General features: G+C 50.4%; 3 protein-coding genes across 6 annotated transcripts; all 3 read right to left on the reverse strand.

The window, feature by feature from the left end:
- Positions 1-29,710: 29,710 nt before the first annotated feature.
- Positions 29,711-59,875, reverse strand: LOC137346033 (major histocompatibility complex class I-related gene protein-like). Of its 2 annotated transcripts, none has more exons than XM_068009332.1 (6): positions 59,490-59,875; positions 50,504-50,722; positions 47,691-47,963; positions 32,576-32,851; positions 30,356-30,480; positions 29,711-30,105 (listed from the first exon to the last, which is right to left on the reverse strand). In XM_068009332.1, the coding sequence occupies exons 1-5, from the start codon at positions 59,566-59,568 to the stop codon at positions 30,395-30,397; spliced, it is 933 nt and encodes a 310-aa protein (XP_067865433.1). In that variant the 5' UTR covers positions 59,569-59,875; the 3' UTR covers positions 29,711-30,105; positions 30,356-30,394. The 2 variants fall into 2 exon arrangements, with proteins under 2 accessions (XP_067865433.1, XP_067865432.1); XM_068009331.1 differs by having other exon boundaries at positions 50,474-50,722; positions 59,490-59,874.
- A 2,809-nt stretch (positions 59,876-62,684) lies between these two features.
- LOC137346280 (class I histocompatibility antigen, F10 alpha chain-like) lies at positions 62,685-95,855 on the reverse strand. Its single transcript, XM_068009747.1, has 7 exons — positions 95,630-95,855; positions 82,817-83,080; positions 80,524-80,799; positions 74,942-75,217; positions 71,482-71,625; positions 65,659-65,688; positions 62,685-64,119 (listed from the first exon to the last, which is right to left on the reverse strand). The coding sequence occupies exons 1-7, from the start codon at positions 95,679-95,681 to the stop codon at positions 63,998-64,000; spliced, it is 1,164 nt and encodes a 387-aa protein (XP_067865848.1). The 5' UTR covers positions 95,682-95,855; the 3' UTR covers positions 62,685-63,997.
- Positions 95,856-99,662: 3,807 nt separating this feature from the next.
- LOC137346282 (class I histocompatibility antigen, F10 alpha chain-like) lies at positions 99,663-112,262 on the reverse strand. 3 transcript variants are annotated; one of them, XM_068009750.1, is made up of 8 exons: positions 112,193-112,262; positions 110,704-110,964; positions 106,290-106,565; positions 105,894-106,172; positions 104,780-104,899; positions 103,815-103,847; positions 102,464-102,499; positions 99,663-100,906 (listed from the first exon to the last, which is right to left on the reverse strand). In XM_068009750.1, the coding sequence occupies exons 2-7, from the start codon at positions 110,888-110,890 to the stop codon at positions 102,468-102,470; spliced, it is 927 nt and encodes a 308-aa protein (XP_067865851.1). In that variant the 5' UTR covers positions 110,891-110,964; positions 112,193-112,262; the 3' UTR covers positions 99,663-100,906; positions 102,464-102,467. The 3 variants fall into 3 exon arrangements, 2 of the variants coding, with proteins under 2 accessions (XP_067865851.1, XP_067865850.1); XM_068009749.1 differs by lacking the exon at positions 112,193-112,262 and adding an exon at positions 111,869-112,075; XR_010968693.1 differs by lacking the exons at positions 99,663-100,906; positions 112,193-112,262 and adding exons at positions 103,977-104,136; positions 111,869-112,075 and having other exon boundaries at positions 102,462-102,499.
- Between the last annotated feature and the right edge of the window lie 10,212 nt (positions 112,263-122,474).

Raw genomic sequence — 122,474 nt, forward strand, 5'->3', positions numbered from 1 at the left:
GAGGTAAACACTACTTTGAGGGTCACTGAGGCAGACTCTGCTCTGAGGGTCACTGAGGCAGACACTGCTCTGAGGGTCACTGAGACAGACTCGGCCCTGTGGGTCACTGAGGCTGTCGCTGCTCTGAGGGTCACCGAGGCAGACTCTGCCCTGAGGGTCACTGAGGCAGACTCTGCTCTGAGGGTCACTGAGGCAGACTCTGCCCTGAGGGTCATTGAGGCAGACTCTGCCCTGAGGGTCACTGAGGTAAACACTGCTCTGAGGACCACCGAGGCAGACACTGCTCTGAGGGTCACTGAGGCAGTTGCTGCTCTGATGGTCACCGAGGCAGACACTGCCCTGAGGGTCACTGAGGCAGACTCTGCCCTGAGGGTCACTGAGGCAAACACTTCTCTGAGGGTCACCGAGGCAGACACTGCTCTGTGGGTCACCGAGGCAGACACTGCTCTGAGGGTCACTGAGGCAGACACTGCACTGAGGGTCACCGAGGCAGACTCTGCACTGAGGCTCACTGAGGCAGACACTGCCCTGAGGGTCACCGAGGCAGACTCTGCTCTGAGGATCACTGAGGCAGACACTGCGCTGAGGGTCATTGAGGTGAACACTGCCCAGAGGGTCACCGAGGTAAACACTGCCCTGAGGATCACTGAGGCAGACACTGCCCTGAGGGTCACCGAGGTAAACACTGCTGTGAGGGTCACTGAGGCAGACACTGCCCTGAGTGTCACCGAGGCACACACTGCTCTGAGGGTCACTGAGGCAGACACTGCTCTGAGGGTCACTGAGGCAGACACTGCCCTGAGGGTCACCGAGGTAAACACTGCTGTGAGGGTCACTGAGGCAGACACTGCCCTGAGTGTCACCGAGGCACACACTGCTCTGAGGGTCACTGAGGCAGACACTGCTCTGAGGGTCACTGAGGCAGACACTGCCCTGAGGGTCACCGAGGCACACACTGCTCTGAGGGTCACTGAGGTAAACACGTCTCTGAGGGTCACTGAGGCAGACACTGCGCTGAGGGTCCCTGAGGTAAACACTGCTCTGAGGACCACCGAGGCAGACACTGCTCTGAGGGTCACTGAGGCAGTTGCTGCTCTGATGGTCACCGAGGCAGACACTGCCCTGAGGGTCACTGAGGCAGACTCTGCCCTGAGGGTCACTGAGGCAAACACTTCTCTGAGGGTCACCGAGGCAGACACTGCTCTGTGGGTCACCGAGGCAGACACTGCTCTGAGGGTCACTGAGGCAGACACTGCACTGAGGGTCACCGAGGCAGACTCTGCACTGAGGCTCACTGAGGCAGACACTGCCCTGAGGGTCACCGAGGCAGACTCTGCTCTGAGGATCACTGAGGCAGACACTGCGCTGAGGGTCATTGAGGTAAACACTGCCCAGAGGGTCACCGAGGTAAACACTGCCCTGAGGATCACTGAGGCAGACACTGCCCTGAGGGTCACCGAGGTAAACACTGCTGTGAGGGTCACTGAGGCAGACACTGCCCTGAGTGTCACCGAGGCACACACTGCTCTGAGGGTCACTGAGGCAGACACTGCTCTGAGGGTCACTGAGGCAGACACTGCCCTGAGGGTCACCGAGGTAAACACTGCTGTGAGGGTCACTGAGGCAGACACTGCCCTGAGTGTCACCGAGGCACACACTGCTCTGAGGGTCACTGAGGCAGACACTGCTCTGAGGGTCACTGAGGCAGACACTGCCCTGAGGGTCACCGAGGCACACACTGCTCTGAGGATCACTGAGGTAAACACGTCTCTGAGGATCACTGAGGAAAACACGTCTCTGAGGGTCACTGAGGCAGACACTGCCCAGAGGGTCACCGAGGTACACACTGCCCTGAGGGTCACCGAGGTAAACACTGGTCTGAGGATCACTGAGGCAAACACTGCTTTGAGGGTCAATGAGGCGGACACTGCACAGAGGGTCACCGAGGTAAACCCTGCCCTGAGGGTCACCGAGGTAAACACTGCTCTGAGGATCACTGAGGTAAACACTGCTTTGAGGGTCACTGAGGCAGACACTGCCCTGAGGGTCACCGAGGCAGACACTACCCAGAGGGTCACTGAGGTAAACACTGGCCTGAGGGTCACCGAGGCAGACACTGTTGTGAGGATCACTGAGGTAAACACTGCTCTGACGATCACCGATGCAGACACTGCTCTGAGGGTCACTGAGGTAAACCCTGCTCTGAGGATCACTGAGGTAAACACTACTTTGAGGGTCACTGAGGCAGACTCTGCTCTGAGGGTCACTGAGGCAGACACTGCTCTGAGGGTCACTGAGACAGACTCGGCCCTGTGGGTCACTGAGGCTGTCGCTGCTCTGAGGGTCACCGAGGCAGACTCTGCCCTGAGGGTCACTGAGGCAGACTCTGCTCTGAGGGTCACTGAGGCAGACTCTGCCCTGAGGGTCATTGAGGCAGACTCTGCCCTGAGGGTCACTGAGGTAAACACTGCTCTGAGGACCACCGAGGCAGACACTGCTCTGAGGGTCACTGAGGCAGTTGCTGCTCTGATGGTCACCGAGGCAGACACTGCCCTGAGGGTCACTGAGGCAGACTCTGCCCTGAGGGTCACTGAGGCAAACACTTCTCTGAGGGTCACCGAGGCAGACACTGCTCTGTGGGTCACCGAGGCAGACACTGCTCTGAGGGTCACTGAGGCAGACACTGCACTGAGGGTCACCGAGGCAGACTCTGCACTGAGGCTCACTGAGGCAGACACTGCCCTGAGGGTCACCGAGGCAGACTCTGCTCTGAGGATCACTGAGGCAGACACTGCGCTGAGGGTCATTGAGGTGAACACTGCCCAGAGGGTCACCGAGGTAAACACTGCCCTGAGGATCACTGAGGCAGACACTGCCCTGAGGGTCACCGAGGTAAACACTGCTGTGAGGGTCACTGAGGCAGACACTGCCCTGAGTGTCACCGAGGCACACACTGCTCTGAGGGTCACTGAGGCAGACACTGCTCTGAGGGTCACTGAGGCAGACACTGCCCTGAGGGTCACCGAGGTAAACACTGCTGTGAGGGTCACTGAGGCAGACACTGCCCTGAGTGTCACCGAGGCACACACTGCTCTGAGGGTCACTGAGGCAGACACTGCTCTGAGGGTCACTGAGGCAGACACTGCCCTGAGGGTCACCGAGGCACACACTGCTCTGAGGGTCACTGAGGTAAACACGTCTCTGAGGGTCACTGAGGCAGACACTGCGCTGAGGGTCCCTGAGGTAAACACTGCTCTGAGGACCACCGAGGCAGACACTGCTCTGAGGGTCACTGAGGCAGTTGCTGCTCTGATGGTCACCGAGGCAGACACTGCCCTGAGGGTCACTGAGGCAGACTCTGCCCTGAGGGTCACTGAGGCAAACACTTCTCTGAGGGTCACCGAGGCAGACACTGCTCTGTGGGTCACCGAGGCAGACACTGCTCTGAGGGTCACTGAGGCAGACACTGCACTGAGGGTCACCGAGGCAGACTCTGCACTGAGGCTCACTGAGGCAGACACTGCCCTGAGGGTCACCGAGGCAGACTCTGCTCTGAGGATCACTGAGGCAGACACTGCGCTGAGGGTCATTGAGGTAAACACTGCCCAGAGGGTCACCGAGGTAAACACTGCCCTGAGGATCACTGAGGCAGACACTGCCCTGAGGGTCACCGAGGTAAACACTGCTGTGAGGGTCACTGAGGCAGACACTGCCCTGAGTGTCACCGAGGCACACACTGCTCTGAGGGTCACTGAGGCAGACACTGCTCTGAGGGTCACTGAGGCAGACACTGCCCTGAGGGTCACCGAGGTAAACACTGCTGTGAGGGTCACTGAGGCAGACACTGCCCTGAGTGTCACCGAGGCACACACTGCTCTGAGGGTCACTGAGGCAGACACTGCTCTGAGGGTCACTGAGGCAGACACTGCCCTGAGGGTCACCGAGGCACACACTGCTCTGAGGATCACTGAGGTAAACACGTCTCTGAGGGTCACTGAGGGAGACACTGCGCTGAGGGTCCCTGAGGTAAACACGTCTCTGAGGGTCACTGAGGCAGACACTGCGCTGAGGGTCACTGAGGTAAACACTGCTCTGAGGGTCACTGAGGCAGAAACTGCCCTGAGGGTCACTGAGGCAGACACTGCCCAGAGGGTCACCGAGGTAAACACTGCCCTGAGGATCACTGAGGCAGACACTGCCCTGAGGGTCACTGAGGCAGACACTGCTCTGAGGATCACTGAGGTAAACACTGCTTTGAGGGTCACTGAGGCAGACACTGCTCTGAGGGTCACTGAGGCAGACACTGCTCTGAGGGTCACTGAGGTAAACGCTGCTCTGAGGGTTACTGAGACAGACTCGGCCCTGAGGGTCTCTGAGGCAGTCGCTGCTCTGAGGGTCACCGAGGCATACTCTGCCCTGAGGGTCACTGAGGCAGACTCTGCTCTGAGGGTCACTGAGACAGACACTGCACTGAGGGTCACCGAGGCAGACTCTGCACTGAGGCTCACTGAGGCAGACACTGCCCTGAGGGTCACCGAGGCAGACTCTGCTCTGAGGATCACTGAGGCAGACACTGCGCTGAGGGTCATTGAGGTGAACACTGCCCAGAGGGTCACCGAGGTAAACACTGCCCTGAGGATCACTGAGGCAGACACTGCCCTGAGGGTCACCGAGGTAAACACTGCTGTGAGGGTCACTGAGGCAGACACTGCCCTGAGTGTCACCGAGGCACACACTGCTCTGAGGGTCACTGAGGCAGACACTGCTCTGAGGGTCACTGAGGCAGACACTGCCCTGAGGGTCACCGAGGTAAACACTGCTGTGAGGGTCACTGAGGCAGACACTGCCCTGAGTGTCACCGAGGCACACACTGCTCTGAGGGTCACTGAGGCAGACACTGCTCTGAGGGTCACTGAGGCAGACACTGCCCTGAGGGTCACCGAGGCACACACTGCTCTGAGGGTCACTGAGGTAAACACGTCTCTGAGGGTCACTGAGGCAGACACTGCCCAGAGGGTCACTGAGGCAGACTCTGCCCTGAGGGTCACTGAGGCAGTTGCTGCTCTGATGGTCACCGAGGCAGACACTGCCCTGAGGGTCACTGAGGCAGACTCTGCCCTGAGGGTCACTGAGGCAGACACTTCTCTGAGGGTCACCGAGGCAGACACTGCTCTGTGGGTCACTGAGACAGACACAGCTCTGAGGGTCAGTTAGACAGACTCTGCTCTGAGGGTCACTGAGGTAAACACTGCTCTGAGGATCTCTGAGGCAGACACTGCCCTGAGGGTCTCTGAGGCAGACTCTGCTCTGAGGGTCACCGAGGCAGACACTGCCCTGAGAGTCACTGAGGCAGACACTGCTCTGAGGATCACTGAGGTAAACACTGCTCTGAGGGTCACCGAGGCAGACACTGCTCTGAGGGTCAGTTAGACAGACTCTGCCCTGAGGGTCATTGAGGTAAACACTGCTCTGAGGATCACTGAGGCAGACACTGCCCTGAGGGTCACCGAGGCAGACACTGCTCTGAGGGTCACTGAGGCAGACACTGCCCTGAGGGTCACTGAGACAGACACTGCTCTGAGGACCACTGAGGTAAACACTGCTCTGAGGATCACCGAGGCAGACTCTGCCCTGAGGGTCATTGAGGCAGACACTGCCCTGAGGATCACTGAGGCAGTTGCTGCTCTGATGGTCACTGAGGCAGACTCTGCCCTGAGGGTCACTGAGGTAAACACTGCTCTGAGGACCACCGAGGCAGACACTGCTCTGAGGGTCACTGAGGCAGTTGCTGCTCTGATGGTCACCGAGGCAGACACTGCCCTGAGGGTCACTGAGGCAGACTCTGCCCTGAGGGTCACTGAGGCAAACACTTCTCTGAGGGTCACCGAGGCAGACACTGCTCTGAGGGTCACTGAGGCAGACACTGCACTGAGGGTCACCGAGGCAGACTCTGCACTGAGGGTCACTGAGGCAGACACTGCCCTGAGGGTCACCGAGGCAGACACTGCCCTGAGGGTCACTGAGGTAAACACTGGCCTGAGGGCCACCGAGGTAAACACAGACCGGAGGGTCACCGAGGCAGACACTGTTGTGAGGGTCACTGAGGCAGACACTGTCCTGATGGTCACTGAGGTAAACACTGCTCTGAGGATCACTGAGGCAGACACTGCGCTGAGGGTCATTGAGGTAAACACTGCCCAGAGGGTCACCGAGGTAAACACTGCCCTGAGGATCACTGAGGCAGACACTGCCCTGAGGGTCACCAAGGTAAACACTGCTGTGAGGGTCACTGAGGCAAACACTGCCCTGAGTGTCACCGAGGCACACACTGCTCTGAGGGTCACTGAGGCAGACACTGCTCTGAGGGTCACTGAGGCAGACACTGCCCTGAGGGTCACCGAGGTAAACACTGCTGTGAGGGTCAGTGAGGCAGACACTGCCCTGAGTGTCACCGAGGCACACACTGCTCTGAGGGTCACTGAGGCAGACACTGCGCTGAGGATCACTGAGGAAAACACGTCTCTGAGGGTCACTGAGGCAGACACTGCCCAGAGGGTCACCGAGGTACACACTGCCCTGAGGGTCACCGAGGTAAACACTGGTCTGAGGATCACTGAGGCAAACACTGCTTTGAGGGTCAATGAGGCGGACACTGCACAGAGGGTCACCGAGGTAAACCCTGCCCTGAGGGTCACCGAGGTAAACACTGCTCTGAGGATCACTGAGGTAAACACTGCTTTGAGGGTCACTGAGGCAGACACTGCCCTGAGGGTCACCGAGGCAGACACTACCCAGAGGGTCACTGAGGTAAACACTGGCCTGAGGGTCACCGAGGCAGACACTGTTGTGAGGATCACTGAGGTAAACACTGCTCTGACGATCACCGATGCAGACACTGCTCTGAGGGTCACTGAGGTAAACCCTGCTCTGAGGATCACTGAGGTAAACACTACTTTGAGGGTCACTGAGGCAGACTCTGCTCTGAGGGTCACTGAGGCAGACACTGCTCTGAGGGTCACTGAGACAGACTCGGCCCTGTGGGTCACTGAGGCTGTCGCTGCTCTGAGGGTCACCGAGGCAGACTCTGCCCTGAGGGTCACTGAGGCAGACTCTGCTCTGAGGGTCACTGAGGCAGACTCTGCCCTGAGGGTCATTGAGGCAGACTCTGCCCTGAGGGTCACTGAGGTAAACACTGCTCTGAGGACCACCGAGGCAGACACTGCTCTGAGGGTCACTGAGGCAGTTGCTGCTCTGATGGTCACCGAGGCAGACACTGCCCTGAGGGTCACTGAGGCAGACTCTGCCCTGAGGGTCACTGAGGCAAACACTTCTCTGAGGGTCACCGAGGCAGACACTGCTCTGTGGGTCACCGAGGCAGACACTGCTCTGAGGGTCACTGAGGCAGACACTGCACTGAGGGTCACCGAGGCAGACTCTGCACTGAGGCTCACTGAGGCAGACACTGCCCTGAGGGTCACCGAGGCAGACTCTGCTCTGAGGATCACTGAGGCAGACACTGCGCTGAGGGTCATTGAGGTGAACACTGCCCAGAGGGTCACCGAGGTAAACACTGCCCTGAGGATCACTGAGGCAGACACTGCCCTGAGGGTCACCGAGGTAAACACTGCTGTGAGGGTCACTGAGGCAGACACTGCCCTGAGTGTCACCGAGGCACACACTGCTCTGAGGGTCACTGAGGCAGACACTGCTCTGAGGGTCACTGAGGCAGACACTGCCCTGAGGGTCACCGAGGTAAACACTGCTGTGAGGGTCACTGAGGCAGACACTGCCCTGAGTGTCACCGAGGCATACACTGCTCTGAGGGTCACTGAGGCAGACACTGCTCTGAGGGTCACTGAGGCAGACACTGCCCTGAGGGTCACCGAGGCACACACTGCTCTGAGGGTCACTGAGGTAAACACGTCTCTGAGGGTCACTGAGGCAGACACTGCGCTGAGGGTCCCTGAGGTAAACACTGCTCTGAGGACCACCGAGGCAGACACTGCTCTGAGGGTCACTGAGGCAGTTGCTGCTCTGATGGTCACCGAGGCAGACACTGCCCTGAGGGTCACTGAGGCAGACTCTGCCCTGAGGGTCACTGAGGCAAACACTTCTCTGAGGGTCACCGAGGCAGACACTGCTCTGTGGGTCACCGAGGCAGACACTGCTCTGAGGGTCACTGAGGCAGACACTGCACTGAGGGTCACCGAGGCAGACTCTGCACTGAGGCTCACTGAGGCAGACACTGCCCTGAGGGTCACCGAGGCAGACTCTGCTCTGAGGATCACTGAGGCAGACACTGCGCTGAGGGTCATTGAGGTAAACACTGCCCAGAGGGTCACCGAGGTAAACACTGCCCTGAGGATCACTGAGGCAGACACTGCCCTGAGGGTCACCGAGGTAAACACTGCTGTGAGGGTCACTGAGGCAGACACTGCCCTGAGTGTCACCGAGGCACACACTGCTCTGAGGGTCACTGAGGCAGACACTGCTCTGAGGGTCACTGAGGCAGACACTGCCCTGAGGGTCACCGAGGTAAACACTGCTGTGAGGGTCACTGAGGCAGACACTGCCCTGAGTGTCACCGAGGCACACACTGCTCTGAGGGTCACTGAGGCAGACACTGCTCTGAGGGTCACTGAGGCAGACACTGCCCTGAGGGTCACCGAGGCACACACTGCTCTGAGGATCACTGAGGTAAACACGTCTCTGAGGGTCACTGAGGGAGACACTGCGCTGAGGGTCCCTGAGGTAAACACGTCTCTGAGGGTCACTGAGGCAGACACTGCGCTGAGGGTCACTGAGGTAAACACTGCTCTGAGGGTCACTGAGGCAGACACTGCGCTGAGGGTCACTGAGGCAGAAACTGCCCTGAGGGTCACTGAGGCAGACACTGCCCAGAGGGTCACCGAGGTAAACACTGCCCTGAGGATCACTGAGGCAGACACTGCCCTGAGGGTCACTGAGGCAGACACTGCTCTGAGGATCACTGAGGTAAACACTGCTTTGAGGGTCACTGAGGCAGACACTGCTCTGAGGGTCACTGAGGCAGACACTGCTCTGAGGGTCACTGAGGTAAACGCTGCTCTGAGGGTTACTGAGACAGACTCGGCCCTGAGGGTCTCTGAGGCAGTCGCTGCTCTGAGGGTCACCGAGGCATACTCTGCCCTGAGGGTCACTGAGGCAGACTCTGCTCTGAGGGTCACTGAGACAGACACTGCTCTGAGGACCACTGAGGTAAACACTGCTCTGAGGGTTACTGAGGCAGTCGCTGCTCTGAGGGTTCCGAGGGAGACTCTGCCCTGTGGGTCTCTGAGGCAGACTCTGCTCTGAGGGTCACTGAGGCAGACACTGCCCTGAGGGTCACTGAGACAGACACTGCTCTGAGGATCAGTTAGACAGACTCTGCCCTGAGGGTCACTGAGGCAGACACTGCCCTGAGGTTCACCGAGGCAGACTCTGCTCTGAGGATCACTGAGGCAGACACAGCCATGAGGGTCTCTGAGGCAGATTCTGCTCTGAGGGTCACTGAGGCAGACACTGCCCTGAGGGTCACTGAGACAGACACAGCTCTGAGGGTCAGTTAGACAGACTCTGCTCTGAGGGTCACTGAGGCAGACACTGCCCTGAGGGTCACTGAGACAGACACAGCTCTGAGGGTCAGTTAGACAGACTCTGCTCTGAGGGTCACTGAGGCAGACACTGCTCTGAGGATCACTGAGGTAAACACTGCTCTGAGGATCACTGAGGCAGACACTGCCCTGAGGGTCTCTGAGGCAGACTCTGCCCTGAGGGTCACTGAGGCAAACACTTCTCTGAGGGTCACCGAGGCAGACACTGCTCTGAGGGTCACTGAGGCAGACACTGCCCTGAGAGTCACTGAGACAGACACTGCTCTGAGGATCACTGAGGTAAACACTGCTCTGAGGGTCACCGAGGCAGACACTGCTCTGAGGGTCAGTTAGACAGACTCTGCCCTGAGGGTCATTGAGGTAAACACTGCTCTGAGGATCACTGAGGCAGACACTGCCCTGAGGGTCACCGAGGCAGACATTGCTCTGAGGGTCACTGAGGCAGACACTGCCCTGAGGGTCACTGAGACAGACACTGCTCTGAGGACCACTGAGGTAAACACTGCTCTGAGGATCACTGAGGCAGACACTGCTCTGAGGACCACTGAGGTAAACACTGCTCTGAGGATCACCGAGGCAGACTCTGCCCTGAGGGTCATTGAGGCAGACACTGCCCTGAGGATCACTGAGGCAGTTGCTGCTCTGATGGTCACCGAGGCAGACTCTGCCCTGAGGGTCACTGAGGTAAACACTGCTCTGAGGACCACCGAGGCAGACACTGCTCTGAGGGTCACTGAGGCAGTTGCTGCTCTGATGGTCACCGAGGCAGACACTGCCCTGAGGGTCACTGAGGCAGACTCTGCCCTGAGGGTCACTGAGGCAAACACTTCTCTGAGGGTCACCGAGGCAGACACTGCTCTGAGGGTCACTGAGGCAGACACTGCACTGAGGGTCACCGAGGCAGACTCTGCACTGAGGGTCACTGAGGCAGACACTGCCCTGAGGGTCACCGAGGCAGACACTGCCCTGAGGGTCACTGAGGTAAACACTGGCCTGAGGGCCACCGAGGTAAACACAGACCGGAGGGTCACCGAGGCAGACACTGTTGTGAGGGTCACTGAGGCAGACACTGTCCTGATGGTCACTGAGGTAAACACTGCTCTGAGGATCACTGAGGCAGACACTGCGCTGAGGGTCATTGAGGTAAACACTGCCCAGAGGGTCACCGAGGTAAACACTGCCCTGAGGATCACTGAGGCAGACACTGCCCTGAGGGTCACCAAGGTAAACACTGCTGTGAGGGTCACTGAGGCAGACACTGCCCTGAGTGTCACCGAGGCACACACTGCTCTGAGGGTCACTGAGGCAGACACTGCTCTGAGGGTCACTGAGGCAGACACTGCCCTGAGGGTCACCGAGGTAAACACTGCTGTGAGGGTCAGTGAGGTCAACACTGCTCTGAGGATCACCGAGACAGACTGCTGTGAGGGTCACTGAGGCAGACACTGCCCAGAGGGTCACCGAGGTAAACACTGCTGTGAGGGTCACTGAGGCAGACACTGCCCTGAGTGTCACCGAGGCACACACTGCTCTGAGGGTCACTGAGGCAGACACTGCCCTGAGGGTCACCGAGGCACACACTGCTCTGAGGGTCACTGAGGCAGACACTGCTCTGAGGGTCACTGAGGTAAACACTGCTCTGAGGCTCACTGAGGCAGACACTGCCATGAGGGTCACTGAGGTAAACACTGCTCTGAGCGTCACTGAGGCAGACACTGCCCAGAGGGTCACCGAGGTAAACACTGCCCTGAGGGTCACTGAGGCAGACACTGCCCTGAGGGTCACCGAGGCAGACACTGCCCTGAGGGTCACTGAGGTAAACACTGGCCTGAGGGCCACCGAGGTAAACACAGACCGGAGGGTCACCGAGGCAGACACTGTTGTGAGGGTCACTGAGGCAGACACTGTCCTGATGGTCACTGAGGTAAACACTGCTCTGAGGGTCACTGAGGCAGACACTGCGCTGAGGATCACTGAGGTAAACACGTCTCTGAGGGTCACTGAGGCAGACACTGCCCAGAGGGTCACCGAGGTACACACTGCCCTGAGGGTCACCGAGGTAAACGCTGGTCTGAGGATCACTGAGGCAAACACTGCTTTGAGGGTCAATGAGGCGGACACTGCACAGAGGGTCACTGAGGCAGACACTGCCCTGAGTGTCACCGAGGCAGACACTACCCAGAGGGTCACTGAGGTAAACACTGGCCTGAGGGTCACCGAGGCAGACACTGTTGTGAGGATCACTGAGGTAAACACTGCTCTGACGATCACCGATGCAGACACTGCTCTGAGGGTCACTGAGGTAAACACTGCTCTGAGGATCACTGAGGTAAACACTACTTTGAGGGTCACTGAGGCAGACTCTGCTCTGAGGGTCACTGAGGCAGACACTGCTCTGAGGGTCACTGAGACAGACTCGGCCCTGTGGGTCACTGAGGCTGTCGCTGCTCTGAGGGTCACCGAGGCAGACTCTGCCCTGAGGGTCACTGAGGCAGACTCTGCTCTGAGGGTCACTGAGGCAGACACTGCCCTGAGGGTCACTGAGGCAGACACTGCTCTGAGGGTCACTGAGGCAGACACTGCCCTGAGCGTCACTGAGGCAGACACTGCCCAGAGGGTCACCGAGGTAAACACTGCTCTGAGGGTCACTGAGGCAGTTGCTGCTCTGAGGGTTCCGAGGGAGACTCTGCCCTGAGGGTCTCTGAGTCAGACTCTGCTCTGAGGGTCCCTGAGGCAGACACTGCCCTGAGGGTCACTGAGACAGACACTGCTCTGAGGATCACTGAGGTAAACACTGCCCTGAGGGTCAGTTAAACAGACTCTGCCCTGAGGGTCATTGAGGTAAACACTGCTCTGAGGTTCACCGATGCAGACACTACCCTGAGGGTCACCGAGGCAGACTCTGCTCTGAGGATCACTGAGGTAAACACTGCTCTGAGGGTCACTGAGGCAGACACTACCCTGAGGGTCACCGAGGCAGACTCTGCTCTGAGGATCACTGAGGCAAACACTGCTCTGAGGATCACTGAGGCACACTGCCCTGAGGGTCACCGAGGCAGACACTGCTCTGAGGGTCACTGAGGCAGTCTCTGCCCTGAGGGTCCCCGAGGCAGACTCTGCTCTGAGGGTCACTGAGACAGACACTGCTCTGAGGACAACTGAGGTAAATACTGCTCTGAGGGTCACTGAGACAGTCTCTGCCCTGAGGGTCATTGAGGTAAACATTGCTCTGAGGGTCAGTTAAACAGACTCTGCCCTGAGGGTCATTGAGGTAAACACTGCTCTGAGGATCACTGAGACAGACTCTGCCCTGAGGGTCACTGAGGCAGACTCTGCTCTGAGGATCACTGAGGTAAACAATGCGCTGAGGGTCACTGAGGCAGACACTGCTCTGAGGGTCACCGATGCAGACACTACCCTGAGGGTCACCGAGGCAGACTCTGCTCTGAGGATCACTGAGGTAAACACTGCTCTGAGGGTCACTGAGGCAGACACTACCCTGAGGGTCACCGAGGCAGACTCTGCTCTGAGGATCACTGAGGTAAACACTGCTCTGAGGATCACTGAGGCACTCTGCCCTGAGGGTCCCCGAGGCAGACTCTGCTCTGAGGGTCACTGAGATAGGCACTGCTCTGAGGACAACTGAGGTAAACACTGCTCTGAGGGTCACTGAGACAGTCTCTGCCCTGAGGGTCATTGAGGTAAACACTGCTCTGAGGATCACTGAGGCAGACATTGCCCTGAGGGTCACCGAGGCAGACACTGCTCTGAGGGTCACTGAGGCAGTTGCTGCTCTGAGGGTTCCGAGGGAGACTCTGCCCTGAGGGTCTCTGAGTCAGACTCTGCTCTGAGGGTCCCTGAGGCAGACACTGCCCTGAGGGTCACTGAGACAGACACTGCTCTGAGGATCACTGAGGTAAACACTGCCCTGAGGGTCAGTTAAACAGACTCTGCCCTGAGGGTCATTGAGGTAAACACTGCTCTGAGGTTCACCGATGCAGACACTACCCTGAGGGTCACCGAGGCAGACTCTGCTCTGAGGATCACTGAGGTAAACACTGCTCTGAGGGTCACTGAGGCAGACACTACCCTGAGGGTCACCGAGGCAGACTCTGCTCTGAGGATCACTGAGGCAAACACTGCTCTGAGGATCACTGAGGCACACTGCCCTGAGGGTCACCGAGGCAGACACTGCTCTGAGGGTCACTGAGGCAGTCTCTGCCCTGAGGGTCCCCGAGGCAGACTCTGCTCTGAGGGTCACTGAGACAGACACTGCTCTGAGGACAACTGAGGTAAATACTGCTCTGAGGGTCACTGAGACAGTCTCTGCCCTGAGGGTCATTGAGGTAAACATTGCTCTGAGGGTCAGTTAAACAGACTCTGCCCTGAGGGTCATTGAGGTAAACACTGCTCTGAGGATCACTGAGACAGACTCTGCCCTGAGGGTCACTGAGGCAGACTCTGCTCTGAGGATCACTGAGGTAAACAATGCGCTGAGGGTCACTGAGGCAGACACTGCTCTGAGGGTCACCGATGCAGACACTACCCTGAGGGTCACCGAGGCAGACTCTGCTCTGAGGATCACTGAGGTAAACACTGCTCTGAGGGTCACTGAGGCAGACACTACCCTGAGGGTCACCGAGGCAGACTCTGCTCTGAGGATCACTGAGGTAAACACTGCTCTGAGGATCACTGAGGCACTCTGCCCTGAGGGTCCCCGAGGCAGACTCTGCTCTGAGGGTCACTGAGATAGGCACTGCTCTGAGGACAACTGAGGTAAACACTGCTCTGAGGGTCACTGAGACAGTCTCTGCCCTGAGGGTCATTGAGGTAAACACTGCTCTGAGGATCACTGAGGCAGACATTGCCCTGAGGGTCACCGAGGCAGACACTGCTCTGAGGGTCACTGAGGCAGTTGCTGCTCTGAGGGTCACCGAGGCAGACTCTGCCCTGAGGGTCACTGAGGCAGACACTGCCCTGAGGGTCACTGAGGTAAACACTGCCCTGTGGGTCACCGAGGCAGACACTGCTCTGAGGGTCACCGAGGCAGACTCTGCCCTGAGGGTCACTGAGGCAGACACTGCCCTGAGGGTCACTGTGGCAGACACTGCCCTGTGGGTCACCGAGGCAGACACTGCCCTGTGGGTCACCGAGGCACACACTGCCCTGAGGGTCACTGAGGCAGACTCTGCCCTGAGGATCACTGAGGCAGACACTGCCCTGAGGGTCACTGAGGCAAACACTTCTCTGAGGGTCACTGAGGTAAACACTGCTCTGAGGGTCACTGAGGTAAACACTGATCTGAGGGTCACCGATGCAGACACTGCCATGAGGATCACCGAGGCAGACACTGCCCTGAGGGTCACCGAGGTAAACACTGCCCTGAGGGTCACTGATGCAGACACTGCCCTGAGGATCACTGAGGCAGACACTGCCCTGAGGGTCACTGAGGCAGACACATCCCAGAGGGTCACCGAGGTAAACATTGCCCTGAGGATCACTGAGGCAGACACTGCCCTGAGGGTCACTGAGGCAGACACTGCCCTGAGGGTCACCGAGGCAGACACTGCCCAGAGTGTCACTGAGGCAGACACTGCCCTGAGGCTCACTGAGGTAAACACTGGCCTGAGGGCCATCAAGGTAAACACAGACCGGAGGGTCACCGAGGCAGACTCTGTTGTGAGGGTCACTGAGGCAGACACTGTCCTGAGGATCACTGAGGTAAACACTGCTCTGACGATCACCGATGCAGACACTGCTCTGAGGTTCACTGAGGTAAACACTGCTCTGAGGGTCACTGAGGCAGATACTGCGCTGAGGGTCACTGAGGTCAACACTGCTCTGAGGGTCACTGAGGCAGACACTGCGCTGAGGGTCACTGAGGTAAACACTGCTCTGAGGATCACCGATGCAGACACTGCCCAGAGGGTCTCCGAGGTAAACACTGCCCTGAGGGTCACTGAGGTAAACACTGTCTGAGGATAACTGAGGCAGACACTGCTTTGAGGGTCAATGAGGCAGACACTGCTCAGAAGGTCACCGAGGTAAACACTGCCCTGAGGATCACTGCGGTAAACACTGCTTTGAGGGTCACTGAGGCAGACTCTGCTCTGAGGGTCACTGAGGCAGACACTGCTGTGAGGGTCACTGAGGCAGACACTTCCCTGAGGGTCACCGAGGTAAACACTGCTCTGAGGATCACTGAGGTAAACACTGCTTTGAGGGTCACTGAGGCAGACACTGCTCTGAGGGTCACTCCTACCTCCCCAGTCCCAATCTCCTGACATCCCCACTCAAATTCTCTGAAATCTCAGTCTCAATCTCCTGACATCCCCACTCAAAATCTTTGAAATCCCAGTCTCAATCTCCTGTCATCCCCACTCAAAATCTCCGACCTCCCAGTCTCAATCTCCTGACATCCTCACCTAAAATCTCCTACCTCCCAGTTCTAATCTCCTGACATCTTCACTCAAAATCTCCTACCTCCCAGTCCCAATCTCCTACCACCCCCCCACCCCCAGTCCCAACCTCCTACCTCCCAGTCTCAATCTCCTGACATCCCCACTCAAAATCTCCGACCTCCCAGTCTCAATCTCCTGACATCCTCACCTAAAATCTCCTACCTCCCAGTTCTAATCTCGTGACATCCTCACTCAAAATCTCCAACCACCCAGTCTCAATCTCCTGACATCCCCACTCAAAATCTCCGACCTCCCAGTCTCAATCTCCTGACATCCTCACCTAAAATCTCCTACCTCCCAGTGCCAAACTCCTACCCCACCCCCCAGTCCCAATCTCCTTCCTCCCAGTCTCAATCTCCTGACATCCCCACTCAAAATCTCCTACCTCCCAGTCTCAATCTCCTGACATCCCCACTCAAGATCTCCTACCTCCCAGTCCCAATCTCCTGACATCCCCACTCAAAATCTCCTACCTCCCAGTCCCAATCTCCTGACATCCCCACTCAAGATCTCCTACCTCCCAGTCCCAATCTCCTACCGCCCAGTCTCAATCACCTAACATCCCCACTCAAAATCTCCAACCTCCCAGTCTCAATCTCCTGACATCCTCACCTAAAATCTCCTACCTCCCAGTTCTAATCTCCTGACATCCTCACTCAAAATCTCCAACCACCCAGTCGCAATCTCCTGACATACCCACTCAAAATCTCCGACCTTCCAGTCTCAATCTCCTGACATCCTCACCTAAAATCTCCTACCTCCCAGTTCTCATCTCCTGACATCCTCACTCAAAATCTCCAACCACCCAGTCGCAATCTCCTGACATCCGCACTCAAAATGTCCTACCCCCCAGTCCCAATCTCCTGACATTCACACTCAAAATCTCTTGCCTCCCAGTGCCAAACTCCTACCCCACCCCCCAGTCCCAATCTCCTACCTCCCAGTCTCAATCTCCTGACATCCCCACTCAAAATCTCCTACCTCCCAGTCTCAATGTCCTGACATCTTCACTCAAAATCTCCTACCTCCCAATCCCAATCTCTTGACATTCCCACTCAAAATCTCCTACCTCCCAGTCCCAATCTCCTGACATCCACACTCAAGATCTCCTACCTCCCAGTCCCAATCTCCTACCCCCCAGTCCCAATCTCCTACCGCCCAGTCTCAATCACCTAACATCCCCACTCAAAATCTCCAAGCTCCCGGTCTCAATCTCCTGACATCCCCACTCAAAATCTCCTACCACCCAGTCTCAATCTCCTGACATCCCCACTCAAAATCTCCTACCTCCCAGTCTCAATCTCCTGACATCCCCACTCAAAATCTCCTACCTCCCAGTCTCAATCTCCTGACATCCCCACTCAAAATCTCCTACCTCCTAATCCCAATCTCCTGACATCCTCACACAAAACCTCCTACCTCCCAGTCCCAATCTCCTGACATCCTCACTCAAAATCTCCTACCTCCCAGTCCCAATCTCCTGACATTCGCACTCAAAATCTCCTGCCTCCCCAGTCCCAATCTCCTGACATCCCCACTCAAAATCTCCGACCTCCCAGTCTCAATCTCCTGACATCCTCACTCAAAATCTCCTACCTCCCCAGTCCCAATCTCCTGACATACCCACTCAAAATCTCCGACCTCCCAGTCTCAATCTCCTGACATCCTAACCTAAAATCTCCTACCTCCCCAGTCCCAATCTCCTGACATCCCCACTCAAGATCTCCTCCCTCCCAGTCCCAATCTCCTACCGCCCAGTCTCAATCACCGAACATCCCCACTCAAAATCTCCAACATCCCAGTCTCAATCTCCTGACATCCTCACCTAAAATCTCCTACCTCCCAGTTCTAATCTCCTGACATCCTCACTCAAAATCTCCAACCACCCAGTCACAATCTCCTGACATACCCACTCAAAATCTCCGACCTTCCAGTCTCAATCTCCTGACATCCTCACCTAAAATCTCCTACCTCCCAGTTCTCATCTCCTGACATCCTCACTCAAAATCTCCAACCACCCAGTCGCAATCTCCTGACATCCGCACTCAAAATGTCCTACCCCCCAGTCCCAATCTCCTGACATTCACACTCAAAATCTCTTGCCTCCCAGTGCCAAACTCCTACCCCACCCCCCAGTCCCAATCTCCTTCCTCCCAGTCTCAATCTCCTGACATCCCCACTCAAAATCTCCTACCTCCCAGTCTCAATGTCCTGACATCCTCACTCAAAATCTCCTACCTCCCAATCCCAATCTCTTGACATTCCCAGTCAAAATCTCCAACCTCCCAGTCCCAATCTCCTGACATCCACACTCAAGACCTCCTACCTCCCAGTCCCAATCTCCTACCCCCCAGTCCCAATCTCCTACCGCCCAGTCTCAATCACCTAACATCCCCACTCAAAATCTCCAATCTCCCAGTCTCAATCTCCTGACATCACCACTCAAAATCTCCTACCTCCCAGTCTCAATCTCCTGACATCCCCACTCAAAATCTCCTACCTCCTTATCCCAATCTCCTGACATCCTCACTCAGAATTTCCTACCTCCCCAGTCCCAATCTCCTGACATCCTCACACAAAACCTCCTACCTCCCAGTCCCAATCTCCTGACATCCTCACTCAAAATCTCCTACCTCCCAGTCCCAATCTCCTGACATTCGCACTCAAAATCTCCTGCCTCCCCAGTCCCAATCTCCTGACATCCCCACTCAAAATCTCCGACCTCCCAGTCTCAATCTCCTGACATCCTCACTCAAAATCTCCTACCTCCCCAGTCCCAATCTCCTGACATTCTAACCTAAAATCTCCTACCTCCCCAGTCCCAATCTCCTGACATCCCCACTCAAAATCTCCGACCTCCCAGTCTCAATCTCCTGACATCCTCACTCAAAATCTCCTACCTCCCCAGTCCCAATCTCCTGACATCCCCAATCAAAATATCCGACCTTCCAGTCTCAATCTCCTGACATCCTCACCTAAAATCTCCTACCTCCCAGTTCTAATCTCCTGACATCCTCACTCAAAATCTCCTACCTCCCAGTCCCAATCTCCTACCGCCCAGTCTCAATCACCTAACATCCCCACTCAAAATCTCCAACCTCCCAGTCTCAATCTCCTGACATCCTCACCTAAAATCTCCTACCTCCCAGTTCTAATCTCCTGACATCCTCACTCAAAATCTCCAACCACCCAGTCGCAATCTCCTGACATACCCACTCAAAATCTCCGACCTTCCAGTCTCAATCTCCTGACATCCTCACCTAAAATCTCCTACCTCCCAGTTCTCATCTCCTGACATCCTCACTCAAAATCTCCAACCACCCAGTCGCAATCTCCTGACATCCGCACTCAAAATGTCCTACCCCCCAGTCCCAATCTCCTGACATTCACACTCAAAATCTCTTGCCTCCCAGTGCCAAACTCCTACCCCACCCCCCAGTCCCAATCTCCTACCTCCCAGTCTCAATCTCCTGACATCCCCACTCAAAATCTCCTACCTCCCAGTCTCAATGTCCTGACATCTTCACTCAAAATCTCCTACCTCCCAATCCCAATCTCTTGACATTCCCACTCAAAATCTCCTACCTCCCAGTCCCAATCTCCTGACATCCACACTCAAGATCTCCTACCTCCCAGTCCCAATCTCCTACCCCCCAGTCCCAATCTCCTACCGCCCAGTCTCAATCACCTAACATCCCCACTCAAAATCTCCAAGCTCCCGGTCTCAATCTCCTGACATCCCCACTCAAAATCTCCTACCACCCAGTCTCAATCTCCTGACATCCCCACTCAAAATCTCCTACCTCCCAGTCTCAATCTCCTGACATCCCCACTCAAAATCTCCTACCTCCTAATCCCAATCTCCTGACATCCTCACACAAAACCTCCTACCTCCCAGTCCCAATCTCCTGACATCCTCACTCAAAATCTCCTACCTCCCAGTCCCAATCTCCTGACATTCGCACTCAAAATCTCCTGCCTCCCCAGTCCCAATCTCCTGACATCCCCACTCAAAATCTCCGACCTCCCAGTCTCAATCTCCTGACATCCTCACTCAAAATCTCCTACCTCCCCAGTCCCAATCTCCTGACATACCCACTCAAAATCTCCGACCTCCCAGTCTCAATCTCCTGACATCCTAACCTAAAATCTCCTACCTCCCCAGTCCCAATCTCCTGACATCCCCACTCAAGATCTCCTCCCTCCCAGTCCCAATCTCCTACCGCCCAGTCTCAATCACCGAACATCCCCACTCAAAATCTCCAACATCCCAGTCTCAATCTCCTGACATCCTCACCTAAAATCTCCTACCTCCCAGTTCTAATCTCCTGACATCCTCACTCAAAATCTCCAACCACCCAGTCACAATCTCCTGACATACCCACTCAAAATCTCCGACCTTCCAGTCTCAATCTCCTGACATCCTCACCTAAAATCTCCTACCTCCCAGTTCTCATCTCCTGACATCCTCACTCAAAATCTCCAACCACCCAGTCGCAATCTCCTGACATCCGCACTCAAAATGTCCTACCCCCCAGTCCCAATCTCCTGACATTCACACTCAAAATCTCTTGCCTCCCAGTGCCAAACTCCTACCCCACCCCCCAGTCCCAATCTCCTTCCTCCCAGTCTCAATCTCCTGACATCCCCACTCAAAATCTCCTACCTCCCAGTCTCAATGTCCTGACATCCTCACTCAAAATCTCCTACCTCCCAATCCCAATCTCTTGACATTCCCAGTCAAAATCTCCAACCTCCCAGTCCCAATCTCCTGACATCCACACTCAAGACCTCCTACCTCCCAGTCCCAATCTCCTACCCCCCAGTCCCAATCTCCTACCGCCCAGTCTCAATCACCTAACATCCCCACTCAAAATCTCCAATCTCCCAGTCTCAATCTCCTGACATCACCACTCAAAATCTCCTACCTCCCAGTCTCAATCTCCTGACATCCCCACTCAAAATCTCCTACCTCCTTATCCCAATCTCCTGACATCCTCACTCAGAATTTCCTACCTCCCCAGTCCCAATCTCCTGACATCCTCACACAAAACCTCCTACCTCCCAGTCCCAATCTCCTGACATCCTCACTCAAAATCTCCTACCTCCCAGTCCCAATCTCCTGACATTCGCACTCAAAATCTCCTGCCTCCCCAGTCCCAATCTCCTGACATCCCCACTCAAAATCTCCGACCTCCCAGTCTCAATCTCCTGACATCCTCACTCAAAATCTCCTACCTCCCCAGTCCCAATCTCCTGACATTCTAACCTAAAATCTCCTACCTCCCCAGTCCCAATCTCCTGACATCCCCACTCAAAATCTCCGACCTCCCAGTCTCAATCTCCTGACATCCTCACTCAAAATCTCCTACCTCCCCAGTCCCAATCTCCTGACATCCCCAATCAAAATATCCGACCTCCCAGTCTCAATCTCCTGACATCCTCACCTAAAATCTCCTACCTCCCAGTTCTAATCTCCTGACATCCTCACTCAAAATCTCTGACCTCCCAGTCTCAATCTCCTGACATCCTCACTCAAAATCTCCTGCCTCCCCAGTCTCAATCTCCTGACATCCCCACTCAAAATCTCCTACCACCCAGTCCCAATCTCCTGACATTTGCACTCAAAATCTCCTACTCCCTGTCCCAATCTCCTGACATTCGCACTCAAAATCTCCTACCTCCCCAGTCCCAATCTCCTGACATCCCCACTCAAAATCTCCGACCTCCCAGTCTAAATCTCCTGACATCCTCACTCAAAATCTCCTACCTCCCCAGTCCCAATCTCCTGACATACCCACTCAAAATCTCCGACCTCCCAGTCTCAATCTCCTGACATGCTAACCTAAAATCTCCTACCTCCCCAGTCCCAATCTCCTGACATTCACACTCAAAATCTCCTGCCTCCCCAGTCGCAATCTCCTGACATCCCCACTCAAAATCTCCTACCTCCCAATCTCAATCTCCTGACATCCTCACTCAAAATCTCTTGCCTCCCAGTCCCAAACTCCTACCCCACCCCCCAGTCCCAATCTCCTACCTCCCAGTCTCAATCTCCTGACATCCCCACTCAAAATCTCCTACCTCCCAGTCTCAATGTCCTGACATCCTCACTCAAAATCTCCTACCTCCCAATCCCAATCTCTTGACATCCCCACTCAAGATCTCCTACCTCCCAGTCCCAATCTCCTACCCCCCAGTCCCAATCTCCTACCGCCCAGTCTCAATCACCTAACATCCCCACTCAAAATCTCCAAGCTCCCGGTCTCAATCTCCTGACATCCCCACTCAAAATCTCCTACCTCCCAGTCTCAATCTCCTGACATCCCCACTCAAAATCTCCTACCTCCCAATCCCAATCTCCTGACATCCTCACTCAGAATCTCCTACCTCCCCAGTCCCAATCTCCTGACATCCTCACACAAAACCTCCTACCTCCCAGTCCCAATCTCCTGACATCCTCACTCAAAATCTCCTACCTCCCAGTCCCAATCTCCTGACATTTGCACTCAAAATCTCCTGCCTCCCCAGTCCCAATCTCCTGACATCCCCACTCAAAATCTCCGACCTCCCAGTCTCAATCTCCTGACATCCTCACTCAAAATCTCCTACCTCCCCATTCTCAATCTCCTGACATCCCCACTCAAAATCGACCTACCTCCCCGTCTAAAACTCCTGACATCCCCACTCAAAATCTCCTACCTCCCAGTCCCAATCTCCTGACATCCCCACTCAAAATCTCCTACACCAACCAGTCCCAATCTCCTGACATCCCCACTCAAAATCTCCTACACCCCCAGTCTCAATCTCCTGACATCCCCACTCAAAATCTCCTACCCCCCATTCCCAATTTCCTGACATTCCCACTCAAAATCTTCTACTTCGCAGTCACAATCTCCTACACCCCCCATCCCAATCTCCTGACATTCCCACTGAAAGTCTCCTACCACCCCCCCCAGCCCTCAGTTACCTGATTCCCTTCCTCCCATCCTCCCCAAACTCCAGAACCAAGCTCCTGCCCCAGTTCCTATCTCCCAATTCCCCATCTCTGTCCCAATCAGTCTCCTCAACAACACCCCCCCCCCCCACCCGCCTCAAACGTTGTCCCAGTGGGTAAAAGGGGATGATTCTCTTCTTTCTGATACTGTATGGTGTATGCATATCTCAGTGCCAGCTCCGGTAAGTTACAGTACACAGTGGGTGAAAGGAGATAATACACTCCTGTCTTGTACTGTACGGATTGTGTGTGTCTCAGTGTCAGCTCCTGTACAGGCACCACTGGCACCAGCTGGTCCTCATCGTCACAAGGCGAGCCTCTTTAAACAGCTTTCAAATCACATGCAGCTTCCACAGTGCGGACTGCGACATCGACCACTTCCTGGTGTGCAGCAAGGTTAGACTCAAACCAAAGAAGCTGCATCATTCCAAGCAGAAGGGCCGCCCACGCATCAACACTGGCAGAATTTCTCATCCACAGCTGTTACATAAGTTTCTAAATTCACTTGTAACAGCCCTTCAAAACACTCCCACAGGGGATGCAGGGACCAAGTGGGCCCACATCAGAGACACCATCTATGACTCAGCAATGACCACCGATGGCAATCGTGTGAAGCAGAATGCAGACTGGTTTCAATCTCACATTGAAGAGCTGGAACCTGTCATAGCCGCTAAATGCATCGCACTGCTGAACTACAAGAAAGCCCCCAGCGGGTTAACATCCGTAGCACTTAAAGCAGCCAAAAGCGCTGCACCAAGAACAGCCAGGCGCTGCGCAAATGACTACTGGCAACACCTATGCAGTCATATTCAGCTGGCCTCTGACACCGGAAACATCAGAGGAATGTATGATGGCATTAAGAGAGCTTTTGGGCCAACCATCAAGAAGATAGCCCCCCTCAAATCTAAATCAGGGGAAACAATCACTGACCAACGCAAGAAAATGGACCGCCGGGCTGAGCACTACCTAGAACTGTACTCCAGGGAAAATGTTGTCACTGAGACCGCCCTCAATGCAGTCCAGTCTCTGCCAGTCATGGATGAGCTGGACGTACAACCAACAAAATCGAGACTCAGTGATGCCATTGATTCTTTAGCCAGTGTAAAAGCCCCTGGGAAGGACGGCATTACCCCTGAAATAATCAAGAGTGCCAAGCCTGCTATACTTTCAGCACTGTACGAATTGCTTCGCCTGTGCTGGGATGAGGGAGCAGTACCTCAGGACATGCGCGATGCCAATATCATCACCCTCTATAAGAACAAGGGTGACTGCGGTGACTGCAACAACTACCGTGAATCTCCCTGCTCAGCATAGTGGGGAAAGTCTTCACTCGAGTCGCTTTAAACAGGCTCCAGAATCTGGCTGAGCGTGTCAATCCTGAGGCAAGGTGTGGCCTTCGAGCAGAGAGGTCCACCATTGACATGCTGTTCTCCCTTCGTCAGCTACAGGAGAAATTCCGTGAACAACAGATGCCCCTCTACGTTGCTTTCATTGATCTCACCAAAGCCTTTGACCTCGTCAGCAGACGTGTTCTCTTCAGACTACTAGAAAAGATCGGATGTTCACCAAAGCTACTAAGTATCATCACCTCATTCCATGACAATATGAAAGGCACAATTCAGCATAGCGGTGCCTCATCAGACCCCTTTCCTATCCTGAGTGGCGTGAAACAGGGCTGTGTTCTCGCACCTACACTGTTTGGGATCTTCTTCTCCCTGCTGCTCTCACATGCTTTCAAGTCTTCAGAAGAAGGAATTTTCCTCCACACAAGATCAGGGGGCAGGTTGTTCAACCTTGCCCGTCTGAGATCGAAGACCAAAGTACGGAAAGTCCTCATCAGGGAACTCCCCTTTGCTGACGATGCTGCATTAACATCTCACACTGAAGAGTGTCTGCAGACTGTCATCGACAGGACTGCGGCTGCCTGCAATAAATTTGGCCTAACCATCAGCCTCAAGAAAACGAACGTCATGGGACTGGAGGTCGGAAATGCTCCATCCATCAATATTGGCGACCACGCTCTGGAAATGGTTTTGGAGTTCACCTACCTAGGCTCAGCTATCACCAGTAATCTGTCTATCGATGCAGGAATCAACAAGTGCATGGGAAAGGCTTCCACTGCTATGTCCAGACTGGCCAAGAGTGTGTGGGAAAATGGCGCGCTGACACGGAACACAAAAGTCCGAGTGTATCAAGCCTGTGTCCTCAGTACCTTGCTCTACGGCAGTGAGGCCTGGACAACGTATGTCAGCCAAGAGCAACGTCTCAATTCATTCCATCTTCGCTGCCTCCAGAGAATCCTTGGCATCAGGTGGCAGGACCGTATCTCCAACACAGAAGTCCTCGAGGCGGCCAACATCCCCAGCATATACACCCTACTGAGCCAGCGACGCTTGAGATGGCTTGGCCAAGGACACATTGTACAGCGAGCTTGTCACTGGTATCAGACCCACCAGCCATCCATGTCTCTTCTTTAAGGACATCTGCAAACGCGACATGAAGTCCTGTGACATTGATCACAGGTCGTGGGAGTTAGTTGCCAGTGATCACCAGAGTTGGCGGACAGCCATAAAGGCGAGGCTAAAGTGTGGCGAGTCAAAGAGACTTAGTAGTTGTCAGGGAAAAAGACAGAAGTGCAAGGGGAGAGCCAACTATGTAACAGCCCCGACAACCAATTTTATCTGTAGCACCTGTGGATGAGTCTGTCACTCTAGAATTGGCCTTTTTAGCCACTCCAGGTGCTGCTTCACAAACCACTGACCACCTCCAGGTGCTTACCCACTGTCTCCCGAGACAAGGAGGCCAAAGAAGAAGTGTCAGCTCCTGTACAGGTACAGTACACAGTGGATAAAAGGAGATGATACACTGCTGTCTGGTACTGTAGTGGGGTATGTATGTCTCAGTGTCAGCTCTTGTACAGGTACAGTGGGTAAAAGGGAATGTATCATAAACACTCCTTTCCTGTTTGATTTGAATTGGTAAGAATCACAAATTGCTTTACACATTCACAGGACACGTGTAACGGGCTGTCCAATGTTTGAGTTTGTTTCAGTGTCACTGGTCCCAATATGTAACCCAAACTGCCCTAGTATCCTGTCTCCCCCTCCCCCTGTGCCCTTTGCATCTCAGTATTACTGAATACATAATGTAACCTAGACTGCCCTAGCATCCTGTCTCCCCTCCCCCCATGCCCTGTGTGTGTCAGTGTCGCTTGTTCCATTAAGTAAACCAGTGGTCCCCTCACAGCCTGTCTCCCGACTCCCCCTCCAGAGGTCCTTTTGAATCCTGTCACCCCTACTTCCTAGCACCATGTGTGTCTCACTGTGGCTGATTCCATAACGTAACCAGAGTCCTCTTGCAGTCTATCTTCCCCTCCCCCACTCCCTTGTATGTCTCAGTGTTACCGATAACATAATCCAGGAGTCTTCTTGCATCTGTCTTCCCCTCCCCCGTGCCTTTTATATCTCAGTGTTAACTGATCCTGTGACATAATCCAGGGGTTCTCACAGTCTGTCTTCCCCTCCCCCCTGCCCTATTTGTCTCAGTGTTACCGGCTCCACTATGTAACCCAGGGATCCCCTCATAGCCTGTCTCCCACTCCCCGGTGACTTGTGTGTTTCCCACACTGCACATCCCACACTGCCCAGCGACTGCAGTTAAAGAACTAAAGTTAAACTGAATCTGTTCCAACAGGTGCAGAACTGGAGCTGGTGCCGACACCTTCTTTCTACTCTACTCTGGCGGCTACCGCTTTCCATCGGAGGGTTTAAACTAATTTGGGAGGGGGGGTGGGGGCAGTGGGACGAAGCAAGGTGCATAGAGGACTGAGAGAGACAAACAGCATGTGAGTAAAGAGTAGAACAGAAATAGAAGGCATCAGAGATGGTGCTGGCAGAGTAGGGTTGAGGAAATATCTGGGCTTGGAGTTGCAGGCGTGTAAATGCCGCATGGTAAATAAGGTTGGTGAACTCTAGGTACAAATCACCACCTGGGATTATGATAGAGTGGCGTTAACAGGGACCTGACTCAAACAAGGAGAGAAATGGGAATGTAATATTCCTGGCTACAAGACATTCAGGAAAGATAGGGAAAGAGAAAAGGAGTTGGGTTGGCAGTATTGATCAAAGGAACTATCATTGCACTGGAAAGGGATGATGTAAAGACCTATTTTTCTATGTGGTTAGAACTATAGAACAGTAAAGACTTTATTATATTACCGGGTGTAATCTATAAACCACCAAATAGTGGCAAGGTGATAGAGAAGCAAATCTGCAGGCAAATTACAGAAGGATACACAAACGACAGAGTAGAGATAATGGGGGAGTTCAGGGATTCTAATATATACTGGGATAGTAACAGTGCGAAGGGCAGAGAGAGGGTGGAAAAAACAAAAGGCAAGGTCTGTAATCAGGTGGAGGGCAGTAGAAATTCAATGATAAAAGGGATGATGGTGGAAGGCAAAAGAGGATGGTAATGCAGCAAATACAGAAACAGTGGCTCTGGAGAAGATGTAAATGGGTAAAACAGAATCGTCACCGACAGCTGCTGTCTAAAAAAGGGAACAGAGTGACTCCTGACACCAGAGCAGATGTGTATTCTGCACATGCTCACATCCATGCATGTATCGGGCTGCTGAATTGCACTCGTTCACTCACGCTCAGTTTCCAATACTTCGATGACGTGTTTAGCGAACGCCCTCAGGCGCCTGACAGTGTCTGGATTTCTTGCACGTGCGCTGTTCCAATCCATACATGGTGACATCATCACGCGCCTTCGCTGACGTGGTGGCGCCCTCGGAACTTCCTCAGTCGTACAAGTTGGGGCCCCAAGAAGAGATTATCTTTAAACCAGAGAGGTGGCTGTGCATTGTTTCAGACCTGAGCACCTGGCCATTTATGTATTAATTATTGTACTTATTTAGTAATCATTGCATTTCACACCATCGGAAGGAGGTTAAATCTCCCTTTCGTCTCTGTGCTCCTTTGCCATGGATCTCAATCCTTGTTAATCTGTTACCATCTTTGCACTTTCTCCTCCAATCTCCTCTCTTCCACTCTTCCTCTGCCTCTAACAATGGGTGTATTTTAGTTGAATGACAAGTTCAACTTTAATGTTACCTATGCTTTCGCCCGACCAAGCTTAAATCTGGTCTGCACCATTGCCCATCCTCTGACCACTGTAAACCATGGCGCGGAGTCAACTCCCCCTTTGCCCCTTTATTCCCTTTACCCACTTTATCCTGGCCGTCACGTGGGACTAAGTCCTCTTAATTCAGGCTCAGGCTGGGTGTTTGGGATATCGGGGTTACAGGAGAGCCACCCTCCACCTAATCCACCGGCTAGAGTTAATGGCTTAGTACAAAGAGGAGGAAACTCAGTCCTTTCTTTAACTATCGGTTAACCTGGTCAGTAGCCAGCTGTAGTGAAACACACTCCTCTCTGTGTGGTAATTCATCATGATTTAAAGCTTGCACACAGCTGTAGAAAAGTTTACACAAACATCAAGCAAATCAATAAATGCTTACAAGCTGTTAAACTCGAGGAACTCCACGTCAAGGCACAGGAGTAATCAGCTCCCTGGTAACCCTTGAGGTTTCTTCTCCTTTAATTCTTATTCCTCCCGTCTTTAACTTTTCCATTGTACTGGTGCCTGCGTCCAGTATCTGGACCATTTAGAAATCCGGCACTCATTGAGTTCGCTATTCTTTGTGTCAGCACAGAGTGTCCCACTTGTTCCACTAAGGCTGCAGGAGATGACTGTTTCCCTGGAAATAGTTTTGAGGCAGCAGACATCTGATCCAACAGGGAGTCTTTTTCCAAGAACTGAACCCCAGTTAGAACCAGGAGCCTGTCCATATGCGACACCCTAGCACAATCTAGCATTATAAATGCTAGCGTTGAACCAGGGATCTCCACATTGAATTTCCTCCATCTTTTATATTGTCTGTTGAAGTCCACGATATATTTCTCCATTGAATAGCCATCTGTTTTCAAAAATCTATCAAGGTCTGACCATTTCACATAGGTATTTAATGGTCCATCTTTCTTGCACATCTCATTCAAAAATTCTAACAGAAGATCCAAACCTTCATCAGTATCCAACTAATGAGTATCCAGTTCACAAATTGCTTAAACTTTTGATTTTACTTTTGGTAGGAAGTGACAATGCCAAGGCCATACCTTGTTTCCTTTTTGGTAGAGACATATTATGTGTCCACATATCCACTTCATTCTTCCACTGGTCTTATAGTTCAAACTCAGAGAACATCGGAGCGTAATCGTACCTTGACAATTTTAGAGTCATAGAGAGATACAGCACTGAAACAGGCCCTTCAGCTCACTGAGTCTGTGCTGACCATCAACCACCCATTTATACCAATCGTACATTAATCCCATATCCCCTACCTTCCCTCAATTCTCCTACCACCTACCTACACTAGGGACAATTTACAATGACCAATTTAAACATGTATCTGTCATTACCACAATAGCCACTGGGATTTTAGATTTCCATGTGATTTCTTTTTCTTGGTTTCCAACGATCACCTTTAGGCAACCATTCTCTGCTACCATGGTATACTCCAGAAAGCTTCTTGTTGAAGGATGATACTGGAGCCAATCTTTACTCAGTTTTGCATTTATTTTACGAAGTGAAAAAGTTACAAAAAGGAAGCTCCTCACTTAAACCTTCACCCAGTTTCACTAAAATGTCTGCTTACATATATTCAAGAAGCCCGCCATCTGCATATGATTAAACACAATTAACATACAGAACCCAGGGGTCAAAGGGCAAGGTGCAGTACACCACTACACTGAACCCAGCCCCGGAGTGAAATGTAACAAAACATTAATGCAAAGCAGCAAAAGATCCATCCGGCCAGTTATCTTGTTAGATGCAACAGTGAGGCTGCTCAGGTTTGCAGTCACTCGCCAGTGTAACAGAGAGCATCTCCATGCTGTCTTCCCAGCTGCGCAGCTGGTGAGAGTCTTGGATTGAATGAGGAATCAATGCTCGTCTGGGAAGGAGAAATGGGAGGAGATTAGAGATGGAATATTGCCATTTATTAACTTGTTTCCTTGTTCGTGCATTTCCTACATTACAACAGTGACTACACTTCAAAAAGTACTTCATCAGCTGTAAAGTGCTTTGAGATGTCAGGTGCTCATGAAAGGCGCTATAGAAATGCAAGTCTTTCTTTTTTGTCAAGTTACTTGTTTTTAGGTTGATGATTAAGATGTGGGACTGGGATGCGTGATCTTACTCACCTGCGCTTAGACCTTTCCTCTCTCCTAATGTTCTGTTCTCTAAACCTCTCCTGCGATTATTGCCAGCACAGCTAAGAGCCCCAGCACTGGGCCAGGACTAATAATCTCATTCGACCCTCCGGATTCTGCACACCAGGTAAAAACACATACAGCACATTAAGGGACATTAACAGTGAAGTACGAGAAGTTGAAGATAATAACCCACTTCGCCAGGAGTGTTTATGTCACTGACAATGGGGGCAACCCTCAGCTCACACACCCCAACCAGCACCCCCCTCCCCCCGCAACAGCATTCGACCCAACAATGGAGCAGCTACACTTTCAATTTTGGAATTGATAGGTTTTGGGTGACAACCAATGGGCCCCCGTTTTACACCCGACCCCACATTTCTTTTCCATTGAGTGGGTAAAACAGAGCTACGGATTCACACTTGCCAGTTTCCGTGTTACTGCCCGAGGTCAGTTTCACCACCCGAGAGCTTGAGAACGGCCCATCTTGGATTGTCCATCAGCGGCTGGTGAGATCCATTTTTAAGGAAAACCATTCCGCAGGATTTCTATAGGAAGTGGCTTTCGGTTGAATATTGTCAAGCATTGGCTAAAGATTGCCTGTATCCTATTGCAATGATATATCCAATGCAATCGAAGACCATGGACAGAATTTTTAACCAGACCAACTCGTTGGCAGTGGATGATTGCCTGGGGGTGGTGGGTCAGGAATCCGCTTGTGAAAGAAGTGGGCTTTGCCGTGGCTGTTTATCTCAGCCGTGGCATTAATATCGCGCCTCCGGGTTTCCCAACCAGTCACAGAGTACAGGCGTGGTGATGACCCGCAACCATCAATGGAAGGATTTCTATTTAAAGGGAGCACCCCCTCCCCACCCTGCTCAATTAGGGGTCTGAATGGCTGCATCTGAGCATCTGGTTCCTGAGGCTTCAGCAAGCACAAGAATGAAAGTGCAAGGTGGAAATTCTGCTCCCCGGTTCTCTGACTCTTCCCTGGAGATCCTACCGTGGGCTGCAATGGCCTGCAGAGCAGTATTGTTTCCTGTGGCTGGAAGTGGCAGACACAGTAAGCAGTAGACTTTTACATCTTTCCTGAATTGGGGTGCCCAGAATTGGGCACGATACTCCAGCTGAGGCCTAGCCAGTAATTTATAAAGTTCCAGCATGATCTCTTTGCTTTCGTATTCTTGTGCCTTTAATTATTAACCCAAATGCTCGTAAAACCACCTGATCAACTTGGCCTGCCCGTGTTTTGAAGGAATTATGTATAGGACACCAAGGTCACCAATACTTTTCAAAATCTACCCATTTACAGTTAAATGTCTTTCCACATCTGTCCTTCCAAAGTACATCACCTGACATGTCTCCACATTGAACTCCATCCACCAGATGTTTTTGAACATCTGTGAACTTTATAATGCTGCTCCCTACATCGTAGACAAAATCGTTTATAAAAACTGAAAAGAGCAATGGACTCAAAACTGACCCTCAGGAAACGTCAGCGTGTCTGAAAAACATCCACCCCCACGAACCTTCACTTCCTGTCACTGAGATATTTATGTATCCATAACGCTGCTTCCCCCTTAATTCCATGGGCTTCCATCTTCTTAATAAGCCTCCTGCATGGCAGTTTGTCGAACGCTTTCTGAAAGTCCATATATATATATATATATATATAATATCTACTGCACGACTTTCTCTGTTACCTCAAAGAATTCAGTCAAGTTAGACAGACAAGATTTATCTTTAACATTTCCGTGCTGTCTCTCCCTGAGTAAAACAAACCTTTCCAACTGAAAGGCTGAGGTCATGAACTCCCCGGTCTGCTGAGTGACTATTTGCCCCCCGACCTCACCGGCTGTACCTGAATCTGTTCATGTCTTTGTGGTTTAATTTCAGTCAGTCTCCAGCCCGGTGCTGGTCGAGTTCTATAGTTAGGCCTCTCCTCACTCTTCCATGTATTTTTCAAAACTCTCTTTCCCTCCATTTTACCTCTATCTCGTTGACTCATGACTAATAAAGGGTAAATAAGTTAAATCTGTTTCCAGTGGCAGAAGCATCAGTAACTAGAGGACACAGATTTAATATAACTGCAGGGCTATGAGGAAAGAGAGAGGACAAGCAGGCCTATATTGAATAGTGCTTTAAAAGAACTGCACAGGCATGATGCGCCAAATGTTGTCTTTTGTGCAGCATCATTGTATGATAACTTACCTGACCTCACTATCAGAGTCTTGGACAGGCTGCTGTGTTGAACCTGACAGGAGTAGTCATTTGCGCCAATGCCTTCAATGTTAATGAGGATTTCCATCCTGTATGTCGCATCATGGTTTGGTAAAACTGTCACACTAAGGTGGTCTGACACAGGTTCGTCATTCCTCAGCCAGGTGGCATTGATGGCACGTGGGTAGAAGGCAGTGATGAGGCACAAGAGGGTTCTGGGCACCCCACCAGTGAAGTTCCTTTGGAAAAGCAGCACCTGAGGAGCAACTGGGGAAGAACTGAGAATCAAATCACTATTTCTATAAACTCGATAACACATTCAGCAAAGAGAACCAGATCACACTCAGTATCTGCATCCAAATCACACTCTGCATCTGGATCCAGATCACACTCAGTATCTGCATCCAAATCACACTCTGCATCTGGATCCAGATCACACTCAGTATCCAGATCCAGATCAGACTCAGCATCCCGATCCAGATCACACTCAGTATCCGGATCTAGATCACACTCTGCATCTGGATCCAGATCACACTCAGTATCCAGATCCAGATCAGACTCAGCATCCCGATCCAGATCACACTCAGTATCCAGATCCAGATCAGACTCAGCATCCCGATCCAGATCACACTCAGTATCCAGATCCAGATCAGAATCAGCATCCGGATCCAGATCACACTCAGTATCCAGATCCAGATCAGACTCAGCATCCCGATCCAGATCACACTCAGTATCCAGATCCAGATCAGACTCAGCATCCGGATCCAGATCACACTCAGTATCCAGATCCAGATCAGACTCAGCATCCCGATCCAGATCACACTCAGTATCCAGATCCAGATCAGACTCAGCATCCGGATCCAGATCAGACTCAGTATCTGGATCCAGATCACACTCAGCATCTGGATCCAGATCACACTCTGCATCCGGATCCAGATCACACTCAGTATCCGGATCTAGATCACACTCAGCATCCCGATCCAGATCACACTCTGCATCCGGATCCAGATCACACTCAGTATCTGCATCCAATTCACACTCTGCATCTGGATCCAGATCACACTCAGTATCCAGATCCAGATCACACTCAGCATCCCGATCCAGATCACACTCAGCATCCCGATCCAGATCACACTCAGGATCCGGATCTAGATCACACTCAGCATCTGCATCCAAATCACACTCTGCATCCGGATTCAGATCACACTCAGTATCCAGATCCAGATCACATTCTGCATCCAGATCCAGATCACACTCAGCATCCCGATCCAGATCAGACTCAGTATCCGGATCCAGATCACACTCAGTATCCAGATCCAGATCACACTCAGTATCCGGATCCAGATCAGACTCAGTATCCGGATCCAGATCACACTCTGCATCCCGATCCAGAGCAGACTCAGTATCCAGATCCAGATCACACTCAGCATCCCGATCCAGATCACACTCAGTATCCAGATCCAGATCACACTCAGTATCCGGATCCAGATCACACTCTGCATCCGGATCCAGATCACACTCAGCATCCTGATCCAGATCACACTCAGTATCCGGATCCAGATCACACTCTGCATCCGGATCCAGATCAGACTCAGCATCCCGATCCAGATCAGACTCAGTATCCGGATCCAGATCAGACTCAGTATCTGGATCCAGATCAGACTCAGTATCCGGATCCAGATCACACTCTGCATCCAGATCCAGATCAGACTCAGTATCCCGATCCAGATCACACTCAGAATCCGGGTCCAGATCACACTCAGTATCCGGATCCAGATCACACTCAGCATCCCGATCCAGATCACACACATTATCCAGATCCAGATCACACTCTGCATCCGGATCCAGATCACACTCAGCATCCTGATCCAGATCACACTCAGTATCCGGATCCAGATCACACTCAGTATCCAGATCCAGATCAGACTCAGTATCCAGATCCAGATCAGACTCAGTATCCGGATACAGATCACACTCAGTATCCGGATCCAGATCAGACTCAGTATCCAGATCCAGATCACACTCAGTATCCCGATCCAGATCACACTCAGTATCCGGATCCAGATCACATTCAGTATCCGGATCCAGATCACACTCAGTATCCGGATCCAGATCAGAATCAGTATCTGGATCCAGATCACACTCAGTATCCAGATCAGACTCAGTATCCGGATCCAGATCAGACTCAGTATCCGGATCCAGATCACACTCAGCATCCCGATCCAGATCACACTCAGTATCCGGATCCAGATCACACTCTGCATCCCGATCCAGATCACACTCTGCATCCGGATCCAGATCACACTCAGCATCCCGATCCACATCACACTCAGTATCCGGATCCAGATCACACTCAGCATCCCGATACAGATCACACTCAGTATCTGGATCCAGATCACACTCAGTATCCGGATCCAGATCACACTCTGCATCCGGATACATATCACACTCAGAATCTGGATCCAGATCACACTCTGCATCCGGATACAGATCACACTCAGCATCCCGATCTAGATCACACTCAGTATCCAGATCCAGATCAGACTCAGTATCCAGATCCAGATCACACTCTGCATCCGGATCCAGATCACACTCAGTAACCGGATCCAGATCAGACTCAGTATCCAGATCCAGATCACACTCAGCATCCCGATCCAGATCACACTCAGAATCCGGATCCAGATCACACTCTGCATCCGGATACAGATCACACTCAGCATCCCGATCCAGATCACACTCAGTATCCGGATCCAGATCAGACTCAGTATCCGGATCCAGATCACACTCAGCATCCCGATCTAGATCACACTCAGTATCCAGATCCAGATCAGACTCAGTATCCAGATCCAGATCACACTCTGCATCCGGATCCAGATCACACTCAGTATCCGGATCCAGATCAGACTCAGTATCCAGATCCAGATCACACTCAGCATCCCGATCCAGATCACACTCAGTATCCAGATCCAGATCACACTCTGCATCCGGATCCAGATCACACTCAGCATCCAGATCCAGATCACACTCAGTATCTGGATCCAGATCACACTCAGTATCCAGATCCAGATCACACTCAGCATCCCGATCCAGATCACACTCAGTATCCAGATCCAGATCACACTCTGCATCCGGATCCAGATCACACTCAGCATCCCGATCCAGATCACACTCAGTATCCGGATCCAGATCACACTCAGCATCCCGATCCAGATCACACTCAGTATCCGGATCCAGATCAGACTCAGTATCCGGATCCAGATCACACTCAGCATCCCGATCCAGATCACACTCAGTATCCAGATCCAGATCACACTCTGCATCCGGATCCAGATCACACTCAGCATCCCGATCCAGATCACACTCAGTATCCGGATCCAGATCACACTCAGCATCCCGATCCAGATCACACTCAGTATCCGGATCCAGATCACACTCAGTATCCGGATCCAGATCACACTCAGCATCCCGATCCAGATCACACTCAGTATCCGGATCCCGATCACACTCAGTATCTGGATCCAGATCACACTCTGCATCCGGATCCAGATCACACTCTGCATCCCGATCCAGATCACACTCAGTATCCGGATCCAGATCACACTCAGTATCCGGATTCAGATCACACTCAGCATCCAGATTCAGATCACACTCAGCATCCTGATCCAGATCACACTCAGTATCCCGAACCAGATCACACTCAGTATCCGGATCCAGATCACACTCAGTATCCGGATTCAGATCACACTCAGCATCCCGATCCAGATCACACTCAGTATCCGGATCCAGATCACACTCTGCATCCCGATCCTGATCACACTCAGTATCCGGATCCATATCACACTCAGTATCCGGATCCAGATCACACTCTGCATCCCGATCCTGATCACACTCAGTATCCAGATCCAGATCAGACTCAGTATCCAGATCCAGATCACACTCAGCATCCTGATCCATATCACACTCAGTATCCAGATCCAGATCACACTCAGTATCCGGATCCAGATCACACTCTGCATCCGGATCCAGATCAGACTCAGTATTCGGATCCAGATCACACTCAGTATCCGGATCCAGATCAGACTCAGTATCCGGATCCAGATCACACTCTGCATCCGGATCCAGATCACACTCTGCATCCGGATACATATCACACTCAGCATCCCAATCCAGATCAGACTCAGTATCCAGATCCAGATCACACTCAGCATCCCGATCCAGATCACACTCAGTATCCGGATCCAGATCATACTCTGCATCCGGATACAGATCACACTCAGTATCCGGATCCAGATCAGACTCAGTATCCAGATCCAGATCACACTCAGCATCCCGATCCAGATCAGACTCAGTATCCGGATCCAGATCACACTCAGCATCCCGATTCAGATCAGGCTCAGTATCCAGATCCAGATCACACTCAGTATCCGGATCCAGATCACACTCTGCATCCGGATCCAGATCAGACTCAGTATCCGGATCCAGATCACACTCTGCATCCCGATCCAGATCAGACTCAGTATCCAGATCCAGATCACACTCAGCATCCAGATCCAGATCACACTCAGTATCTGGATCCAGATCAGACTCAGTATCCGGATACAGATCACACTCAGCATCCCGATCCAAATCACACTCAGTATCCCGATTCAGATCAGGCTCAGTATCCAGATCCAGATCACACTCAGTATCCGGATCCAGATCACACTCTGCATCCGGATCCAGATCAGACTCAGTATCCGGATCCAGATCAAACTCTGCATCCGGATCCAGATCAGACTCAGCATCCCGATCCAGATCAGACTCAGCATCCAGATCCAGATCACACTCAGTATCTGGATCCAGATCACACTCAGTATCCGGATCCAGATCACACTCAGCATCCCGATCCAGATCACACTCAGCATCCAGATCCAAATCACACTCAGTATCCGGATCCAGATCACACTCAGTATCTGGATCCAGATCACACTCAGTATCCGGATCCAGATCACACTCTGCATCCGGATCCAGATCACACTCAGCATCCCGATCCAGATCACACTCAGCATCCGGATCCAGATCACACTCATTATCCGGATCCAGATCACACTCAGTATCTGGATCCAGATCACACTCTGCATCCTGATCCAGATCAGACTCAGTATCCAGATCCAGATCAGACTCAGTATCCGGATCCAGATCACACTCTGCATCCCGATCCAGATCACACTCAGCATCCAGATCCAGATCAGACTCAGTATCCGGATCCAGATCACACTCTGCATCCTGATCCAGATCAGACTCAGTATCCAGATCCAGATCAGACTCAGTATCCGGATCCAGATCACACTCTGCATCCTGATCCAGATCAGACTCAGTATCCAGATCCAGATCAGACTCAGTATCCGGATCCAGATCATACTCTGCATCCTGATACAGATCACACTCAGCATCTGGATCCAGATCACACTCAGCACCTGGATCCAGATCACACTCTACACCCTGGTCCAGATCACACTCAGCATCCGGATCCAGATCACACTCAATATCCGGATCCAGATCACACTCTGCATCCTGATCCAGATCAGACTCAGTATCCAGATCCAGATCAGACTCAGTATCCGGATCCGGATCACACTCTGCATCCGGATACAGATCACACTCAGCACCTGGATCCAGATCACACTCTGCACCCTGGTCCAGATCACACTCAGCATCTGGATCCAGATCACACTCAGCACCTGGATCCAGATCACACTCTGCACCCTGGTCCAGATCACACTCAGCATCCGGATCCAGATCACACTCAGCATCTGGATCCAGATCACACTCAGCACCTGGATCCAGATCACACTCTACACCCTGGTCCAGATCACACTCAGCATCCGGATCCAGATCACACTCAATATCCGGATACAGATCACACTCTGCATCCGCATCCGGATCACACTAAGTATCCGGATACAGATCACACTCAGTATCCGGATCCAGATCACACTCTGCACCTTGATCCATATCACACTCAGCATCCCGATCCAGATCACACTCTGCATCTGGATCCAGATCACACTCAGTATCCCGATCCAGATCACACTCTGCATCCGGATCCAGATCACACTCTGTATCCGGATCCAGATCACATTCTGCATCCAGATCCAGATCACACTCAGCATCCCGATCCAGATCACACTCAGTATCCAGATCCAGATCACACTCAGCATCCCGATCCAGATCACACTCAGCATCCGGATCCAGATCACACTCAGTATCCGGATCCAGGTCACACTCTGCATCCGGATCCATATCACACTCAGCATCCCGATCCAGATCAGACTCAGTATCCGGATCCAGGTCACACTCTGCATCCGGATCCAGATCACACTCTGCATCCGGATCCAGATCACACTCAGCATCCCGATCCAGATCAGACTCAGTATCCAGATCCAGATCACACTCAGCATCCCGATTCAGATCAGGCTCAGTATCCAGATCCAGATCACACTCAGTATCTGGATCCAGATCACACTCTGCATCCGGATCCAGATCAGACTCAGTATCCGGATCCAGATCACACTCAGCATCCCGATCCAGATCAGGCTCAGTATCCAGATCCAGATCACACTCAGTATCCGGATCCAGATCATACTCTGCATCCAGATCCAGATCAGACTCAGTATCCAGATCCAGATCAGACTCAGCATCCGGATCCAGATCACACTCTGCATCTGGATCCAGATCACACTCAGTATCCGGATCCAGATCACACTCAGTAACCGGGTCCAGATCACACTCAGCATCTGGATCCAGATCACACTCAGTGTCCGGATCCAGATCACACTCAGTATCCGGATCCAGATCAGACTCAGTATCCAGATCCAGATCAGACTCAGTATCCGGATCCAGATCACACTCTGCATCCTGATCCAGATCAGACTCAGTATCCAGATCCAGATCACTCTCTGCATCCCGATCCAGATCAGGCTCAGTATCCAGATCCAGATCACACTCAGTATCCGGATCCAGATAACACTCTGCATCCGGATCCAGATCAGACTCAGTATCTGGATCCAGATCACACTCAGCATCTGGATCCAGATCACACTCTGCATCCGGATCCAGATCACACTCAGTATCCGGATCCAGATCACACTCTGCATCCGGATCCAGATCACACTCTGCATCCGGATTCAGATCACACTCAGTATCCAGATCCAGATCACACAGTATCCGGATCCAGATCACACTCAGCATCTGGATCCAGATCACACTCAGCACCTGGATCCAGATCACACTCTGCACCCTGGTCCAGATCACACTCAGCATCCGGATCCAGATCACACTCAATATCCGGATCCAGATCACACTCTGCATCCGGATCCGGATCACACTCAGTATCCGGATCCAGAACACACTCTGCATCCGGATACAGATCACACTCAGCATCTGGATCCAGATCACACTCAGCACCTGGATCCAGATCACACTCTACACCCTGGTCCAGATCACACTCAGCATCCGGATCCAGATCACACTCAATATCCGGATACAGATCACACTCTGCATCCGCATCCGGATCACACTAAGTATCCGGATACAGATCACACTCAGTATCCGGATCCAGATCACACTCTGCACCTTGATCCATATCACACTCAGCATCCCGATCCAGATCACACTCAGTATCCCGATCCAGATCACACTCTGCATCCGGATCCAGATCACACTCTGTATCCGGATCCAGATCACATTCTGCATCCAGATCCAGATCACACTCAGCATCCCGATCCAGATCACACTCAGTATCCAGATCCAGATCACACTCAGCATCCCGATCCAGATCACACTCAGCATCCGGATCCAGATCACACTCAGTATCCGGATCCAGGTCACACTCTGCATCCGGATCCAGATCACACTCAGCATCCCGATCCAGATCAGGCTCAGTATCCAGATCCAGATCACACTCAGTATCCGGATCCAGATCACACTCTGCATCCGGATCCAGATCAGACTCAGTATCCAGATCACACTCAGCATCCCGATTCAGATCAGGCTCAGTATCCAGATCCAGATCACACTCAGTATCCGGATCCAGATCACACTCTGCATCCGGATCCAGATCAGACTCAGTATCCGGATCCAGATCACACTCTGCATCCCGATCCAGATCAGACTCAGTATCCAGATCCAGATCACACTCAGCATCCCGATCCAGATCAGGCTCAGTATCCAGATCCAGATCACACTCAGTATCCGGATCCAGATCACACTCAGCATCTGGATCCAGATCACACTCTGCATCCAGATCCAGATCAGACTCAGTATCCGGATCCAGATCAGACTCAGTATCCGGATCCAGATCACACTCTGCATCTGGATCCAGATCACACTCAGTATCCGGATCCAGATCACACTCAGTAACCGGATCCAGATCACACTCAGCATCTGGATCCAGATCACACTCAGTGTCCGGATTCAGATCACACTCAGTATCCGGATCCAGATCGCACTCTGCATCCAGATCCAGATCAGACTCAGTATCCGGATCAAGATCACACTCTGCATCCCGATCCAGATCAGACTCAGTATCCAGATCCAGATCACACTCAGCATCCCGATCCAGATCAGGCTCAGTATCCAGATCCAGATCAGACTCAGTATCCAGATCCAGATCACACTCTGCATCCGGATCCAGATCACACTCAGTATCCGGATCCAGATCAGACTCAGTATCCAGATCCAGATCAGACTCAGTATCCAGATCCAGATCACTCTCTGCATCCCGATCCAGATCAGGCTCAGTATCCAGATCCAGATCACACTCAGCATCCCGATCCAGATCAGGCTCAGTATCCAGATCCAGATCAGACTCAGTATCCAGATCCAGATCACACTCTGCATCCGGATCCAGATCACACTCAGTATCCGGATCCAGATCAGACTCAGTATCCCGATCCAGATCACACTCAGTATCCAGATCCAGATCACACTCAGCATCCCGATCCAGATCAGACTCAGTATCCAGATCCAGATCACTCTCTGCATCCCGATCCAGATCAGGCTCAGTATCCAGATCCAGATCACACTCAGTATCCGGATCCAGATAACACTCTGCATCCGGATCCAGATCAGACTCAGTATCTGGATCCAGATCACACTCAGCATCTGGATCCAGATCACACTCTGCATCCGGATCCAGATCACACTCAGTATCCGGATCCAGATCACACTCTGCATCCGGATCCAGATCAGACTCAGTATCTGGATCCAGATCACACTCAGCATCTGGATCCAGATCACACTCTGCATCCGGATCCAGATCACACTCAGTATCCGGATCCAGATCACACTCTGCATCCGGATCCAGATCACACTCTGCATCCGGATTCAGATCACACTCAGTATCCGGATCCAGATCACACTCAGCATCTGGATCCAGATCACACTCAGCACCTGGATCCAGATCACACTCTGCACCCTGGTCCAGATCACACTCAGCATCCGGATCCAGATCACACTCAATATCCGGATCCAGATCACACTCTGCATCCGGATCCGGATCACACTCAGTATCCGGATCCAGAACACACTCTGCATCCGGATACAGATCACACTCAGCATCTGGATCCAGATCACACTCTGCATCCGGATCCAGATCACACTCTGCATCCGGATCCAGATCACACTCTGCATCCGGATTCAGATCACACTCAGTATCCGGATCCAGATCACACTCAGCATCTGGATCCAGATCACACTCAGCACCTGGATCCAGATCACACTCTGCACCCTGGTCCAGATCACACTCAGCATCCGGATCCAGATCACACTCAATATCCGGATACAGATCACACTCTGCATCCGCATCCGGATCACACTAAGTATCCGGATACAGATCACACTCAGTATCCGGATCCAGATCACACTCTGCACCTTGATCCATATCACACTCAGCATCCCGATCCAGATCACACTCAGTATCCTGATCCAGATCACACTCTGCATCCGGATCCAGATCACACTCTGTATCCGGATCCAGATCACATTCTGCATCCAGATCCAGATCACACTCAGCATCCCGATCCAGATCACACTCAGTATCCAGATCCAGATCACACTCAGCATCCCGATCCAGATCACACTCAGCATCCGGATCCAGATCACACTCAGTATCCGGATCCAGGTCACACTCTGCATCCGGATCCAGATCACACTCAGCATCCCGATCCAGATCAGACTCAGTATCCAGATCACACTCAGCATCCCGATTCAGATCAGGCTCAGTATCCAGATCCAGATCACACTCAGTATCCGGATCCAGATCACACTCTGCATCCGGATCCAGATCAGACTCAGTATCCGGATCCAGATCACACTCTGCATCCCGATCCAGATCAGACTCAGTATCCAGATCCAGATCACACTCAGCATCCCGATCCAGATCAGGCTCAGTATCCAGATCCAGATCACACTCAGTATCCGGATCCAGATCACACTCAGCATCTGGATCCAGATCACACTCTGCATCCAGATCCAGATCAGACTCAGTATCCGGATCCAGATCAGACTCAGTATCCGGATCCAGATCACACTCTGCATCTGGATCCAGATCACACTCAGTATCCGGATCCAGATCACACTCAGTAACCGGATCCAGATCACACTCAGCATCTGGATCCAGATCACACTCAGTGTCCGGATTCAGATCACACTCAGTATCCGGATCCAGATCGCACTCTGCATCCAGATCCAGATCAGACTCAGTATCCGGATCAAGATCACACTCTGCATCCCGATCCAGATCAGACTCAGTATCCAGATCCAGATCACACTCAGCATCCCGATCCAGATCAGGCTCAGTATCCAGATCCAGATCAGACTCAGTATCCAGATCCAGATCACACTCTGCATCCGGATCCAGATCACACTCAGTATCCGGATCCAGATCAGACTCAGTATCCGGATCCAGATCACACTCTGCATCCGGATCCAGATCACACTCAGTATCCGGATCCAGATCACACTCAGTATCCGGATCCAGATCACACTCAGTATCCAGATCCAGATCACACTCAGCATCCCGATCCAGATCACACTCAGCATCCGGATCCAGATCACACTCAGTATCCGGATCCAGGTCACACTCTGCATCCGGATCCAGATCACACTCAGCATCCCGATCCAGATCAGACTCAGTATCCAGATCACACTCAGCATCCCGATTCAGATCAGGCTCAGTATCCAGATCCAGATCACACTCAGTATCCGGATCCAGATCACACTCTGCATCCGGATCCAGATCAGACTCAGTATCCGGATCCAGATCACACTCTGCATCCCGATCCAGATCAGACTCAGTATCCAGATCCAGATCACACTCAGCATCCCGATCCAGATCAGGCTCAGTATCCAGATCCAGATCACACTCAGTATCCGGATCCAGATCACACTCAGCATCTGGATCCAGATCACACTCTGCATCCAGATCCAGATCAGACTCAGTATCCGGATCCAGATCAGACTCAGTATCCGGATCCAGATCACACTCTGCATCTGGATCCAGATCACACTCAGTATCCGGATCCAGATCACACTCAGTAACCGGATCCAGATCACACTCAGCATCTGGATCCAGATCACACTCAGTGTCCGGATTCAGATCACACTCAGTATCCGGATCCAGATCGCACTCTGCATCCAGATCCAGATCAGACTCAGTATCCGGATCAAGATCACACTCTGCATCCCGATCCAGATCAGACTCAGTATCCAGATCCAGATCACACTCAGCATCCCGATCCAGATCAGGCTCAGTATCCAGATCCAGATCAGACTCAGTATCCAGATCCAGATCACACTCTGCATCCGGATCCAGATCACACTCAGTATCCGGATCCAGATCAGACTCAGTATCCGGATCCAGATCACACTCTGCATCCGGATCCAGATCACACTCAGTATCCGGATCCAGATCACACTCAGTATCCGGATCCAGATCACACTCAGCATCTGGATCCAGATCACACTCAGCACCTGGATCCAGATCACACTCTGCACCCTGGTCCAGATCACACTCAGCATCCGGATCCAGATCACACTCAATATCCGGATCCAGATCACACTCTGCATCCGGATCCAGATCACACTAAGTATCCGGATCCAGATCACACTCAGTATCCGGATCCAGATCACACTCAGCATCTGGATCCAGATCACACTCTGCACCCTGTCCAGATCACACTCAGCATCCGGATCCAGATCACACTCAATATCCGGATCCAGATCACACTCTGCATCCGGATCCGGATCACACTAAGTATCCGGATACAGATCACACTCAGCATCTGGATCCAGATCACACTCAGCACCTGGATCCAGATCACACTCTACACCCTGGTCCATATCACACTCTGCATCCGGTTCCAGATCACACTCTGCACCCGGATCACAGTTACACTCCGAACCTGGATCCAGATCACATTCTGCACCCGGATCTCAGTCACACTCTGAACCTGGATTCAGATCACACTCTGCACCCGGATCACAGTCACACACTGATCTAGGATCCAGATCACACTCTGCACCCGGATCTCAGTCACACTTTGCACCTGGATCTAGATCACACTCTGCACTTGGACCCTAGTCACACTCTGCACCAGGATCCTGATCACACTCTGCACCAGGATACCAGTCACACCCTGCACCAGGATACCAGTCACACTCTTCACCCGGATCCCAGTCACACCCTGCACTAGGATCCCAGTCACACTCTGCACCCGGATCCCAGTCACACCCTGCACCAGGATCCCAGTCACACTCTGCACCAGGATCCTGATCACACTCTGCACCAGGATCCCAGTCACACTCTGCACCAGGATCTTGATCACACTCTGCACCCGGATCCCAGTCACACCCTGCACCAGGATCCCAGTCACACTCTGCACCAGGTCCTGATCACACTCTGCACCCGGATCCCAGTCACACCCTGCACCCGGATCACAGTCACACTCTGCACCCGGATCCCAGTCACACTCTGCACCAGGATCCCAGTCACACTCTGCACCAGGATCCTGATCACACTCTGCACCTGGATTCTAATCACACTCTGCACCTGGATCCAGATCACAATCTGCACCTGGATGCTGATCACACTCGGCACCCAAATCCCAGTCACACTCTGCACCCGGATCCAGATCACACTCTGCACCTGGATCCAGATCACACTCTGCACCTGGATCCCAGTCATGCTCTGCACCCGGATCCCAGTCACACTCTGCACCTGGATCCCAGTCACACTCTGCAACAAGATCCCAGTCACACTCTGCATCCGGATCCAGATCACACTCTGCACCTGGATCCAGATCACACTCTGCACCTGGATCCCAGTCATGCTCTGCACCTGGATCTCAGTCACACTCTGCATCCGGATCCCAGTCACTGTCTGCACCCGGTTCCAGATCACACTCTGCACCCGTATCCCGATCACACTCTGCACACGGATCCCAGTCACTGTCTGCACCCGGTTCCAGATCACACTCTGCACCCGTATCCTGATCACACTCTGCACATGGATCCCAGTCACACTCTGCACCCGGATCCAGATCACACTCTGCACCTGGATCCCAGTCATGCTCTGCACCTGGATCTCAGTCACACTCTGCATCCGGATCCCAGTCACTGTCTGCACCCGGTTCCAGATCACACTCTGCACCCGTATCCTGATCACACTCTGCACATGGATCCCAGTCACACTCTGCACCCGGATCCAGATCACACACTGCACCTGGATCCAGATCACACACTGCACCTGGATCCAGATCACACTCTGCACCTGGATGAGGATCACACTCTGCACCTGGATCCCAGTCACTCTCTGCACCCGGATCCCGATCACACTCTGCACCCGGATCCAGATCACACACTGCACCTGGATTCAGATCACACTCTGCACCTGGATGAGGATCACACTCTGCACCTGGATCCCAGTCACTGTCTGCACCTGGATCCCGATCACACTCTGCACCTGGATGAGGATCACACTCTGCACCTGGATCCCAATCACACTCTGCACCCGGATCCCAGTCACTGTCTGCACCCGGTTCCAGATCACACTCTGCACCCGTATCCCGATCACACTCTGCACACGGATCCCAGTCACACTCTGCACCTGGATCCCGATCACACTCTGCACCCGGATCCAGATCACACACTGCACCTGGATCCAGATCACACTCTGCACCTGGATGAGGATCACACTCTGCACCTGGATCCCAGTCACTCTCTGCACCCGGATCCCGATCACACTCTGCACCCGGATCCAGATCACACACTGCACCTGGATTCAGATCACACTCTGCACCTGGATCCCGATCACACTCTGTACCCGGATCCCGATCACACTCTGCACCCGGATCCCGATCACACTCTGCACCCGGATCCCAATCACACTCTGCACCCGGATCCCAATCACACTCTGCACCCGGATCCCAGTCACACATTGCACCTGGATTCCAGTCACACTCAGCACCCGGATCCCAGTCACACTCTGCACCCGGATCCCGATCACACTCTGCACCTAGATCCCAGTCACACTCTGCACCTAGATCCCAGTCACACTCTGCACCTGGATCCTGATCACACTCTTCCCCATGGGTCCAGATCACACTTTGCACCTGGATACCAGTCACACTCTGCACCTGAATCCCCATCACCCTCTACACCTGGATCCTGATCACACTTTGCACCCGGATCCCAATCACAGTCTGCACCTGGATCCAGATCACACTCTGCACCTGGATCCCAGTCACCGTCTACACCCAGATTCTGATCATACTTTACACCTGGATCCCAATCACAGTCTGCACCTGAATCCAGATCACACTCTGCACCTGGATCCCAATCACACTCTACACCCAGATCTAGATCACACCCTGCGCCCGGATCCAGATCACACTCTGCACCTGGATCCCAGTCACCCACTACACCCGGATCCAGATCACATTCTGCACCCGGATCCCGATCACACTTTGCACCTGGATCCCAATCACACTCTACACCCGGATCCCGATCACACTCAGCACCTGGATGCAGATCACATTCCGTATGTAAATGATGGTTTTCCACTTGCCTTTTCTTTCCAGAGCTGCTTTACCAGCTGCAAGGGTTTTCTGCAGATTTTGAATACAGCCTTCGCGCAGTGACTTGATAAAAGTGATATCGGTGGTTAGCATTTGTTGAAATTCATTCTGCAGCATGCTAAAAATGCCTTCTGCCTTGCAATGCATGGTGGCCGTGTCACATTCAATCTCTCCAAGCATGCCAGTGTATATCTTTACAAAGCCGATGGTGCTGTTGTTGTTGTATTGTGTGCAGCTCCAGAGTCCCTGAAGGTATGTCACAGCTGGAAATGATCAACAGGTCGAGCAGGCATTATTGTCAGAACTCTCCAATCCCCTCGCCATTGAATAGCGTCTCTGATACCCGAGTGAGTAAATGTACCGTCCGCAGAGGTACAGAGAAGGAAGACCCGACAAGAGACTGTGGTGAGTGACTCTACTCTTGCTCTAGTTTCTCTCTTGTCTCCCCTCATGCCCTCTCCAAGTTCGTCTTTTCCATGGGATGCACATCCAGCTCCCTCGACCCCATTCCCACTGAACTGCTGGTCACCCAACTTCCCATTGTGTTGTGTGTCCAGTACTTTAGGAAGGATGTGAAGGTATTGGAGGGGTACGGAAAGGTGCGAGAATGTTTCTGGGTGATGAGGGAATTCTGTTACGTGGATAGATTGGAGAAGCTGGGCCTGTGCTTTATAGAGAAGAGAAGGTTGTCAGGAGATTTGACAGCAGTGTTCAAAATCACGAGGGGTCGAGACAGAGTAGATAGAGAGAAACTGTTCCCAGGGTCCGGAACCAGAGGACATCGATTTAAAGCGAATGACAAAAGAACCAGAGGGGACATGAGGAAAACGATTTTTACACAGTAAGTGGTTAGAATCTGGAATGCACTGCCTGAGAGTGTGGTGGAGGTAGGTTCAATCAAGGCCTTCAAAACTGAATTGGATAGTTATCTGAAGATAAAAGATTTGCACGGATACAGGGGAAAGGCAGCGCAGTAGAAGTAGCTGTGTTTCTCTTGCAGCGAGCTGGCACAGACACGACGGGTCGAATGACCTCCTTCTGTGCTGCTAGCCATTCTATGATTCACTGATTCTATTCTCTTCCTGGGTCCCATGTTACCTGACATTAATGATTCTCCCTCCTCAGAGGAGTTCTGTCCCTCTCTGCTTCAAATCTGCTCTCATCATTCGTCTCCTTAAAAAAACCAACCCTTGACCCCCACCATCCTTGCAAGCTCCCTTTCTTCTCCATACTTCTTGAATGCGTTGCCACCTCCCAAATCCGTGCCCATATTTCCTGGAACTCCATGGTTGAATCCCTCCAATCATGTTTCCGCCCCCTGCCACAGTACCGAAATGGCTCTTATCGAAGTCATAAATGACATCCTATGTGATTGTGACAAAGGTAAACTTTCCCTCCTCGTCCTTCTCGACCTGTCTGCAACCTTTGACACGGTTGACCACACCATCCTCCTCCAACGCCTCTGCACTGTTGTCCAGTTGAATGGGACTGCCCTCACCTGGTTCCATTCTTCTGTAGTTAATCATACCCAGAGTATCACTTGCAATGGCTTCTCTTTCTGCTCCTGCACTGTTATCTCTAGTTTCCCCCAAAGATCTATCCTTGGCCCCCTCTTATTTCTCATCTACCTGCTGCCCCTCAGTAACATCATCCAAAAGTGCAGTATTAGTTTTCACATGTGCACTGACGACACCCAGCTTTACCTCACCACCGCCTCTCTCGACTCCTCCGCTGTTGCTAAATTATCAGACTGCTTATCTGACATCCAGTACTGGATAAACAGAAATTTCCTCCAATTTAATATTGGGAAGACTGAAACCATTGTCTTAGTGCCCTCAAACACGGTTCCCTAGTTACCAACTCCATCTCTCTCTCTCTCTCTCTCTCTCTAGCTCAAACTAAAACAGACTGTTGACAACCTTCGTGTCACATTTGACCCCAAGATGAGTTTCCAATCACATATTTGCACCATTACTGAGACTGCCTATTTCCACCTCCATCACATCTCCTGCTTGCCCCCTGCCTCATCTCCTCTGCTGGTGAAACCCTCCTGCCTTTATTAACTCCTGGCCAGTCTCCCATATTCTAGTCTCCATTAACTTGAGCCCTTTCAGAACTCTGCTGCCTATTCCTTAACTCGCACCAAGTCCCATTCACCTATCACCATGTACTCACTGACTTACATGGACTTCCTGTCAAGCAACGTTTTGATTTTAAAATTCTCATCCGTGTTTTCAAATTCCTCCAAGGCCTCACCTCTCCCTATCTCTGGAATCTCCTCCAGGCCTACAACCCTCTGAGATATCTGCACTTCTCTAATTCTGGCCTCTTGTGCATCCCCGATTTTAATCACTCCACCATTGCTGGCTGTACCTTCAGCTACTGAGGCCTTAAGAGCTGGAAATCCCTCCCGAAACCTCTCCACCTCACTCACACACTTTACTCCTTTAAGAGCTCCTTAAGACCTACCTCTTTGACCAAGCTTTTGGGCATTTAACCTAATGTCTCCTTAGGTGGTCGGGGGCACATTTTGTTTGGTTACTCTCGTTTAAAGGACTTTGGGACATTTTATTATGTTAAAGGCACAATATATTGTTATTATCTTTTTGTCCTTGTAATTCTGTAACTGGAGAGGTGAAGAACCTATTCTCGATGTCTCTTGTGAGCAATAATTCCCACTAAGAAACCTTTGATATGATTGACACATTGGCATCTACCCAGCATGCAGTTCGGCTTTAACCTACAAGGGCAACAGAGGTCAAATGAAACGCACCAAGCAATCCGAGGAATGGAGCGACCTTACTGGAGAGAAGCTGTTGAAGAGCGTTTGCAGTCTTAGTCTGCTGCACCCAGTAGTCATCTGTAAAATTGTCGACCATCCATAGCTGCCTGGGCACGCTCTTCTTGAGGTTGCTGTCGTAGTACTGGGTCTGCAGGTCATCCAGCATCCTGACCACAGAGAGCTCTGGCAGGCCAAGGAGAGGGGTGCTGTAGATGTAGCGAGACATCAAAGTGTGGGAGCCTGAGGGAAAGTTGCAGAGAAGGATTGTGAATGTGGGAGGGGCCCAAACCTGCAGATTGTGAACCACCTTTGACCTCTAGCCTCCAGGAGAAGGAGCAGGACATAGAACATAGGAAATAGGAGCAGGAGTAGACCAAACGGCCCATCGAGTCAGCTCCGCCATTCAATAAGATCATGGCTGACCCTTGACTTCAATTCCACTTTCCCACCCGCTCCCCATATTCTTGATTTCCCGAGCGACCAAAAAATCTGTCTGTCTCAGCTCTAAATATATTCAACGATGGAGCATCCACCACCCTCTGGGGTAGAGAATGCCAAAGGTTCACAACCCTCTGAGTGAAGACATTTCTCCTCCTCCCAGTTCCAAGTGATCACCCCATTATCCTGAGACTCTGCCCTCGTCTTCCAGATTCCCCAGGCAGGAACAACAACCTCTCAGTGTCAACCCCTTCAGAATCTTGTATGATTCAATGAGATTACCTCTCATTCTTCTGAACTCCAGCGAGTACAGACCCAATTTGCTCAGCCACTCATCAGAGGACAACCCTCTCATTCCCAGGGACCAACCTAGTGAACCTTCACTGCACCGTCTCTAAGACGAGTATGCCCTTCCTTAGGCATGGAGACCAAAACCATAAATAGGGCTCCAGGTGTGGTCTCACCAAAGTCCCGTATAATTGCCGCAAGGCTTCCTTATTCTTGTTCCCCAATCCCCTTGCAATAAGGAGCTTTGTATGGCTCCCAACTCGACTGTTACCCAGGATCGTCCCAGCTGATAAGCAGGATTGTGGACACGGGAGGGGGAGAGCATGATGAAGCTGGTCTGTCAGGCTCCCTGACAACAGAACAATTGGCTCAGCAGCCTCTGCAGACCATTGGTGGTGGCTGGGCAGAGGAGGACTTTGAACACGAGGCCTGTGGTTATCTGTGGAAGTGCGCCTGGGGACCAGCCAGCATCCAGACATCAGGCGGGTCCGCTCTCTGAATAGAAGGAGCTAAAACTAGAGGGGGGTCAGAAATTGGTCTGGACCCCATCCTCAAGCAAACAGACTCAGGCTTCTCAACCCCCTGACTGAGAGACCAGGGAATGGCCTCGGGCCAAATGTATATCAGAGTAACTGATACCAGACGTGCCTTTATGGGCAGCTTGTGTATCAGAGCGGCCTGAATGTGAAGCCTGTGGCCTAGGCCCGAGGGTTTAACCTTAGACCTGAAGCACAGAGTCCACATGTGTGGCTCAAGGGAATGGAAAGCTGTGATGTTTCTGAAAGACATTTCAGCAACTGCGACTCTTTGAGTGCTTTTCACTGTCTCAGGCCATCTGAAAGCCTTTGCAGGAAATGAAATATTTTATTGAAGTGTCTTTGCTGTTGTCATGTAGGAACAGTAGTAGCCAAGCTCCCACAACCAGCAATGGAATAAATGAACATATTATCACAGAATCACAGAATTCATCGAAACACAGAATCATTACAGCACAGAGGAGGCCATTCTACCTGTTGTGTCTGTGCTGGTTCTCTGAAAGAGCAATTCAGCTAGTGCCACTCCCCAGCCTTCTCCCCTTAGCTCTGCACATTCTTCCATTTCAGATAACACTCCAATTCCCTTTTGCAGGCCTCAATTGAACCTGCCTCCATCACATTCCCTGGCAGTGCATTCCAGATCTTAACCACTCGCTGCATGAAAATGTTTTTCCTCATGTCGCTTTTGCTTCTTTTGCCAATTACCTTAAATCTGTGCCCTCTCATTCTCGATCCTTTCATGAGTGGGAACAGTTTCTCTCTATCTACTCTGTTCAGACCCCTCATGATCTATCAAGTCACCTCTCAGCCTTCTCTCCTCCAAGGAAAACAGAGCCAGCTTCTCCAATCTACCTTCATAACTGAAATTCCTCATCCCTGGAACCATTCTCGTGAATCCTTTCTGCACTCTCTTCAATGCTTTCATGTCTTCCCTAAAGTGCAGGGCCCCAACTGGGTGCAATACTCCATCTGTGGCTGGAATAGTTTCTTACACAAGTTCAACATAACTTCCTTGCTCTTGTACTCTATGCCCCTATTATTAAAGCCCAGGATACTGTATGCTTTATTAACCGCTCTCTCAATCTGTCCTGCCACCTTCAATGACTTATGCACATATACACCCAAGTCATTCTGCTCCTGCATCCCTTTTAGAATTGTACCCTTTATTCTATATTGTCTCTCCACGTTCTTCCTGTCAAAATGAATCACTTCACAGTTCTCTGCATCGAACCTCATCTGCCATCTGTCTGCATTCCACCAACTTATCTATGTCCTTTTGAAGTTCGACACTATCCTCCTCACAGTTCACAATGCTTCCAAGTTTTGTATCATCTACAAACTTTGAAATTGTGCCCTGTACAACAAGGTCTAGGTCATTAATATATATCAGGAAAAGCAAGGGTCCCAACACTCATCTCCGGGAACTCCACTATGAAACTTCCTCCAGCCTGAAAAACATCCATTTACCACTATTCTTTGTTTCCTGTCACAGAGCCAATTCCGTATCCATGTTAATAAAAGCAAAATACTGCGGATGCTGGAAATCTGAAATAAAAACAAGAAATGCTGGAACCACTCAGCAGGTCTGGCAGCATCTGTGGAAAGAGAAGCAGAGTTAACGTTTCGGGTCAGTGACCCTTCTTTGGAACTAGCAAATTTTAGAAATGTCAAAGGTTACAAGCAAGTGAGGCGGGGGTGGGGCAAGAGATAACAAAGGAGAAGGTGTAGATCGGACAAGGCCACATAGCTGACCAAAAGGTCATGGAGCAAAGGTAAACAATATGTTAATGATGTGTTAAAAGACACACAATTTGTACAGATAGGGTGTTAACGGACTGAAGATTGAAAAGCAGCCAGTACAAAAATTTCAGAGCATGACGGGCCCCCCATTTTACTTTGATTTTTAGTTATTTTTCCTTTTTCCTTTTATACATTTTTTACAATTTTTTTTGTATGTTTATTTCATTTCATCTTAGTTTGTTCAGTTTGCTTACCCACTGCTTTGTTACATGTTTGCAGCAGCCTGGTGAGCAACCTTGCTCAATGCCAATGTGTTTGAGCAAGCCAGGAAGCTGTACAATGATTTGATAAGTTCCCACCCAGGAAACATATTCATGTGTATCAGACTTCCACAGGATAGGAACAGCTTAAAGTTGACCCAAGGGCTGAGACACCACAAAATGCTCAGCTAGTCCAGAGGGTTCCAGTCCTCTCACTTCCCCACATGTGGTTACATTGGTCACCAGTGTGGGACAGACATGTGATCATTGCTGAAGGAGGGAACTGAGCCAAGGACATCAGCTTCCTGTTACATCTTGCAGTAATGGTGAAGGCAGATTGTGTAAGCCTGAGGAATGGGAAGGAAGGACAGGTGTTCACTGCAGCATTCGATGCGTCAGCTTCCCTTTGAGTTATATTCAGAGTCTCTCCCAGTCCCAGCTCGACAAGTTCAGCTACACTGAGTGGCGATTGTGGCCTGTCAGTCACAGCCGGAGTCTCTTCAAATCCCCACACTCAACTCACTGTACCTCCTCCCATGCTCCTCACTCCTTCACCCCTCACTCTTGTACACCTCAGTTCTCCATCCCTCACTCCTCTGCCCCTCCCCCTTCCCCTTAACTGCTCGACCTGGGCACTGGGCATAACAAAGGAAAACCCAGCCGTGTAGACCCTGCAGAATTCTCCTCGCTAACATCTGGGGACTTGGGCTGAAATTGGGAGAGCTGTCCCACAGACTAGTCAAGCAGCAGCCTGACATAGTCGCACTCATGGAATCATACCTTACAACGTCCCAGACACCACCAGCACCATCCCCATCCCACCGGCAGGAACAGGTCCACCAGAGGTGGTATACAGTCACGAGGGAGTGGTCCTGGGACTCTTCAACATTGACTCTGGACCCCATGAAGTCTCATGGCATCAGGTCAACCATGGGCAAGGAAACCTCCTGCTGATTACTACCTACCGCCCTGCCTCAGCTGATGAGTCAGTACTGCTCCATGTTGAACACCACTGGGAGGAAGCACTGAGGATGGCAAGGGCACAGAATGTACTCTGGGTGGGAGACTTCAATGTCCATCACCAAGAGTGGCTCGATAACACCACTACTGACTGAGCTGGCCATGTTCTGAAGGACATAGCTGCCAAGCTGGGCCTGTGGCAGGTGGTGAGGGTTCTGTTATGCTCATGTGAAGTGCAGGGATTGGAAACACAAGAACTCAAACTGAAGAGTTATAAAAATGTGACTTTTCTTTTAAATATGCTGGAAAAATGGCTGCCAAAGGTCAAACCTGTATATTCCAACTGTCTTACGAATTGGTTAAAAAGTAAAGGATACATTCCAAGGCAAGGGGTGTCAATTACACCCATCTTGAACCCATCAATGGACATTATTTAATTGAATGGGTTCTTCTGAAACAAGGAAGGTGTGAAGTAGCCACACCCTGGGACATTGTCAGTCATCACAGGGAGGAATATCTATGTCTCCCAACAAAGGCAAGATGTGAGACCATTTTTGACCTTAAAAGTAGCCCTCTGAAGAGAGAGAGAAAAAGAATCAGGACAAACATCACCAAAACCTGTCCAGCTGACAACTGGGAGAGGATCCAGAAAGATAGTGCCCTGCAGTGAGTTCTACACTTCAACTTGTGCAGAGAACTGGAAGTGATCCCCTGTCTCCAGACTGAAATTTCAACCAACAGAAAAACCTACAATCAACCCAGGCCTGCAACTTCAAAGAAGAAATTGACTTTTGCGAAGATTCAACAGGTAACCATTAACCCCGAAACCCTACCTCACTTCAACTCCATTTCGTTTTTCCCTCTCTATCTCTTGCGTATGTGCGTGTGAGTGAATGCGTGGGTGCGGTTGTGACCATTTCAGGAGTGAATATTGCTCAATAAATAGTTAATCATCTGTTTTAAACCTACAAGAAAATCTGTCGCTGTCTGTTTGTTTGAAAAGTAAATCACAGAGCGGTTAAAACCCTAATAAAAAAAAACACTGCTGCAGTCAGTTGGGAGTTAAACAGTGGGACCCAACTACACCATTCACCCCGTGGCCATAACAAATTGGGGGGTCGAAGTCGTGATCTGAACCATCAAATAAGTGAGGGATTTGAAAACAGGAGGGAAATTGACCTCTAAAATTGTGGAAAAATAAGAAAACGGGTTTTCTTGTATTCTTCTGTTTTTCTCTACAGTGCTAGAAACAAAAGAGATGGCTGCATTTAATGCTAAGGCATTTGCACAGCAGGGAGACATATCCCATATGTTAAATAAATTAACTATTGAATATTTAGAAAGCTTAGCTACAGAGGTGGGAATCACTTTCAAACTAAAATCAAAGAAACCTGAACTGGTGAAGAGTCTGGTTAACTGTTTTAAACTCACCCCTAAACTAGAAGAAGAAAACATGGAATCTGAGTCTGAAAAGGTAGCTCTAGCTAGAATTTGGTTGCAGATGGAAAGGGAAGAAGTACAGCTACAGTTGAAAGAGAAGAGATGCAGCTTCAAAAGGAGAGAGAAGAAAGAGAATTTCAGCTTTAAAGGGAAAGAGAAGAAAGGGAATTTCAGTTGAAAATAGAGGAAATACAATTGCAGAGGAGAAGAGAGAAAGCAATGAGAAAGGTTACAGAGATGTGTCCCATAGCAGAACAAACTCCACGGTTATGCTAAAAGGGCTTACTGGAAAATACTTGAAGGTTCCCTTAGTTAAAGATTACCCACAGAGTAAGTTGGTCACCAGGGTAGTGACAGTCAGGGTCATTCCAAGCTTAACCATGCGGGGTGGGGGGGGGGGGGGGCAACCTATTGCTGGGCAATGACTTGGTAGGAAGCACAGTATTGTGCCAGAGGATCCAGAGTAGTCCACAGAGACTGGAGAAATTGAGGGGAACAAACAAACTCTGCACAGCTGCAGAGGCCGACGAAGTCCCAAAAATCCCACAGGGGGTGGTGTTAGAGCTAGTAAAGATTAAAGAGGCTAAAGAAAAGCCAGTAGAATTTAAAGAGGTGAAAATAACGCCAACGAAATTTAAAGGAGCTGAGATAAAAGCAGCAAACCTTGAAGAAAAAGCACCAGAGGCATAGTTAGCCGAAACCTCCTTTAAAAAATTAAATAGATTCAGGGAAAGTTCCAAATAGGAAATCCATGAGTGAGGGAAATGCCTCAGCTAGCTGATGAGCCACAGGGGACTGCAGTGGAAGCTGGACACCACCTGTGAGCAGTATTATCCCAGAGGACATGGGGCAGATTAAGGAATAACCTATCCCCAAAGTAAAAGCAAAAGGGGAGGAAAATACCCTAAGGAAGGCAACACTTGTGTTCTGATGCCAGACCTGCTGAGTATTTCCAGCACTTTCTGTTTTTATTTGAGATTCCAGCATCCGCAGTATTTTGCTTTTATTTTAGTGCAGGAGGACATGCCAGGAGCAGCGCCAGGCATATCTTAAAATGAGGTGTCAACCTGGTGAAACCACAACACAGGACAACATGCATGCTAGACAACGGAAGCAGCATGCTAAGCAATCCCACAGCCAATGGATCAGATCAAAGTTCTGCAGTCCTGCCACATCCAGTCATGAATGGTGGTGTACACTAACTGGAGGAGGAGGCTCCACAAACATCCCCATTCCAAATGATGGAGGAGCCCAGCATATCAGTGCAAAAGACTAGGCTGAAGCATTTGCAACAATCTTCAGCCAGAAGAACCGAGTGGATGATCCATCTCGGCCTACTCCTGAAGTCCCCCAGCAGCACAGATGCCAAACTTCAGCCAGTTCAATACACTCCACCTGATAACAGGAAATGCTGAATGCACTGGATACTGCAAAGGCTATGGGCCCTGACAATATTCCAGCAATAGTACTGAGACCTGTGCCCCAGAATGGGCTGCGCCCCTAGCCAAGCTGTTCCAGTTCAGCTACAACACTGGCATCTACCCAGCAATCTGGAAAATGGCCCAGGTCTGTCCTGGCATCTTGATCATCAATAAAGTGATGGAAGGTGGTGTCGACAGTGCCATCAAGTGGCACTTACAGAGCAATAACTTACTCACTGATGTTCAGTTTGGGTTTCACCATGGCCACTCCTGATTTCATTAAAGCCTTGGTCCAAACATTAACAAAAGAGCTGAACTCAAGAGGTGAGGTGAGAGTGACTCCCCTTGACATCAAGTCAGCATTTGACCGAGTATGACATCAAGGAGCCCTAGCAAAACTGACGTCAATGGGAATCAGGGGGAAAATTCTCCACTGGTTGGAGTCATACCTAGCACAAAGGAAGATGGTTGTGGTTGTTAGAGGTCAATCATCTCAGCCCCAGGACATCACTGCAGGGGTTCCTCATGGTAGTGTCCAAGGCCCAACCATCTTCAGCTGCTTCATCAATGACCTTCCTTCAGTCAGAAGGTCAGAAGTGGGGATGTTCGCTGATGATTGCACAATGTTCAGCACCATTCATGACTCCTCAGATACTGAAGCAGTCCGTGTCGAAATGCAGCAAGACCTGGACAATATCCAGGCTTGGGTTGATAAGTGGAAAGTACCATTCGTGCCTGGCACTTGTGCGGCACATGACCATGGCATCTCCAACAAGAGATGATCTAGCCATCTCCCCTCAACATTCAGTGGTATTACCATCGCTGAATCCCCCACTATCAGCATCCTAGGGGCTACCATTGACCAGAGAGTGAACTGGAGTAACCATATAAATACCATGGCTACAACAGCAGGTCAGAGGCTAGGAATCCTGAGGCGGGTAACTCACCTATTGACTCCCCAAAGCCTGTCCACCATCTGCAAGGCACAAGTCAGGAGTGTGATGGAATACTCTCCACTTGCCTGGATGGGTGCAGCTCCAACAACACTCAAGAAGCTTGGCACCATCCAGCACAAAACAGCCCACTTGATTGGCACCCCATCTACAACATTCACTCCCTCCACCACTGACGCACAGTGGCAGCAGTGTGTACCATCTACAAGATGTACTGCAGCAACTCACCAAGGCTCCTTCGACAACACCTTCCAAACCCGCCACCTCTACCACCTCGAAGGACAAGGGCATCAGATGCATGGGAACACCACCACCTTCAATTTCCCCTCCAAGCCACACACCGTCCTGACTTGGAACTATGTCACCGTTCCTTCTCTGGTTAAAATCCAGGACCTCCCTTCCTAACAGCACTGTGGGTGTACCTACCCCACATGGAATGCAGCGGTTCAAGAAGGCAGCTCACCACCACCTTCTCGAGGGTAATTAGGGATGGGTAATAAATGTTGGCCTTGCCAGTGATGCCCACATCATATGAAAGAATAAAAAAAGTACTGACCCTCTGACTGTGCAACACTCCCTTGGTACTGACCCTTTGACGTGCAGCACTCCATCTGTACTGACCCTCTGACCATGCAGCACTCCCTCAGTACTGACCCTCTGACAGTGCAGCACTCCTTCAGTACTGACCCTCTGACAGTGCAGTATTCCTTCGGTACTGGATTCACTGCTGGAGTTGGCTTGAATTCTCAGCCTTCTGACTCATGGACAAGAATGCTCGGCTCTGAGCCAGGTCTGGCCAGGATCCAAGAGCTTGCTGCTGCCTGTATTGTAAGGTGATAGTGTGTGGAGTAAATCTCCAGCTTGCCACCCAGCCCACACTGCCCCAGGCTATTTGACTGGCACCATAGGTCAGTGCCCCTTCTCCATATCATCTGATTGTCATTCACTCCCCCAGAAATCCCTTACCTTACCTGCACAGACTGCCAGAGCAGAGCAGAGAGACAGCACGATGAAGTGAAAGCCTGCAGTGTGTCTGTTCCGACCAGCCATCCTGAGGATTGGGAGCAGGAGCAGCAGCAACAGCTCGGACAAGCCTGGAGCTGAGTGACTCCTGTTTACTGAGCGAGTCTGCACTCGTGGGCAGCAGCCTGGTGAGCAACCTTGCTCAGTGCCAATGTGTTTGAGCAAGCCAGGAAGCTGTACGATGATTTGATAAGTTCCCACCCAGGAAACATATTCATGTGTATCAGACTTCCACAGGATAGGAACAGCTTAAAGTTGACCCAAGGGCTGAGACACCACAAACTGCTCAGCTAGTCCAGAGGGTTCCAGTCCTCTCACTTCCCCACATGTGGTTAGATTGGTCACCAGTGTGGGACAGACATGTGATCATTGCTGAAGGAGGGAACTGAGCCAAGGATATCAGCTTCCTGTTACATCTTGCAGTAATGGTGAAGGCAGATTGTGTAAGCCTGAGGAATGGGAAGGAAGGACAGGTGTTCACTGCAGCATTCGATGCATCAGCTTCTCATTGACTTATTCAGAGTCTCTCCCAGTACCAGCTCGACAAGTTCAGCTACACTGAGTGGCGATTGTGGCCCGTCAATCACAGCCGGAGTCTCTTCAAATCCCCACACTCAACTCATTGTACCTCCTCCCATGCTCCTCACTCCTAATCCCCCACCCTCACTCCTGCACTTCTTCACCCCTCACTCCTCCACCCCCCATTCCTGCACCCTCATTCCTTCACCACTCCAACTCTCAATCATCCACCCCTCACCCTTCAATCCCTCACTGCTCCAACCCCCTCACTCTTTCACTGCTCACTCCTCCACCCCTCACTCTCCCACCCTCCACCCCTCACTCCTCCACTTCCTTACCCCTCACTCCTCCACCCCTCACCTCTCAATCCCTCACTCCTCCACTCCTTGCGCCCTCCAAACCTAGCTCCCTCCATCCCTCAGTCCTCCATCCCTCACTCCTCCCCACTTCTTCACCCCTCTCTCCCTCACCCCCTCTACACCTCATTTCTCTCCCAATCATTTCTCCACTCCTCAGCCCTCACTCCTGTACTGTTCACTTCTCTATCTCTCAGCCCTGTAACCCTCACTGTTCTACCTCGAACTGTGGTACCCTCACTTATGTACACATCACTCATTTGCTCCTCATTCTTCTACTCTCACTCTTGGACCTCACTCAGGAATGCCTCACTCCTGTACTGCTTGATAGTCCACCCTCACTCCTGCATCCATAATTCCTGTATCCCATCACTCCTCTAACCATCGCTTTTATTGTTTTCAACTCTGTATCCCTCACTCCTCTACCTCTCAATCTGCACCCCTCACTTTTGTATTCACCACTCCAGTATCTTCAATATTTTACCCCTCACTCCTGTACCCCTCACTCAGGAACCTGTGATTCCTGTATCTCTCACTCCTTTACCCCTAAACATGGACCCTTACTCCTGTACACCACACACCTCTCCTAACTCAGGAACCCCTCACCCCTGTATCCTCATTCCTGTACCCACAGTCATATATCTATCACACTTGTACCCCTCCTCCCTACTCAGGAACTCCTCACTCTTGTACACCTCGCTCCCCCACCATGTAGTCTCCTGTCCTTTGACTGTCACTCCTGTACTCATCATTCCTTTGCCCTCATACCCGCACTCCTCACTCCCTTACCCTTCACTCCTGGATCCCTCTCTCCTGTACTCTTCACTCCTGCCCCCCTCAGTTCTTTATCCTGTACCCCTCACTCTTGGATCCTTCAGTCCTGTACTCTTTACTCCTGTGCCCTCACTCTTTCATGCTGTACCCCTCACTCCTGGATCCTTCACCTCTAGATACCTCACTCTTGAACCCTGACTCCCTTGCCCCTCATTCCTGGACCAATTGCTCCCTTGCCCCCCGACTCCTTTACCCCTCAATTCTGTACCCCTCACTTCCAAAAGATGTGGGAGGAGGGGACCTTGCTGATTTAGGTCAGGCGGCGGGTGGGGACTGGGAAGGGGATAGGAGGGGAGGAGTGTGCAGTGCAGAGGGGGCAGTGGGGTGCAAGGGGACTGGGAAGGGGAAGGGGAGGAGTGTGCAGTGGGGAGGGGGCAATGGGGGCTGGGGGCAGAGTGTGCAGTGGGGAGGGGTCAGTGGCAGATGCAGGAAAGGGATATGAGCTGGGCTAACAGGACAGAAGGAGCAGTTGTGTGGGTAGGGCCTGGGAAGGGGATAGGAGGGGAGGAGTGTGCAGTGGGGAAGGTCGGTGGTGGATGGGGGTGCAGGGGATGAGGAGGGCTGGCAGGGGGGAGGGGCCAGCGGGGTGTGTGGGACTGGGAAGGGGATAGGATGGAATGTGCATCCTATGGAGTGGGGAGGGAGCAGTGACGGATGGGGGGAGGGATTATGTGGAGGGTTGACAGGGCTGACGGGGGCAGTAAATGATAAAGTCATGAGACTAAGTTAGGACAGCCTTCCAGAGGATGGATTGAAGAGATCGGAATTTCAATGTGAGGTCACCTGAGGAAGATCAGAGCATTTTCCCGGAGGGGCAGACAGGTATTTCGGAGTCCATGGACTGAAAGCACGGAAAGTTAGGCCACTCTGGAGTCACAGCAGGGAACACTAGTTACAGCAAACAACAGTGCAAAGTGGGAACTCTCTCCTCCAAAAGACTGTTGAGGCTGGGAGTCAATTGAAAAATTCCCGACTGAGGTTGGGAGATTTGTGATCAGTAAGGGTTATGGAATGAAGATGGAGTGAAGATACAGATCAGCCATGATCTAATTGATGGGCTGAGTGGCCTTCTTCAGTCCTTGTATTCTTTGTTTTAGTGGAAAGTGACTGGCGATTGTAGAAATCACACATCCCACACCCTGGCTGGCAATTTCCTCGGTGTGTGAATGAAATTCAGATTAGAGGGGTTATTGGACAGACTGCTCATCATAGGTCCCACCCTGAGGTCAGGAATCAAACACGAGGCGGGCGATCGAGCCCATCAATTTGCTGTCATCGGAATGGAAGTTGCGATACTGATGAATCGTTTCTCTCGCTCCCTGTCCAGGAAGAGACAGCGCTCCCTCACTTCCACAGGGATAACACGGGATGTGTGTGATGGAGCACGGGATGAGCCCAGGATCTGGTGTCAGAGACTCTCACAAGCCCAGCACATCTGCAAATGCCTTTGCTTTATTTCACAAACAGAGAGGGGAAGCAGTAAGAGAGGGAGGAAATCTCAATTACAAAAAGGAAGTGCACACGATTGGAATAGAACAGATAAACAATTGCTGAGATTCCCAAGAATGTAAGCATTCCCAAGAATGTAAGCATTCTCCATCCGCGCATTAACCCCGCCCCACCCACCACTTCTCACAGCTTTAACCCCTTCCCCCACCCTGAGTATTAACATATCATTCTATTCTGATGAAAGGTCATGTCTGAACCATTAATAAAAATATAAAGTATTGGAAACACTCATTAGCTCTGGCTGTATCTGTGGAGAGAGAGAAGCAGAGTTAACGTTTCAGGTCGGTGACCTTTCATCTGAAATGTTAACTCTCTCCACAGATGCTGCCTGACCTGCTCAGTATTTCCAGCATCTGCAGTAAATTATTTACAGCTTTTAGGTGCGAAGGTACAAACATATTTACAAACATTTGCTAACCAGGAGTTCTGAAAGAATGGATGTATAGTGCCCATAATGAGGGCTGATCTGCATAAATGTCCCGCTAGTGTTATGTATTTCAATTTTAGGCTGACGTTTGAGACATGACCAGTGGATAATCTGCATTTGAAGGGATGTTGCTGCTACTAGGGTAGGTCACAGACTGACTGTCAGCACTGTGCAGTCTTATTCCTGTCACACAGTCACCTTAATACCTTGGACCAAGCCAGCGAGGTAGTCAGCTGATCAGTCGCAGCCAATCAGGAACAACTACAGAGGCCATATTGTCACCATTGGCCAATGAGGTTGCCGAGGAGGATCACTGCTCCACTGGATCATTAATAGGTCAGAGCATTGGACAGGCCATATGACCATTGCTGCCCAGTGAGATTGCTCAAACGAATTATCAATCTACCAGATCACTAACGGGTCAAAGTGTTGGGCAGGTCATGTGATCATTCCTGCCCAATGAGGATTGCGGCAATGAATTATCAATCCACTGAATCACGAGTGGATGAAGCGGTGGGCAGGTCATGTGATCACTGAACGTACCCAATGAGATTGCTCAGCAGGAGCACCTATCAGTATTAAAACTGTGCATCAACGCAGTAGCAGGGTCAAGCTCACTGCATTAGCCAGAAATGTCCATCCAAATAGATTGATGTCCAACTTAGATCAACAACAAATTGAAATTAATGCCACAGAGAATCAAATAGGATGTATAACAGGCGGCTTCATGACATCGCCCACTTTACACTGTTGCCTGACATTCAAATGAAGCCCTGACCTAGAGCAGGGTCTGGGTTCACAGATCCAGTTATTAAACCAGTGCTTGTTCAGCACTCCCCTCATTGTTGTCTGAATTGGGAGTGTTTGCAGGCATTAAAACAGCGGTTGCTCCTTTCTCATCAGAGTCCTGCGAAGATTGACTGATGTTGGAACCTAAGAAACAGCAAACAATGAGGTGTCAGCAAATAAACCCAACAGAACATGATTCAAAGAAAGCCGTCTCATTCCATTCGGGTTAACTCATAATAGCGCGCAGAGAAGTGATGCGACACAGTTCACTGTCTCTTCGTATCCATGTGACCTGTGCTGTGTCACGTGACCTGTGCTGTGTCACTCAGGGGTGACGTTGGCCAAGTTGAACAGTTGAGAGTCGGGTCAGGAGCGGGTCACACTGCTTTGGCCTCACTTTCTCCAGTCACTGGGCTGGTGCGGAACGTGAAGCCTGGAGACCAGGAATGGCCATCCCATAAACCATGGGCCATTCACAAAAACACCTGCACTGGGAATTTCCTCCACCTTCTCTCGTCCCACCATCACCATGATTTCAGGAGACAGCCCATTGGGAGGGAGAAGAGTTACAGGGTCACTGAGTTACAGGAGACTCTCGGGAGAATTCCCCACCCCTGTTACTGCCATTGTAATTAACAAACAGCACTCAGGAAAAGGCTTCACTTTCCTGTGATCCCTCTCTGCTTCCTGTCTGCCAGTCAACTCCCCTCCACTCCACTCCCCTCGCCTTCTGCTCCCCTCCCCTCCCTCCCATTCTCTCCCCTCTACCGCTTCCCCACTCATTCCTTCCCCTCCCCCGCCACTCCCCTCACCCCCCCTTTCTCTCTCCTCTTCTCCCTTCCCCTCTCCTCCCCTCCATCCTCTCACATCTCCTCTCCTCCCTTTTCCCTCTCACATTCCTCCCCCTCCATTGCCTCCCTCACTGTCTTGTCCTAGCCCCACCTCCTCCCTCACCTCGACTCCTGCTCTCCCTCACGCCTCCCATCCTCTGCCCTTCCTTTGCCTCTCCTCTTAGGTGTGTCAGCCACGGCTCAGTTTGTAGCACTCTCGCTTCTGAGTCACCCGGTTCTGGGTACAAGTCCTACTCCAGCGCTAGAGGTCAAAAATCAAGACTGACACTCCAGTACAACACTGAGGGAGTGCTGCACTGCCAGAAGTGCTGTCTTTCCAATGAGGCATTAAACTGAACCCCTGTCTGCCCTATTTGGTGAATGTAAAAGATCCCATGCACAATTTCAAAGAAGAGCAGCCCAGTTATTTCTGGTATCCAGGCCACTATTTATCTCAATCAACATTACAAAACAATGATAATCTAGTCATCATCATAGTGCTGTTTGTGGGATCTTGCTGTGCGCATACTGGCTGCTGCGTTTCCTACGTTGCAACTGTGACTACACTTCACAAGTACTTCATTGAGATGCCCGATGGTCATGAAAGGCGCGATATAAATGAAAGTCTTTTCTTTTCTTCCCCTTCACTGCCCCTCTGCCCTTACCTTCCTCACTTTGCCCTGCTCCTCACCCCACTAACTCTCTCCCGCTTACACCCTCCTCCAGATTCCATACACAGGCTGATGAACTTTGCAATGACACAGTGCTCATTCCCAGGGTGACATCACTCTCTGCATACTTTGTGCTAAAGGTTGGTCCATGTATCTCGGCTCCACATTCCTATTTTACTTACTTCCTGTCTCAGGAGAACCCAAGTCGGATCCTAAAGAAATAAAAAGACACACGTTCAGAAACTGCGAAATCAGCGTGAAAATATTAAAATCAGTGACAGACATTTCAAAGTGCTTCAAAAATCGAACTTCTTTCACGAGTGTGTCGTCAGATAAACAACAGGGTAAAATTCCTCACGGATTATTCCCCTTGGAACCTGTAGGTTCAGAACAAGGGCCATGGAAAGGCCAGAAGCAAGACACTAGGAGATGGGATCAGACAGGACACAGGGAGATGGGAATAGACAGGACAGAGGGAGATGGGATGAGACAGGACAGAGGGAGATGGGATTAGACAGGACAGAGGGAGATGGGATGAGACAGGACAGAGGGAGATGGGATTAGACAGGACAGAGGGAGATGGGATGAGACAGGATGCAGGGAGATGGGATGAGACAGGATGCAGGGAGATGGGATAAAACAGGACACAGAGAGATGGGATTAGACAGGATGCAGAGAGATGGGATTAGACAGGACACAGAGAGATGGGATTAGACAGGATGCAGGGAGATGGGATTAGACAGTTTGCAGGGAGATGGGATTAGACAGGATGCAGAGAGATGGGATGATACAGGACGCAGAGTGATGGGATGAGACAGGATGCAGGGAGATGGGATAAAACAGGACACAGAGAGATGGGATTAGACAGGATGCAGGGAGATGGGATTAGACAGTTTGCAGGGAGATGGGATTAGACAGGATGCAGAGAGATGGGATTAGACAGGCCACAGAGAGATGGGATTAGACAGGATGCAGAGAGATGGGATTAGACAGGACACAGAGAGATGGGATGATACAGGACACAGAGAGATGGGATGAGACAGGATGCAGGGAGATGGAATGGGACAGGACACAGAGAGATGGGATGAGACAGGATGCAGGGAGATGGAATGGGACAGGACACAGAGAGATGGGATGATACAGGACACAGAGAGATGGGATTAGACAGGATGCAGAGAGATGGGATTAGACAGGCCACAGAGAGATGGGATTAGACAGGATGCAGAGAGATGGGATTAGACAGGACACAGAGAGATGGGATGATACAGGACACAGAGAGATGGGATGAGACAGGATGCAGGGAGATGGAATGGGACAGGACACAGGGAGATGGGATGAGACAGGACACAGAGAGATGGGATGATACAGGACACAGAGAGATGGGATTAGACAGGATGCAGAGAGATGGGATTAGACAGGCCACAGAGAGATGGGATTAGACAGGATGCAGAGAGATGGGATTAGACAGGACACAGAGAGATGGGATGATACAGGACACAGAGAGATGGGATGAGACAGGATGCAGGGAGATGGAATGGGACAGGACACAGGGAGATGGGATGAGACAGGACACAGAGAGATGGGATGAGACAGGACACAGAGAGATAGGATTAGACAGGACACAGAGAGATGGGATGAGACAGGACACAGAGAGATAGGATTAGACAGGACACAGAGAGATGGGATGAGACAGGACACAGAGAGATAGGATTAGACAGGACACAGAGAGATGGGATGAGACAGGACACAGAGAGATAGGATTAGACAGGACACAGAGAGATGGGATGAGACAGGACACAGAGAGATAGGATTAGACAGGACACAGAGAGATGGGATGAGACAGGACACAGAGAGATAGGATTAGACAGGACACAGAGAGATGGGATGAGACAGGATGCAGGGAGATGGAATGAGACAGTTTCAGGGAGATGGGATTAGACAGACACAGAGAGATGGGATTAGACAGGACACAGAGAGATGGGATGAGACAGGACACAGAGAGATGGGATGAGACAGTTTCAGGGAGATGGGATTAGACAGGACACAGAGAGATGGGATTAGACAGGACACAGAGAGATGGGATTAGACAGGCCACAGAGAGATGGGATTAGACAGGACACAGAGAGATGGGATTAGACAGGACACAGAGAGATGGGATTAGACAGTTTCAGGGAGATGGGATTAGACAGGACACAGAGAGATGGGATTAGACAGTTTCAGGGAGATGGGATTAGACAGGACACAGAGAGATGGGATTAGACAGGACACAGAGAGATGGGATTAGACAGGCCACAGAGAGATGGGATGAGACAGGACACAGAGAGATGGGATTAGACAGGACACAGAGAGATGGGATTAGACAGGACACAGAGAGATGGGATTAGACAGGCCACAGAGAGATGGGATGAGACAGGACACAGAGAGATGGGATTAGACAGGACACAGAGAGATGGGATTAGACAGGACACAGAGAGATGGGATGAGACAGGACACAGAGAGATGGGATTAGACAGTTTCAGGGAGATGGGATTAGACAGGACACAGAGAGATGGGATTAGACAGGACACAGAGAGATGGGATTAGACAGGACACAGAGAGATGGGATTAGACAGTTTCAGGGAGATGGGATTAGACAGGACACAGAGAGATGGGATTGGGGACGCAGTTGTGGCGTGTGGGTGGCGGTTGCACCCAATACTGATTGAGTGCTGCACTGTCGGAGGGGCAGTACTCAGGGAGTGCTGCACTATCAGAGGGGCAGTACTGAGTGAGTGCTGCACTGTCGGAGGGGCAGTACTCAGGGAGTGCTGCACTGTCAGAGGGGCAGTACTGAATGAGTGCTGCACTGTCAGAGGGGCAGTACTGAGTGAATGCTGCACTATCAGAGGGTCAGTACTGAGGGGGTGTTGCACTGTCAGAGGGGCAGTACTGAGTGAGTGCTGCACAGTCAGAGGGGCAGTACTGAATGAGTGCTGCACTGTCAGAGGGGCAGTACTGAATGAGTGCTGCACTGTCAGAGGGGCAGTACTGAGTGAATGCTGCACTATCAGAGGGTCAGTACTGAGGGGGTGTTGCACTGTCAGAGGGGCAGTACTGAGTGAGTGCTGCACTGTCAGAGGGGCAGTACTGAGTGAGTGCTGCACTGTCGGAAGGGCAGTACTGAGTGAGTGCTGCACTGTCCGAGGGTCAGTACTGAGTGAGTGCTGCACTGTCCGAGGGTCCGTACTGAGGGAGTGTTGCACTGTCGGAGGGGCAGTACTGAGTGAATGCTGCACTGTCAGAGGGTCAGTACTGAGGGAATGCTGCACTGTAAGAGGGGCTGTACTGAGTGAGTGCTGCACTGTCAGAGGGGCAGTACTGAGGGAGTGTTGCACTGTCAGAGGGGCAGTACTGAGGGAGTGTTGCACTGTCAGAGGGGCAGTACTGAGTGAGTGCTGCATTGTCAGAGGGGCAGTACTGAGTGAGTGCTGCACTGTCAGAGGGGCAGTACTGAGTGAGTGCTGCATTGTCAGAGGGGCAGTACTGAGGGGGTGTTGCACTGTCAGAGGGACAGTACTGAGGGATTGCTGCACTGTCAGAGGGGCAGTACTGAGTGAGTGCTGCACTGTCAGAGGGGCAGTACTGAGGGAGTGTTGCACTGTCAGAGGGGCAGTACTGAGTGAGTGCTGCACTGTCAGAGGGGCAGTACTGAGTGAGTGCTGCACTGTCAGTGGGTCAGTACTGAGGGGGTGTTGCACTGTCGGAGGGGCGTTACTGAGTGAGTGCTGCACTGTGAGAGGGGCAGTACTGAGTGAGTGCTGCACTGTCAGAGGGGCAGTACTGAGTGAGTGCTGCACTGTCGGAAGGGCAGTACTGAGTGAGTGCTGCACTGTCCGAGGGTCAGTACTGAGTGAGTGCTGCACTGTCCGAGGGTCCGTACTGAGGGAGTGTTGCACTGTCGGAGGGGCAGTACTGAGTGAATGCTGCACTGTCAGAGGGTCAGTACTGAGGGAATGCTGCACTGTAAGAGGGGCTGTACTGAGTGAGTGCTGCACTGTCAGAGGGGCAGTACTGAGGGAGTGTTGCACTGTCAGAGGGGCAGTACTGAGGGAGTGTTGCACTGTCAGAGGGGCAGTACTGAGTGAGTGCTGCATTGTCAGAGGGGCAGTACTGAGTGAGTGCTGCACTGTCAGAGGGGCAGTACTGAGTGAGTGCTGCATTGTCAGAGGGGCAGTACTGAGGGGGTGTTGCACTGTCAGAGGGACAGTACTGAGGGATTGCTGCACTGTCAGAGGGGCAGTACTGAGTGAGTGCTGCACTGTCAGAGGGGCAGTACTGAGGGAGTGTTGCACTGTCAGAGGGGCAGTACTGAGTGAGTGCTGCACTGTCAGAAGGGCAGTACTGAGTGAGTGCTGCACTGTCAGAGGGGCAGTACTGAGGGGGTGTTGCACTGTCGGAGGGGCGTTACTGAGTGAGTGCTGCACTGTGAGAGGGGCAGTACTGAGTGAGTGCTGCACTGTCAGAGGGTCAGTACTGAGTGAGTGCTGCACTGTCAGAGGGGCAGTACTGAGTGAGTGTTGCACTGTCAGAGGGGCAGTACTGAGTGAGTGTTGCACTGTCAGAGGGTCAGTACTGAGTGAGTGCTGCACTGTCAGAGGGGCAGTACTGAGTGAGTGTTGCACTGTCGGAGGGTCAGTACTGAGGGAGTGCTGCACTGTCAGAGGGGCAGTATGGAGGGAGTGCTGCACTGTCAGAGGGTCAGTACTGAGTGAGTGCTGCACTATCGAGTGTCAGTACTGAGGCAGTGCTACACTGTCTGAGGGTCAGTACCAAGGGAGTGCTGCAGTATCGGAGTGTCAGTACTGAGGGAGTGCGGCACTATCGGAGTGTCAGTACTGATGGGGTGCTGCACTGTCAGAGGGTCAGTACTGAGGGAATGCTGCACTGTAAGAGGGGCTGTACTGAGTGAGTGCTGCACTGTCAGAGGGTCAGTACTGAGTGAGTGCTGCACTGTCAGAGGGGCAGTACTGAGTGAGTGTTGCACTGTCAGAGGGGCAGTACTGAGTGAGTGTTGCACTGTCAGAGGGTCAGTACTGAGTGAGTGCTGCACTGTCAGAGGGGCAGTACTGAGTGAGTGTTGCACTGTCGGAGGGTCAGTACTGAGGGAGTGCTGCACTGTCAGAGGGGCAGTATGGAGGGAGTGCTGCACTGTCAGAGGGTCAGTACTGAGTGAGTGCTGCACTATCGAGTGTCAGTACTGAGGCAGTGCTACACTGTCTGAGGGTCAGTACCAAGGGAGTGCTGCAGTATCGGAGTGTCAGTACTGAGGGAGTGCGGCACTATCGGAGTGTCAGTACTGATGGGGTGCTGCACTGTCAGAGGGTCAGTACTGAGGGAGTGCTGCACTATCAGAGGGTCAGTACTGAGGGAGTGCTGCACTATCGGAGTGTCAGTACTGATGGGGTGCTGCTCTATCAGAGGGTCAGTACTGAGGGAGTGCTGCACTATCGGAGTGTCAGTACTGATGGGGTGCTGCTCTATCAGAGGGTCAGTACTGAGGGAGTGCTGCACTATCGGAGTGTCAGTACTGATTGGGTGCTGCACTGCCAGAATGGCCATGCTGAGGCAGAGCTGCACTGTCAGAAATGCCGTCTTTTAGATCAGGAGTCAGATTGATGCCCAGTCTGTCCTTTCAAGGGAATGTAAAAGATCCTATCTCCCTCTGTTAGGATGAGCAGCGAAGTTCTCCATAGTAACAGTTATATAAACCACAATCGCTACAACAGAGTATTTGGTCATTAGCACACTGCTGTTTATGGGATCTTGCTGTGTACAAATACTTGCCATGCTTTCTACATTAAAACAGTGACAATCTGCAGGGCATTTCATTGGCAGTAAAGTGCTTTTGGAGGTCTAGAGGCTTTGAAAGGTGCTATATCAATGCAAGTCTTTCCTTTTAATAAAACCTGAGGATCACTTGGAGACAGTTGAGTGATGACTGTGGGGAGTAAATGATGAAATCTTACCATTCTTTAAACACCAGCCCAGTCCGGAGTTCTTTCCATTTTTATACTTGTACAAAACAGCAGCAACAGCACCGATGAAGCAAAGCAAGACAATCACCAAAACGATAGAGACAATTATCCCCGTTTTCGAACCATTGCGTTCATCTGAGTGAACAAGAATAAGGTAAGTCTCTGCTCCTAACACATACACTGAGCCTAGATTATCCTCACCCAGTGTAATGGGGAGAGACAGTCTCAGCTTCCAGTGCACTGACCCCAGCCCGGAATGTCCCCACCCAGTGTAACGGGGAAAGACAGTCTCAGCTTCCATTGCACTGATCCCAGCCCAGACAGTTCTACAGCGATGTCCGGAGTTTTGTCACTGCCCTTGTGATTCAGGAGAGAGGAAGAGGGACAATGGTCCTCGAGTGATATTCCTGGCTGTGGGGAACATTTGCATTAATCCAGTGCAAACCAGGTGCTCTAAGGCAGCTGAAGTCCATTAGATGGGGAGCAATGACAGGACGGAAGATGCTGACGTTAAACTGTCGGCACCTTACAGGACAGGGGTTGGAATGGCCGGCAGTTAAAGGGACAGTCAGGATTAAGCAGTGGGTAAATACAGCTTACATAGCAACAAGGACTCAGGGAGAATGTCAATTCACCGAGCAGATTACCACTTACAGGATAATCAAGCATCAAAGCTTCTTCCAACTTTTCCACAACACAGGCAAGGATCCTTTTATTGTGGGATCAGCATAACCTCGTGTTATTCCCATTCTTTACCTTGTGTAATACCAAATCCGTACCCCAGGTTTTCCCCATTCTTTACCCAAGGTTTTCCCCATTCTTTACCCAAGGTTTTTCCCATTCCGTACCCTGGGTTATTCTTATTCTTTGCCCTGTGTAATTCCCAGTCCAAACCCCCCTGGGTTATTCCCATTCCTTAGTCTTGGTGTAGTCTTCTGTACCCCAGCCTATTCCAATTTCTTACCCTGGTTTATTCCCATACCTTAGTCTTGGTTATTCCCATTCTGTACCCCAGGCTATTCCCGTTTCTTACCCCGGTTTATTCCCATTTCAGACCCTGGGTTATTCCCATTCTTTATCTTGGGTTATTCCTTACCTCAGGGTATTCCCATTTCTCACCCTGAGTTATTCCCATTCTTCACCCCAAGTGATTCACGTTCCATAACTCATGTTTTTCCCATTCCTCACGCTGTTTTTTTTTATTGGTTCATGGGATGTGGGTGTCGCTGGCCAGGCAGCATTTATTGCCCATCCCTAATTGCCCTTGAGAAGGTGGTGGTGAGCTGCCTTCTTTAACCACTGCAGTCCATTTGGGGTAGGTACACCCACAGTGCTGTTAGGAAGGGAGTTCCAGGATTTTGACCCAGTGACAGTGAAAGAACAGCGATATAGTTCCAAGTCAGGATGGTGTGTGACTTGGAGGGGAACTTGCAGGTTGTGGTGTTCCCATGCATCTGCTACCCTCGTCCTTCTAGATGGTAGAGGTGGCGGGTTTGGAAGGTGCTGTCGAAGGAGCCTTGGTGTGTTGCTGCAGTGCATCTTGTAGATGGTGCACACTGCTGCTACTGTGCGTCGGTGGTGGAGGGAGTGAACGTTTGTGGATGGGGTGCAAATCAAGCGGGCTGCTTGGTCCTCGATGGTGTTGAGCTTTTTGAGTGTTGTTGGAGCTGCACCCATCCAGGCAAGTGGAGAGTATTCCATCACACTCCTGACTCGTGCCTTGTAGATGGTGGACAGGCTTTGGGGAGTCAGGAGGTGAGTTACTCACTGCAGGATTCCTAGCCTCTGACTTGCTCTTGTAGCCATGTTATTTATATGGCTACTCCAGTTCAGTTTCTGGAAAATGGCAGCCCCCAGGATGTTGATAGTGGGAGATTCAGTGATTGTAATGCCATTGAATGTCAAGGGGAGATGGTTAGATTCTCTCTCGCTGGAGATGGTCATTGCCTGGTGTTTCCTATTTCTTACCTTGTGTTGTTCACATTCTGTACCTCATGCTTTTCCCATTTCGTGCCCTGGGTTACTCATATTTTACGAAAATACATACAAACATATGAATTAAGAGCAGAGGTAGGCCATTCGGCCCCTCTAGCCTGCTCCACCATTCAATAAGATCATGGCTGATCTTTTTGTGTTTCGAATTCCACACTCCCATCGACCCCCGATAATCTTTGATTCCTTGCCTAACAAGAATCTATCTACCTCTGCCTTAAAAATATTCAATGTCCCCACCTCCACCACCTTCTGAGGCAGAAAATTCCAAAGTCGCACAACCCTCAGAGAGAAAAAAATTTCTCTTCATCTCTGTCCTAAAAGGGCGACCTCTAATTGTAAAACAGTGCCCCCGAGTTCTGGACTCACCTACAAGAGGAAACATCCTCTCCACATCCACCTTGTCAAGATCGTTCAGAATCTTATAAACTTCAATCAAGTCTCCCCTCACTCTTCTAAACTCCAGTGAAAACAAGCCCAGTCCGTCCAATCTTTCCTCATAAAACAACCCACTCATTCCAGGTATCAATCTAGTAAACCGCCTTTGAATCATCTCCAACGCATTTACATCCTTTCTTAAATAAGGAGACCAAAACTGTACACAGTATTCGAGATGTGGTCTCACCAATGTCCTGCATAACTGAAGCATTACATCCTTACTGTTATTTTCAATTCCTCTCGTAATAAAGGATAGCATTCTATTAGCCTTCTTTATTACTTGCTGTACCTGCATATTAACTTATTGTAACTCATGCACTAGAACACCTAGATCCCTCTGCACCTCAGAATTCTGCAGTCATTCTCCGTTTAAGAAATACTCTGCATTTTTTATTCTTCCTGCCAAAGTAAACAGCTTCACATTTTCCCACATTATATTCCATCTGCCAGATTTTTGCCCATTCACTCAACCCATCTATTTTGGTCTGCAACCTCCTTATTTCCTCTTCACAACATACTTTCCAACCTATCTTTGTGCCATCTGCAAATTTAGCTACCATGTCATCGCTCCCCTCATCTAAGTCATTGATATAAATTGTCAAAAGTTGAGGCCCCTGCAGGACTCAACTCGTCACATCCTGCCAATCAGAAAAGGACCCATTTATGCATACTCTCTGTTTTCTGCCAGCCAGCCAATCTTCTATCCATGCTAATATGTTACCCCCTACACCATGAGCTCCTACTTTGTGCAATAACCTTTTATGTGGCACCTTGTCAAATCCCTTCTGCAAATCCAAATATAGTACATTAACGGGCTCCCCTTTATCAACAGTGCACCTCACGTTATTCTCATTCCTTACCATGGGTTATTCCCATTCTTTATCCCAGGTTATTCCCATTCCGTATCCTGGGCCACTCCCATTCCATATCCCAGCTCATTCCCATATTGTAAGCCGGCTCACTCCCATTCCGTAACCCGGCTCATTCCCGTTTCGTACCCTGAGTAATTCCCATTCCATACCCCAGGGTCTATCCAGTGTTTCAGACAAGCTGCTGTGTTCGACGCGGCAGATGTGCTGACGACTATCCCCGGGTTTGGTCTGCAAGGATATCCTTATTTGGTAGGTGCCATCATGGTTGGGTAGAATTCCTGTGCTTTGGGGTTTGGAGAGCGGTTTACCGTCTATAAGCCAGGTCACGTTGATGGATGCAGGGAAAAAGCCAGTGACCAGGCAATGGAGATTGAGATTCTGGCCATTGGAGGTCTTCCTGCCATAGACCATCACATCTGGGGCAACTGAGGAGAGAGAGAGAGAGAGAGAGAGATAAAGAGGGAGGGGGAGGGTGGGAGAGAGGGAGAGGGAGAGATGGGTACAGGTTCACTTTAAATGTACATTTTAATGGTTCTCTTCGGCTGGTTTAGTCGCAGATGACGAGGAGTATTGGAAATGACTGGATTGTGAAACGATAAGGACAGACTTGGCGATCAGTCTGTGTGAAAGCCTCACACTGCCCTGCACTCTTGGTGAATTGGTAACATTGACTGCACTCCTCTACATTGGCTGCTCTTTGCAGTGGCTCGGCTGTGTTTACCTGTTTGAATCCTGCAGGCCTCGGAACAGCCGAGAGATTTCCATAAAACCAGATTCCTCACTGAGTGAGTGCCACAACAGCAGTCGAAAAAGAATCAGAGCAAAGACTGAGCCAGCACTGAGAGAAAGAGGGAGTGGGAAAGAGTGGGGGGTCACTGGGCAGAGAGTGAGGTGGGGGGGGGTTCATTGGGGAGACAATGAGGTGGGGGGGGGGGGTCACTGGAGACACAGTGACATGGGGGGGGGTTCACTGGGGAGACAGTGAGTTGGGGGGTCACTGGGGAAACAGTGAGGTGGTGGGTCACTGGGGGGACAGTGAGGTGGGGGGTCACTGGGGAAACAGTGAGGTGGTGGGTCACTGGGGGGACAGTGAGGTGGGGGGGTCACTGGGGAGACAGTGAGGTGGTGGGTCACTGGGGGGAAAGTGAGGTGGGGGGTCACTGGGGAGACAGTGAGTTAGGGATCCCTGGGGAAACAGTGAGGTGGTGGGTCACTGGGGAGACTGTGAGGTGGGGGGGTCACTGGGGAGACAGTGAGGTGGGGGGTCACTGGGGAGACAGTAAGGTGGAGGGTCACTGGGGAGACAGTGAGGTGGGGGGTTCATTGGGGAGACAGTGAGTTGTGGGACTCACTGGGGAGACAGTGAGGTGGGGGGGATCACTGGGGAGACAGGTGGGGGTTCACTGCGGAGACAGTGAGGTGGGGGGGTCACTGGGGAGTCAGTGAGGTGGGATCACTGGGGGAGACAGTGAGGTGGGGGGGATCCCTGGGGAAACAGTGAGGTGGTGGGTCACTGGGGAGACAGTGATGTGGGGGGGGGGTCTTTGGGGAGACAGTGAAGTGCGGGGGGGTCAGCGGGGAGACAGTGAGGTGGGGGGTCACTGCGGAGACAGTGAGGTGGGGGGGGTCAATGGGGAGACAGTGAGGTTGGGGGGAGTCACTGGGGACACAGTGACATGGGGGGGTCACTGGGGAGACAGGTGGGGGTTCACTGGGGAGACAGTGAGTTGGGGGGGGTCACTGGGGAAACAGTGAGGTGGTGGGTCACTGGGGAGACACTGATGTGGGGGGTTCTTTGGGGAGACAGTGAAGTGGGGTGGTCACTGCAGAGACAGTGAGGTGTGGGGGTCACTGCGGAGATAGTGAGGTTGGGGGTGGTCACTGGGGAGACAGTGAGGTGGGGGGGTCACTGGAGACACAGTGACATTGGGGGGTCACTGGGGAGTCAGTGAGGTGGAATCACTGGGGAGACAGTGAGGTGGGGATCCCTGGGGAAACAGTGAGGTGGTGGGTCACTGGGGAGACGGTGATGTGGGGGGTCACTGGGGAGACCTTGAGGTTGTGGGGGTCACTGCGGACACAGTGACATTGGGGGGGGGGGTCACTGGGGAGTCAGTGAGGTTGGGGAGTCACTGGGGACACAGTGACAAGAGGAGGGGGTTCACTGGGGAGACAGTGAGTTGGGGGGGGTCACTGGGGAAACAGTGAGGTGGTGGGTCATTGGGGGTCAGCAAGGTGGGGGGGGGGTCACTGGGGAGACAGTGAGTTGGGGATCCCTGGGGAAACAGTGAGGTGGTGGGTCATTGGGGAGACACTGATGTGGGGGGTTCTTTGGGGAGACAGTGAAGTGGGAGGGTCACTGCGGAGACAGTGAGGTAGGGGGGTCACTGCGGAGACATTGAGGTTGGGGGGGGGGGTCAGTGGGGAGACAGTGAGATGCTGTGACACTCTCCTTGAATTAGAGCGCCTTTGGGTTTCAGTGATTGCTAAGAGACCCCCAGTGCTCTGTGTCCTGTGGCCTCATCATGTTCTGATCCATGAGTCCTCTTCATTGCACCAGGCTCTGTACTCTGCTTTTTACTCTGTGCTGCATCCTGTGCCTATGCTGTCTCTTTTGTGCACTGTGTGGTGCTCTGTATTCTCTGTCCCGTGCCCTGTGCTGTTTTCTGTGCCCTCTGTCCTGTGCTGTTTTCTGTGTTCTCTGTCCTGTGCTGTTTTCTGTGTTCTCTGTCCTGTGCCCTGTGCTGTTTTCTGTGCCCTCTGTCCTGTGCTGTTTTCTGTGTTCTCTGTCCTGTGCCCTGTGCTGTTTTCTGTGCCCTCTGTCCTGTGCTGTTTTTTGTGCTCTCTGTCCTGTGCCCTATTCTGTGCCCTCTGTCCTGTGCTGTTTTCTGTGTTCTCTGTCCTGTGCTGTTTTCTGTGTTCTCTGTCCTGTGCCCTGTGCCCTGTGCCCTTTTCTGTGCCCTCTGTCCTGTGCTGTTTTCTGTGTTCTCTGTCCTGTGCCCTGTGCTGTTTTCTGTGCCCTCTGTCCTGTGCTGTTTTTTGTGCTCTCTGTCCTGTGCCCTATTCTGTGCCCTCTGTCCTGTGCTGTTTTCTGTGTTCTCTGTCCTGTGCTGTTTTCTGTGTTCTCTGTCCTGTGCCGTGCTGTTTTCTGTGCCCTCTGTCCTGTGCTGTTTCCTGTGTTCTCTGTCCTGTGCCCTACGCTGTTTTCTGTGCCCTCTGTCCTGTGCTGTTTTCTGTGTTCTCTGTCCTGTGCCCTGTGCTGTTTTCTGTGCCCTCTGTCCTGTGCTGTTTTCTGTGTTCTCTGTCCTGTGCCCTACGCTGTTTTCTGTGCCCTCTGTCCTGTGCTGTTTTCTGTGTTCTCTGTCCTGTGCCCTACGCTGTTTTCTGTGCCCTCTGTCCTGTGTTGTTTTCTGTGTTCTCTGTCCTGTGCCCTACGCTGTTTTCTGTGCCCTCTGTCCTGTGCTGTTTTCTGTGTTCTCTGTCCCGTGCCCTGTGCTGTTTTCTGTGCCCTCTGTCCTGTGCTGTTTTCTGTGTTCTCTGTCCTGTGCCCTACGCTGTTTTCTGTGCCCTCTGTCCTGTGCTGTTTTCTGTGTTCTCTGTCCGGTGCCCTACGCTGTTTTCTGTGCCCTCTGTCCTGTGCTGTTTTCTGTGTTCTCTGTCCTGTGCCCTACGCTGTTTTCTGTGCCCTCTGTCCTGTGCTGTTTTCTGTGTTCTCTGTCCAGTGCCCTACGCTGTTTTCTGTGCCCTCTGTCCTGTGCTGTTTTCTGTGTTCTCTGTCCTGTGCCCTACGCTGTTTTCTGTGCCCTCTGTCCTGTGCTGTTTTCTGTGTTCTCTGTCCGGTGCCCTACGCTGTTTTCTGTGCCCTCTGTCCTGTGCTGTTTTCTGTGTTCTCTGTCCTGTGCCCTACGCTGTTTTCTGTGCCCTCTGTCCTGTGCTGTTTTCTGTGTTCTCTGTCCTGTGCCCTGTGCTGTTTTCTGTGCCCTCTGTCCTGTGCTGTTTTCTGTGTTCTCTGTCCTGTGCCCTACGCTGTTTTCTGTGCCCTCTGTCCTGTGCTGTTTTCTGTGTTCTCTGTCCTGTGCCCTACGCTGTTTTCTGTGCCCTCTGTCCTGTGTTGTTTTCTGTGTTCTCTGTCCTGTGCCCTACGCTGTTTTCTGTGCCCTCTGTCCTGTGCTGTTTTCTGTGTTCTCTGTCCCGTGCCCTGTGCTGTTTTCTGTGCCCTCTGTCCTGTGCTGTTTTCTGTGTTCTCTGTCCTGTGCCCTACGCTGTTTTCTGTGCCCTCTGTCCTGTGCTGTTTTCTGTGTTCTCTGTCCGGTGCCCTACGCTGTTTTCTGTGCCCTCTATCCTGTGCTGTTTTCTGTGTTCTCTGTCCTGTGCCCTACGCTGTTTTCTGTGCCCTCTGTCCTGTGCTGTTTTCTGTGTTCTCTGTCCAGTGCCCTACGCTGTTTTCTGTGCCCTCTGTCCTGTGCTGTTTTCTGTGTTCTCTGTCCTGTGCCCTACGCTGTTTTCTGTGCCCTCTGTCCTGTGCTGTTTTCTGTGTTCTCTGTCCGGTGCCCTACGCTGTTTTCTGTGCCCTCTGTCCTGTGCTGTTTTCTGTGTTCTCTGTCCTTTGCCCTGTGCTGTTTTCTGTGCCCTCTGTCCTGTGCTGTTTTCTGTGCCCTCTGTCCTGTGCTGTTTTCTGTGTTCTCTGTCCTGTGCCCTGTGCTGTTTTCTGTGTCCTCTGTCCTGTGCTGTTTTCTGTGTTCTCTCTCCTATGCCCTGTGCTGTTTTCTGTGCCCTCTGTCCTGTGCTGTTTTCTGTGTTCTCTGTCCTTTGCCCTGGGCTGTTTTCTGTGCCCTCTGTCCTGTGCTGTTTTCTGTGTTCTCTGTCCTGTGCCCTACGCTGTTTTCTGTGCCCTCTGTCCTGTGCTGTTTTCGGTGTTCTCTGTCCTGTGCCCTGTGCTGTTTTCTGTGCCCTCTGTCCTGTGCTGTTTTCTGTGTTCTCTCTCCTATGCCCTGTGCTGTTTTCTGTGCCCTCTGTCCTGTGCTGTTTTCTGTGTTCTCTGTCCTGTGCCCTGTGCTGTTTTCTGTGCCCTCTGTCCTGTGCTGTTTTCTGTGTTCTCTCTCCTATGCCCTGTGCTGTTTTCTGTGTTCTCTGTCCTGTGCCCTACGCTGTTTTCTGTGCCCTCTGTCCTGTGCTGTTTTCGGTGTTCTCTGTCCTGTGCCCTGTGCTGTTTTCTGTGCCCTCTGTCCTGTGCTGTTTTCTGTGTCTCTGTCCTGTGCCTTGTGTCCCATTTTCTTTGCCCTGAGCCGCACTCAGTCCCCTCTGTCCTGTGCCCTACGCTGTTTGCTGTGCCCTCTGTCCTGTGCTGTTTTCTGTGTTCTCTGTCCTGTGCCCTGTGCTGTTTTCTGTGCCCTCTGTCCTGTGCTGTTTTCTGTGTTCTCTGTCCTGTGTCCTGTGCTGTTTTCTGTGCCCTCTGTCCTGTGCTGTTTTCTGTGTTCTCTCTCCTATGCCCTGTGCTGTTTTCTGTGTCTCTGTCCTGTGCCTTGTGTCCCATTTTCTTTGCCCTGAGCCGCACTCAGTCCCCTCTGTCGTGTGCCCGGTGCTGCTGTATTCCCTCTTCCGCTCGGTGGTCGGAAACTGCACTATTGCTGGATAAGATGAGATCTGTCTCTGAAGGGAGTGATCGTGTGGGAGAGGGATTTCAATTGGTTGTATGGATGTCATACGACAAGATGTTTAGTATCTGACCGACCTTTACGATTTAGGTCCCCGTTGCTGTACATGAGGTATTTCCTTAACCATTTGATGCAGATTTGCTGTGTGTACTGCTTCTTGTATTCGTTATCAGCCTTGTTGTTGTTCCACTTGCGCTTGGTGACCAGGGCAGCAGGTGAGGAGGTAACCCACATCGTGTGCTCCAGGTCGAAGCTGATCAGGTCTCGCCCATTGAAGGCGTACTGACGAACTCCGCCTACAGCGCCGTCATCTCTCAGCTCGCAGCCCGACGTGTATTGCAGGAAGTTCAGTTCTAAATACAGGCAGAGAAGATAGAAAACATCGAAAACATCAATGCTTGAAGAAGAGAAATGGAGTTAAAGCTCAAACACTTGCTGAACAACTCACTAATACACCTCAAAACCAGGGTCACACTCTAACACGAGTGTGTGTTCACCATTACACACCCCTGTGTTCCTGTGTCACACTCAATCACCAGTGTGTGTTCACCATTACACACCCCTGTGTTCCTGTGTCACACTCAATCACCAGTGTGTGTTCACCATTACACACCCCTGTGTTCCTGTGTCACACTCTATCACGAGTGTGTGTTCACCATTACACACCCCTGCAAACCTCTAACATGAGTGTGTGTCCTCAGAATTACGCACTCTTGTGATCCTGGGTGACACTCTAACATGAGTGTGTGTTCACCATTACACACCCTTGTGAACTTGGGTCACACTCTAACATGAGTGTGTGCTCACCATTACACATCCCTGTGTTCCTGTGTCACACTCTGACACGAGTGTGTGCTCACCATTACACATCCCTGTGTTCCTGTGTCACACTCTAACACCAGTGTGTGACCTCAGAATTACACACCCCTGCGAACCTGGGTCACACTCTAACACGAGTGTGTGTCCTCAGAATTACACATCCGTGTGAACCTGGGTCACACTCTAACATGAGTGTGTGTCCTCAGAATTACGCACTCTTGTGATCCTGGGTGACACTCTAACATGAGTGTGTGTTCACCATTACACACCCTTGTGAACGTGGGTCACACTCTAACACGAGTGTGTGCTCACCATTACACACCCCTGTGTTCCTGTGTCACACTCTGACACGAGTGTGTGCTCACCATTACACATCCCTGTGTTCCTGTGTCACACTCTAACACGAGTGTGTGTCCTCAGAATTACACACCCGTGTGAACCTGGGTCACACTCTATCACGAGTGTGTGCTCACCATTACATACCCCTGCAAATCTGGGTCACACTCTAACACGAGTGTGTGCTCACCATTACACACCCCTGTGTTCCTGTGTTACACTCTAACACAATTGTGTGCTCATCATTACACACCCCTGTGAACCTGGGTCACACTTTAACACGAGTGTGTGTCCTCAGAATTACACACCCGTGTGAACCTGGGTCACACTCTATCACGAGTGTGTGCTCACCATTACATACCCCTGCAAATCTGGGTCACACTCTAACACGAGTGTGTGCTCACCATTACACACCCCTGTGTTCCTGTGTTACACTCTAACACAATTGTGTGCTCACCATTACACACCCCTGTGTTCCTGTGTCACACTCTAACATGAGTGTTTGTCCTAAGAATTACACACCCCTGTGTTCCTGTGTCACACACGAACATGAGTGTGTGTCCTCATCCTTACACACCCCTGTGAACCTGGGTCACACTCTAACATGAGTGTGTGCTCACCATTACACACACCTGTGTTCCTGTGTCACACTCTAACACGAGTGTGTGTCCTCAGAATCACACACCCCTGTGTTCCTGTGTCACACTCTAACATGAGTGTGTGTCCACCATTACACACCCCTGTGAACCTGGATCATACTCTAACACGAGTGTGTGTCCTCAAAATTACGCACCCTTGTGATCCTGGGTGACACTCTAACATGAGTGTGTTCTCACCATTACACACCCTTGTGATGCAGGGTCACACTCTAACCTGACTGTGTGCTCACCATTACACACCCTTGTGAACCTGGGTCACACTCTAACACGAGTGTGTGTCCTCAGAATTACACATCCCTGTGTTCCTGTGTCACACTCTAACATGAGTGTTTGCTCACCATTACACATCCCTGAGTTCCTGTGTCACACTCTAACACGAGTGTGTGTCCTCAGAATTACACACCCCTGTGAACCTGGATCACACTCTAACACGAGTGTGTGTCCTCAGAATTACACACCCCTGCGTTCCTGTGTCACACTCTAACACGAGTGTGTGTTCACCATTACACATCCCTGTGTTCCTGGGTCACACTCTAACACGAGTGTACTCTCTTACTTGTCATGTTGCTGTTTGTTCGCTTTGTTGCTATTTGTACATTGGCGAGCGACAGCTTCTCTCGGTCGAGCAATCTCAATGTCTCTTTGTCCCAATAATCTGGCTCCTCCGTTCTATTCATCCAAGGCTGTCGTGGGATATCTCTTTTGCTGTCACTGTCATAGTAGGTTATCTGTACGCCGTCCAGAACACCAACGTGAATGAACTCGGGGAAGTTCACACTGTTAAGCATCGAGGTATAGTAATACCTCAGGTAATGTGACTCTGTCAAAGACAAAAATAAATCACCGTCAGAATGGGCCCACACATCAAGGACCTGCCTCACCCCTCTCTCCACCTCCTCCTGGCCAGAGTCTCACACTGACAATGGGCCCACACATCAAGGACCTGCCTCACCCCTCTCTCCACCTCCTCCTGGCCAGAGTCTCACACTGACAATGGGCCCACACATCAAGGACCTGCCTCACCCCTCTCTCCACCTCCTCCTGGCCAGAGTCTCACACTGACAATGGGCCCACACATCGAGGACCTGCCTCACCCCTCTCTCCACCTCCTCCTGGCCAGAGTCTCACACTGACAATGGGCCCACACATCAAGGACCTGCCTCACCCCTCTCTCCACCTCCTCCTGGCCAGAGTCTCACACTGACAATGGGCCCACACATCAAGGACCTGCCTCACCCCTCTCTCCACCTCCTCCTGGCCAGAGTCTCACACTGACAATGGGCCCACACATCAAGGACCTGCCTCACCCCTCTCTCCACTTCCTCCTGCCCAGAGTCTCACACTGACAATGGGCCCACACATCAAGGACCTGCCTCACCTCTCTCTCCACCTCCTCCTGGCCAGAGTCTCACACTGACAATGGGCCCACACATCAAGGACCTGCCTCACCCCTCTCTCCACCACCTCCTGCCCACAGTCTCACACTGACAATGGGCCCACACATCAAGGACCTGCCTCACCCCTCTCTCCACCACCTCCTGCCCACAGTCTCACACTGACAATGGGCCCACACATCAAGGACCTGCCTCACCCCTCTCTCCACCACCTCCTGCCCACAGTCTCACACTGACAATGGGCCCACACATCAAGGACCTGCCTCACCCCTCTCTCCACCACCTCCTGCCCACAGTCTCACACTGACAATGGGCCAACACATCAAGGACCTGCCTCACCCCTCTCTCCACCTCCTCCTGCCCAGCAAATAGAAATGGGCAACAGATAAATTATCAAGTCAAAGTTTGTTTGATGACGATAAATAAAACACAAATGAGAGGGGTAGGGCTAGAGGGTGAGGGGAGAGACAGGGTGGGAAGGCAGAAGGAGGGAGAGGGCGAGGGAACTGGGGGGGGGAGAGGAGAGGGGGCAGGGAAATAGGGTGAGGGGAGGGAGGACGAGTGAAGTAGAGGAAGGGATGGGGAGAGGAAAGCAGAGGAGGAAATGGGGTAGGGACGCTAGGAGGTGGGAACAGAGTGCAAGGGCAGAGGTGCAGAGGAATTGAGGGGAAGGGAACAAAGGGGGAGGGTAAAGAGAGAAAGGTAGGAAAGGGGGAGGGGAGGGAAAATTGGAGTAAGGAAGTGTGGAGGAGGGAAGTGAGAAGGAGGGGAGAGTTGGAAAGGAAAGAGAGGAAGAGGATGAGGGAAGAGAGGGGGGGGCGGAAGAAAAGTAGGTGGGGAGGGGGATGGGAGAACAGAGTACAGAATAGAGCCATAGGGAAGATGAGGGAAGGGAGGGAGAAGGAAGAGGAAGAGGGGAAAGAAAGGTAGAGAAGAGAGGGGGAGAGAGAAGGAGTGGTGAGTGGACAAGGGAATGAAGGAGGAGGGAAGATTGGGAGAGGGGAGTGGGGAGAGAGGAGGGTGGTACAGGAGGGAATTGAGGAAGAGGGAGGGGGAAAGTGTGTTGAGAGAAAATAGGGGGAGGAGGGAAGAGAAGTGGGGGAAAAGAGGGAGAGCTTTACTCTGTATCTAACTCTGTGCTGTACCTGTTCTGGGAATGTTTGATGGGACAGTGTAAAGGGCGTTTTACTCTGCATCGAACCCTTTTTTTAAGACATTTTATAAAATAACTATGAAAACAGATAAATAAAACAAAAATTCAAATTAAAATGTCATTCTCGGTGTCGATGATGCACTCCAGTCTCTGCGGTGCCCACCGGCTGTGGAAGGCCTCAAGCGTACCGACGAACACCACATGTTCCTTCTCCAGGGACACCTGGGCATGAACACAACCGTGAAAGAGGGGCAGGTAATCAGGGTGGACGGACCCTCCGATGGCCTGCAGCCTGCACCTGTGAATTGCCACATTGGCCAGGCCCAGGAGCAGACCGATTAGGAGATCCACCTCCCGGCCCACGCCCCTCCGGACCGGGCGCCCAAAGATCAGGAGCGTGGGGCTGAAATGCATCCAGAACTTGAGGAGCAGGCCCTTCAAATACTCAAACAGGGGCTGCAACCTCACACACTCCATATACACATGGAACTCAGACTTGTCCAGGCCACAGAAATTACAGGTGGCCCGGGAGTCCGTGAACCTGCTTAAAAGTCTATTGCATGGGACTGCCCTGTGCAGCACCCTCCACCTCAGGTCCCCAGTGTAAACGGGGAAGACTCCCGCGTACAGAGACCTCCACCGGGGTTTCCCTTCGCCGCCAGATGGCAATGTGGACCGTCAAGGCGTGTCTGGCTCGCTGACAAGGGCGATGAAGTGCAGAGGTGCAGGAGCAGCCCGTACAGGAAACCCCTCTGCGCTGTTTAGAATGGCACGGAGGGCATTTCCGAGAGGCGGCTCAGGTTGTGCGGGACCGGCTCCTGAGGAGGGTTTCGGGGCCTGGGTCCGATGAGCAGTTCCGGCTGAACGGGGTTCAGCTCGGCCGGGAGCGTTCCATACTCCCGATACCCCTCGTCACCTGCAGTGAGGGGTGTCCCGGGGACTTCAGCTACTCCTTCGCCTGTCGGTCTGTCCCCAGAGCCAGCTCCCTGGACAGCTGAGGTGCTTTCCTCCGCCGGCGGGGGAGCGCCCTGACTGGAGGCGACCATGTTCCAGAATCTGAATAGATCCCGGTAAAAGACAGGCAACTCCCTCAGAGAGGCGCGGCTAACGGTCTCCGCCGGGAGCTGCCTGTCGTCTTGAAGGCAGTGCCCTGGCGGAAAAAATACGTCATCAGTGCACACCATCTGGGAGGACGCTCGACGTACAAGTATCTCTGCGGGGTCCGAAGATGGAGAGTCGCAGCCTGGGTGCGGACGCACACCAGTGACTGGCCGCCCTCCTCGATCGGAAGACTCAGGACCGTGGCAGAGACCCAGTGTTTCCTCTTGCCCCAGAAGAAATCGACGAGTTTCTTCTGGATCTTGGTGGGACATGCAAAGGGCAGGGCCAAAGTGACCAACCGGTACCACTACATTGAGGCCACCAGTTGGTTTACGACCGGCCCTCGGCCCCTGTAGGAAAGCACTTGGAGCAGTCCTGTCCAGCACCCCAGCCAAGCGGTGACTTGCGCCTCCAACTCCTGCCAGTTTGCCGGCCAGGCTTCCTCAGCGGGGCTAAGGTGGACTCCCAGATAAAGGAGGTGCATGGTTCTCCACGCAAAAGGTGTTAGCTTCTCCGATAGGGAGCCCACCACTGACCCACCAGGAATCCGGAACATTTCACCCAAATGATCCTCGCGGAGGACGTGGCAGAAAAGGTCTGCTGGCAGTCGCGCATCCTCCGCAAGTCAACGGGATCTGTGACCGCGTGGAGCACGTCATCGGCGTAAGCCAAGAGGACGACCCGTATGGCTGGGCCTCGTACAGCCAATCCCATCAGGGACGGCTCCATGCAGATGGTATACATTGGCTGGATATGGGGCATCCCTGACGCACTCCTCTCCCAAAGCGAAGGGGCGCTGTCAAGGACCCGTTAACTTTGACCAGACGCTCTGTGGCGGCGTATATAAGTCGGACCCGGTCCTCAAAATGCAGCCCAAGTTCGAATGCACGCAGAGTCCCGAAAAGGTATTCTTGATCCACCCTGTCAAATGCCTTCTCCTGATCGAGGGAGAAAGGTGACCGACAGGCCAGTCCTCTGGGAAAGATGGATCAGGTCCCGGACCAGGTGGATGTTGTCCTGGATGGACCGGCCCGGGACCATGTAGGACTGGTTGGGGTGGATCATGTGGGCCAGCACGGAGAATAGGCAGGTAGACATCGACAGGGCAAAGATCTTATAACCCGTACTGAGGAGGGAGACCGGAGGCCAGTTTTTAAGCAAGTGGAGATTGTCCCTCTTCGGCTGCAGGACGATGACCGCCCTGCACCACGAGATGGGCATCTCCCCAGTCGTCAGGCTTTCCCCCAGGACCTGCGTGTAATCGTCCCCCCAGGACGTCCCAGAACGCCCTGAGGAACTCCATGGTCAGCCAGTCCAGTCCTCGGGATTTGCCCCTCGAGAGCTGGTAGAGGGCGCCGGTCAGCTCCGTCAACGTGAGCGGAGCCTCCAATCCTTCGGTGGCCTCTGGGATGACCATTGGCAGGTCTTCCCACAAAACTCTGCGCGCTGATTGGATCCGGAGAGAACAATGCACTGTGATAGGTACAGACCAGGAGGTCTATTCCCTACGGATCTGTGATGGAGGATCCGTCGTCGGCCAGCAGCTCAATGAGCTGCTTACGGAACCCCTACCATTTTTACAGCAAGTAGAAGAAGGGCGAGGCGCAGTCCGAATCTTCCAGGATATGGATCCGCGACCTCACGTACCCGCCTCGGGACCCTATGAGCTGCAGGCCCCTCAGCTCGCCCTTCCTCTCTTTGTATGTCTATCACAGGGCCGGGTCCACGACGGCATGACCGAGGCGGGACTCCAAGTCGAGCGCTTCCCTCTCTATGCGTCTGATCTCGGCTTCTCGCCTCTTGGTCGACCCCTTCGCGTACTCCTGACAGAAGACACGGGTGTGAGTCTTGCCGACATCCCACCATAGCCTCAAAGAGGGGAATCCCCCTGCTTCCTTCTCCAGTCGGCCCAGAATTGACGAATGAGTCCCGCAATCGCTCGTCCTCCAGCAGCCGGTTGTTAACGTGCCAGTACCTGTGTGCTGAGCAGAGTGAACTCTTCCCACACCAGGTGGTGGTCCAAGCAAGGCACCAGCCACATGGAGGCCGCCGAGATGTGGGAGATGTACGTCTGCAAAATGTAGAGGCAGTCGATTCGGGACCCTCCTCCTCCAGACCTCCATGTGAAGGCGCTGGAGTCGGGATGGAGATTCCGCCAGATGTCCACCAAGCAAAGGGAGCTGATCAGTTCCCTCAACTTTTCCACCGACGCTTGGCCACGCTGGGAACCGCAGCGATCCCCCACCTCGAGTTTTCAGTTAAAATCCCGCCCGAGGATGATGCACTCGCCACTATTGATAGAGCTCAAGAGAGCGGACACTTCTTCAAAGAAGTGCGCTCGCAATGCACCGGGCCTGGGCATGTACACGTTCACAAAGTAGAGTGGCACGCTACCCAGGCGAACGGCGAGGTGGAGCAAGCAGCCCGGCATGAGCTCCTTGACCCCCAAGATCTTCGGCTGAAAGGTCGGGGCCAACAAGATAGCCACCCCTCCAGAAACAGAGTGAGGTGACTCATGTAGACTCCAACAAGATAGCCACCCCTCCAGAAATAGAGGTGAGGTGACTCATGTCACTCCAGGAGCCAGGTGACTTCATCTCCCAGAACGGTGTAGGTTTCCTGCAGAAAGCTCACCGCATATCTCCCTTCCCTAAGGACAGAGATTGTGAAATCTGCGGTGAGACGCCCTGCTGCCGTTGATGTTGAGGCTGGCTATAGTTATCTTCATGTCAAAGGTACTTAAAAACCGTCACCAAAACGTCACTGTGAGGAGGGAGCGGAAGTGCACCTGGCCTTCCATTCCCACAGCAACCCATTGAGGAACGCATTAAATCGGCACCTCTCAACCAGTTTCACGCCCATGCCCTTCCCCGCTTTCTTGAGGGCGGTACGGATGGACCGGATAATCAGCGCCAGATTCGACCAATGGCCAAGGGCCAGCTGAACTTTATTGAGGCAATCCCTGCATGCCGTGAGGAAATCCCGGAGTTCCACCGTGGAGATGAGAGGAGACTTGGTGGGAGGCACGAGGGACTCCACCGCCTCACTGGCGATGGAATCAAGATCGTCCTCTGTGCCCCACATCGAGTCCCCATCCTCCTCCGGGTTGTCACTGCCAGCGGCTGACACACCCACCACACGGTGTGGGGCGGACATCCCGTTCGCGCCAGCTGGTCCTGGCCCCGTCACGATCCCACCCCAGGATCGATGGCGGAGGAGTCCTCTCTGGGTTCTACTGTGAAAATGGAGCCTATGGGCACCAGCAGTTCAGGACGCCCTCCACCTCTGTACCCAGGCCAATGAGCAGTCCAGGGGAGACTCCGGAAATCCAGCCGGAGCCAAGACCGGAGGTGGAAAGGAGGCCATCTCCCTCCCCACCAGCGTCCACAGGCCCAGCAGATGGGGCAACATTTTCAACTATAACTGGGTTGGGTACACCCTGGTCAGGGGTGGATTTTGGCTGGGAGGGCCGACCCTTTGGGGTCTTGCCCTCCCTTCCACTCAGGGTACCAGACCCAGTGGCAGAATGGGAGGCTTCTCCAGGAACATCCCCAGGCTCCCCCACCACAATCAGGGCTCCACTTGCTCCTTCAGGAGGGGCTGCATGTACAGGGGCCTCCCCCTCCTCCTCTCCTCCATCCTAAGGGCTAGGGAGCTCCTGCCCAGGCTTTACAGTCTTGATGGTGGTGGCGGCAGGGAGAACCTGGGGACCCGAACCAGGAGAGAGCTCCCCTCCAACAGATGGGCCCTGTGTTGCCTCCGTGGAGGGGTGCCTTCTCCTCTTTTTCCCACTTGGGCGCGGAGGTTCAGAAACCTCCATGTTATCAGAGGCCTCCACCTCGGCACCCTCCTTTTTTTCAGTTATCCTGGGCCTGAGGTGGGTTCCCCGGGACTGGGACTTGGGCTGAGCTCAAGCTCGGGTTGTGCCATGGTGTCTCGGGGAACCGCCTCTTGGGGTTTATTTTTCCTCCGCATCTTCCTTCCACAGGGATGGGCACCCCACTCCCCGTCGGTGGCCATGAAAACCACAGCCTCCGGAACCCACTGAGCTGTATGTGTTGAAGGTGCAGGGGGAGTGGGAGGAAGTGCAGTGGCACCACCCTGGGCTGCCGAGGTGGAGTTGGCGGCCGGGAGGTTGGGGCAGTTCTTGCGAACATGCCCCACCCTCTTGCAGACATGGCACCACTTCCCATCCGAGGTCCAGAAGACGGTAGGCCATCCCCTGGAACTCCACACTGAAGTGGCCTCCAAGACCTCTTTCCGCGCCAGCTGCATAAATAGCTGGTGCCGGAAGGAGTAGACATGCCAGAGGCTGTTTTCCCGAAGACCGAGTGGGACTGGAGTGAGCCCTGACCTCACCTGCCACAGATGGTGCAGGTGGGGGAGAAGGAGCTCACTGGGAATGAATGGCGGGAATTTGATAGCATTATCAGCTGTGCGGTGGCCCCCAGAGGCTCCACCAGCAGGAAGGTCCCCTCCACAGTGAGCCCCTTACTCAGGGCCAAGGATACCGCCCGCTCGCCTTCCCGTACATCTTTGAGGCTGCCACAATGGCCAAGGGGCTGACAACCTCGGCCATTGCCTTTACACAAGCCTCTATAGTCATATTGGGGTGGGGATAGCTCTTTACCACCATGGCTATACGTAATTTAATTTAAAGGGTGATGGGATCACATGGGCAGCCACAGAGGCTACAGCCGCATTGGTTTGAGAGGGCCCCGCCATGATGGGCTTGCCATGATGGGCTTGCCATGGGTGCAGGGAGCCCTAGCAAAACTGCAGTCAATGGGAATCAGGGGAAAACTCTCCGCTGGTTGGAGTCATACCTAGCGCAAAGGAAGATGGTTGTGGTTGTTGGAGGTCAATAATCTGAGCTCCAGGACATCACTGCAGGAGGTCCTCAGTGTAGTGTCCTAGGCCCAACCATCTTCAGCTGCTTCGTCAATGACCTTCCTTCAATCATAAGGTCAGAAGTGGGGATGTTCACTGATGATTGCACAATGTTCAGCACCATTCGTGACTCCTCAGATACTGAAGCAGTCCGTGTAGAAATGCAGCAAGACCTGGACAATATCCAGGCTTGGGCTGATAAATGGCAAGTAACATTCGCTCAACACAAGTGCCAGGCAATGACCATCTCCAACAAGAGAGAATCTAACCATCTCCCATTGACATTCAATGGCATTACCATTGCTGAATCCCCCACTATCAACATCCTAGGGGCTACCATTGGCCAGAAACTGAACTGGAGTAGCCATATAAATACCATGGCTACAAGAGCTACAAGAGCTACAAGGTCAGAGGCTGGGAATTCTGTGGTGAGTAACTCACCTCCTGACTCCCCAAAGCCTGTCCACCATCGACAAGGCACATGTCAGGAATGTGATGGAATACTCTCCACTTGCCTGGATGGGTGCAGCTCCAACAACACTCAAGAAGCTCAACACTTTCCAGGACAAAGCAGCCTGCTTGATTGGCACCCCATCTACAAACATTCACTCCCTCCACCACCGACGCACAGTAGCAGCAGTGTGTACCATCTACAAGATGCACTGCAGCAATGCTCCAAGGCTCCTTAGACAGCACCTTCCAAACCCAGGATCTCTACCAACTAGAAGGACAAGGGTAGCAAATACATGGGAACTCCACCACTTGCAAGTTCACCTCCAAGTCACACACCATCCTGACTTGGAACTATATCGCCGTTCCTCCACTGTCACTGGGTCAAAATCCTGGATCTCCCTTCCTAACAGCACTGTGGGTGTACCTACACCACATGGACTGCAGCAGTTCAAGAAGGCAGCTCACCACCACCTTCTCAAGGGCAATTAGGGATGGGCAATAAATGTTGGCCTGGCCAGCGATGCCCACATCCCATGAATGTATATTCAAAAATGCGTTGGAATAGTCAGGTCCAGAGGTAACACAGAGGCATGAATGAAGGATGAGGGCTGCGGGAAGAGAGTGAAGCAGCAGAAGGAGATGACTGGTTAGCCTCAATCTTTGTGACGAAAATATCCCTGAGCTCCTCGCAGGTTGTTGGAGGTGAAGATGGGGCAGACATGGGTGAGGATTTGGAGAAGATTATGAAGAAGAAAAGCCGAAGGCTATTTCAGCATTTCAGAACAATCCTGGAGTAGAAAATAGTTTCAACAGTTACAGAGAAGAGAGGGCACTTTCCCACTGTGCGAGGAACAGAAGAACAGGAGGAGGTCACTAACAACCCTTTGCTTCATATTCCTGGAGACACTTACCTCAGATTTAAATGTCACTGCCAGCAATTGGCTCAGTTAATCAGACTCTCACCTCGAAACCAGAAGATTCTGGGTTCAAGACCAATTCCAAAGGCTTAAATACAGAAGGTTACTGAGGGAGCACTGCAGTGTCGGAGGGTCTGTACTGAGGGAGCACTGTAGTGTCGGAGGATCTGTACTGAGGGAGCACTGCAGTGTCGGAGGATCTGTACTGAGGGAGCACTGTAGTGTCAGAGGGTCAGTACTGAGGGAGCACTGCAGTGTCGGAGGGTCTGTACTGAGGGGGCACTGCAGTGTTGGAGGGTTGGTACTGAGGGAGTGCTGCACTGTCAGAGGGTCAGTACTGAGGGAGCACTGCAGTGTCGGAGGGTCTGTACTGAGGGAGCACTGCACTGTCGAAGGGTCAGTACTGAGGGAGCACTGCAGTGTTGGAGGGTCTGTACTGAGGGAGAACTGCAATGTCAGAGGGTCAGTACTGAGGGAGCACTGCAGTGTTGGAGGGTTGGTACTGAGGGAGTGCTGCACTGTCAGAGGGTCAGTACTGAGGGAGCACTGCAGTGTCAGCGGGTCAGTACTGAGGGAGCACTGTAGTGTCAGAGGGTCAGTACTGAGGGAGCACTGCAGTGTTGGAGGGTCAGTACTGAGGGGGTGCTGCACTGTCAGAGGGTCAGTACTGAGGGAGAACTGTACTGTCAGAGGGTCAGTACTGAGGGAGTGCTGTACTGTCGGAGGGTCAGTATTGAGGGAGTGCTGCACAGTTGGAGGGTTGGTACTGAGGGAGAACTGCAGTGTTAGAAGGTCAGTACTGAGGGAGAACTGTACTGTTAGAGGGTCAGTATTGAGAGAGAACTGCAGTGTCAGAGGATCAGTACTGAGGGAGAACAGTACTGTCAGAGGATCAGTACTGAGGGAGCACTGTACTGTCAGAGGGTCAGTACTGAAGGAGAACTGTACTGTCAGAGGGTCAGTATTGAGAGAGAACTGCAGTGTCAGAGGGTCAGTACTGAGGGAGAACTGTACTGTCAGAGGGTCAGTACTGAAGGAGAACTGCAGTGTCAGAGGATCAGTACTGAGGGAGAACAGTACTGTCAGAGGATCAGTACTGAGGGAGAACTGTACTGTCAGAGGGTCAGTACTGAGGGAGTGCTGTACTGCCAGAGGATCAGTACTGACGGAGAACTGCACTGTCAGAGGATCAGTACTGAGGGAGAACTGTACTGTCAGAGGATCAGTACTGAGGGAGCACTGTACTGTCAGAGGATCAGTACTGAGGGAGCACTGTACTGTCAGAGGGTCAGTACTGAGGGAGAACTGTACTGCCAGAGGATCAGTACTGAGGGAGAACTGTACTGTCAGAGGATCAGTACTGAGGGAGCACTGTACTGTCAGAGGGTCAGTACTGAGGGAGAACTGTACTGGCAGTGGGTCAGTACTGAGGGAGCACTGTACTGCCAGAGGATCAGTACTGAGGGAGAACTGTACTGTCAGAGGGTCAGTACTGAGGGAGAACTGTACTGCCAGAGGATCAGTACTGACGGAGAACTGCACTGTCAGAGGATCAGTACTGAGGGAGAACTGTACTGTCAGAGGGTCAGTACTGAGGGAGAACTGTACTGTCAGAGGATCAGTACTGAGGGAGCACTGTACTGTCAGAGGGTCAGTACTGAGGGAGAACTGTACTGCCAGAGGATCAGTACTGAGGGAGAACTGTACTGTCAGAGGATCAGTACTGAGGGAGCACTGTACTGTCAGAGGGTCAGTACTGAGGGAGCACTGTACTGTCAGAGGGTCAGTACTGAGGGAGAACTGTACTGCCAGAGGATCAGTACTGAGGGAGAACTGTACTGTCAGAGGATCAGTACTGAGGGAGCACTGTACTGTCAGAGGGTCAGTACTGAGGGAGCACTGTACTGCCAGAGGGTCAGTACTGAGGGAGAACTGTACTGTCAGAGGGTCAGTACTGAGGGAGAACTGTACTGTCAGAGGGTCAGTACTGAGGGAGCACTGTACTGTCAGAGGGTCAGTACTGAGGGAGAACTGTACTGTCAGAGGGTCAGTACTGAGGGAGCACTGCAGTGTTGATGTTATCAATTAGTCAAGCATCATCTGCCTTATATAAATCCATGCTGGCTATCTTTAATTAACTCAAACCTCTCCAAGTGCCTGTTGATATTTTCTCTGATTATTGTTTCTAAAATCTTACCCACAGCAGATATTAAACTAACTGGCCTGTAGTTGCTAGGACTGTCCTTACACCTTTTCTTGAATAAGTCTGCTTCCAATTAAGCTGTTCTACCTTACATCCTTCCTTGCTTTTCTGTATTAGGTGTCTAAACCTTATGATACGATTGTCCCCCCACAGACACTGAGGCCACTTGGTCCACTTCCTTTCCCAGCACGTTTATTTTTAATTTTCCTACTATCGCTGGTATGTTATCCTCTTCCTCTATGTGACAATGAATACAAAGGACATATTTAATAACTCTGTCATGTTATCTCTTACAATACTGCCTGTGTCTGTCTTTAATGGCTCACAATTCCCTGAGCCACTCACTTACTCTTAATATATTTCGAGAAACTTTTACCAATTGCCTTTATATTAATTACCTGAACTTTTTTCCCCGTATCCCCGTATTACAACTCTCAGTATAATCATTATGTTCCTGTGTTACTTTCTATATTTCTCATAGTCTTCCATGTTATCACTTGTCTTTGTATTTGAGCACTTGGACTTTATACTGTGTCTTATCTCACATGTGGACTTTGGTTGCGTGACTGTACAAGTGGAATTTTTAATCTTTACGTGTAAGTTTTGGTCTTGAATTGTACTAAATACTTTGTTGAATATCTCCCTCTATTTTTCTGTCCGTCTATCTAAAAACAGCTCAACCCAGTTTAATGTCTTCAGCTTAAGTTTTATTCACTCGAAGTCAACCTTGCTTAAGTTTAAATTCTTGGTTTGTGTGATCTTTCTCCTTCTCAAACAAAGTTAAGCAGTATCATTTGATGTTCACTGTTTGCAAGCCGTTCCCTGACTGTCATGGTTTAAATTAATTCGGCCTCATTTCCGCATAACTCAAACTAGTATGGCTTGTTCCCTTGTTGCTTTAAAAAAAAATTGAAATCTGCCCAGCAAACACTCCAGAAATTTGCAGCCTTCACAGCCTCAGATCTTTAGCTTCTCCCAATCGATGTTAAAATTAGAATTGCCCATTTGAAACATTTTCCATTTGCTCCAAGCTTCTCTGATCTCAGTGTTTGTACATCCTTCTGTCAGGAGACCTGGAGACAAATCCTATCAGAGTCTTCCACACTGTACTGTCTTCAATGGTGTAAAATATCAGACTGGGTGTAGAACAGGAGGCTGATCAAACATCACCCATTTCAAACCCTCACCCAAAGTTTAACATTAACCCCATCGAGAGACAGAGAGAGAGTGAGAATGGAAAACTGAATTCTGTACTTACCGGGACAGACCCAGGAAAAACACAGGGAGATGGAGAAAAGGATCAGCAACATTCTGGGAATCCACTGTCCCTATTCCATCAGTCACTGGGAATAAAACACTCCGGGGGGGGGGACACAATTACTGCTTATTAACTGGAAAAACAGGTAAAACAACAAACCGACCTAGACCTTATTTACAGTCGAACTTAAACTTTGATCATTTCCTGAAATATAACTGCAGAACTAAAGGCAGATGATAGGTTAGTCTGTGAAAAATAACCCAATGAAAGGGATAAGCAGCTGCCTGTCACCAGTTACCAGGAAACTGAGACTCAGACAGGTTGCGATTCAGACTGTGAAACAGAAACTCTGAGTGAGATTGAACAGGTCTCATAGACCAGCTCCAGTGTAAAGAGAGGAGACACTGGGATCCTGGGCTCCCCGCTCACAGTAAACACACTGACACTGGTCCCACTCCCACTGGGAACTGTTAAACTGTCTCTGGTCAGACTGGAGTTATACCACAACAAGTTACATTTATAAACCACCTTTAATATAGGGACTATCACAAAGGGACATCACAGAGAAACTCACTAACAGGAGGAGAGGGGAGAGAGTGACACTTACAGGAAGAGAGTGAGGGGAGGGAGTGACACTAACAGGAGGAGAGTGAGGGGAGGGAGTGACACTAACAGGAGAAAAGTGAGGGGAGGGAGTGAGACTAACAGGAAGAGAGAGAGGGGAGGGAGTGAGACTAACAGGAGGAGAGTGAGGGGAGGGAGTGACACTAACAGGAGGAGAGTGAGGGGAGGGAGTGACACTAACAGGAGGAGAGTGAGGGGATGGGACAGTTTTGGATCCATCAGGTGTGATGTGGAGTTGTGTTTCTCACACGGCTCTTCCTGATGTGAACCCCCACACTGATCTCTGTTTATTCGACCCACTCCATGAAACCCACACTGGGCTCTGTGTACTCAACCCACTCTATGAACCCCCACACTGGGCTCTGTGTACTCGACCCACTCCATGAACCCCCACACTGGTCTCTGTGTAATCGTCCCACTCCATGAACCCCCACACTGGGCTCTGTGTACTCGACCCACTCCATGAATCCCCACACTGGGCTCTGTGTACTCGACCCACTCCATGAAACCCACACTGGGCTCTGTGTACTCGACCCACTCCATGAATCCCCACACTGGGCTCTGTGTACTCGACCCACTCCATGAAACCCACACTGGGCTCTGTGTACTCGACCCACTCCATGAATCCCCACACTGGGCTCTGTGTACTAGACCAACTCCATGAACCCCCACACTGGGCTCTGTGTACTCGACCCACTCCATGAATCCCCACACTGGGCTCTGTGTACTCGACCCACTCCATGAAACCCACACTGGGCTCTGTGTACTCGACCCACTCCATGAAACCCACACTGGGCTCTGTGTACTCGACCCATTCCATGAATCCCCACACTGGGCTCTGTGTACTCGACCCACTCCATGAATCCCCACACTGGGCTCTGTGTACTCGACCCACTCCATGAAACCCACACTGGGCTCTGTGTACTCGACCCACTCCATGAATCCCCACACTGGGCTCTGTGTACTCGACCCACTCCATGAATCCCCACACTGGGCTCTGTGTACTCGACCCACTCCATGAAACCCACACTGGGCTCTGTGTACTCGACCCACTCCATGAATCCCCACACTGGGCTCTGTGTACTCGACCCACTCCATGAATCCCCACACTGGGCTCTGTGTACTCGACCCACTCCATGAACCCCCACACTGGGCTCTGTGTACTCAACCCACTCCATGAAACCCACACTGGGCTCTGGGTACTCGACCCACTCCATGAATCCCCACTCTGGGCTCTGTGTAATCAACCCACTCTATGAACCCCCACACTGGGCTCTGTGTATCCGACCCACTCCATGAACCCCCACACTGGGCTCTGTGTACTCGACCCACTCCATGAACCCCCACACTGGGCTCTGTGTAACCGACCCACTCCATGAACCCCCACACTGGGCTCTGTGTACTCGACCCACTCCATGAACCCCCACACTGGGCTCTGTGTATCCGACCCACTCCATGAACCCCCACACTGGGCTCTGTGTAACCGACCCACTCCATGAAACCCCCACACTGGGCTCTGTGTACTCGACCCACTCCATGAACCCCCACACTGGGCTCTGTGTACTCGACCCACTCTATGAAACCCCCACACTGGGCTCTGTGTACTCGACCCACTCCATGAACCCCCACACTGGGCTCTGTGTACTCGACCCACTCCATGAACCCCCACACTGGGCTCTGTGTACTCGACCCACTCCATGAACCCCCACACTGGGCTCTGTGTATTCAATCCACTCCATGAAACCCCCACACTGGGCTCTGTGTACTCGACCCACTCCATGAACCCCCACACTGGGCTCTGTGTATTCAATCCACTCCATGAAACCCCCACACTGGGCTCTGTGTACTCGACCCACTCCATGAACCCCCACACTGGGCTCTGTGTACTCGACCCACTCCATGAACCCCCACACTGGGCTCTGTGTACTCGACCCACTCTATGAAACCCACACTGGGCTCTGTGTATCCGACCCATTCCATGAACCCCCACACTGGGCTCTGTGTATTCAACCCACTCCATGAAACCCCCACACTGGGCTCTGTGTACTCGACCCACTCCATGAACCCCCACACTGGGCTCTGTGTATCCGACCCACTCCATGAACCCCCACACTGGGCTCTGTGTAACCGACCCACTCCATGAAACCCCCACACTGGGCTCTGTGTACTCGACCCACTCCATGAACCCGCACACTGGGCTCTGTGTACTCGACCCACTCTATGAAACCCCCACACTGGGCTCTGTGTACTCGACCCACTCCATGAACCCCCACACTGGGCTCTGTGTACTCGACCCACTCCATGAACCCCCACACTGGGCTCTGTGTACTCGACCCACTCCATGAACCCCCACACTGGGCTCTGTGTATTCAATCCACTCCATGAAACCCCCACACTGGGCTCTGTGTACTCGACCCACTCCATGAACCCCCACACTGGGCTCTGTGTATTCAATCCACTCCATGAAACCCCCACACTGGGCTCTGTGTACTCGACCCACTCCATGAACCCCCACACTGGGCTCTGTGTACTCGACCCACTCCATGAACCCCCACACTGGGCTCTGTGTACTCGACCCACTCTATGAAACCCACACTGGGCTCTGTGTATCCGACCCATTCCATGAACCCCCACACTGGGCTCTGTGTATTCAACCCACTCCATGAAACCCCCACACTGGGCTCTGTGTACTCGACCCACTCCATGAACCCCCATACTGGGCTCTGTGTATTCAACCCACTCCATGAAACCCACACTGGGCTCTGTGTACTCGACCCACTCTATGAAACCCACACTGGGCTCTGTGTACTCGACCCACTCTATGAAACCCACACTGGGCTCTGTGTACTCGACCCACTCCCTCTACCTGGGAACTCATTGATCACCATCTCTGTTTCGAACGTCCATCATTGAAACTGTGTCCTCCTGGTCCTAATCTCACGGTTTTGTGTAAGTCCTTCTCAGGTTTCATTTCCCTGCACTGTTTGTTGTTTTATAAATCTCTCAGGTGCTTCCTTTCCAGGTTGAATATCCCAAGTCTCTCCTGTCTTTCCTGATAACTCAGAGCCCTGACCCTGGGGGTGAGTCTGGGGATTTCTCTCTGCACTGCCCCCAGGGTCTGAGTGTTTCCCCTGTGTCTCAGTGACCTGAACTGGACTCAGTACCAATGAGAACACTGGGCTTCATGGGTTTACCAGGCAGCCGAGGTCTAACAGTGAATGATGTTTCCGTTTGGTCCATGAACGGCCTTAACTCAGCCGGTTCACATTGAATTTCACCTCAATAACTGCTGAGTACAAGAACCACAAGCTGCTGAGTGAATGAATGAAACCTTTCCTGTTAAATCATTAAAGATGAATTCAGACAAGTCAATCAGTGACAATTATTTATTGACGATAAAACACAATTATCACCATTTGTAGTTAAACATTGATGATATAAATAATAGCAGATCAGAATAGTTACTGACACTATCACCTAGTAATTTAAATAATAAATAATGAATAGATGGAGACATTTATGGAAATGAATGTGTTTGTGAGATAGCTGAGTATATCATTGGAATTCAGCATGAATTGGGCTTCTCATTGTCAAACTCTAGCTGAGATCAGAGTGTGAGACTGATATCAATGAGACAGATTAATTTAAAGAGTTATTCCTATAATATTTGACCAGTTAACTGTTTGAGCTAGCTAGTTTATTGAGGTAGATTCAGGTCTTTTGTTCCTTTTCTTATCCCATTACCATTCCCTTGCCTTGCACCATGAAACCTTTTGTCATTTAATCTCTCCTGCCTCCAGTCGATCACAGACCTTCCCTTTTGTTTTTTCTCCCAGCCTTCTCCCGTTCACTTGCTCAAAACCCATTACATTTCTAACATTTCCCAGTTCTGATGAAAGGTCATTGATCAGAAACATTAACTCTGCTTCTCTCTCCACATTTTGTTGCCAGACCTGCTGAGGGATGAGGGATTTTACTTACCAGGTTAGTTTGGAGAAGCTGGGGATGTTCTCCCTGGAGAAAAGGATATTGAGGGGAGATTTGGGAGAAGTGTACGAGGTGATAACAGGTTTAGATCAGGGAGACAAGGAAAAACTGTCCCCATTAACTGATGGTACAAGGACAGATTGTAGGATTTGGGCGAGAGATGCAGAGGGAATATGAGGAAGAACTATTTTACTATTTATCCCGCCCTAAAGCAGGCCTCTATCGGGCGGGTCAGTGAGACTGACTGGATTGCGTTCCGGAGAGCCAGCATGGATTCGATGGACCAAATGGTCTCCTTCCATGCTGTAAATGATACTATAACACATTATAACACAAGACTTCCAGAAACTTCTGCCTTTACTTGAGTTGATTACCCTGCCCGGGGACAGGAAGCGTTGAATTGGTGACGGGGTTTTCTCTTCCATTCGAATCCTCTGCTCCGGTTGAATTCACTTTACACAGGAGTGACTGTGTGGGAACTCACTGGCTCAACTCTCACCTTCCTTCATCACACATCACCTGTAACACTGAGTAACTCTGTTCTCCCGAAGGTCACTCTGGCTGTGAGGCCGATCACATTACTGATACTGGATTTAAACCCCAGCTGAGAATCTCAGTCAGAGAATCAGGATCCCAACCTGGAGTATCCGGGATCCACTGTTCAACCTGTATATTGACGGTGGAAAAGATTAATGGTCAGGAGGACAGTGAAATTATTCTGACTGGTTTTAACAGTGCCTGGGAGGGTGAGACAGGGTCAGGAGGACAGTGAAATTATTCTGACAGGTTTTAAAAGTGTCTGGGAGTGTGAGACAGGGTCAGGAGGACAGTGAAATTATTCTGACAGGTTTTAACAGCGTCTGGGAGGGTGAGACAGGGTCAGGAGGACAGTGAAATTATTCTGACTGGTTTTAACAGCGTCTGGGAGGGTGAGACAGGGTCAGGAGGACAGTGAAATTATTCTGACAGGTTTTAACAGTGTCTGGGAGGGTGAGACAGGGTCAGGAGGACAGTGAAATTATTCTGACTGGTTTTAACAGCATCTGGGAGGGTGAGACAGGGTCAGGAAGACAGTGAAATTATTCTGACAGGTTTTAACAGTGTCTGGGAGGGTGAGACAGGGTCAGGAGGACAGTGAAATTATTCTGACAGGTTTTAACAGTGTCTGGGAGGGTGAGACAGGGTCAGGAGGACAGTGAAATTATTCTGACTGGTTTTAACAGCGTCTGGGAGGGTGAGACTGGGTCAGGAGGACAGTGAAATTATTCTGACTGGTTTTAACAGCGTCTGGGAGGGTGAGACAGGGTCAGGAGGACAGTGAAATTATTCTGACAGGTTTTAACAGCGTCTGGGAGGGTGAGACAGGGTCAGGAGGACAGTGAAATTATACTGACAGGTTTTAACAGTGTCTGGGAGGGTGAGACAGGGTCAGGAGGACAGTGAAATTATACTGACAGGTTTTAACAGCGTCTGGGAGGGTGAGACAGGGTCAGGAGGACAGTGAAATTATACTGACAGGTTTTAACAGTGTCTGGGAGGGTGAGACAGGGTCAGGAGGACAGTGAAATTATTCTGACAGGTTTTAACAGTGTCTGGGAGGGTGAGACAGGGTCAGGAGGACAGTGAGATTATTCTGACTGGTTTTAACAGCGTCTGGGAGGGTGAGACTGGGTCAGGAGGACAGTGAAATTATTCTGACAGGTTTTAACAGCGTCTGGGAAGGAGAGACAGGTTCAGGAGGACAGTGAAATTATACTGACAGGTTTTAACAGCGTCTGGGAGGGTGAGACAGGGTCAGGAGGACAGTGAAATTATTCTGACTGGTTTTAACAGCGTCTGGGAGGATGAGACAGGGTCAGGAAGACAGTGAAATTATTCTGACAGGTTTTAACAGTGTCTGGGAGGGTGAGACAGGGTCAGGAGGACAGTGAAATTATTCTGACAGGTTTTAACAGTGTCTGGGAGGGTGAGACAGGGTCAGGAGGACAGTGAAATTATTCTGACTGGTTTTAACAGTGTCTGGGAGGGTGAGACAGGGTCAGGAAGACAGTGAAATTATTCTGACAGGTTTTAACAGTGTCTGGGAGGGTGAGACAGGGTCAGGAGGACAGTGAAATTATTCTGACTGGTTTTAACAGCATCTGGGAGGGTGAGACAGGGTCAGGAGGACAGTGTTAATGTCACAAATTGATTAATGAGGGGAAAAATTGAAATTTCACTTACTGTATTATGAAGAAGCTGGAACAAAGATGTCAGAAGCTACGAAAAGAAAAACAGAAAGTAGAAATGTGAATAAAGTGTAGACGTAGAGAGTGTGCGATAATCTACATCACTCACTGGGCCCAGGATTCAGTCACTACCCAGCATGAACTGAACAGCCTCACACATGGTGACTGGGGGGGAGGGAGGGTCTGGAGGATGAGGGACTTGAGGATAAGTGTCCCATCTATGTAACCCTGAATCAATGAATCTAGGAATGGAGTATGAGGGACTGGAGGTTGAGGGACTGGATTCTGAGGATCCAACCTGTCAACCGTGAGTCAGTGACTCCAAGACTGGAGGGTGAGGGACTGGAGGCTGAGGGACGAGAGGGTGAGGAAATGGAGGTTGATATTTCCACCTGTCTAACCCTTAATCAGTGAATGCGGGAGTGGCCAATGAGGGACTTGAGGGTGAATAGCTGGAAGGTGAGGGACTGGAGGGTGAGGGATTGGAGTTTGAGGCTCCCACATGCTTAAAAGTGGGTCAGTGACTCCAGGACTGGAGATAAGAGACTGGAAGGTGAGGGCATGGAGGGGTAAACGCTGGGGTTGAGGTTCCCACATCTGGAACCCTGAGTCAGTCACTCCATGATTGGAGGCTGAGGGACTGGAGGGTGAGGGACTGGAGGTTGAGAGACTGGAGGCTGAGGGACTGGAGGTAGGCAGTGACCTCCCCTGTGGAATTTGAGTATTTGAGCCTATATTCTCCAGTGTTTATAAGAATGAGAGATGATCTCATTGAAAGATATAAAATTCTTTGAGGGTTTGACAGGGAAGATACTGAGAGACTGTTTCTCCTGACTGGAGAGTCTCGAACCAGGGGACACAGTCTCAGGATAAGGGGATCAGTCATTTCAGACTGAGATGAGGAGAAATGTCTTCATTCAGAGGGTTGTGAATCTCTGGAATTCTCTATCCAGAGAGCTGTGGATACTCAGTCCATGAGGATATTCAACACTGAGATCGATAGATTCTTCAGCACGAAGGGAATCAAGGGATCTGGGAATAAAGTGGGAAAGTGGATTGGAATTGAGTTGAAGTGGAGTGTCTTGAAATCATAGAAATTTCCAGCACGGAGGGAAACCATTCAGCCCATCTTCCAGTGCTGGCCCTTTGAAAGAGCCATTGTGTTTGGTCCCTCATCCCCTCTTTTTGTCTGTAACCCTGCAAGATCCACATCCTGATGTATCGCTCGAAATCCCTTTCTCCATGGGAGCAAGAATCTCCTTCTGGAGAATTCCCAGGAAAATGTAATTCGACAACTGTAAATCATGACTATTTCATTCCCAACAATCTGTCCCTCATTTACTTACTGTGAGCTGTTGTGTCGGTCACACTTGGTGAATCTGTGGAATCAAAATAAATGTCAGTTAGAATGGGGAATAACCCATTATCAGAGAGTGAGCAGACAACAAGTGTGAGGGAATAGAGATTGTGTAATAAATACACAGTCTGACACTCCCCTCAATCCTTACACTTTATATCGATACTGTAGATCTCTCCCATTCCATCTATATTCAGTAGGTCAGGATGTGAGTGTCAGTGCTGGGTTTGATGTTCGACATTAGACCTGGTCTGGGCCAATCACACAAAGGAAGATCAGACAGCGAATAAGACGTCTTTATACGAGTGTATCTGTGTGTGGGAATTAAATCAGTTCATTCAACACAGTGTCCTGTACTCCCACTACTGGAGATTCCCTCACACTCACTCTGTCCCCTCAGTTCTACATTCCCTCTCTCTCACTCTTCCCTCTCAGTGTCCTGTCCTCCCAGTACTGGAGATTCCCTCACACTCACTCTGTCCCCTCAGTTCTACATTCCCTCTCTCTCACTCTTCCCTCTCAGTGTCCTGTACTCTCAGTACTGGAGATTCCCTCACACTCACTCTGTCCCCTCAGTTCCACATTCCCTCTCCCTCACTCTTCCCTCTCAGTGTCCTGTCCTCCCAGTACTGGAGATTCCTCACACTCACTCTGTCCCCTCAGTTCCACATTCCCTGTCTCTCACTCTCCCCTCTCAGTGTCCTGTCCTCCCAGTACTGGAGATTCCTCACACTCACTCTGTCCCCTCAGTTCCACATTCCCTCTCCCTCACTCTTCCCTCTCAGTGTCCTGTACTCCCAGTACTGGAGATTCCTCACACTCACTCTGTCCCCTCAGTTCCACATTCCCTCTCCCTCACTCTTCCCTCTCAGTGTCCTGTCCTCCCAGTACTGCTGATTCCCTCACACTCACTCTGTCCCCTCAGTTCCACATTCCCCTCACTCAGATTCTTACCTCTCTGTTGCATTTTCCAGATGATTATTCCGATTATTCCCAATATAACAGCCAGTGCAGCGATCACTGATCCAGTTATAATTCCAAGATGCCAGCGTCCCCCATTGTTTTCCGGGATTTCTGAAACACAGTTGAATAATATCAGGATGGTTTCTCTGTTCCCAGATCCATTCCCAGTTCTGTATTGATTGGGGACAATTTTATCCGAACCCGCCTGTTGGGAATTGTTGGGATTGGTTGAAATGCTGGTTTTACACCTGCCTGATTTCACTCTGCAGTGAAGTCACTGAAGATTCACATTGATGGTGGTGTAAAAACTGTGTTGTCCCAATCCCGTGGGTTACCTTCCCGACCAGTTCAGTTATAATAATTCCTGATGTCTCTGTGTCCTGTCCTTGTTCAATCCCCAGGGTTACATTGTACGGCCCAGGAGGCAGTATCACTGATGCTTTTCACATTAAACTTCAAAGTGATGAGGAATAAACTGACCACAGTAAACTAGACTGAGCTGTTAATGAGTAAAACTACAGGTAAACTGTGCAGATGGTTCAAAAGAAGCACTTGGTACAATACAACACCAGGACTTCACCCTAAACTACTGCAGTTAACCCACCATGCTCAACACATGAAATAAGTGAGAGAATCCACTCAAAGAAAAGGCTTCCACAAATGACCAGAGACTGAGTTCCAGAGAACCTAGACAAGAATCAGCTGATCAGAGAGAGTCAGTATGGATTTGTGAAGAGTAGGTCATGTCTGTCTAATCTCATTGTATTTTATGGGGAGCTCACTAACATGGTGGATAAGGGAGTGTTTATGGATCTGGTCTTTATGGACTTGATCAGGTTCCACACAAGTGATTATTGACAATAATAAGAGCGTATGGAATTGGAGGTAATCTTTGATATGGGTGAAAATTTGTTGGGAGGGAAGAGATTTTTTTAAGACGTTCACTGATAGATTTTTATTGGGTGAAGGCAGCAAGAGGTATTGAGGAATAGCAGGTAAATGGAGTTGAGGTACAGAACAACCCTGATCTTATTGAAATGTGGAACAGCCTATTCTTGTTCCTTTATTGCAAACGTGCACACACACATCCAGTGCAGTTCCTTACCCCACTGATGCAGCTTGGCCTCTGCCAGGCTGCTGTGATCAATTCGACAGGAGTATTGATCCTCTTCCCCAGCATTTATTTCAATCTCTTTCTGGATCTGATGAGTCCCATCGTGGTTCGGTCGCACCCCCGAGGATTGGCTCTCAGACATTACCTCTCCATTCCTGAGCCAGTTCACCTCAATGTCTACAGGATAAAATCCAGTAACCAGGCAGGAGAGAGTGAGCGGCTTGTACTGACTATTGGGGTCACTTCTGGAGATGAACACTTCAGGCTGAACTGTAATGGGAAAGGATAAAAACACAAACAATACACAGACACTGAATGGAACGAGATAATGGATTCATAGATCAGTGATGTTAGATCAGAACATGGGATAAAAACTGAAATAAATACCTTTCCTTTCAAAATATTTCTCTCCAGCTCGCAAATATAACTGTAGATGCTTCACAGATCGTTCTTCCAGATAGACTTTCCAATACTTGTTCCAGGATTCATCAGAATTCCATTTCTCCTTAACCCTGACTGCATTATGATTGGTTGCAATCCATCTCATTCTGTCAGACTCTAAACTAATATAGTCCTTTCCATCATATCCAACATGCATCGATCTCTTAATGGAGCCATCGTGAGTGACCTTAACACTAGTCATCCATTGGAAAGTGTGAATTCCTGTCAGTGACCAAACAGGGATCAATAATTAATAATCAACTGCTAATGGAAAATCACAAACTGTCTGATCAATGGGGAAAGGGCCTGTATTAACAGGGGCGTCCAGAGGACTGAACTACTGCAAATGTTTTACTCTTGTTCAGAAAAGGGTTAGAGAGACAAACCTGGTAATTCCAGTCTAGTCAGTTCAATATCAGTAGTGGGGAAGCTCGTAGAAACAGTTCAGGCAAAGGCTGAGCCCAGAGATAAAGAAACACGATATGTGGAACAGACAGAAAAACTACAATTCTTCTGCCTCACTTGGTGGATGAGAGAAACCTTTCAGAGATATTATAAGTTCTAAGTGGAATAGAAAGATTTAATATAGAGAACTGCTGTTAGTTAAACAACATATTGAATTTAAATAATTTAAAAACAGAAAGTGCCGGAAAAACTCAGCATGTCTGGCAGCATCTGTGGAGAGAGAAACAGAGTGAACATTTGAGCTCTGTGACCTTACATCAGTATTTCCAGTACTTTCTGTTTTTATTTCAGATTTCCAGCATCTGCAGTATTTTGCTTTTACTTGAATTTATATGATGTCTTTAACATAGAATGTTCAAATGTGCCTCACTGGAGTGTTATCAGACAGAACTTAGGGCAAGTGACAGAAAGTTAGGTCAAAGAGATAGGTTTTAAAGAGAGCTTTAAAAGGAGGAGAGAGAGCTGGAGATGTTTAGTGATAGACTCCCAGAGCTTAGGGCCCAGGCCATCAGTGGATGAGCGATGGAAATTCGGGTTGCACAAGGGGCCAGAGTTGGAGGAGTGCAGATATCTCGGAGGATTGTAGGGCTGGAGGAGGTTGCAGAGATAGGGAGGGATAAGGACCTGGAGGATTCAAACATGAGGATGAGAATTTTAACTTCAGGACATTACTGGACCTGGAGCCAATGTAGTTCAGTGAGCACAGGGGTGAGAATAGAATTTATTCAGTGCTGAATCACACGATCATAAACATCGCAAAACCCTTCAAGTAGATTGAGATACTTTGAAGAGCAGTGAATGTTGTTCTGTAAAGAAACATCTTCAGTGCAGGACTGATGACAGGAAGTATTTCTTTATATAAAGAGCGATCAGTATCTGTGATGGTCTCTGGGTCGGGTGCTGGGTTTATAATACTCACTACCCTTCCCTTATAACACAGACACATGGACACCTTTGATTATTACTAAACAGACTAATACTACCAACTACAGGTAGAGCTCATGAAACCAGTACCAATTACACTCATGGGCAGATAATTCATCATGGGCTTGTAATCTGTGTCTCCAGACTACTCAGGCTAGTGTCACGGAAATCTAGGTAGAGATTTGTTTCGAAAGTGTTCCCGCATCCAGTATCTTTATATTGTTAATCATATGCATAACATAGGCACATAGCAGCAGGCCATTTAGCCGATCAAGCCTGGCCCGCATTTTAATACGATCATGGCTGATCATCCACTTCAATGCCTTTTTCCCACACTATCCTCATATCCCCTGAGGTCATTTGTAATTAGAAATCTGTCAATCTCTGCTTTAAACATACTCAGTGACTGAGCACAGTAGAAAATTCCAAAGATTCACAACCCTCTGAGTAAAGACATTTCTCCTGATCCCTGTCCTCAGTGGCTTCCCCCTTATTTTGAAATTGTGTCCCTGGTTCTAGACTCCACAACCAGGGGAAACATCTTACCTGCATCTACCCTGTCTATCCCTTTAAGTATTTTGTAGGTTTCAATGAGATCACCTCTCATTCTTCGAAACTCTAGAGAATACAGGACTAGTTTCCCAATTTCTCTTCATAGGACAATCCCGCCATCCCGGAAACAAGTCTGGTGAACCTTCCTTGCACTCCCTCTATGGCAAGCATATCCTTCCTAAGGTAAGGGGACCAAAACTGCACACAGTACTCCAGGTGTGGTCTAACCAAGGTTCTATACGATTGAAGCAAGATTTCAATACTCCTGTACTCAAATCCTGTTGTGATAAAGACTAACATACCATTAGCCTTCTTAATTGCTTGCTGCACCTGCATGTTAGCTTTCAGTGACTTATTGACAAGGACACCCAGGTCCCTTTGTACATCTACACTTTTGAATCTCGTACCATTTAAGAAATACTCTGCACATCTATTCCTCCTACCAAAGTACATTCCACATTATATTACATCTGCCACTTTCTTGCCCACTGACTCAGTCTGTCCAAATCCTCTTGAAGTCACTTTGCATCTCCCTCACAACACACATTCCCACCTAGTTTTGTGTCATCCACGAACTTGGAAATATTACATTTGTTCCCCATATCCAAATCATTGATATATATTGTGAACAGCTGGGGCCCAAGCACTGATCCCTGTGGTGGCCCACTTATCACAGCCTGCCAACGCGAGAATGACCCGTTTATTCCTATTCTCTGTTTTCTGCCTGTTAACTAATCCTTAATCTATGCCAGTATATTACCTCCTATCCCATGTGCTTTAACTTTGCTAACAAACCTCGTTTAGGGGACTTTATCAAAGGCCTTTTGAAAATCCAAGTATACTACATCCACTGACTCCCCTTTACCAATTCTGTTAATAACATCCTCAAAAAATTCCAACAGTTTCGTCAAACATGATTTCCCATTCATAAATCCATGTTGACTATGCTCAATCAGATCATTATTATCCAAGTGTCCATTTATCACATTCTTTAGAATAGATTCTAGCATTTTCCCACTGACTGATGTAAGGTGAACAGGTCTGTAATTCCCTGTTTTCTCTCACCCTCCCTTCTTAAATAGTAGGGTGATATTTGCTACTTTCCAATCTGCAGGAATCGTTCCAGGATCTATAACATTTTGGAAAATGATCACCAATGCATCCACCATCTCCATAGCGACCTCTTTCAATAGTCTGGGATGTAGAATATCAGGTCCCGGGAACTTACCAACCTTCAGCCCCATTAATTTCTCCAACACAATCTTCTCACTAATAATAATTTCCTTTAATTCCTCATTCTCCCTAATCCCTTGGATCTCTAACACTGGGAGATTTCTTGTATCTTCCTCAGTGAAGACAGACACAAAGTAATCATTTAGCTTCTCTGCCATTTCTCTATTCCCCATTATAAATTCTCTTGACTCGGCCTTTAATGGACCCACATTGCTCTTAACAAAATGTTTCCTTTTTACGTCCCTGTAGAAGCTTTTACATTCCATTTTGATATTTTTTGCCATCTTACATTCATATTCTATTCTCTCTTTATCAGTTTCTTGGTTCTCCTTTACAGTATTCTAAAATCCTCCCAATCCTCAGGTTTACTAATTCTATTTACTATTTCTGGCAACTTTATAGTCCTTTCCTTTTAATCTTATACAATCCTGAACTTATTTGTTACCCACGGTTGACTGCCTTTACTTTTGAAGTTTTTGTGCCTTGAAGTAATGTATCATTGCTGTAAACTATGTAATATTTCTTTCAAGACTATCCATTGCCTATGTACTGTCATATCTTTTAATGTATTTTCTCAATCCATCTCAGCCAATTTTCCCCTCATACCTTCATAACTTCCTTTGTTCAAATTTAACACCCTGGCTTCAGATTGAACTACTTCACTTTCAAACATAATGTAAAATGTTATCATATTATGGTCACTCATTCCTAAAGGTTCTTTTACAACAAGATTATTAATTAGCCCTTTCTCGTTATGTAATACTAGATGTAAAATAGCCTGTTCTCTAGTCAGTTCCTCAACATAATGCTCTAGAAAACCATCCCTAACACTCCCGAAACTCATCCACCACAGCATTAGTGCTCATTAGGTTTACCCAGTTTATAAGGTTAATACATAAACACATTTCTACTCCCTGCTGTACAAATGGTTCAAATGTCATTTCGTCAACATGCACATGGACCTTTCCTTCCTACACACACACGACCACACACACATACAACTTTGTAACTATTTCAATCCGAATAGGGAGAAGGAACAGAATAACTGTCCGTATCTCCCTGATTCATGGTGTCCCACACACTGTCTGCCCCAGTGCCACAGACTGCAGTATAACTATGGTTGGGTACCTGTCTGTCACCCATTAAACACATCAGTTAGTGGGAGATTCTGCATTGCTGATCTTACCGGAAGTTTGGTTTGTACTCTTCATTATCATATTCAGATTCTCCTTCACCATGTCTGATCGTGAGGCCCCAATACCTGTGATATATTCCCAGTATTCCACACTGAAAGAGTCTGCCATGAACTGCTGCCTGGGGATTATCCGACCAATATTCGTGTCATAACAATCTATTTGAACTCCATTGACCATCGCGACACCAATAACCTGAGGAAAATCTTCAATACCAGAGACTGCTGTGTATATCACAGTAAATGTGTTACTATCTGTAAAACAATGAAAGGGACATATTAATAAACATGTACACTCATTACTAGTTAGACCCATCCACAGTCTGGGACACATGCAGGGGTTGGGTGATAATCCCAGAAGAGTAACCTAGGACACGCTCAGATGTGTCTGTAAATACTTTTGGAGGTCGGTGGTAAGTTTAAATGTTTTACTACACGCCTCATTTGGAGGACACGAGTGGTGTTGATTTCTGTCCAGTGGGACTGAGGTTCCCAGTGTTACCTCCCTTTCAACTACACATCTCACTGTCTTTCTTCATTCCTCCCCCTTCCAGCTGACTCTGTCACTCAGCCAGAGGAACTGTGATGTCTCTGGCACCGACTGGGCACTGCAAACTTCCTTCTCAGATATATAGGTGAGGGAATGGGATTATCCTGAAAACATACAATCCAATGACACATTGAAGAGGAATTCTTTCTAAACAGTTCATACAGACTTAGTTCTTGAGGTATCCATCAGTTTTGCAGTCAGCTCTTTAGAAAAAAGAATATGTTAAACACATTCCAGCCGGAGAGCCATGTCTTAGTTTGGTCAATGTAATTCACTATTTTCACGTTTGTTTTGGTTAAATTGTCAGCACTGTGGAAACACAGTCAATTTTTTCAGTCGCTCCTGAGGTTAAAGTGCTGCAGCAAAATGCATTTTAGTGTCCTGTAATGTTTAGGACATCTTTATTTAAAAAGACCTTGTTTAAAAAAATTTAAACTCACTGAAGCGATACAAAGCAAGAATGTCTTCAATGTGGCTGAGCGTACATTTCCGTGGAGTTGAACAATTTGTACAAACCCTCACCCAAAGTTAAACATTAACCCCAGAGAGAGAGATAGAGGGAGACAGAGAGAGAAAAAGTGAGAATGGAAAGCTGAATTCTGTACTTACTGGGATCGACCCAGGAAAAACACAGGGAGATGGAGAAAAGGATCAGCAACATTTGGGGAATCCACTGTCCCTATTCACTAAGACTAACACTAACAATTACTGCTTATTAACTGAAATTCCCAGAATAAACAACATGTCTATCCAGACCCCATTTACTGTCGAACTTGAAATATGATCATTTTCTGAACTGAAACTGCAGAACCAGCGAGTGATGATTGGTTAGTCTCTGAAAAATGACCCAATGAAAGAGATAAACAGGAACCTGTCACCAGTTACCAGGAAAGTGAACACAGACAGGGTCGAGATTCAGGCTGTGAAACTGACCCGAAGAGCTGAATTTTCGCCACTGGAGCAGGGAACAGGAGCTGGATTTGTTTTCGGGTCAGGAACCTGCTTCTGGTGGAAAACTGATTAAAGTTAACATTTTCACGTGGGGGGGGGGGGGGGGGGGGGTGCATTAGTTGCTATGGAGACGGGTTCCGTGTCCACTCAGAGCCAGTGGGGGCGGCAACAGAGGCGGGTCAGATGAAATGTGGGACTGATTTAGACTCCTGGCAGCAGCTATCATTGAGGCTGCTGGTTGTCCGAAGGGAGAAATCTGCTGGTTGCACCAAAGACTTTGACAGCAGCAGAGGGAAGTGGGATGTCACAGGGAACTGGAGGCCTTGCACCCGGGACAGGGCTGCCCCTCGCTTCATTGATACTGAACTGGATCTAACACTGAAGGCTGCGAGGGAGAGGAGGGAGGTCCTCTTCCTGGAGGATGGCAGGAGGAGGCCAACACTTCACACCGAGCACTGAGTGGGTCACCCTGATATACTGTCCCTGTCTCTGTCTCCTGTTTTCCTCTACACTGGGTAAATGATGACACTTTAAGCAGACGTATGGGATCCTTTTATTACTGCTGTGACAGGAAAAGTGGTTTGAGGTTGTGAAAGAGGTAACAGGATCCTCCACAGTGAGGACAAAGCCTCTGGGCAAATGTTCTCCCTTCATTGGCAGTAAGTAATGAGATGCTCCAGGTTGTGTTTTCCATACATGTGTTAGCACAGGTATCTCAGACTCCCTTCCATATCCTGTCTCTCAACCTGGGGCAGAGGGGCTCAGTTGAAATGTTCCTCAATCAGGAGATCCCTGACTGTCATGTCATCCTCACCGGTCCTTCACACCCTGAGCCATGCCCAGCCACCTTGTTGTGCAGCAGGGGCACCTCCCTGTTCAGTGTCAAGTCCCTCTGCCTTCTCTTCCTCGTCCTCCTCCTCCTCCTCTCTCACCTCCTGCTCCTGCTTCTCCCCTGATGAGCTGTCTCCTTCCAGGGCCTCGCCGTCCTCAATGTCCACACCTCTCTGGAGGACCATGTTATGGAGAGCACAGCAGGCCAACACAATGACCAAGACCCTTGTAGGAGGGTATTGGAGGGTGTCACCTGACCGGTCCAGGCACTGGAAGCACATCTTCAGAAGGCCGATGGTCTGCTCAATGGTTATTCTATTGAGTAGGTTGAATTGGTTGTATCGCCTCTGTCTGAACTCCTGTAGAGAGGTGAGTAGCCATGTCTTTAAGGGATATCCCTTATCCCCTAGGATTCATCCACACACTTTACAAAGAACAGTACAGCACAGGAACAGGTCATTCGGCCCTCCAAGCCTGCACTGATCTTGATGCCTTTCTAAACTAAAACCTTCTGCACTTCTGGGGTCCGTATCCCTCTATTCCCATCCTATTCATGTTTTTGTCAAGATGCCTCTTAAACGTTGCTATCATACCTGCTTCCACCACCTTCCCCGGCAGCAAGTTCCAGGCACTCACCACCCTCTGTGTAAAAAAACCTTGCCTTGCACATCCCCTCTAAACTTTGCTCCTCTCACCTTAAACCTATGTCCCCGAGTAACTGACTCTTCCACCCTGGGAAAAAGCTGCTGACTATCCACTCTGTCCATGCCACTCATAACTTTGTAAACCTCTATCATGTCGCCCCTCCACCTCCGTCGTTCCAGTGAAAACAATCCGAGTTTATCCAACCTCTCCTCATAGCTAATACCCTCCAGACCAGGCAACATCCTGGGAAACCTCTTCTGTACCCTCTCCAAAGCCTCCACATCCTTCTGGTAGTGTGGCGACCAGAATTGCACGCAATACTCCAAGTGTGGCCGAACTATGTTCTGTACAGCTGCAGCATGACCTGCCAATTTTTATACTCTATGCCCCAACTGATGAAGGCAAGCATGCCATATGCCTTATTGACTACCTTATCCACCTGCGTTGCCACTTTCAGTGACCTGTGGACCTGTACGCCCAGATCTCTCTGCCTGTCAATACTCCTAAGGGTTCTGCCATTGACTGTATACTTCCCATCTGTATTAGACCTCCCAAAATGCATTACCTCACATTTGTCCTGATTAAACGCCATCTGTCATTTCTCCGCCCAAGTCTCCAACCGATCTATATCCTGTTGTATCCTCTGACAATCCTCATCACTATCCGCAACTCCACCAAACTTTGTGTAGTCTGCAAACTTACTAATCAGACCAGCTACATTTTCCTCCAAATCATTTATATATACTACAAACAGCAAAGGACCCAGCACTGATCCCTGCGGAACACCACTAGTCACAGCCCTCCATTCAGAGAAGCACCCTTCCACTGCCACCCTCTGTCTTCTATGACTGAGCCAGTTCTGTATCCATCTTGCCAGCTCACCTCTGATCTCGTGTGACTTCACCTTTTGTACCAGTCTGTCATGAAGGACCTTGTCAAAGGCTTTACTGAAGTCCATATAGATAACATCCACTGCCCTTCCTTCATCAATCATCTTTGTCACTTCCTCAAAAAACTCAATCAAGTTAGTGAGACACGACCTCCCCTTCACAAAACCATGCTGCCTCTCTCTAATAAGTTTGTTTGTTTCCAAATGGGAGTTAGTCCTGTCCCGAAGAATCCTCTCTAATAGTTTCCGTACCACTGATGTAAGGCTCACCGGCCTATAATTTCCTGGATTATCCTTGCCACCCTTCTTAAACAAAGGAACAACATTGGCTATTCTCCAGTCCTCTGGAACCTCACCTGTAGCCAATGAGGATGCAAAGATTTCTGTCAAGCCCCTGCAATTTCCTCCCTTGCCTCCCTCAGTATTCTGGGGTAGATCCCATCAGGCCCTGGGGACTTATCTACCTTAATGCTTTGCAAGACTCCCAACACCTCCTCCTTTTTGATAACAACATGACCGAGATTATCTACACTCACTTCCCTGGACTAATCATCCACCAAGTCCTTCTCTTTGGTGAATACTGATGCAAAGTACTCATTTAGTACCTCGCCCATTTCCTCTGGCTCCACACGTAGATTCCCTCCTCTGTCCTTGAGTGGGCCAACCCTTTCCCTGGCTACCCTCTTGCTCTTTATATACGTATAAAAAGCCTTGGGATTCTCCTTAATCCTGTTTGCCAATGATATTTCATGACCCCTTTTAGCCCTCCTAACTCCTTGCTTAAGTTCCTTCCTACTTTCTTTTTTTTCTTTTCTTTTTCTGAGGCCCTCAGATTCCAAGGAAACTAAATGCTAATGCCCATGTTTCTTCTTGACCTTCCTTGTCTCCAGGAATTCCTGTGAGACTGGGCTGGGAACGCACCTTGTGACCCTGTTAAAGTTTCTCTCTGTGAATCTCAGTGAGGATTTCCACCAGTCTGGAGTCTGGGCCTCACTGTCTGGTCAGGATGTGGTGTGAGATCAGACGGAGCCAGTGAGTTACACGCTGCTGTCATCTTCACCCCCACATGACCCTCATTGGGAGTGGGGGTTAAAATCAGGCCCCATTCCCTCTACCTGGGAACTCATTGATCATTGTCTGTGTGATGAACGTCCCTCATTGAAACTGTGTCCTCCTGGTCCTAATCTCAGTTTTGTGAAAGTCATTCTCAGATTTCCTCTCCCTGCACTGTGTTTCTTGTTTTATAAATCTCTTAGGTGCTGCCTTTCCTGGTTGAATATCCCAAGTCTGTGCTGTCTTTCCTGATAACTCAGAGCCCTGACCCTGGGGGTGCGTCAGGGGGTTTCTCTCTGCACTGCCCCCAGGGTCTGAGTGTCTCCCCTGTGTCTCAGTGACCTGAACTGGACTCAGTACCAGTGAGAACACTGGGCTTCATGGGTTTACCAGGCAGCCGAGGTCTAACAGTGAATGATGTTTCCGTTTGGTCCCTGAACGGCCTTAACTCAGCCGGTTCACATTGAATTTCACCTCAATAACTGCTGAGTACAAGAACCACAAGCTGCTGAGTGAATGAATGAAACCTTTCCTGTTAAATCATTAAAGATGAATTCAGACAAGTCAATCAGTGACAATTACTTATTGACGACAAAACACAATTATCACCATTTGTAGTTAAACATTGATGATATAAATAATAACAGATCAGAATAGTTACTGACACTGTCACCTAGTAATTTAAATAATGAATAGATGGAGACACCTAAAAACAACAATAATTTGCATTTATGCAGAATCTTTAATGTAGCAAAATGTGTAACAGGAGTGTTCGCAATAAAAGTATTTTTAACACTGAGTAAGAGGAGGCGATACCAGGACAGGTGACCAAAAGCTTGGTCAAAGAGGGAGGTATTGAGGAACATTTTAAAGGGGGAAAGAGAGCTGGAAAGGTGGAGAGGTTTAGAGAGGGAATTCCAAAGCTTAGAGCCAAGGCAGCTGAAAGCACGGCCTCCAATGGTGGAGTGATTAAAATCAGGGATGTGTAAGATGTCAGAATTGGAGGAACTTGGAGATCTCGAAATGAACATGAGAGTTTGTGAAGGTTGTTCAGTGTATCATTGGAATTCAGAATGAACTGGGTTTCTCATTGTCAAATTCTCAGAGATCAGAGTGTGAGACTGATATCAGTGAGAGAGATTAAAAATTAGGATTTACACTTTCAATAGCCAACAAGTTAACAGTATGAACCAGCCAGTTTATTGAGTAGGTTCAGGTCTATGTACTGCTAGTTAACAATGTTTCCAGTGCTTACACGACTCTATCGTTATGAGGTTGAGTTGATTATCCTGCCCTGGGATGGGGAATGTCCAATTGGTGACGAGGTTTTTTCCTCCATTCGAATCCTCTGCTCCGGTTAAACTTACATTACACACGAGTGATGTGTGGGAACTCACTGGCTCAATTCTCACCTTCCTTCATCTCACATTACATGTAATTAAACAAGTCTCTAATTTCTGTCTGTAACTGACTCATATAACCTTTATTACGACCAAGTTAGAAAGGGGTCTAGGGTTCCCTCTAGCCTTCACCTGGACTTACTGTAACAGAGTTTAATTTTAAACACATAGTGTTTTTAGCTCCCCATTAGTGAATACTTGTTCAATGATTTCCAATTATAAGGCCAAGAAATCAGCCAAACAGGTTTTTTTAGGTTTAAAGAAGAAAGGTTGAACTGATTAAACTTAAACTCTAATTCAGTTAACGCCAACGGATACACGACGAGGCCATGCTGGCATGTATAGGCAATCCACACATGCAAATAGAGACAGAAAAGAGTAGAAGAAATGAAGTGGAAAAGTTTGAGGCAATATCTGAGAGGGTTCTTGTTACAGTTCTTCGCGCTGACTGTATTCTACCTGATTGTCGGGAGATCTTGCTTTTCGTTGGGGCCAAGTATTCTTCTTAAACCTTGTTCACTGTAGGAAACTTTTCTGTCTTGGGGTTCCTGTGTCTTCAGTGGATTTGGAGTTCCATGAGAAAGAGATGGGAGCACATAGAAGAAACCTTCTTAGTCCAGGAGCAAACAGTCTTTCTGGGGTCTAACTTTTCACATTTTTCGGGGTTGGCTGACCAGACAGTAAGGGTTTTCATCCAGGATTCCTCCCGGACTTCCTTTAACCTGCCCTCTTGGTCACACTTTTTCCCCTTCCTTGTCTAACATTTTGTCAGCCTTGTGCCTGCCTGTCCCTTTTTGTTCTCGGCGGGGGTCCTTTACAGTTCACCAACCCTCTGCTGGAGGATCCTCCCAATACTGGTACAGGACTTAGGGGTGCACGTTTCACTGTAGGTTGGAGTTTCCCCTCAACCTGGCACATTTGACAACTGCTGCAATACTCCACCACATCTTTGTGGAGTTTTGGCCGGTCAACACAGACCAAGTGGCCCCTTTCTGTGCCTTAAACTTTCTATGATTTTCTAAACTACTGTCTTATGCTGGCTTTGGTCTTTTGTATAATGGCATGTACAGCCACTGTAGTTTTGTGGGCTCTTCTGAATATTTCTGTCCAGTATCTCTGTGCCACCACTAACTGGTGAACTACTGCCCACTCCTTGGTCTCAGGTCTGGGAGGAGAACTCCATTTCCTCATCAGTACCTCATTCTTTAAATAGTAGCAATCAGGGACTCCCTCTGCTTCACTTTCAGACTGGGCAGCCTGTGCGAACTCTCGCAATACTGGGTCGGCTCGCTGAGCTTCAGCTGGGGAAAATCCATTCATTTCATTCCCTGGTCTCCTAACTTTCCAAAGAAAGTCTCAGACAGGTAGACCTCATGGTCAACTGCCTGCAGTGCTAATTCAGTCTCCTCTGGGGGAGCTGGTTTGATCATGACCTGATCCACTACACATGCAGGGAAATTACAGGGGTCCGTCTCCTACCACTGCCCTGTCTCTCTGACCTCCTGCAGTCTTTTTTTCACTACTGGGGGGACTACCAACTTCACCCCCACCAGATCATTACCTAGGAGCAGGTCAACCCCATCCACAGGCAAACAAGGGATAATCCCTACGGTCACTGATCCCGAAACTAGGTCACACTCCAGGTGCACCCGGTGTACGGGAATAGGCAAACACTGCCCTTCAATAACAATCACCACCATTCTGGTAACCTTCCAGAATCCTATTAAATTTTCCTGCATGTGCAGTGGTAAGCTTCCTGGTTTGCACTCTTACTGCAGTTAAAGCCACAGTTTGTTCTGCTGTGCTTCCCATAAGGGTCCTGTCTTCTTTGAGTATGTGTGCCCTGATTAACCCTACTGGTTTTCCCTATAGTTTCCAGCAGTGAGATTTTAAATACCCTGCTTTATTACAATGGAGGCACACAGATCTCCGGGTCTCACTCTTGCTCACAGCACCTTCCTTTTTGGCGACAGGAGGGCCCCTTGTGTCTCCTGATTTCCTTTCCCTCCCAGGACTGCTTGGGCTCCTATCACCTTCCCGCCCTTTGTCCTATTTGGAATAGTGGGGCTGACTAGGAAAGGTTCTCCCCTGGGAAACCGACTTATAAATTAAAGCAAACTCATCGGCATGGACGGTCGCTTGATGGGCTCTCTGAACCTGCTGCTCCTCTACATGGGTCTTTATGGAGAGTGGGAGAGAGTGTTTAAATTCCTCAAACAGAATTACTGCTCTGAGAACCTCATAGTTGAGCTGCAATTTAAGAGCCCTCAGCCAGTGGTCAAAAGCCAGCTGCTTACTTCTTTCAAACTCCAGATAAGTTTAATTAGCTTGCTTCTTGAGGATTCTAAACTTTTGGCGATAGGCTTCGGGTACTAATTCATATGCCCCAAGGATAGCATTTTTGGTCAGTTCATGATTTGATGAACTCTCATCTGGCAACAGGGAATAAACCTCGTGAGCTTTTCCGGTTAGTTTGGTTTATAATAAAAAAGGCCAGGTCTCAGCTGGCCATTTTAGCTACCTTGCCAAATTCTCAAAGGACACAAAAAATTCTTCCACATCTTCCTCATTGAATTTTTGGATTAGTTGAGCTAATTTTAACAATTTTATACCCAGCCCTGAATTCTGCTCCTCCATATTGGCCATGTATTCACTGGGGTTACTCTGTCGGCCCCTAGTTAACTCAAGCCGCTTCAGCTCTCTCTCTTTCATTCCTTACGGAATATTCTTTCTCTCTCCCTCTCCTCTAATTCAAGTTTTCTTTGTTTCAGTTGTATCTTTGCTAACAACACCCTGTCTGGGTCTGCTTCTAACCCTGTTTCTGCTTCTTCGGATACAAGGGAAAAATGGTTGGCCATTAACCTTAGGAGTTCAGACTTCCTAACCTTGCCATGTACAGTGACCCCACACTGCTCAGCCATTTTTCTCAACTCCTCCGCAGACAGTGTTTTTAACTTATCTCAAGTTACTTCACCCTGGCATGGAGAACTAATAGCTTCAGTTGCAGACATGTTAGTATTCAATCGCACACAACCACAAGAAAACCTGTATTAAGATGTTGCTCTTTTTTAATGGGGAACAATTTGGCTTCGCACTTCCAATTTCATTTGTTTGTCTGTGGTTCAATTCCGGACGCTAGCCCCCAAATTTCTGTTACGACCAGGTGAGAAAGGGGTCTAGGGTTCCCTCTCAGCCTTCACCTGGTCTTATTGTAACATGGTTTAATTTTAAACACACCATGTTTTTCGCTCCCCCTTGGTGAATCTTAGTTCACCGCTTTCTAATTATAAGGCAAACAGGCTTTCTTAGGTTTAAAGCACAAAAAATTTAATTTATTAAACTGAAATGTAAACTCTAATTCGGTTAACGCCTACAGATACATGATGCACCCACACCTACACACATGCAAATAGAGACAAAAAAGAGCAGAAGAAATAAAGTGGAAATGTTTGAGTCAATATCTGAAGAGGGTTCTTCGCGCTCACTGTAGAGTCCTTGATTGTTGGTAGATCTTGCTTTTCATTGGGGACCAGGATTCTTCTTAAACCTTGTTCGCTAACGGAGACTTTTCTGTCTTGGGGTTCCTGTGTCTTCAGTGGATTTGGAGTTCTGTGAGATAGCGTTGGGAGCAGACAGGAGAAACCTACTCAGTCCAGGAGAGAACAGTCTTTCTGAGTCCAAACTCTCTGTGGCTAGTTCAAAAAACCCTGAACAGCCAGTTAGCCATGTGACTTCATCAAATCAGTCCTGACCCTTGTGGATTTGGCCATCTTAGCAGTCATCCTGGAATGTGAGCTTCCTCACCTTCAATGTCTGGTGATTCAAAGTCCATTGTGAGTTGAATGTGTCAGGGAATGGTCCTTTGTCCTTCCAAGCACTGTCTGTTAATGTGCAAATGTCTTTCCAGCCAAAGGCCTGGTGATTTTTTTAAACAAGTTCTTTCTTCACTCCAGCAACAGCTTAAAATCAATGTTCATATGACAAAATCCAAGTGCCTCATTCTTGGCAGGTTTGTGGGGACGGTCTGCATGACAATCCGATTTCTAACCATTTACTCTCTGTCCTGATTTACTTTGTGCTTGTTTAGCTTGCTTTCAGTATCTGTAAAGAGAATCTGTGGAACAGTAAAACAAAGAACAAAGAACAAAGATAATTACAGCACAGGAACAGGCCCTTCGGCCCTCCAAGCCTGCGCCGATCCAGATCCTCTGTCACAAACTCTCTGATATACCTTGAATTTAAATGTAAAACCCCCTCTATTAAATTCCCCAGTCTGGGGGATACAGTGTCTGAAGGCTGCATCCCTCATGGTGACAGTCACCTGCAACAGCTGTGTCAATGTTCTTGAAGAGCTCTCGGTTAATGAAGCCTGGGATATCTCACCATGCCAGACTGGAAAACTACATCCCCTAACTTTTCAATCTCTTCCGAACACAGCACTGACTGCATCCCAGATAATGAGACATCTCTGGACATATGTATGTAACACTGGATCTATATCTGTGTGTGTACATTTCTCTCTCTGACCATTAATATATGTGTGTGTGTGTGCATTGATGTACGTAACATTGTGCCTATATCTGTGTGTGCACATCACTCTCTGTCCATTAGTGTGTGTGTGTGTATTGATGTATCTAACATTGTATCTATATGTGTGCATCTCTCCCTGTCCATTGGTTTATCTGTGTGTGTCTATATATACTGATGTATCTAACATTGTGCCTATATCTGTGTGTGTACATCTCTCTCTGTGCATTAGCTTATATATGTGTGCCTATATCTATCTCTGCCGGTCTCCCTTTACCTGTCTTCCTATTTCTATCTCACTCTGTATGGATCTATCTACCCACAAGATCCTTCTTGGCCACATTAAGAAATGGAATCACTTTCACCCAAGCTTCCTGAGACCACTAATGAAGATCAGATGATTAAACAAGATCCCTGACACCAAAGTAACCAAAGAGCTGACTTGCCAGATATAGAAGCTCTGATCATGAAGTCATGGTGACAATAGTCATGTCACGGTGTTCGAGTGGCTGATGAACCAATCCTGAAGATGATCATTTCTGGAGCATTTCGAGGTGAACAGCAAGAGTTATAAAGCCTGTTTAAAAACCTCTCTGAAACACTGCAAGATGGATGTCCATAACTGGGAACAAGTTGCTCAAGATAAACAAGCGTGAGGGAAAGCCATCCCTGAGGATCCCTCCGACTGTGAGACCCATCACATTGCTGATGCTGGATGTAGACACTACTTGAGAAAGTCTCACTTAAAGAATCAGGATTCTAACCTGGTGTATCCAGGATCCACTGTTCAATCTGTAGAAGGACATTCCCAGTAAAAATAACTCTCAATGATTGAAGAACAGAATGCAAACATTGAGCTATAATTCTGTGGGTCTGCTGTGATATGGAAGGATGGACAACAATGTCCCTGTTGTCATGA

The sequence above is a fragment of the Heterodontus francisci genome, chromosome 29, assembly GCF_036365525.1.
Source record: "Heterodontus francisci isolate sHetFra1 chromosome 29, sHetFra1.hap1, whole genome shotgun sequence".
In the NCBI taxonomy this organism is placed as follows: Eukaryota; Metazoa; Chordata; class Chondrichthyes; order Heterodontiformes; family Heterodontidae; genus Heterodontus; species Heterodontus francisci.

Bases quoted from the DNA above. Each gene is read 5' to 3' on its own strand.
- LOC137346033 (XM_068009331.1), bottom strand. From the start codon at position 59,568: ATGGCTGGTCGGAACAGACACACTGCAGGCTTTCACTTCATCGTGCTG. The intron at 32,852-47,690 runs GCAAGTGGAAAA...GTTCTTCCCCAG, and splicing joins AGCAGCTCTGGAAAGAAAAG to TTGCTCCTCAGGTGCTGCTT. The intron at 30,481-32,575 runs GTAAGTTATCAT...CCTGGTGTGCAG, and splicing joins GACTCTGATAGTGAGGTCAG to AATCCGGAGGGTCGAATGAG.
- LOC137346280 (XM_068009747.1), bottom strand. From the start codon at position 95,681: ATGTTGCTGATCCTTTTCTCCATCTCCCTGTGTTTTTCCTGGGTCTGT. The intron at 65,689-71,481 runs GTAAGATTTCAT...TTATTTCTTTAG, and splicing joins GGGCTGGTGTTTAAAGAATG to GATCCGACTTGGGTTCTCCT. The intron at 64,120-65,658 runs GTAAGTAAAATA...GCTGTTTCTTAG, and splicing joins GGGTTCTCCTGAGACAGGAA to GTTCCAACATCAGTCAATCT.
- LOC137346282 (XM_068009749.1), bottom strand. From the start codon at position 111,920: ATGTTGCTGATCCTTTTCTCCATCTCCCTGTGTTTTTCCTGGGTCGAT. The intron at 110,965-111,868 runs GTAAGTACAGAA...ATTGTTTTACAG, and splicing joins TTTTTCCTGGGTCGATCCCA to ATAGTAACACATTTACTGTG. The intron at 103,848-104,779 runs GTAAGAATCTGA...TTGATTCCACAG, and splicing joins CTGGAAAATGCAACAGAGAG to ATTCACCAAGTGTGACCGAC.